The sequence below is a fragment of the Rhinolophus sinicus genome, linkage group LG03 (assembly GCF_036562045.2).
Source record: "Rhinolophus sinicus isolate RSC01 linkage group LG03, ASM3656204v1, whole genome shotgun sequence".
NCBI lineage: Eukaryota > Metazoa > Chordata > Mammalia > Chiroptera > Rhinolophidae > Rhinolophus > Rhinolophus sinicus.
This window is the reverse complement of record NC_133753.1, coordinates 56,999,797-57,118,649: the sequence shown is the minus strand read 5'-3', so window position 1 is coordinate 57,118,649 and position 118,853 is coordinate 56,999,797. Positions and strand designations below refer to the sequence as shown.

Genomic DNA, 118,853 nt, shown 5'->3' with positions numbered 1-118,853 from the left:
AATATTGCTTTGCTGCCCCTAGATACTATGACAGATGAGAATTCTTGTCAGTGTGGTTTTTTTTCTTTGTAAACTTATTTTTTGCTTTATTTGCAGTCACCAAAATGTTTCATTAAGTAGGTCCTTTTATTTATTTCCTCCCTTCCAGGTCGTTCACTCTGGAACTCCTATTAAATAGTTATTCTATCTCATTCATTTATCCAGAAAATATTGTGCATCTACTATATTCCAGTTGCTGTGCTAGGTGTTTAACAGTGAATAAAATACAAGACTTTACCTTCATATAGCTTACAATCTATTGATCACTTGGATTTATTGTCTTACCTCCCAACACTTTGCACATATTTTCCATTATTTTGACTTTCTAACACATGCATTTGTATATGATTGAGCACTTGTATGGTCACTTTACCTGAATTCTCTTGATGTTTTAGTTTTACATTTGTGCTCATGGCTCCTTTCTCTTTTTTCAGTTTTCTAGTTTCACTCTTAAAGAGTAATCTAAAAGTGCCTTCAAATGTGAATGTGAAGCAGACTTATGCATTTTCATGCACATTATATATATCTACGTATCTCTTAGCATGTGCTCCTATTTTAATTACACTAATGGAAGATCACAAATTCCCTTGTAGAGAAAAATCACTCAGAACGTTCTCTATTCTCTATCATGTCCTTCTCTCTTCATTGGAACTTCAATGAAAGAAGGTAGCATAAAGAGACCTATGATTTGATACCTTTATTTGCAGAATAGTTAACTCACTGCACCTTCACAACAATATAAGTATTGTCAGAGAGGCTTGCTCAATTATCTCATCTCTCATGAAATTAAGTGGCAGACAAGAATGAGAGTCCAAATCTATCCAGCTTTATTTTGCATTACAGCATATATGCAATAGATAATAGAATTGAAAGGCACATAGGATCTTGTATAGAATATATGTGTACTTCCTTTTTATTGCCAGATAATATGCTATTGTATGGATATACCACATTTTATCCATTCATCTGTTGGACATTTGGGTTGTTTCCATTTTTGGGCTATTATCAATAATGCTGCTATGAACATTTGTGTAAAAGGTTTTGTGTAGACATCATTTCAATTCTCTAAGGTATCTACCAAGAAGTAAAATTGCTGTGTAATATATGGTAACTCTATGTTTAACCTTTTGAGGAACTGCCAGGTTGTTTTGCAAAATGGCCACACCACTTAAATTCCTGCCGGCCATGTATGACGGTTCCAATTTCTCCACATCTTTGTCAACACTTATATTTGGATTCTAGCTATTTGAGTGGGTGTGAAGTGTTATTTCATTGTAGTAGTTTTGATTTGAATTTCCCTAATGGTTAATGAAGCAGAACATCTTTTCATGTGTTTCTGGACCATCTTTTATGTCTTCTTTGGAGAAATATCTGTTCAGATCCTTTGCCCAGTTTTAAATTGACTTGTCTTTCTACTGATGATTTGTAGTTCTTTATAAAATTTCTTTATCAGCTACATTACTTGAAATTTTTTTTTCTCTCACTCTGAGTTGTCTTTTCACTGTTGATGATATACTTTGAAAAACAAAATTTTAAAATTTTGATGAATTTCAATTTGTCTATTTTTTCGTTTGGTTGCTTTTGTTGTTGGTGTCATATCTAAGAAACTATTGCCTAATCCAAGGTCACAGATTTACCCCTATATATTCTTCATTTGGCTCTTAAAGTTTTCGATCCATTTTGAGTTAATTTATGTATACAGCGTGAAGTAGCGGTTCAACTTCATTCTTTGCATGTGGCTATCTAGTTGTCTCAGCACAATTTATTGAAGACTATTTGTCCCCATTGAGTTGTTTTGGCATCCCTGTCAAAAATCAATTAACCATAAATTTCTGGACTCAATGTTATTTTATTGATCTATATGCTGTAAAATACTGTCTTGATTACTGCAGCTTTGTATGGGGAGGAGTATCTTAATAGCCTTTTTAGGTAATTGTGGATATTCTTATTTGAGACAACACCAAAACTAGACAAGTAGTAGTTTTCCAAAGGTCACCTAACTGCTGTGTAGAATCTGAAAGCCTTCTCTATTCTGCTAGATCTTTCACTCATGCATCATTTTAAATACCATGCATAGGTCATTTGGAAAATATTGGTTGTTACATGGATCTTCCAAACATTGACACATTTCTTTATACACTATAAAAAACAACCATTATTAAATCAACACTAATTTCATTAGAAAAGTATTGAGAATCTGTCATGCTACTGGTGTTAAGAGGCAAGTTTTCCAAAATTCTAATTTTCTCTACGAAGTTCAAACTTTAGCATTAACAAGTAGTTATTCTTTAGCCAAATACTGAGGTCTAAATAAACCTGGTTTGTCTGCCAGTCATGAAATCTTTCAAGCAGAAATGATGTTAAATGAAAAAAGTGACTAGTTCAGTTTGCAACTCACACAATTGCTTAAGTGCTTTTCTTTGAGACAATCATCTCATTTCATCATGCAGCAGAAGTGTTTTATACCTATTTCTCATTTTATTCCACATAATATTAAAGACATGTATACAAGAGTCAAGGTTAAAAATTAACTTATTTCATCAAATACTTTTTTTAAAAATTAAAACTTATTGGGGTGACAATGGTTAGTAAAATTACATAGGTTTCAAGTGTACAATTCTGTAATGCATCTACATATCACCTTGTGTGTAAACCACCATCAGTTCTCCTTCCATGACCATTTTTTGACCCCCTTTACCCTTTTCTACTATCCCCTCTCCTCCTACCCTCTGGTAAACATTGTCTGTGTCTCTGAGTTTTTGTTTCTTCATTTGTCTGTCTTGTTCCTTTGTTGTTTTCAGTTTTATATCCCACCGATCAGTAAAGTCATACGGTTCTCAACTTTTGCTGTCTGATTGATTTCACTTAGCATAATAATCTCAAGATCCATCCATGTTGTCCCAAATGGCACTATTTCATCTTTTCTTATGGCTGAGTAGTATTCTACTGTGTATATATACATCCTTTTTATCCAATCATCTATCAAAGGACACTTTGGTTGTTTCCACGTCTTGGCCATCGTAAAAAAAAAGCTGCAATGAACATTGGATCATATGTCTCTACAGATAAATGTTTTCAGGTTTTGGGGGTATATACCCAAGAGAGGGATTGCTGGATCATATGGTAATTCTTAGTTTTTTGAGGAACCTCCACACTGCCTTCCATAACGGCTGCCCCAATCTGCATTCCCACCAACAGTGTATGAGGGTTCCTTTTTCTCTACAGCCTCTCCAACACTTGTTACTATTTGTCTTGATGATGATAGCCATTCTAACTGGGGTGAGGTGATATCTCATTGTGGTTTTTATCTGCATTTCTCTGATGATTACTGATGTTGAGTATCTGTTCATATGTCTGTTGGCCATCTGTATGTCCTCTTTGGAGAAATGTCTGTTAAGGTCCTCTGCCCATTTTTTAATTGGGATGTTTGTTTTCTTGTTGTTGAGTTGTACGAATTCCTTATATATTTTGGACATTAGCCCCTTATCGGAGGCATTTGCAAAACTCTTCCATTCTGTTGGTTGCCTCTTTGTTTTGTTGATGGTTTCTTTTGCTGTGCAGAAGCTTTTCAGAGACGTTTTAAATGAAATGAACTGGTTTTTTTTTAAAACTGTGGTGTGAAGCTGAAGAATATAACGACCACTTGTACAGTTTGGCGCTCCTGCCTCGATTCACACTAAGGTACCAGCAATTTTACCCATCAGTGATTTTTCCCTATAGTAAACTAGTGAAAAAGGCAAATACTATCTTAGAATTTTGGAGTTTTGACCCTGTGGACCCATGAAAAGTGTCTCGGGGACCTTCAAGGTCTGTGGTCCACTTTGAAAACCAGTGACCTAATTAATAAATCTAGGCAATGATGATCAAAAAGACAAACAAACCTGTATTTCTTAATGGAAGTATATACACCACCACCTATGAAGCATTCTTGTCAGAAATATAATCTTGAATTCTGACCAAGCCTCCACACCTAACAATTAATTTATGGCATATACAGGAAACAGAAAGATGTAACAATGTAACATGACACCTAATGGAAATAATCAGCAAAATCCTGAATGTGGGAAACTTTTTAGAATAAGCTGGTTCTTCAAAAAATAAATTCGAAAAAAAAGATGGGAGAAGAAACTTATATATTAAGAGACTTTAAAGACAAATCAAGTAGCAATGTATCTTATCTGGGTCCTGACTCAAGCAAACTGCAAAAATATATTTTTGTTTGAGAATAATTACATTATCTGATGATATTAAGGAACTTAATTTTTTAGGTATAAGGATATCATAGTTCTTGTATTTTAGAAACATATACTGAGACACTTACAGGTAAAATGAAAGTTTCATAATGCAGGATTGCACAGAAATTCCAAGGAAAAACCAAGTCGTGAATCCCGTAACAATGGGAATATGGATCACAACTATTTCAACATTGTGCAAACATCACCGAGTGCACTTACACAAACCTACGTGGTACAGACGACTACACACCTTGGCTATTTGGTATAGTCTGTTGCTCCTAGGCTACAAGCCTGTACAGTATCTTACTGTACAAAACAACATGAGACTAAACACAAGAGAAAATGAAAAATCAAGAGCCATAGTAAACAGGAAAGGTATGAGGTTGCTGTTAGTGTAACAAGACATACTGTTTTATAGCAAACTTTTTTCTTATAAGTAGAAAAGGACACTCTAAAATGATTAAAAATATAGTAAATACATAAAGCAGCAAGTTTTTATAAAGTATTATGTACTATAATTGTGTGCTATACTTTTAATGAGTGGCAGTACAAGTTTGCTATACGTACATCACCACGTGAGTAATGCATTTCGACAGGAATTCTTTGGCTCCATTATTATCCATGGGATAATAGATATTCTGCACTCATGAGCTGTACCTTCCCTAGGCCTAAAAACAGATGCTATCCCAGTTGTCATCGACCAAATATTGTTATGCGGTCCATGACTGTAAAGGATAGAGCTAAATGTGGGGTGGAGCAGCGCATGAGAAAAAGTCCGTGTGTCTGGTGCTGTTTACTGCAAGCTGGACTATGTAGCTTCTCTGAAGAAAACCCTCCTGGCCCATGATCACCAAGGTGAAATCATAGACCCCCAGGAACAAACTCTGCTTGAGGGATTTCTGAAGAGCCTGGAAGAAGGAAAACATATTCCAGAGAGGATCAGAACCTTGGCTTGGGGTTTTTCCTAAGAAAAAGCTCACAGATCATCTAATATTGGAAATATTCTGTGGTACTTCTTCAACATGGATTTATTGAGCACCTGTATTCTATGTTACAAACTCCAGCAAGGCACTAAGGAAAATACAAAAATAAATAAGACAGCTCTTAGTTGGTAACAATCTAGTTTTGAGAGACATGGTGGTGGTGGAGAGGTTTCACCCCAATACATTTAAGTGCTAGTTGTGACAGGTCTGAGGTTCTCGGTTCCTCAAATACAGATGCCTTGTGTGCAACCTAGGTAGGAAACAATCAGAACAGATACGGTCAATAAGGAAGATCACAACATCCTTGCCCATTGGTGCATCCTTTTCTGCAAATAATTACTTGATCTTTCTTCTACATGATGAACACCTATTTATAGGGTACTCTTGCCTTGATTGTCTAAACACACAGGACTATATCACTGTGATGTTTTACTCAAGAGAGTTTGGTATTGTGGAAAAACATTTATGAAAAATTAATTTTTTAAATTTACGCTACCCATCACAAACCATGGATTATGCAAGGTGTTTGGTGTTACAGTAGTGAAAAATACTAATTCCTCTGTGAAGTGTCCAGTCGAGTGGGCTAAAGACAGACAGCACCTATGAAAGCAACACACTTGCTGGGCCATGGAAGGGAATGGGTTCTCGCCATCCGCAGCAGCACAGATGGACTTGGAGTATTGTGCTGAGTGAAGTAGGTCAGACAGAGAAAAACAGATGCAATGTGATTTCACTTATATGTGGACTCTAAAGAACAAAATGAACACACAAAACAGAAACAAACTCATAGATAGAAAACATTTTGATGGCTGCCAGATGGGAGGGGGGTTGAGAGGGTGGGTGAAAAAGTATGATGTATTAAGAAATACAAATTGGTTGTTACACAGTAGTCCCGGGGATGTATCGTAAAGAACATAGTCAATAATATTGTAGTAACTATATATGATGTCAGATGGGTCCTAGATTTGTTGGGGTTATAGATGGGAGGGGTTGGTGGACAGGGTGACAAAGGTGAAGTGATTAAGAAGTACAAATTGGTAGTTACAAAACAGTCATGGGGATATAAAGCAAGGCATTGGGAATGTAGTCAATGATATGGTAATTATATATCGTGCCATGTAAGTACTAGACTACTCGAGGGATCACTTCTTAAATTATATAAATATCTAACCACTATGCTGTACACCTGAAATAAATATAAAATACTGAATGCCAACTTTAATTGGAAATTTTAAAAAGAGGAGGAAAGGTGAAGAGCAGTAAGAGGTCCCAATTTTCAGGTATAAAACTAAGTCATGGGGATATAATATACAACATGGGGAATATAGTCAAATGTTATGATAACATAGTATGGTGTCAGATGGTTGCTGGACTTATCGTGGTGATGACTTCTTTAGGTATACGAGTAAATGTGATGCCCATGGTGTATACCTGAAACACACATTTTGTATGTTAGCTATATTTTTTAATAAAAATCTTTTTTTAAAAAAAGTAACCCAGTAAAGAGGTGGGAGTTTTGTTCTCAGTAAGATGAGACTGAGAAGAAAATGTTAAAGGGATTAAGCAAATAACACTTTCAGACCATAGAGTAATAATGATGAACTTCAGCAATCTAAAGAAAGACAATACATCTTTGGGATTAAAAAAATGTGGTTTTCAGGTAAACTGTTAATTTCTAGAATTAACCAAAAAAGGCAATGAAGATTTGTTTCAGAAAGTGACCAGGAAGTGGTACAGAAACCATCAGTGGTCATGCCTGTAAGTCAGTACAGCATGGGGCTTAAGAACATAAATGAGAGCCAGTCAGCCTGGGTTTGAATCCTAGTGCTATTTACTAATAAGAATCTTAGGAAAGTTCCTTTACCTAATGCCTTGATTTCCTAACTGGCAAAATAGGATAATAGTAACACCTATTTCATGGGATTGTTATGAGGATTAAATGGGTTAATACATGTAAAGTACTTAAGAATAATGCCTGCATATATTAAGTACTAAATAAATGGTCGCTATTATTATCCTGTAAAAAATAACCGACATAAAATTAAACATCAATAACCGATATCCCCATTTTCTGCCACAACAAGAAGCAGATTGAAAAAAAAGACACAGTAGGAAACCAAGACCACTTTAAACATTGTAGAAGGTGGGATCAAGCATAGGTGTACAAATGATTCATTAAAAAAAAAAAAAAAACTCTGAAAACAAATTAACACTCTGAAAATACCAGATAATTTTCCAGAATGATTAAAACTCACTAAACATCTGTAAACAAGAATAAATTTATTTAATTTCTTTTAAAGATTTAATGATATACAAAATGTATATAGTATAATATCTTTAATACATTTTTCTTTCTCCCCCCCATCATTATTAAACACTATTTAAACAGCTTATCTCTTCTTGCCTCGTCTGTATCTATGAGATACACTACTGAATACAAATAAGATTTACACTGCTCCCCCCAAATAAAAATTAAAATTAGTACCTAGGAAACAAACGAAAAGGGGGAAAAAAAAAAGAAAAAAAATCAAAGCATAAAACTTTAGTCAGATGAAAAGCGTTTCTTGTTGTTGAGTGAGCAACAATATCTGGGGCAATTAAATTACATTTTATTGACATAAAAGTTGCATTGCAATCTCCCAACATGATAATCCAACTCAATTTCTTAAATAAGTACCACAAACAAAATTCATGTTCAGATGTTCCTACACAATTTTAAATAGATGCGAGAGTTCATGTTTACATCCTGATTTGATATACTGGCCAATAAAATCTTTGGAGAAGTATGTAACTTCCAGGTTGTCATGACAGATACAGATAGGAAAAAAGTACTTTAACTTTTCTCACAAGGTAACTTCTCTTAAACAATGAGTTAAGTTGCTCCTTTGATATATTTAGGTTATACCAGTCTACCATGGCTTTTTTCTACTTAACAATGACTTGATAAAAGAATGTTTTCGTTTTAAAAAAAAAAACTGCGAACACTTTTGCACAATTTGGGCTCTATTTAACAAAAAACTGGCTCTATCTTTAAATATGGAGCCTAACCCTGATTCATAAAGTCCCTCTTAGAAAATGATTTTTAGCTCAGGCTTCTTATATCCCTGTGGATCTAGAAATAACAAGTCACCACCTTTCCTGTGGCCAACAAGCATCTAGCCAGGAACTAAATGACATCATCACTGAACACACTAAAACTTACTGAGGAAGATGTCTGACTGCAAAAAGGCTGGGTGATTTCTTCATTTCGCTAGCTGAATGGCAGTAAACCAGCTGCCAATAAGACCTGCACGGACACACAACTTTGGTTAATGGTATTGCACCCCATGAGAGAGGGTATCACCCTCATCAGAACAAAGTCAAATGAAATCCTCTGCTGAAAAGAGCCCTTTAAAACGTTATAAATACTAATTTTCCTTTACCTTTAAATTTTAACAGCTGCTAGCTGTATCCTATAGGGAGTTCCTGACTGACTAGTTTCATCAGGTCAAAAAAATATTGACCTTTTAACTGTGCCAGAGTCAGTATATTCAATTTGCACATACTTTTCTATATTACCAAACAATTTCCTCATAAAGGAAGTGACACAGTAACATTGTTGTGAGGTGTAGGCAAAACCAATGATTCAGTTATAACATCAGACGAATAGAATTAGTTGATTCTGATTCTTTGGTGGAACTTCCAGGCTGAAGAGTCAAATCAGAAGGCTCATCCTGAGGAAATATAATCTTATCAGGTGTATAGTCATTCCTCTTCAGGTCTATATTCACCATTGCAACAAAAAACGGAAAAAAAAAGTGAGTATTTCTTAGAAATGGAAAATTAAGAACATTTCTACATCAATTTTCCTCTAAACATGCCAGATCCATTTTCTACCAGGTTGTTGTAAATTCAAGTCACAAAATTTATACACATAAAAATGAAATCAGTTATTCTTCCATGAAATTATTATGCTCTATGAGTCATTACCTCAAATAAGTGTGGAAACATAACAATGAACAAGGCAGGAAAGGTCCCTGCTCTCATGGAGCTTACATTCTAGGGGGTGAAGAAAAACAAATAGAAAAATGACAGAATTATTAAGTAGTAACAGTGCTTTGAAGAAAATAATGTGATGAGGGCCAAATGAGAGATGACATAAGGTGATTCTTTTAGACAGAGCTGTACAGAAATGCCATAGGAGTAAACATTTGAGTAAAGATTTAAATATTGAGAAGTGACCTATTAAAGCTCTAGGAGGGGTGTTCTAGACAGAGGGAAAGTTAACTGCAGACTATAAGAATAAAACGGACTTGATGTGTTCTAAGAATGGCATGAAGTGGGGCGGCCAGATGGTTCAGTTGCTTAGAGAGCAAGCTCTGAACAACAGGGTTGCTGGTTTAATTCCCACATGGGCCAGTGAGCTGAGCCCTCCACAACTAGATTGAAGGACAATGACTTGGAGCTGGTGGGCCCTGGAAAAACACACTGTTCCCCAATATTCCTCCCCCCCAAAAAGAATGGCATGAAGATAGTGTGGTATTCTATACAGTGAATGAGGGGAAGACTAGTAGAAAATGAGGTCAAGCAGTACTTAATGGCCAAGGGTTATCAAACTACAGTCTGTGCACCAATTCTGCTCAGCTGTTTTTATTAATAGTTGTATTGGAATGAAGCCACAATCATTTTTTTTATAGAATCTCTATGCCTATTTCTGCACTACAATCGTAGAGGTAGGCAGCTGTGACAAGGCCATATAGCACACAAAGCCTAAAATATTTGCTACCTTGTCTTTTACAGAAAAGGTTGCTGACCCCGATTTATGGCAAGGAGTACAGATGACAATCAAAATGCACTGGAAGGTTTTAAGCAGTCTTAAGAGAGAAAAGTCAGATTTGTTTTAAATAACTATTCTGATTATCATGTGAAGTCTTATTAGGGGGCAATTGGTAAGAATCCAGGAAACAAAATGGTGGCAGTGTAGGTAAAGAGAAATCAATGAATTCTAGGATTTCAGAATTATGAGTAGACAGAATCTGATAGATTGGTTCCGGAAGGTTAGAGGGAAAAAAAAGGAATTGGCTAGCTTTTAGGTTTTGAGCCTGGGCAATTGTGTAACCATTAATAAGATGGGAAGCAAAGTTTTTTCAGTAAGGGTGGAAAATAAAAGTCAAAAGTCCTGGAATGAACATATTATTAATAAAGATGCTTTAGGTTATCCAAGTAGAAATGTAGGAAACTGAATATAAAAACAGGAGCTCAGGAAACAAGTTAAGGCTCCAGTTAGTTTGGTACTATCAGTATGTAGGCTGCATTTACAGATATGGGATAGGATGAAGTCACTAAAGGAGCTATGGATATAGGGAGAATAGTTGCAGAATTAGAAAACAATGCAGTAATATCAAATTTATAAATTAACCATATTCATGCATTTACCCTTATACTTTTATGTCCATATAAAATAGAACTGACAGGCAGAATACAAACTTTCATTTTACTTTAACAGTCTATATTCAATAACCCAAATATATACGAGTATTTGCTACTGCATGAAAAATTTTTGATAAATTTTGAATTCAAGACTATGACAGTATGGCCTTAGGGAATGCAAACTAATGCCTTTGTAGAGGCATTGTACACAAAGAACAATGGAGAAAGACAATTATAAATCACGCCCTGATAATGTTGCTAACTAATAGTGTAACCATGGGTTAATAAGAGTCTCAAGATCCTGGGGGACAGTAACAAAGATCTAATTTTCTCATTATGGGAGCCCAGAAAAAGATGAAAAGAGACTGATGCAGAACAAATATTTGAAGAAATAGAAGATCCCCAAATTTAATATGTCACAAATATGCAAATTCAAGAAGCTAAATAAACCTGAAACTAAATAAACTCATAGAAAGCCACAACTAGAAATATTAGAATCAAACTGTTGAATACCAAAGATAAAGAATAAATCTTGAAAGGGGCTAGATTATAATGACACATCACATATACGGAAACAACAATTTAAATGACTGTGGAGTTTTCATCATAAATAGTAAGAGGGCAGAAGACAACAGAATATTTTTTAAGTGCTTAAAAAGAAGGGTCAATCTAAAATTCTAGATTAGTGAAAACATCCTACAGGAATGAAGGCAAAATACACACATCCTTACATAACTAAAGAAGAGCTATTAAAAACACTAAGCAAACATAAAATAGAATACTAAAACAGAGAGGGGAATCCCCCACTTAAAAACAATCCAGAGACATCAATCAGAAAATGATAAAACAACAGATCTAAATCTAACTGTACTGATAATTACATTAAATGTAAAGGGTCTAATCTGAAAAAAAAATGTAAAGGGTCTAAAACACCAATTAAAGATGGAAACTGTCAGATTTAAAAAAACAAATTAAACCAAGGACCCAATTATATGCGGTTTACAAGAAACACTTTAAATATAATTAATATATATAGGTAAAAAAGAATTGGGAAAAGATATCTGATGAAAGCACTAATTAAAAGATAGCTAGAGTAGCTATGTTAGTATCAGACAAGAGACTTAAGAACAAGGAAAATTACCACGGCATTACATAATGCTAAAAAGAATCAGTTCACCAAGAAGATACAACAACTGTAAATGTGTATGAACCTAACAACAAAGCTTCAAAATAAATGAAAACTAATAAAACTGAAAGGTAAACCAGATGAATCCACACTTATACTTAGAGACCTCCTTTCTAAGTAATCAACAGAACAAGTGGACAGAAAATCAGCAAGGATATAAAAAAATCCTGAACACTATCAAAGCTTTCCTTAATTAACATTTATAGACACACCACTCAACAATGGAATATTCTCTTGAAGTGCATATGCAATGTTCACCAGAGAGACTATAAACAATTAAAAAAATTTTTGATTGAAATCATACAAAGTATATTCTCTTATTTTAATAAAGTTAAATCAGAAATCAATAACAGAAAGATAACTGGAAAATTTACAAATATTTGAGAACTGAAAAAGACACTTTTAAGTAGTCCATAGGTCAAAGAAGAAATCTCAAGAGAAATAAGAAATATTTCTAAGTAAATAAAAACAAAAAATAAAACATACCAAAATGTATGGGATGTAGCTAACACAATGTTTAGAGGAAAATTTATAGCACTAAATGTTTTTCTTAGAAAAGGTCTCAAATCAATAATCCAAGCTTTTACCTTAACAAACTAGAGAAAAACTAAACCCAGAGCCAGCAGGAAGACAAAAATAATTAGAGTAAAACAATGAAAACAAAAGCTGGTGCTTTGAAAGTATCAATAAAATCAGTATGCCTTTAGTCAGACTGACCAAGAAACAAAAAGCATAATTACCATAATAAAAGAGATAACTCACCACAGACCCCACAGACATTAAGAAAATAAGATACTAATATAAATACCTATGCCCATAAACCTGACAATTTAAATAAAAGGGACCAATTTGTTGAAAGACACAAACTACTAAAACTCACTCAAAAAGAAACTGATAACCTCAACAGTTCTATATCTATTTAAAAAAATAAACAGTTAAAAATCATCTGACAAAGAAAGCTTCAGACTGAAATGGTTTCACTAGACAATTATACCAAACATTTAAAGAGGGGATATCAATTCTATATAATCTATTCCCCAAACCAGAAGAGGTGTGAACGCTTCTAACTTATTTTTTTTCTTTTTAAAGATTTTATTGGAGAAGGGGAACAGCACTTTATTGGGGAACAGTGTGTACTTCCAGGACTTTTTTTCCAAATCAAGTTGTTGTCCTTTCAGTCTTAGTTGTGGAGGGCGCAGCTCAGCTCCAGGTCCAGTTGCCGTTGCTAGTTGCCGTTGCTAGCCCACTATCCCTTGCAGGACTTGAGGAATCGAACTGGCAACCTTGTGCTTGAGAGCCCACTGGCCCATGTGGGAATCAAACCAGCAGCCTTCGGAGTTAGGAGCACGGAGCTCTAACCACCTGAGCCACCGGGCCAGCCCCCTAACTTATTTTTAAGGTTAATATTATCCTGATATCTAAACAAGACAATGACAGTACAAAGGGAAAAAACGCTATAGATCAATATTTTTCATGAACATAGATGCAAAAATCCTCAAGAAAATATTAGCAGATTGAGTCCAGCAATACATAAAAAAAGATCGTATGTCCTGAGAAAGTGGAGTTTATCCTGGAAATTCAAGACTGGTTCAACATTTCAAAAAACAAATGTAATAAAAATGTAATGTTAACCAATTAAAGAAGAAAAATGATTGTATAAAAATAGACGCAAAAAAAAAATCTGACAAAATTCAGTATCTATTCAGGATAAGAATTTTCAAGAAATAAGAAGTAGAAGCAAACTTCCTAAACTTAAAAAGGGATCTATAAAATCCTTTACAGCTAAAATCATCGTAATGGTGAGAGACTGAATGTTTTTCCCTTTGGGACCAAAGCAAGAACGTCTACTCAAATTATTCCTACTTAACTTTGTACTGGAATTCCTTGCAAAAAGTAAAGAAAAAATGAATAAAAGGCATACAGGATGGAAAAGAAGTGACAAAACTGTCTCTATTGTCTACTCAGAATATTCCACAGAGTTTACAAAAAAAGGCTCCTAGAAAGAATTAAGTTAAGCAAGGCTGCAGGATATAAGGTCAGTAAACAAAACAACAAAAACACAATGGTATTTCTGTATACTAATAATGAACAATTAAAATTAAAAAACAGTACCATCTGCATGCTTACTATGTGCGTGGCACTGTTCTAAGTACCACAAATACTAACTTAATACCAATTTAATCCTCAAAAAAAAAGTCTCTATGGTGTAGGTGTTCTCTAAAGCCATGCAGCCTGGCTCCCAATCCAAGCCCTTAACTACTACATTGTTGGTCATAATGAGAGGGACTTTTAAAAATACAGCTCAAGGGCGAGTCCCAGCCATCTATAATTTTTAAAAGTCCCACAGGAAATTCAGATGCACACCAAAGGGTGAGACCACTGGTTTATACTATAACATATAATTCAGTAATAACCTATAATTCTTCCAATACAAAGATGAAGGTACGATCGTGAGAGAATGTATCTGCAGTTTCTGGTCCTGGCTTTCATGGAATACTCTTTTCCTAACTCTCTGCCAGGCTAACTTGAAAGTCTCTTCATCCTTCAGTTTTAGGCAAAGCTGTCAGTTCCCTAAGTAGCATTCTGCTTGGCATTTATGACAGTCCTATAACTCCGTTAATCTTGTCAGTATTCAAGATTTGACTAAACTGCACTGAGGGCAGGGACCACGTTTGTTTGAGTCACTTTTGTATCGTCAGCATCTAGCACAATTCCTGGCATCCAGCAGACACATAATAAATATGTATTAAATGAATGAGCTTTGTGCTTTTATAAGTAATGAAAGAAAGCATAGATCCATTTATAACCAACAATGTGTATTTGTGTCTCTGGACTTACAAAGGAAGCATTATAGTAACCAATTTTGCTAACAATTTATACATTACACTGATTAAGAAAATGTTTACCTGGAAGTTTAAGCTTTCTACAGCAAGAATTACAGTGATGTTTTGCTCTAAAGTTTTTTATTGCATCTTCTCCAAGATTTGCTGGGCCAAAAACCATATCACAGGATCTATGGAATTGGTAGTTAAAAAACAAGTTTATGTAGAATTCAAAGTTGTGAAATTAAGTCTTAATGAAATTATTAAAACTTATTACCTCTTTTCTTCTGCTTTTATCACCGATGGGTCAGTCAAATTTTCACCCACTCCTTTATATGTATATATAAAAAAATAATTTATATTACATAATTGATGTAAACATTGACAGCTACATAATAAAAAGTCATGAGAGATTTTAATATCATCGACCGTTACACAATGTTAAATTATTCAAAAGTATAGTTTTTCTCTCTTGATATTTCATAACTTGACTTATGACTTCAACACCGCACCAGGAACAAACACAACTCCTGCTATGTGAACCAGTTAAATGTGAGAGTTGGTAGGTATGCGTGTGAGCTCCTGATGGCACCAGCCTCTGATGCAACAGGGCCAAGGTTGCAAACAAATATCTCCTTATGTAAAAGGTCTACACAATATACCCTTGTTTCACCTCAGTTAGCAAAGAACAATTAGAATCATAAAGGCATAAAGAATGGCGGACATCTTCCTTTACCTCCAGCCCTACCCTGAGGTGTCAAAAGTGTGGTTAAATCTTTCCAGTCTCTCTCATCTATTCATTCATATAAATAAATAACACCAACTGACATATGAATAATTATAAATATTTGACCCATTAGGATGAAATCTAATAGAATGGTTACAATTTCACAATAAGAAAAGCCAAAATGAAAAACATGATACTACTTTTTACTCATCAGATTGGCAAAAATTAAGAATGTTCAGTCCTGGAGAGATTGGGGGAAAATGGACACTCACACAGTGTTGAGTATGAATTCCTACAACCTTCTGGAAAAGTGACCTGGCAGTAGGCATCTCTTCTTACTAAGCCAATTTAGGAATCTACTTGATGGAAGTAAAAACAGGAATACATGTGTATGTTTGTTGCAGCACTGTTTGTAAGAGCCAAAAAACAAAACACCCAATCAAAAACAAAACAAAAAACTACAAATAGGGTGAATGTCTCTCAGTACAGGATATAAATCATGCTACTACCTCCATACTACAGACTATCCTGCAGATATTAAAAAGAGTAACTCAAATTTATCAGTACTGACCCAGAAGATGCCTGTAATATATTGTTACGTGGAAAAAAACAAGTAAACACACACCTACATGCGCAATCCTGACTGGAAAAAAATAACACAAAACAAAATGACTAAAAATAAGAAAAAAACACCTCCGTATTTGTCGCATTTGTCTTCAGAGGTAAAAAAAAAACACAATAAAGATGAGAACACTTTATTCCTTTATATTTTTCTAAATTAACTGATTGTAGTAACTATCTATAATACTTCTATGAAAAATGGCTCCATGAACATATTAACTATGTAGAAAACATCATAACTACTTTGCTTACTGAAAAGAACTGATATCTTTTAAATTAACAGTGTAGACAAAATGTGGTTAGCCTCACTGCCTACACGTTTGGAGATAATTAAATGATATTTAAGAATATACTTTAAGATCCTTTTTACTTAATTGGACTGGACTGTGTAATAATACACATCAGATTTTCACTATATATCACTTAGTCCTTTGTGTAAAATGATGAACTACTGAAAATATAGGTATTTTTACACAGATTATCTTTCTTGAGCTGCATCAATACCACCTATTTGCTTTTCAACAAATACTTTATATTTGCATCTATATAATGAAAGAAGTCATCAAGTGATAAACATTATAAACAATTGTTCTCATGTGAGTTTGAAATCTGGTCTGTGCTGACATTTGAAACTAAGGCTTCTCTTTAGAGAAAAGATTATGAAAGCTACAATGTGAGAGCATCATCTAGGCAGAGCTGGCAACTTGGTCAACTTTACTTTCCTCTAACCCTGCTGTGAAGCTGCACAGGGTCAGAGGAAAGTAATTTGCTTAGACATTACTGTAAGCAAATCTGCCCAATCCCAGCCCACAATTTCTTTTCTTTTTTTTACATGTAGGACACTCTCTCAACAAAGATGGCTATGATCAGTTTTTCCTCCTTGTAACATGTATCTCCACCAACCAAGTGCTGGAATGTATTCCTTACCTTTAGAATCTGGTCTGTCTTTATTACTTGCCATGACCACTAAAATGTGGAAGAAGGGATCTGGGCCAGTTCTGGGCCTGGTCCTAAGAGTTTCTGCTTTCTCTCTGGAGGAAGCCAGCTACCACGTAAGAAATCTAGCTACTTTAAACTACCCTGCTATCAGAAAGCCCAAGCTAGTTAGCCATGTGGAGATTTCAGTTTGTGGACAACTGAATAATTCAGCTATCAGTGTACAGAGACCCAGGCATTTGGCTCTAGTCAAGCTGTGCAAACTAGTACTGAGCTGTTTTGAACCTTCTGAGGGGACAACAGAGATGAGCCATCCCCAGTAGGCCGAGTCCAAATTCCTGAGCCAAAGAACTATAAGCAAATAAAATGACTGTTTTAATCCACTAAATATTTAGGTAGTTTAGCTCACAGTAAGAGATAACATAAACACCAGGAACAATAGCGATACTTATTACTGTTTTAAAGAAATGGTCTTCATATTTTCAAAAGACTAAGGCTACACCTTATACACGTAAGAGTAGAATAAGGGATTTTACATTTTTGCTTATCAAAACATCTGTATTAACTAAATAACAATTAAGATAGCCAGATCCCAATATTTAGTGCCCTGATGGCTATATGTTATAGTAGTTAGTGACTTGCTTTGACAGAGACTCTACTGACCTAAGATTTTACCTATTTATAAATTAGCAGATTTCTGTAAATCATTCACAACACATGAATAGGTGAGAAACTACTGCACAATTTCACTTTAGCAGTATTTTAATCAATTTACCTTGCAAATCAAGTACCAGTAATTCCCCTCTTGTATATTCGTAAGTCCAGTGGCTAAAGGCTAACATGATCTCTTCCAGTGTATTAGTTGGAATAATCTCATCACCATTATTATTGTTGTATTTTCTAAATTCTCCAGTCATACATTCTTCCACAGCAAACCACTGTCCTGCTGAATGGCAATACAGCAGGAAAACTTCAAGGAACCTTATGAAAAACAGTTATAGATATTACTAGCAGTTTTGTCAATAAAAGTCTAACTGATCTTTAAAATGAGTGAATAATTACATATTCAGCATCAATAATGAAGGTCAAAATAGAATGCTATCCACATAACCCTAAAAGGTCCCAGAAAAATTTAAATTTACCTTGGAGAATATGGTATGGATTTTGGCTTCATTTGGTTGAAGGCAAATGTGAGTTTCTGTGCTGCTCTCTGTTGCTGAATTTCCTACAGAGCAGAAAAACAAACACTTTTCAACACTAATACTAAGATTTTACTTGGTTTATCATACTTTAGAAGTGAAAACACAAAGGTCAAATAATGTTCTACTGTTATGCATTCATTAGCACTTACTCTGAGACAGAGATGTAGAACCGTATCTTCTTTGTAAATACTTGACCATGTGTTAACCACCTCAGGAAGAAAAGATTTGATAATATAAAGATGCCCTGATTTGAGGATATCATGTTCTGACCAGGTACACTGTACTTTCACAGCTCTCCGTAAACCTCCTCCCATCTCCTCTTTACTTAAAAACTCTATTTTGGCACAGAGGCCTAGCTGTGACCAAGAAGACATGCTGTTATTCAATATGTTGGGTGAACTCTCTTCCAAGCGATACACTGTGACAGGCTCACCTGCAACATAAATGAATATATTTTAAGGTCAAATTATAACTCTTTAAAAATGACAAGGCAGAATAAAAACTGAAAGGTATCTTTGGTTAATATTAAGTAAGCAATAGAACAGATGAGCCAAATTGCAGTTTTATACAAGAAGTTAAAGGACAACAAATGTTCAGAAATCAATTTAATATTTCTAAATTTCATGTATGTTTAGTAATGATAAGCATTTTTGAAATTGTGAACATTTTCAAGAAGAACTTTTAGAAAGCACTGGGAGTTCTAATCACTCTTAAACTTTTAGACAGGACGTTAGAACTTTCCATTCTACAAACCCTGTGATGTCCATTTATCTATGCTTTCGAACCAGACAAGGGATTAAGAGCTTTTTTTAATTAGAATACATCACTGCTTCTGGATATACAAGAAAAAGAGAAACTCAATACTTCTGATGCTTCCTTTTTCTATTTAAACATACCTAACTCTTACAGTAGTCAGGATAATTAAAATTTGTATGAAATTGACATTTACTAATGTGATCCTTCTTTCTGTCACCACCCATGTTCTATATCCCAGCTAAAAATCACGTATTAATAAATTATGTTCCCTTTTCTTTCTTTACTTTTTGGATTTACCTCTTGGAGGCACAGGTGTAAATGGAATGCTCTGGGATAATCTCATCAAGTTATTTCTTTCCACAGCTGCATAAAAATGAGAGAGAAATTATGAAAACCTGAAAAGCTAAAAATATTATTAGACTTTTTTTAAAATATTACTGACCTGAGTAATAGTAATTCGTATCCATTACTGGTTTAAATGGAGAAGCAAGACCTAAAATGGCAAATAAACAAATGAGACCCTTTTAAAAGTACTGATGCCGCGTAAATATTTGCCCAGACCTTCTCATATAATTGTCCTAAGTTTCCTTCATATAAACTTTCTTCACAAAAACAGAAAAAACAAGTAATAAAACATGTTGATCATGTGCCATATTACCCTATTTCACTATGCCAGATTAGTGGTAACTGTGCACTCAGAAACCTGGAAGGGAAAAAAGCACATCATATTTCACACTCTCCTATCATAAACAGCATTCTTCCTATACCTCCTACTCAAAAAGAAAAATATTTTTTAGTTTCAGAACTTTGGGGGCTTGGATCTGTAGCCATGTAAACATTTTAGTGTGTTGATCATGAGAAGATGAACTTCTGGAATATGAAACATACCAAAAAAGCCCCTCCTCCATCTCTCAATATAATTGAGGACTTTACTTTTTCACTGTAGTGAGAAAAATGAAAAATAAATTGAATCTGCTTTGTGTTAAGTTTCTAGAATATAAATGAAAAAGAACTTACTGTCCTGCAGAAGGAAGTTAATCAACAGTTTCAATACTGTGTGATAAATACAAAATACATGTGTACACACACACACACACACACACACACAATAGCCCTATAGAGGAGGGGTACCAAATGCCTCCTGGTCGAAGAGCAGTTAAACGGTGGTATAAAAATCACCTGTGGGGCTCCTTCAACATACACCTACCCAGATCTCACTCCAAATTATTCTAATTCTGTTGGTATGTGTCATCATACAAGTGATTCTTTACAAGTATTTGGATATGCAACCAAGATTGCACATTAATGAGCAAGAGTGTAGGCATACCTGTAGAAGGTAAAGCTACAGAAGCAGGGAATACCAAATTATTAAGAGTCAAATATGCCATGCTAAGAAAGGATACTGGATTTTCTGCAATGACAGTGGGAAAAATGTAAAGCAGAGGAGTGACAAGAGCAGATCTTTCAGAAAAACCATTTTGTTGCCAGAACAGTTGAGTAGAAGGGAAGCCAAACAGGCACAACCACTTCAGAAACCTATTTGGCAGTAACTACTAAATGTGAACATATGCATACCCTACTACTTAGCAATTCCACTTCTAGGTATATACCCAACAGAAAATAAATACATGTATTTCCCAAACAACATGAACAAGAATGCTTATAACAGCATTATTCATAATAGTCACACATTGAAAACCACCGAAATGCCCATCAAATAGGAGAATGGATAAGTGAATTCAATATATTCACATAAGGAAATACTGTACAGTAGTGAGAATGCACAAACAACCACTATACACAGCAATATTGATGAATCTCATAAAAATGTGTTAGCAGGAAGAAGTCAGACATGGAATAGTACATATTGCATGATTCCATTTATATACTATACCATACACACACGCATACACACACACACACAAATGCAAAACTAATCTGTGTTATTTTGGCACAGTAGTTATAATAAGAAGAGGACACAAGGAACTGAGATATTGGCAATACTGTATTTTGGGATCTGGGTGTTGATTATATGGGTATGCTCGCTTACTGAGAATTCATTGAGGTGGAGGCTTTTATCTGCACTATTATATACATATATTGTATAGTTTAATAAAAGGTTAAAAAAAATGATGAGGGTCTGAACTCAAAGCAGCAGCAGGATGTACAGTGGAGGATGGATTCTAGAGAAAAATACAACAGGACTTTGTGACTGCAGGGTCAAGGGGGCCAAGAATAACTCCCACTCAGGCTTCACCTAGCTGACTGAAGGAGCATCATTCACTAAAAAGGAATATAAGGGAAGGAACAGGCTGGGTAGCAGGAATGAAGGGGAGTGGAGTGACAGTAAAGAGATCATCATTCACATGGTGAGTTTGTGTGTTGAAGAGAAAATAGTTGAGGGAAGAACTTTGTACTACACTGACTTTTTAAAACATGAAGTCTAAAATTTCTTACCTAGGATAATATAATATTTGCTATAATAGATGATCATATATGATCCTCATTTTTTTCACATTAAATCTACCACTCACCATTTAACGTTCCTTCTTCTGATGGCCTAAAGAAACACCAAAAAAATAAAAGTTATGTCACAATTTTAGTTTTGGTTACCATAATTTTTTATTTTATTAAGTTATTATGATTACTTAATATAACATTAATAGGAAGTTCTGAGATTCAGATTCACTTTTGCTTGAATATTTGCCATTTCCCTTGAGCCAATGTCAAATTCACACATAGATATGTATATATATTATACATATGCACACACTTTATCAGTAACTTGTACCTCCAATTATGCCTACATAATTATTAGGAGTCTGATGCCAAAGTGATAGTTAATACTAATAGAGTAAAATATTCCATTACTTCTCTACTTGTGAAGACTCATTCCAATACTATAATAATTCCATGAAATGACTCTGTAGGTTTCTAAAAATACTGCAATAGAATTGATGGGCAAAAAACTGAGAGAACAATAAATAGATGTCATTTTGCAAAATTCAGTTTCTAATGTTGAAAAAAATTCCAAAATTGAATATATTTATTTATATAACAATGTATATTGGGACCAAGTGGAGGTTCTATTAATTCCACCAATTCCAGTGCAAATAAGAGACACAAGTGTAGTGGAAAAGAGTTTGGAATGGGAATCAAGAAAAAAGGGTTAGAGGCTTAGCTCTCCCATTATACAGCTAAGTGGCCTTGCTGAGGACTGAAAGGACTAGATCCAGAAAGGACCTCTGGAGTAGAAGATCTTTGCAGTCTTGAATTTTCCAGTTCTTACATTCTATCTGATCCTGGTATTTCCTGTTGATTTTCACCTTAATAACATAAACCTTTTCTTACAGGAAGTATGTTGACCCTAGCATCATTTGTCTGCTGCTGATCAACCACTCTTTTCTCAGCACCCAAAGAATGCTGACCAACTCCACCTTTCTGTAAGACAATGTTCTCGTTAGGTGAATTAAAATCAACTTTAAGTACCTATCCTGTATTTACATTCCATGGTTTTGGTGATTAAAAGACTTTCTTTTCTGAAGAAGTGTGATTATAGATAGGTGTTCCAAATGCCATTCAGGGCCAGGGTACCCAAAGTTTGAACAACTGCATATCCATGTGGCACTTGGTTTATTTTCTTCTGTATATATTCACATCTATTTTTGAGGCACAGAAAGAAATGGGGAAAACGCTGTGGAATATTTAAGAATTTCCCTCAAATTGGCTTCTCTTCTCAAATAGTTGATAATAACTCACATAATAACTTTATCGTGCTTCCAGTATCAAGTGAATATCAAAACAGGATGACTTTTTAAAAAATGTCCTTTGAAATCTGAAAATGCTAATTCCCAGGCTGGAAACACAGAAATTATCTTTGATTTTTGTTTATGATTATGTTTAATCTATACCTACAATTTTTTACTTTCTGGGGATGATTACCTGTCAGATTGCCTTTTGTTTCCACTTTTGGTTCTGGATTACTACATCAGCTTTCCAGTGGATCTCCCTAGATGCGGGCTTTTAACGTGCGGTGTATTACTGCTCTAATTATCAAAGTGCTTTCCAAAAGCAGGTGTAAGGTTTGTTGATTAGAATGCTGGGCAGAGAAGTTATGCAAGTGCAAAACTAAAGTGTCAAACTAGGTTTTCAAACAAATTTATTGAAGAGTAAGTTTAAAACAGAACTAAATAATAAGAATTGTATCATTATAAGGAAGATTTTAGTAGAGTTGTAATTATAGTCTGACTATAATTATAGTGGAACTATATAAAATTATAAATTTAACTCATAATTAAGTTCCCCCAATCTCTTTTATATAAAGACAGGAGATGCTTAAAGTAATCATTACCCATAGATAAAGAACTGTTACAGGAATGAAGCAAAGAGCAAAAAACAAAAAAGACAACATACAATAACTACGATACTTTACAGGCTAATGATAACAAAAGGCTGACTTACATTTCTCTGCTTGATGGTCTATCTTGTAACCAATCCTTCAGTCAAAAACAAACACGAACAAAAAGTTAAAAGAAGCATAAATGTTTATTTAACACTTTTTTTTCCTATGGTACGTTTTAAGAATGATGGCCTGAAAAATATGAAGTCTTTATTTTATACAACTGAACTAATAAAATAATAAATGAGTGTAACTACTGTAAGACCATCCCACAAAATAGAATAAAGAATTTCCTGGCTGCTATTTCCTACAACATAGTCTAGCTAGTTCTTTGTTTCTGATGACTATTTTCTTTTCTTTAAATACACATTTGATTCTAAAAATAATGTGACCTTGACAAAAGAAAAGCACATCAAAGTATAAAGAGAAAAATTAAAATCATGCAACCTGTGAACAGAGAAATCACTAATCACACTTAAGTGTATTTCATTAAAGCCTTTTTCTGTATATATATGTGCATATGATTTTTATTCTGCAGTTTTATAATACTTCTGGTTGTGGATTTATTTTTAATTCCCAAATTTAGGACTGATGCTTCTTGAATTTGAATCCTCATATATTTCAATTTGCAAAATTCTAATCTATTTATATAATCTCTTCAAATTCTGTCTGTTCTTTCAAGGCCAATTTAGACATATTTTCCATGTCTCTTTATGCTTAATACATTTTCCATCTAACTACAATTCTACGTTACACTCTGGTCCAATTCAGTTATTCTCTGCTCTGCTGTTATTTTCGCCTCCACTGAAATTATTTCTAGATTTTTTTCAAATTTGCCAGTCTTTTTGAGTAGTATCTTTTCTTTTTTTCAAATCTTAACACTTTCTTTATGACTTTAATCACCTGAATCATACTTACTTTATAATCTATAACCAATAATTCTACTATCTTCAATGATTAGAGGTCTAATGCTAATTGTATAAACTGATTCCCATGAGTTTTGTAATTTAGCATTGTGGGGTCATTTTCAATGGAAATGTTTTTGTGGCAAAACTGTCCCGCTTAGGTTAAGATGGGGCCTTCCGAAAAGTTACTGTGTAACTCTATGTTCACTAACCCCTTTTCCCCATTGAAGCAATTTTTTAATAACATGATTTTTAACAATACAATCTATCTCCTTAGAGCAGAATATAAGTTAATACGTTCTTGACAATCCGGGATCGTAACTAAGGGCACTGATTTCTATACTTGACTATAAAGGAACAATTTCTCTGCTGTATACCCAAGTCTGCTTTTAAAGAGCATCTGTAAACACAAGTATTACCTCAACTGGCTGGGAATGACTTCACAAAATCAGTTTCAATTCAAGTGAAGATACCTGCCTTTCTTTCTTTAGCATAAATTTTTCTTTAAAAATTCCTGACTATTCACTACAGAAACTCTTTTTCTGTAACTTCCACAATGAACTGACGTCAGTTTTCTAAGGGAAAATTCTTGAAAGCTGGTATAATTTCAAAATATCACCATCTTTTAGCTCTTCTTTAATAAATATTTAAAAATATGCATGTTTTTATGTACAAACCGGTAGTAAAGCTGCTTTGGAATTTACTTCATGTATTTCTTCTGTAGATGGCCTTCTACTGGTACTTTTCACTTGAAGAAAAAAAAAAAAAGGTTGTACAACTAATTTTTTAATATCAACTAAACAAACAAAAAGTGTTTCTAAGCATAGAATAACTTTCATAAGATAACTTAACCTCTCCCTAACATAAAACATAAAAGTTACATGAGGCCCATGGGTCTCTTGACAGGACATTCAAATTTTTCAGGTTATTTTTGTGAAAAAGTAGTAACAAACAATATGAAAAAGGCTTCCTCTTAACCTGTTCCCAAATGTCTTGTGTATCCTTCCAAGGACATTTTGTTTGTGTCTGTGTATACATACCCCTTCTTTACTTCTTTTTTGATATATAAATGGTAGCATAATACATACTATATACTTTGGGGTGTTTTAGTGTGGATTTTTTAACTAGTATGAGCTTGGAGATCTTTATTAGTATAAAGAGGTCTTCTCTATTCTATTTTGATGCTACAGTGAATTTCATACTATGAATATATAATAATTTATTTAACCAAACTCCTACATTTTGATATTTGGTCTGATTTCAATCTCTTGCTATAAAAATGTTGCAATTAGTAATCTTATACATGTATCATTTTACAGTAATGTAAAAATAGAATAGTTCATTTTTTCCCCCTGGTTTAAGATGCTACCTTTTGGAAATAAGCCTATTTAAAAAAAAAAAAAAAAAAAAAAAAAAGGGCTGACGCATTGGATCAGGTGGTTGGAGCACCAAGCTCCTAAGGCCGAGGTTGCTGGTTCAATTCCCACAAGAGCCTGTGAGCTGCGCCCTCTATAGCTAAGTTTGTGAACAACAGCTCTCCCTGGAGCTGGGCTGCCATGAGCAGCCGGAGGTTGGTGTGAGCTGCCGCGGGCTGCTGCAGGCTAACGTGTGCCGCCCTGAGCGGCTGGTGGCCAGTGTGAGTGGCTGGCAGCCAATGCAAGCAGCTGGCAGCTGGAGAGAGCTGCCATGAACTGCTGACCAACGATTAGCAACTGACTGCTTCAGCGGGGGGAAGGGCAAGGCTCATAATACCAGCATGGGCCAGGGAGCTGTGTCCTACACAACTAGACTGAGAAACAACGGCTTGAACCGAAGTGGGGGGTGGGGAGGTGGGAGAAAGAGGGGGGGAAATGTTAATTTAGAAAGAATTATAAATTAATTTAGAAAGAATTAACAACTTTATGATACAATAAAGGAATACCTCAAAATGAAAGGTGAAGGGAAATCTTAGAACAAAAGTTATAATCTAAGTGTAGAGGGCAAAAAGACCAGATTGAAACATATTAGAAAACTCTGGGCAAAACTTTCAAGATGATGAAACTGACAGGATACACGCACACACGCACACGCACACGCACACACACGTATAGTATATAACATTTGAACATCTTTAAGAAATTTAGTCAAGTAGCAGAGAATCCAGTGTTCATCTAACCAAAATTATGCATAATTATATTGATGGGAAAGGGCAAAGGCGTGTGTGCATACATGTGTATGGTTTGGGGAACCAAGAGCTAGGGAAGTAAAGAGGTCAATCCTTGTTTTCTTTAGTGGGAGGTCAACAGATATTATCTAAAACTGAAATATGAGGATGCAAAATTATAAGCATGCTAACTTCACAAATAACATCCATGTTATCTGAAATTGATGAATTTAATTTCTTCTCTCCTAATTCTTCTACCATTTGTTTTTCTTCCTTGATTTCTCTGGCTAGAATGTTAACTAGAAATAGTAACAGCCAGAATCCTTGTCTTGTTCCCATTTAAGGCTTTCAATATTTCACTATGAAGTATAATATTTGTGACAACTTTTTATAGATACCCTTTATTCAGAGTAAGTAATCTCCATTCTATTCTTACTCTGCTAAGAGTTTTAATCACGAATGGATGTTGAATTTCATCAAATACCTTTTATGCAGGTATTGAGATGATCATATGATTTTTCTTCTTTAATTTGTAATCAGGCATTAATTTGAATATCAAACCAACTTGTACTTCTGCAATAAACCCAACTTGATACTGCTGTATACCAAAAAAGATTGAAAGGGGAAATGATGGTGACAGAGACAGGGTAGTGCTGCTTTTCTTAAGGAAAGGTTATATGCACATAACTGAAAAGTTGTGCAATAATAAATTTACGTGCATATATAGCTTTGACTCATTAAATAACATGATATGGAAACATTCCCAGGCCATTTAATTTTTAAGTGAAAACTTACAGGTGCAGAACAACATGTATGATATGCCATCTTTTGTATAAAAGAGGCAGAAAAGACTGTATTGTAATATATGACTGAATAAGCATGAAACTCTAAAGGATAAACAAAAATAACAGTGATTACATGTGGGGTTGGCGAGGGAGAGTGATTTTCAAAGTGCTTGTGTATGTGTATATTTTATTTTAACCAAATAAATGTATTCGCTGTTTTTAAAAGTTAAATTAGAAAAATATGTTGACTATACAGATTAAAACACAACAGATTCATTTATAAAAGTTAAAATGAGCAGATTTGTAAAAAGCAAGTCTTTATATATCACCTTTAGGGACTAAACAATTTGTGAAAAAATGTTATAATTATGTGTTTTATTCAAGGTTACAGCAACAATGATGGACCAGAATCTTCATTTTTTGACTCCCAAAACACTCATTGCTCAGGTGTGATATACATAAAATACATTTAGAGCTTATCTGTGTATGTTTGCTAACATAACACATAGTCAAAATACTCACCTTGTTCTGAATGAATAGAAATAGAAGTTTCGTGACACTTGGTAAATCCAGCATGAGAACTCAGCTTTTTCAAAGTGGTTTCAGATGGAATATCATCCTGCATATTGTACATATACACAATTTAAAAACAACTGAACTGAATTTCAAATCATTATTCTAAGTAGATTTATTTAGCTTACATATTTTATTCTATCTGGACACTAAAGGGTATATTACAAATTAGTTATCTGTTTCAATATCAATCTCAAAAAGCTGCATCAAAATACCCTACTTGCTATTGCTCATAAATCCACCTGAATGAATCCTTTTTCATAGTAATACAAGTTCATAAAAAAAATTGGGGGAGAAAACAGGACACTTGGGAAATAAAACATTTATCAATTCACCTATGTTAGTAAGTTTTACGACTAACTGCTAAAAGGTATCAATAAATATCTCTTAAATTCTAGGACTCCAAGTACCCAACTACAAAATTAAAACATTAAAAAAATTACCTTCACTAATAATAAGAACAAATATATTACCCAAATTATAATGTACGTTCAACTTGAGCAGCTAACTATACTGTAAGGAAGAACTAAGATAAGAGACATTGGATTTTCTTACACTGGAACAAATAAACTGAAAAAATGAGCAAAATAATATACTGGGTACATATTTTTAATTAAAGCATATTTACTTATAGGAAAAGAATGTGATAAGAAATTTTATTGAGCTTAAATAATTCCAATTATAAAACAGCTCTATTAAAATTTATGAAGGTCCACAAAATACTTCGTTTACTTATAAAATCCACTTCAGTTAAAACCTACATGGAATACATGTCTACATTTTAGGAATTATAAAACCAACTTTGGTAGAGATCTGTTTGTTCTTTCTACTTCTTTATTACTTTTTCTTTCTTCTTCCCTTCTTTTTCTTTTTACCACCATGTGTCAGCTAAGGCTACCTAAATGCACTCAACCCATTTATGTGGTTCTTTCCTTCTCTTTAAGACATTATATATAATGAAAAATTCAGACCTTTAGCAGGATGCTAGAAAATTAAAATGGTTAGAAAACATCAAGCAAATTATAGTCTTAAAGTCCACTGAACCTATACCTACTTCCACTATCCACAGGTATATATATATTTTAAACTGACTCTGACTCCCACATATTGTAGAGAGCATTTACCTGATATTCAGGCATCTCTGACTACTCCATAACTGTATTTCTTACCTCATTTTGCTGGTGCTCTTTGAGACAAGAAATACAAACTTAAAGGCAAATATGGAAAATGAACCCCACGTAATCATTACATCTCAATTTGCATATAATCACCAATTAAATCCCAAGTTAATAAAATCTAGCTAATAGATATTAAACTAGGTTATTCATTTTAGTATGATACTTTAATCAGAATACATAGTATTAAAAATACATATAGTATTAAAAATACAAATGTTCAGTATTTGTATCATCAAAATGCACTCAAGTCTACCTTTTATATGTAGGGTAATAATATGTTCTGATAGAAATTACACAATTAACTATGGATATAGGAAGAACAATTACTCAAAGAAACTCTTATGTTATTATCATTTCCTTGGCTTTAGGAAAGCTCTTGCTTTCATTGTATCTGTCAGTTGATCATTTCCACAACTCAAGTTCTTTAAGGGAAGGAGAAACTTAACACTGTTCTAGTCCTCTTAATTATGCTGATGTGGCTACATTATTACCCTTAAGGCTCTAAATAGTTATAGGTTATTTATAAAAGCAATAGAAGAAATAAAACTAATTTTCAGCCAGCAAATGTCTTTTTCATCAGTTATTTTTATACATTTTAAAACTTATTTAACAAACATTTATTGAACATCCACTTGCACATTATATTGTAGTTACTGGCATATTCAGCATTTTACTGCTAGACTAGTTTCTTAGAGAGCCAGGGTTATGTTATCATAAACTTTTGGACCTGGGAAAAAGCTGAACTCAATTGAGTCTTTACTCAGTGGAAAATGTATGGGAAGAATCATTTTTGAAAAGAGAAATGGTAAATAATAGGTGCTACTATAAACAACATAATATTGTATATAAACTAGACTTAAATAAATTTTTTTAAACACAAGCTATTTGTACAATTTTGCATATTCCTTAATTGTTTCTTTTTTTCCAAATTGTGTTTAACTTCAAATAGTTGGGATCATTATGTTGCTGATGGCCTCAGCTAAAATTGTATTTTCTACTGAAAAAAATGTTTAATTCTATTTTCAACTATATCTCAAAACATCAAAATAAAATTGAACTGTGCTGTTGTAAGGATTTACTTACGGATAATACTTCTTCCTTATTTGATGTTTCTTTAAACCTCTGTAAATTCATGCTATCTCTGTGCCCTTAAAGAGAGAAAAAAAACTTTACGACAAAATATATTTGTTTTTTTCTTATCTATCAAAATAATGTCATCACCTAAAGTCTACATAAACAAGTGATTTATGTTCGTTTTCAAGTAGTTTTGATGGCTTTGCAGTTTTCTATAGCTCTTTTGATAAACACTGAAAATTATCTGTCAAGAAGCTGAAGATGAGTAGTTTAGTTTATAGTAAAAGCAAAAGTGAAAGGCCTCCTACAAGAATCCAAAATGTGATAACGAAGTGAACTGCTTGAAATTTAAAAGGAAAAAGAGGAGCAATAATTTTTACTATTAATAATGAAATGTAAAAGCATTATATATATTACGTACATAATACATACATACTATATATAAACATACACGTATTATTATATATAAATTTTAAAAGAAATTTATATACATATCTCCATGCCAGCAGCAATATATCAACAGACTAAAGTGTGCTTTTAAAAAATAAATTGGGATAGATTTTATATAGGAACGGTCGTTTCTAAAAATCCAGTCAACACCATATTGCCTAGCAGTAGAGATCAGCATGCTCAGTACCTAGATAATTTAAAGGGTAGGCTTTAATTTGCAGATTGTACACGCATGTAATATATTCTCTGAACAAATCTATGCATGTTCCATGACTAGGTAAATCTGTAGTCCTGGAAGACTCACACAAGACAAGGTTAGGAAACACTTGATGGAAAAATTCAAACAGTAAAGACACAGGGTCTTGTTCATACCTTGAAACATTCTGGTAATGTCCACTAACAACCCAAGCTGTTTTCTAGTAATTCTTTATTAAGTACGTTCATCTTTAATAATCTAACAGAAATACTGTTACAACACAATAATCTCCCAAATATTATGGACCTAACCAGCTCTATGAAACCCTCCCTCCCTCTTCGCCTTTTCCCTCCATATGGCATACTGTCAACATTTAAATATGCTTAAGTCTCCATTATCACTAAAAACAAAGCAAACAAAAAATCTTAAACATACAAACCACAATATTGGTTATTTCTTCTTTCCTTCACTGACAGCTTTTAAATTGACCCCAGTCACCCTCTTTATATTCCTGCCTCCCGTTCGCACTTTATTTCACTATAATCTGGCTTCTCCCTCTGCTACTTCCTCTACTGAGTCAGTTTTAACCAAGGTCATTAATACGTGGTGTGATCAACAAATACGGTGAATGTTTAAATTTAAATAAGTTATTACAGGGGGCAGCCAGTTAGCTCAGTTGGTTAAGAGTATGGTGCTCTTAACAACAAGGTTGCCAGTTTGATCCCTGCATGGGCCACTGTGAGCAGCGCCCTCCACAACTAGACTGAAACAACTACTTGACTTGGAACTGATGGGTCCTGGAAAAACACACTTAATTAAAAAAAAAAAAGTTAAAATAAATTTTTAAAAATGTTAAAAAAGTTATTACAGTGTAAGATACATTGCCATTAAGCCCCCTCAAAATACTGCCCATCGCTTTGAACACACTTATCCCATCGTTCTTGCCACTTTCCGAAGTAGTTCTGTCAATCCTCTTTTGTGAGTGTCTTTAGTTGCGCTGTCGTGGCTGCCTCGATGTCCTGAATCAATTCAAAACATTTACCTTTCATGATCATTTTGGGGAAGAGCCAAGAGTCACATAGTGCCAGTTCCAGTGAATAAGGTGGATGAGGACATACCATAATGTTTTTATTTGACAGAATTGCTGTACCAAAAGTGACGTGCGACATTGAACCTTTCCATGGTGATCACAAAATACTGTGAATGCTGCTGCCAAGTGCCATCCAACAGAATGGCAAGGATTTTCAATATGGGAAATGGTGCAACGAACCTTAGTAACAGTGTGTTAACAAGTTTCAATACGCTTGGTGCAGTCAGTCAGGTGTGAGCTACGATTGAGAGAAAGTGTATTCTAAAGTGTGTGTCATAAATCATCCTCCACCATGACAATACTCCGTTTTACACATCGCTTCTGGTATATGGCAATTTCTGTCAAATAAAAACATTACAGGGAGGCCAGCTGACTTACTGGTCAGAGCAAAGTGCTCATAACACCAAGGTCACCGGTTAGATTCCCACATGGGCCAGTCAGCTGCGCCCTCCACAACTAGATTGAAAACAATGACTTGACTTGGAGCTGAGCTGCGCCCCCGACAACTACCTGACATGGAGCTGATGGGTCCTGGAAAAACACATTGTTCCCCAATATTCCCCAATAAAAACAAAAACAAAAAAAACCCCACATTACAATGTGTCCTCATCCACCTCATTCATTGGGTCTGGAATCGTGTGACTTCTGGCTCTTTCCAAAATCAAAATGATTCAGGACATCGAGGCAGCCACGACAGTGCAACTAAAGACACGAAGAGGACTTCCAGAACTGCTTCGGAAAATGGCAAGAACGATGGGATAAGCATGTTCGAATCGAAGGGGAATATTTTGAGGGGGCTTAATGGCAATGAGTCTTTTACTACAATAACTTTCTTCTTTTAAAATTTATATTCACTGTATTGTTTGATCATACCTTGTATGTTATCATTGCCAAAATAAATATATTTTCAGTCCCTATTTTACTTGAGCTATTAGAGGTATAGTAATGAATCATTCCTTTCTTAAATGTTCTCCTCTTGGGATATATAAATGGGTCAACCCTAAATACACATTTTCCAAGGAGAGTCCTGGCTTTCACTATTGTCGTAATGTAATTATTAGGAGTGCACCCTTGTACTTTAAAAAATGTACTGGCTTGGATGAAAATTTATATGGTCACCTTATTTATAAGACAATGCTCTTTTCCAGTTATTTCTAGCCTCCCCTGTACCTTTCTGTTGTTCCCCAAGTAACTAACATTTACAAATCACTCAGGTTGTTTCAATAAAAGCTGACCAAGGGGAGCCAGATGGCTCAGTTGGTTAGAGTGTGAGTTCTGAACAACAGGCTTGCCAGTTCCATTCTCACATGGGATGGTGGGCTGCGTCCCCTGGAACTAAAGATTGAAAACGGCAACTGGACTTGGAGTTGAGCTGAGCCCTCCACAACTAGATTGAAGGACAACTTGGAGCTGATGGGTCCTAGAGAAACACACTGTTCCCCAATATTCCCCAATAAAAAATTTCAAAAAAAGTAAATTAAAAAAATAAATAAAAGTTGATCAAATTCAACAGAATATCCTCAAATTCAAAAGACAGAGTCCAAATAAGTTTTCCAAACTGTTGTTATAGTAAACTGCACCTTAGAGGTATAAGTCAACATAACCATCACAGCCCAAATTAAACAACTGCCACTTGAATCCTTTTGGAAATTTTGGAACCATACTCTATTATTAGAACTATATTCCACTTGTCACAGAAGTACATGGTTTTTGTTAATTAGTTTTTTATTTCTAAGGTAATAAATATAATTAAAAATTATATAATGTTGATATATAAATATCAGTTTGCCAAACTTACCCACAAATGCTCCAAATTCTGTATTATCACCTTCTGCAGCTTTATAGCAAACAGTTTCCTGATCTTTGGTTCCAGTTTCCAACTGGCTTTTGCAACTTGGCTGGGATGGAGTACTAACAAAAAATTTGTTTGGTGGGGATGACAGATGTGGTATGCTATTAGATGAACTGCCTAATTTTTTATTTTTACTAAACATTTTTAAGGTTTCTACCCCATGTAGTCTCTGTCGCAGTTCTGGAGGAGAAATAGCACTTGGGAATAAGGCACTACAAGAGGAATCAGCCTCAGGAAAACTGAATTCTTTTTTCTGGGATACTGTAGAAAAATCCTGACCAAATATATTACATTGGGGATCTTTTTCATCTTTCATAAAAATATTACAAAGAAAAGGATTATTACTTTCAAGACCACCTTGAGGAAGAGAGGAGCTAAGTGTATTTACAACACTGTGCTTTTTCCATACAGAAGGTCTTACAGGAACATCATCAATAAGGTTTTGAGCCAAATGTTTGGAAATGCTCAATTCTCGTGTGATTTCATTGTGAACTTTACTAGCTTCTGAAGCTTTCTGGGCAGTAAGTGTTTTTAATGTATCTACAGTCAGAGCTGAAAGATCTTGCAAATGGCCAATTTGAGAATCTAATGACTGTAAAGATCTTTTTATATAGTTGACGCGATCTCCAACTTCTTTAATCTGAATGCACATCTGCTCCACTCTGTAGGAGAAAAACAGGCTTTTCACAAGTGTTGAAAATAATTGTTTTAGACATTCTTTTTGGTAATTTCAATAAATGATAATGGCAAAAAGGAAAACATTTTTACATGTACTCAAACAAGGTAAGATATAAAATAAGGTATGGTTATTTATTTATAGAAGGCACACTTTATATTTAAGAAGGATCCAGTGCTAATCCTATTATAATAAAATGTAAGATTTCAAAAACTGTTTTCCTTCCAAGAATATTTATTCCAGTTTTCCCATATCAGAGTAACACAAGAAATGTGTATACAGCCACATCCACAGAACCACCATTACCATTATTGTAACTACACAAACACCATATGCTTCAAGAATGTAGCAAAGCCGATAGAAATGCTTTAAAATAATGAGGACAGTTTTACTTTTCTCCAACTAGTAAAAAACATTAACTCTTCTCTGCCCTTTGCTAATGAAGATCAAAAAATAAAAGACTGACTTACTGATTGATGCGAAATATTAAAAGAACTGAACTGTCTCCCAACATGTAACGTAAAACTATTACTAAACTTACTTGTTTGACAGACAGGAATTGAATAATGACCATGCATAAGAGATATAACTATTAGTAGTAGGACCCACTCTTGACATATAACCAATTATAATTAAAGAGCTTCTGAACCTTTCAAAAGTGATACGAATTCTCTCTTCACTCCCAGAATGGAATTTGTCATCTTTCTCATTAAAATACATCTCAACACACAGCTCTTCAAAATCATGAAGTTTCTTTTGATCTTCTTCTGTTAAAAAAAGTTCTAAGGAGAGAAAAGGAAATAAAAATCAATGAAGACTACAAGATATCAAATTTTTGCTCTTTAGTCTTACGAATTACTCAGGGTTCATAAGACTATATACATCATCTGCAATGTTTTTCTCTTTTTATTGCTGTATTTCTAAAGCACCAGACAAGTATTTCTATTTTTTCCTGCACTCACAATGTGATGTCAGCAGAAGAGTTTCAGGGACTTACTTCAGTTCTAACTTTCTTTTCCTATAAAACACTTTCCCATCTATCTCTCTCAGACCTCTCTCCTTCACACATCCAGGTAGAGGAATTTAAGAACTGAATTTGGTAGAATGGAAAGGCATTGTAAAATTTTAAGCACAGTTTGATATGGTGATTAGTCTCATGCAGTGCACAGAACATCTTAAAAGTATTACTATTTCCACAGCAGCAAAAATAGTTTGTAAAACAGCAGTGTTGTGATGTACATTACCATTTTAACAAGCACAAATTGAGATGCCATACTCAAAAAAGTTTAATACTAAACTCACTTTTATGGATGTCATCTTGCACTTAAGATTCTTTTATGTTTAGGCAAATGCAACAAGAGTCTTTACAATAACATTAACCAATTAAGTCTTCTGAATAAAATTACTACTTAGCTTTTAGTGTAACACTGATAAGTGATAAAATGAAAATATTGGCTTTAATATATTTTACTTACTTGGTCCATCTGACGTCTTATCTTTTTTTCTTCTTTTACATATGTAGCAAAACAAAGAAGCCATATGGCTGAGAATGATAAGTGGTGGAGGCAGAACTGGTTTCTCATGATAAGCCATAATAAAATGATAACGCTGGTACTTCCACACAATATTGGAAATTGCCTTCACTTGTAAATATACATTACTTGTATAACACAGAATAAAAATAAAACAAAGTTAGCTAATCATGTTTAAAGTTTTAAATGATAAAGATTTATCATTCTTAATAGATTCAAGAGTACCCTACCATAAACAAGACTAAAAGGCAAATGAGAAACTGGCAAAAATATATGCAACAAGTATAAACCACAAGTTTGATATTGCTGAGGGTCTTAATTACAAACCTCCAGAAAAATAGGCAGAAAATATGATTTTAAGATTTGAAAATTATATAAGTAACAAAAACAAAATATTCAATCTTAGCAACCATGAAATAAGTGCAAAAAAAAACACAAGATCCTTTACGTACTATCAAATTAGCAACCATTAAAAAGGTAATGTCTAGTGTTGGCAGAGATTTGGGGATACAGGCCTATATTGACTTGCAAAATATCCTAAAAATACATATACCGAGTAGTTCTACTTTTAGAAAATCATTCTATGGAAATGTTTTCCATTCTATGGAAAACTTAACACGTTGCGGACAGATCACGAGAATCTTCACGAGGGATTTAAACCCTGCCGTACGCAACGTGTTAAGGACTGATAAAAAAAATTTAACCACAATGTGGTTTCTCAAACAAAATAATTATAAACAATCGAATTGAGTAATATAATTATGTCTATATCATGGAATACCATGTAGCCATTAAGAATAAACTAGAGGATATTTATTAATGTGGGGTAATGTTAAAAAATAGTGTACAAATTATAAGGACATTATTTTTGAAAAAATAATATGGTTCACATGTATTTATTAAAAAATGATAGAAAGATGTACACCAAAATATTAAGAATAGGATTACTGACAAATTATTTGCCTTTGTTTGTATTTTGGATGTGTGTTCCTAGGCAAGTTAGTAAAAATCCCAAATAAAGGTTAAATTTATAAAAGAACTGCATGTGGAAAGACAATAAAGACTAAAATTTAGAACTTATTTGATTGAAAAAAGCATGCCTCCTTCTTTGTAATTTTCAAAGATAACTTTACTAAAAACAATTTTTTTTAACTTTATTTGAGCCAAATGGAAGACATGCCAAGGAGCAAGATCTCAAACGTTTCCCAATGATAATTTTAGTAGCTTAAGCCTCAATAAAATTTTTGTAATTTTGTATATTTCTTTCACAAAGAATAGAAATGTACATTAAATGATCTCATTACAACAAGCACTGAATAAAATTCTTACTTGAAAAATGCAATAAGAAGATTGACCATAATGATATACTGTACAAAGAGGTAGACTGCTTGAAGAAATGGAGTCAACCACGTCCCAGGACCACAGATTTTCTGAACAGTAGAATCATTTGCACACACTTTAGAAAAAGAAAAAAAAATTAAATATAGTAATTCACCAGTAACTGCTTAATCAGTATTTATTTATGTGAAGGAAATTTTGATTATGTACAAATCTGTTTCACAGATTCTAGCAAAAGTTTCTGGGCCGGCAGCCATAGGAACACCAACTTATGAGTATTTCAGCACAGAAGAATTTTGTGAAGGATGTAGGTACCTGTTCTACCACTCTATCCCAGACAAAGAAGTATATTTTTGTGTTGCGTCTACCCTACAAAGTAGTGTTTAGCCTGAGGAGCACTGAGAATACAATTCCCAGATTCGGCCACACTATAACATTTCTGTAAGAAAAATAACTGAACCATAAAAGAGTTGGCAAACTCACAGTAAATTTACAAGCACAAAGATTACTGAGTTTCTTATTGTGTTACAAAACAGCATTGAAGGAATGGTTAAAGTGCCTCTCAAATACGTATACAATAATTGATTAGAATGAAATAATCATGAATTAGTGACAAATTTTTATCACTCTTTAAAAATTTTATGAATCTACTTACTTCCACTCTATTTAGATTGGTCTTATGAAGCAAATACCCAAGAAAGAGAATGTAAGAAACTGAAAAACAATATACAATGCTTTATAGTACCTAAACTTGAGCCACATCAGAAAAAGAACAATCAGTGAAAACCTGCAAACAACACTGAACCGGAAGCCTTTAAAACAAAATATGACCAGGCTGGTTAAACCCCACTGTTTTAACCAACATCTGATAACAACTGATGACCACTACATGGCCATTCCCTAAGCTAATCCCTTATAAATAGGTGGGCAGGAGCAACCTGCTATGGAGTTGAGTAAGACGGGAGAGAAAGAGCATGAGAGATCAAAAGAACTAAAAAATAAAGATTCTACAACTCAGATGTGGATGTCAGTAGAACAGCCTTGAAAGTTGGCTCCACCACCTATGTTCACAAGTTATATAGCCTAATTAACTAAAACAATAAAAAAAATCGATTACCTTATGCAGAGACTATATTCACAGCTGAATTTTATAATTCAAGAGTTGTATCCAGTCCAAGCTTGATCTAAACTAATTAATGCAATCCCGTTACCCCTGCCCTGTTTCAGATATAGGCAGGCTGAAGCGATGTGAGTTAATGAAATGAAAGAACATGTTCAACAGGGACTCTGGGAAAGGGATCTTCTTTCCCCCTTAAGAGAATCATGGAAAACTGTTGCTAGAGTCTCACAATAAAGGAAACCTGTATGAATGAGACACTATTATTACAGAGCAATGGGATGATAAAGAAGAGATGTCCTTAGCTATGAATTAACCAACCCTTAAGACAATTGTACCTTTGATCTTTCTTTTATGTGAGCTAACAAATATCCTTACTGTGTAAGCCAGTTAGGCCATATTTCCTTGATTTGTAACTGAAAAGATTCTAAAATACTTTTTTTTTTAAATTAATTTTTGTTATGTTTCTTCTGGGATTAACTAATGTGTTGTGGAAAGGGTTACGCTGATACGAGACTAGAGAAAATATGTAATATTACTATAATGTTGATTTTAAAACATGAAATAACCAAAAGATTATTGTGTAAACATAAATCCTTACCATCAATTTCATATGCATAAACTTCACCAAAAATCATCCAGTATGGATGAAAAACTATATCTTTAGCAAGAGTCCAAGATGGTTCTTCCCGGGGATAAAGTATTGCCTTTCTGGGAACACCAAAACTAAGTAATACAAGAGCCATAATCACTACAATGTAGAACATATTGGCCACCTGTTAAAAGATGAACACTGTTAAAATACATGGGAATGTAAACACAATGACAATTTTCATCTTAAAAAAGTTTCTAATGTGCTAAATTGATAACTAGAATCTTTGAGTTTTTTATTCCTAATTAACATTCAGAAAACTCTCATCACTACATAAACCTTAAGATCAAGGAGATTATGTAAAAATTGATCTGTGGAGCTAGGCAAGTCATGGGCATCTTCTATATAAGTAACTGTCATCTCTTGTTCAAACCGGAGTCTGCCTATCTGGAGTCCATGAAGATTTAAATAGAGCTATAGACACATGGGCAGATTCAGAGAATCAATTTCCACAAGTGCTCTTTCCTAAAAGTGCTGTCCCTACACTGAAGGTGCACAATCTCTTTTTTACCTCCCTTTGATAACTGTCCTTTGCCCACTTCAAAAAAAAAAAAAGCACTCTTCTCTTCTCACCCATACTGAACCCTCCCCTTTGTCATGGGCTATGAAAACCTCCTAGGAGCTGAACAGAAACAACAAACTGAATTATCAGTATGAGTGTTGAAAAAATAAGTGATACCAATATTTGGTTAACAAATCTGTTGGCAAGTCAGGTAGTTTGCAATTCTTAAATTTCACAAAATTGAAAAGTGACTAAACTATATCACCTAACCTCTGAAAAATAGTTTTTATTGTTAAATCAATGTGAATTTTAACATCACTACTCAGGAATTCAAAGAATTAAGTGAAATGCTATAATAAAATATTAATTTCTATCTACTTATTTAGGTGCACAGTGTTCAGTATTTACATCTAAAAAAGTGAATGTTGTCTCATTCATAATAGCTATCCACAATATAATATGTAATATATAAAACCTATCCACAAATAATAATCTGCTGAGGTAAGTCCCATACAGACCAAGAGACTACATTTACAATAAATTTGTAATCTACTGTGTTGATTTACTGCAATAGTAAATCAACCTAAAAAATTACTATGACATTTTCATATATTTTTAAAATGAATATTTAGCAAGTAGAAATGGAAGGTAGGAATGTGAAAGGTAAAGAGATCTAGACTGGATGGAGTAATTATAGTCGAATAATGCCTTCTTTGAGCACTTATGATAACTGAGAGAATTTATGTTCTCAATAAACAAAGTCTTGGGATAGAAGATTTTAAAAGGCAAATAAATAATTCATCAAAACATCATTCATGGCATTTGATATACTCTGGAATCCAAACATTTATCTGTAATTCTTTTTTTTTAAAGCCCAAGTCAAAAGTCAAAACAAAATCTAAATCTGTACTGCAGTATCCTAAAATTACTCAAGGTCTATGAATCAGAGGTCTCTGGATTTCATAACTTTCCACATAAAGCCTATCTAACAACCTTCCTTATATACTTGACCTAAATTTAAAATATTTGAATATTCCATTTCTTCATCTCTTATATTGAGGGTTTCTAGCTTGAATGTATAGATATATGGAGTGAGTGGGAAAGATTTAGCATTTACCATGTAATTGTCATTAATCTGATCTCTATGACAGATGTCAACTGTGAGGAAGATTTCTTTCATTTTAATCTCTTACATCTTCAAACTTTTCAAAGCTGTTTTCTTTAAGAAATTCCCTGCTCAGGAAAAATTCCTGTTTTCTAAACTCTTTCCAAATACATTATTTGTGAAAGCCTTCATGACAGAATTAGTTACTAGCTCTTTGGTCTTCATACAAGAGTTTACAATATCCTTCTGTAGCTATCTATCTGTTCACATGTTTGGCTTTATACCACATTGTGAATTCCATGAGGATCTGGACCATGTCTTATTTACCTCTGCAGTTTCAGCTTAGCATAATCCATAGCATATAATAGATATACAACGATAGTAGAAAGAGTGTTAGGTTACTCTGGGACTCTACTATGAAATTCATCTCCTTTATTCATTATTTAAAGGTATCCTTTAATGAAGGACTTCTTATACCCTGCAGTACCTACTTTAAGCAGATAATCAGAACATTAACCATTCTGAAAGTTTTGAAGGGGGTGGAAACAGAAGATAGCACTAGGAGAAAAGAGATAATGATATACGATTGGTTGAAAAGGAGAAAGACATAATCCTGGTGGAAGGTGGATCAAAAGACCATAGATAAAGAAGAAAATGAAACATACTCAAACTCCTTGTGGCTAGGATGTAAGAATGGTGGGAGTGTTGGGAGTACGTTAGAGGCAAGATTCAGACAGAAACCAGATAGCTCCACTTTCTCTTAGCTTCGTCTACTTTTCCCATCTCCATCTATTATTATGGCTATCCACTTCTGTACTTCCTACACCCCCATTTACTGTACATTACTATTTAAATTAACCTGATACCACTAAGTCACTAAATAATATGGTATGCAGTGAGAGCTGGAGCACCTTTTTGCACACTAGAAAGTTAAGATAAAACCAATTCTTTCCCAAAAACCTTAACTCCTTTGTTTCCTGGAAATACCATCACTTTATGAAAGAATGGAAAAAGGATGAACAATGAGTACTATTTTGATGTGTGTATAGAAAAGCTGTAATTCTTAACTGGGGGGAAGTAGGACACATTCTCCTGGAGGGGAAACATGTAGTGTGAAAAAGCAAATATAATAATAAAACTTTATACTCATATTCAGAAAACTTTAAAATCTTGTTTTCATGATGCCAAGTAATGTTGATAATCCTGTGAGCTAGTGGGGTGACTCGGAAGATAAATCTAATTTAGAAGACAGTGATTTTTCCAAGATTAAGGAAAAGAGTTTCAGAAACTCAAAGAATAGATTTTTATATTTAACAAGAGGGGGCTGATATTTAAAAAGGATTGAGGAACAGCATACATATTATAGGTCTATTTTGATAAAACTATTATATACATTTACGTATGTGAAATCTAACACAAACACACGTATTCACAGATATGTCTTGAAGAATGAAAAGCTATACATCAAACTGTTAATAGTGAACGTTTCTGGATGGATGGTAGTTTGCCTGTATTTGCTAAAATTTTCTACAATGAGTAGTAATTTTAGAGTAAGGAAGGAAAAGCTACTTTTACTAAAGCAATAGCATAATAGTTTGTCTTTTCCCCACTGAAAACTGAAAATGTGTATGTCAGAAGTAGGCCCAATATGTTTTAGATTTTTTAGTTCAGTGCATTAAAAAATTGCACATTAAATCTGACATTTATTTTTTAAAAACAAAAGCTGCCAGATGGTTAAGCCTATGGGAGAGAGCCAAATATTGGCCACATTGTATCAGGAAAATATTAGATGATCTGGATGCAACTTTAGAACATAGTCTGGATCTATGAAGATAGTTGAGGAAAGAACTGCCCAAAGACATAAACCACAGATAGTATTTGTTTAGCTGGCATTATCTTGCCAAGTACATTAATACTGGGACAAGATTATGTGGTGTGTTGGAGCTGAGAATGAGAAACACTTGTGAGATGTTCTTGGACTGCCCCCACTGGTTGAAAATCATCATAAAGAACAATCTGACCATTGCTTTCAACAATCATACAGAAAAGTCATTCCAAATGACAAGGAAAGACAAAGAAATGTCAACTTATTTTTCTTATGGAAAAGAAAAATCAAATTGTGGGGGGGCCCACTTCAATGGGTTCCCCTGTATTTTTCTTCTCTAAAGTCCCAGTTTTCAGTATTCCATATAATCCATGCCCTGCCTATTCAATTTGACTGCTAACTACTCCTTATTATCAAAGAAGTTCCAGTTAGGCTGTGCCTTTTTACTTATTTCTGAAGCTTTCAAAGAACAGCTCACATCCCATCGCTTTAATAACAGCCTCCACAGACTTATATCTCTTTTCATGAATACCTATTTCCCCTACTCATTAATTTAATAAACCACATTGACAGTTTGCTAATATCTCATAGGATTTCCTAAAATACTAGGTGTAAGACAGTCTCCTCAAGATAGATTATAAAATTATACTACAGGACTGGAAAAGTAAAAAAAGGAAAAAGAGATATGGTTTCATAAAGTTCAGAGGTAATGTCCTAATACTTGTTGCACATCTTGCATAGGAGAGAATAACTACTTCATGAACAATCAGTTTTTAAAGTTTATAATCTGATATAAAAATAAGAAAAAAATCTTAAGAATCAACTTATTAAAACGCAATGAATGAATGTTCAGTATTTTAATGTTTCTTTTTTTCCTACTTGTAATAGCTTTCTCCCTCCAAACAACAAATATTTACTATGGAGAACCTACTATTTGGGCATGGTGGTAAGTACTGAAGATATAATGGTGACTGAAATTAGACAGTTTGATTCTCCAAGGAATATTCTCCTCTATAGTCTAGAGGAGAATATAAGTAATCTAGTAAGAATACAGTTTAAAATATAGTTAGACACAGAGATAAATAATACTCTGAGGGGAAGAAACAAGGGTCCCATAAAATTGTACAGCAAATGAACTTGATCTAGCTGGAGGACATCAAAAAAAGCTTTCCTCAAAAAAAAATTATGTTGGAGCTGAGATTTGCAGTATAAACTTAATTAGTCAAAAAGGCTGAGGGTATGAGTGTAGAGGAGGGTGATCACTCCAGGCAGAAAGAAGAATATAAGCTATGGTACTCTGATAGGGTTGTGCTAAGGAAAATATAGGAAGCCCCATGTGACTAGAGCAAGATAAAAAGTTTAAAATGGAAGGAGACTAGACTTAAAAAAAAGCACGAAAGATGTTACTCGTTTAGGAAACTAGGTAAAGGGCCCATAGGCTCTCTGTCATTTCTCACAACTGCATGTAAATCTATAATTACCTCAAATTTAAAAATTAAAAAAAAAAGAAAAGAAAAGCAACAGCCAAACTGGGTAGGGCCTATGGGTTTCATTAAGTACACTGATCTCTAGAAGTAATGCAAAACCATTAAAAAACTTTTAAGAGGGGGGAGTGACATATGCAGATTTGCATTTTGAAGGAATTACTCTGTTCTAATGTAGACTGAAGATAAACCAGAGTGGCTGTGAGTAAACAGATTACTAGAGTACTGCAGGTACCAGGTGGTGATGGATTGGCTTAGGGTCGTAGCAGTAAAGATGAAAAGAAACTCAGATTGGAGACAACAAGTTCATCTCTTTCATTCTAATCTCAAATATTCATAGCAAGCAGTATTTAAAAATTAAAGCATTTCAACATACAGCAAATAAAATATTGTTTTCCTAACCATACCCATCAAATATTTCCTTTAAAAGTTAATATACTTAGGTATGGTCGATTTGAAGTATAAAGCAAATAAACATGCAATAACATTCTCTGGTTCAAGTAAAACTATGTTAACGTTTTTATGATTTTAAGAAACAATATCAATAAACCCATGATGATTATGGTTCTCAACTTACCATTTTTCCAATCATCATTACATAAGGTCCTGCCTGTTGATTTACAGCTAGAAAATCTAGCAAACGCACATACCAAAATATTATGTTAAGACAGTAAATTAATCTTCCAGCCACAAAAACATGATTATCATATGCATCCTCAAAGGTCCATTTTGCTCCAAATCTTAGTCCAAATCCAATGAAGAAAGAAATTATGGCAATTGAGTCACTGATATTGAAGTAGTCACTAAACCATACTTTAATCTTCTGGCTTATTTTCCCAGCTTCAGACATAAAGATCTAAAAGTTTTTAAAAAAAGAGTTTAATCAATTTCTTCCTATGAAAAAATACACCAGTAATTATAATATCACAATAGAATTTTATGCATCTTTTAAAATTTCAAAGTATTTTTTATTATCTTGGCATTTGATGATGCATTTGATCACCAAAACAATTCATTAAGATATCAGAGACTGGTGATTCTTATCTTCATTCTATGTTAGAAAAAAAACAAAACAAAACCCACAAATGACCTGCTCAACCAAGCTAAGCTAAAAATCTTGGGTTAGAACACAGTTTTCTAGAATTGGAATGTGGGATATTTTTGAAGTTGTTTTTCATTGAAACAACACTAAGATATCCTGGTAGGATCTTCCAAAGGTGCCTTATTTGCAAAAAGTAAACAACTCAATGGTTTTAGTACCTTTTGTATCTTCTTTGGAATATAAATTTTTTTTTTTAATTTTTGTGGGGAATAGTAATACATTTACATCTTCAAAACCATAAGTCTCCCTTCCACTTTTCTTCCTTACCCCCACTAGAGGCAACTACTGTTATTATAGGTATCTAATTTCATTGCTTTATTGAGCTTTACAGGTGTTGCGTTTTCTACAAATTGAAGACAAAACCCTCCACTAGCAGAAAGATTACAACTCGCTTTATTGAGAGACTAGCTTTAGTATTACAGTGGTCTGGAATGGAACCTGCAATATTTCTGAGGTATGCCTGTACTAGCTAATGAATCCTTGCAGAACTGTTTTATGAATGTACATTAAAAAAAAAAAATCATTGCAACTTGCTTTTATCATTTAACAACCTAATTTCTAAACACGTTTGTAAAATAACAGATTTCATAAAACATATGAACCATGGCACTAAAAAAATTTTAAATGCATAACAAGCTATTTATTAAGATAAATTCCTATGATACCTAAGTGGAAAGGCAGTACAATGCCTTCTATTTATTTCTGCAATTTCACGTATTCTCTAAATGTAAAGCAGAGTCCTGAAATAATTTAGAATTAAGTAAATGTGTTATAAAACAACACTTACGTAGCTACTAGTTTGAACAGAAAGTATAAAAATTTATTTAAGGAAAAAATTTTTTTCAAAATCAGGATGTTGGAAAATTTACAATTTAAGTTAAAAATTCTGATAGACAAAGGGATTTAAATCTATATGACAATTCAATGGGCAGTAGAGTACACTTAAGGGGCAATAAAATACAAGAACAAAATAAGAAACCTATGTATAATTTACTTGCCTGATTGGCTATATGTATATTTAATACTTTTTGATGAGTGGTAGAGAACATATACATGGATGTTGAGGAAATAATGCAAAAACAGATCTAGGCTGTGTTTCTGAGATAAATCATTTTTGTTGTAATTGTGACAAAGTTAACAGCACACTGATTCCTAATCTTTTGCCATAATTTTTAGAACAGCAAAAATAAAAATGTTCTACACTCCTATAAAGTCATCACCTACTGAAATTATGATAAACATAAAATAACACATAAACATACCCAAATACATACTCAAAACAAAACAAAACGCCCTCCATATATGCAATAAGTTACGAGTAGGAAAAACTAAAGACATACCTCACGGACTTTCTCAATAGCATAGGTAAAAATATAAGCAATAACAATCCATTCTTGAACTGACGGTAGTTGTTCCATTTGTACAAGAACCACAAATGTATAAAGCATCAGAAATCCTAAGTAAGCCAACTAATAAAAAATACAAGACATGAATAAAATTGATTACAAAATAGTGTTTTATTACGTAAAATTTTAAGCATACACAAAAAAAGACTAAATGAGCTCCTGTGAACAATCTCCCAGTTTTATTCATTATATAGTCTTAGAAATAACTCTTCTTCAGTGCAGATATTGCACTCATCAATCAAAATATAATGGTCTCCAGGTATTAATGTATTATTCTAGAACCCTGTTGAGTTTTTCATACTTCCCATAGTAAGAATTTTATAATACCAAGGTTTATGTTCTCAGCTTAGTCCAAATAATTGAATTCCATTTAACTTACAATATACCTAAAATATCGTAATATACCATGTTTCCCTGAAAATAAGACCTAGCTAACAATCAGCTCTAATGCGTCTTTTGGAGCAAAAATTAATATAAGACCCGGTTGTATGTTATGATGTTATATGTTATGTTATGTTATGTTATGTTATGTTATGTTATGTTATGTTATGTTATGTTATGTTATGTTATGTTATGTTATGTTATGTTATGTTATGTTATGTTATGTTATGTTATGTTATGTTATGTTATGTTATGTTATGTTATGTTATGTTATGTTATGTTATGTTATACCCGGTCTTATATTATAGTAGCAAAATAAAACCAGGTCTTATATTAATTTTTGCTCCAGAAGAGGCATTAGAGCTGACTGTCCGGCTAGGTCTTATTTTCGGGGAAACACGGTATTAATTTTACTAAAGAACTTCACCACCATCATCATCAAGAAACACATTCTACCGGCCTGCCTCTTCCCTCCCCCAACCAAATAGTATTCCTAGGAAGACAATTGGTATTTTCCTAGCTAAAAAGCATTAAACCTAAGTAAGGGAACATCCCACTTCTGATACTGTTAACAAAAAAGATTATAAGGTCTATATAAAATATCTGACTAGTCATTTCATTTCAGAGGAAAACCCAGACTCTTTGAGACCCTTGAACAGTTGTGGCTAAGAATCTGCTCATCATTCTCCTTGCTTCTCCCAGTCTTGAAACAAGCCAGATCCCTGATTTAAGCTATGGCAGGGTAGGAAAGTAAACTGCAATAAACAAAAGAGAAATTCCTGTAGCCACCTGGGTTATCCATTTTTTAAAAGTTATTCAGATGAATACAAATGTCAGCAACGTACATTATTTCCTTTAGTGGGGACAGAATTGGGGGATTATGTTAGGTAATTCAGACGTGCAATTTCAATATCTTAACAAGACAGAGCAAGAAAATTTTCATATTCAGAATGAAATGTTATTAATTAGTCTCAGGATAATGGGCACGTATGTGGGTGAGAAAGCAATGGTTGAAGGATAAATTCTCAAATGTTCATTTTGTACAGAGCCATTTGTAGTATAGGTAGTAGGCAATTCTTTAAAAAGTCTGATGAACTATTAAAACCTAGAAACATATGTCTTGCAAATGAAAATTACGGTATTTGTCCATTGTGTCAAAAATGAGAAAATCTATGACTTTCTTCAATAATAAATGAATATTTTAGTTTAAAAAAAAAAAAGTCTGATGAAGATGAAAAACAACAGAAATAACAACAAAATCAAAACAAAGTAAGAGTTTTCCTGGGAAGCAGAATAAAAACTCATCTGCTCAGACACTGGTTAAAAGTAAGGGCTAATCTCGTGTTTTTCTTCAGGCAAGTACATCCCCTCTATGGATATATATGTTCATTTATCTGGTAGTAAAATCTCTTCTTCCATAAAGAAAGAGAAAAGCCAATTATGAGGCAGATAATCAAACATGTACTAAAATATGATTAAGAAACAAGCTATTACATCACTGATAAATAAAACTATATGAATGCTCTAGATTACTCTTCACCATCAATTAACACTGCAAGAAAGGTTTTTGCAAAATTTTAACATTATCTGCAAAATCCTAATGCACAAAGAAATTATAGTTGTATAAGTTTATTTTGTTTGATCTTTACCAATATTTTTAGTAGATAATTAGTATTTGTTACCCACTTACAAAAGGGATAGATATGGTTACCACATACTTTTTTAGTAAATTTCAGGTTCTAATTAGAGCTAAGATTTATTAGGGTTTATCATTCCATATGATGGCAATTTGGATGGAACTAAGTCAAACTTATTTCTCTTGTAAATGAAAAATGGCTTTTCAGTGATCTAAGTAAGGCACATCAAGACCAGTGTGGGATCTGCACACCAAAGGTGCCCTAAAGCCTATCTTTAAAAATCATTATTCTCATATAATTTAAAAACATACCGTATTAAACCAGAATTTAACAATTGGTGCATGATAAAAGGCATAAAACTTTCGTGTGATTGGAAGCTTTTTGGATTTTATTTGTATTTCCATTTCATTCTTTCCTTCATTACTGTCCAATATTCTGATTTCTTTAAATACTTCCTAAAATAAAAATAACACTTATAGTAAGTTTACTCACAACAAATTTACATTTACTGAAAAATTTTTTTCCTCCTTACCATAGGAATCTCTTCTGTTATGTTCTGAAAGTTGTTTTCACTATCTTCCATTGTCATTTGATGGGCATCTTGAGATTGTGGAATATGGGACATTTCAGCCTTAGTTTTATATTCTAGCATTAATATGGCAGGTGGAACTAAAATGCTTAATATAACCTAAAAATTTTAGAAACACATTAAGTTTACATTTTAAAATTAATGAGCTTCAAGAATACAACAAAAGCAATAAAAAGGTATTAAACAGCCTAATTATTAGTCATTTTGTCCCTGGTCGTATAGGGAAAAAAAACAAAAACTTCATTTGTACTTATATTATTTAAAAAGGCCTAGGGTGAATTGTTTTAAGGAATAACAAAACATTTGAGTATTAGGAGGGTATAGAAAAGATTTAATAAAGACTTGTCCTTTAAAAATAAACATTACAATTTGTTCAGAAAATACATTTTTGGTTGAACAGAATTCAGGACTTATAAAGTTGCTATGTGCCTAATTTTATCCTAAATCTCTTTGCCAGCATTCTATATCATAACTCAACTTGTGCCTACATAAACAAAAACGTTTACTTCTAAAATTTTATGAATTACCTACAAATCCTAAGCACAAAGAAATTACAATTGTTTATCAGGGTTTCTATTGGTTAATCTTTCAAAAAAATTTTTAGTAGATGATTAGTATTTATTATCTATTTACAATGGTCAATGGTTAAATTACTTGCCAGATTTCTGCATTTTACTTAAAATACAAGAAAATGAAAAGGAGAGTTTCAAGTGATATCTCTCACTATGATGAAACCTGAAGCCAACCTTTTACCCAAATTCTTGACCATTAAAACCAGGCATATCCAATATACTTCAAATAAATTAAAAGAAACCAATTATTAAGTTAGTAGTTGGTCCTAAATTACAGAATTTGGGAATCTTCTCAAAAAGCAGCAACATTGTTAAGGCTGCTCAGGGCTGTAAACGCCAGTACTTCCACTTTTTGGCCTCACACTTCTGGCTCAGATAGGAGCAACAATCGCTACACACAACTGAAAAGGATTCAGAGTAAAGAACAGGAGGAAAAAAGGATACCTCATGCCACTTGCGATAAAATGCCACCACCACCACTCCCACCACTCTCATAAATTAAGGTATTTTACTATACATATGGGCTAATTCCTCTGTTCTTTTTATCTAATCACGTACTTTATATCAAATTATTTCTAAGGTATACCTTGTACCAGGAATTTTTCCTCATATTCAGCCTTCCCATCCACATATCAGATAACAACATTTGTGTACAGGTATGAGCTACAAAAGGTCTAAGTCTTGAGGAAACTGCTAACTTAAGGCAGGTAGAATTACTCCAGTTTTTCAGTTCATAAGTAAGCAATTTCATAGCCATGGTTTCATCTTGTCTGAAGGATTGTTCTAGTAATTCAACTGCCAATTGTCCAAAATCACTATCAAAAGATTAAAGACAAAATATGTTCAGATTACCAAACTGAAGGTTTAAACCACTATTCTTAAATTCATTCATAACCATTTCAGTTTTTAATATATTCACACACACACTTAGGGAATTGTGAGGCATTAGAATCATAGTAGCTATATGTATTCAGGTATCTACTACTATGTGGAAATCACAAAGTATTAAAATATGTCACATTAAGAACAAGAAAAAAAAGGTGACTCCAGAGCACTTTCCCCTGGTCATGGAAATAAATCTACAGTGTCACAGGAAACAAACTGACAATGTTCAGTTATAAAATTACTATATAGTCATTTCAAATATAAAAAAGAGTTGGTACCAAGTTAGAAAGGAATAATGTAAGGACTAACTTAATCATGAAAAACACCTGAATTTTAAATCCTACGTAATCATAGGAGCCCTGCTAGAGTTATTTTCAGTAACAGCTTACCTTCTTCCAAAGTTGGCCTATTTTGGGGGAAGGGAGGTCCTATTTTCCATCATAAAGCTATCTAGAAACTACCTTTGCAGCTTAATATTCCATTAGTCCCGTGAGTAAACTGTAAGCTTCTGTGAACTGTTTCGTTCTTCTATATTTGTAGTTCCACCATCTGAAATGCCCTTCCAGTTGAATTCATTTCCTTAGAACACAATTCAAATCTCACTTTCTTCCTTTCCTTACCATGTCAAGTGGAGCACTTCCTAATCTAATTGCTACTATGTGCAATCATTAAATTGACTTTTGGTATTTCTTTTTTCTTGCTGAATTATTTAACTTTTGCATTGTTAACATATGATAATCTCTTTTGTACAGGCACAGATAGCAAAGTTTCTTTCTGAATTTTAAAAAATACCTAACATATTTTTTAAATGTGTTTCTCTTAATTATACCAGTAAAATTAATTACACCAATAAAGTTAGATGTATATATATCCCCACTTAGTGCATGACACCATAACCTTCACTTAAACACAATCTATTTTGTATTTTTAAAATGTTTCGAATGATAAAATATAACTTACTTGGAATACTGTTTCAATTCTTCTGAAGTATCATCTATGAGGTCACTCTGCTTTGCTTCATAGGCCATTGAACGATAGATTTTACAGGCAACTAACGCTTTAGCCATTGATTCTTCACCATGCTGCCATAAAAAACGGGCCATGATCTGCCTCTTCATAAGACAAGCCCAAATTAACAGCTCATTAAGTGGGTAAGGAAAGCGCTTTGTTTCTGGGTCATCAATATCTACAATTTCATCTTTGGTTCTTTTCTTCTTTCCTTCTTCCCCAGCCGTATCAATCTTCAAGGGAAAATAAATGTAATAAGGCTCATTATAATAAGGTCATGATTCATGTGAAAATTTTTATAAAATCTCCTTTATGTTATTCTTCAATTTCATATAACTGCACAAATCGAATAGTATACATTTTATATACTTGACTTTTATTATAGCTCAAAATTCATTTTATGGAAATGGCATTTCCAAAAAAATGTCTCTATAACAAAGTTTTCCAAGATTAAAGAAAGGGCCTAAATATTTCAACTAGTATCTGATAAAACACAATATTAATGAAAGCAAAGTTTAGATAATACCTTTGTCTTGCATGTTGTTAACCAAGTGAAAATTGAATAAAAGGCAGTTAGGCATTTATCAAACATCTTAAAAATTTGATTATCATATCTAAATATGGAAAACTTAATAGAAACATTAACTCACAATGAATACCATTTTGTATATGGCAAAATAAAGAATCAAGGATATAATACCTCTAAAAACAAAAGGCAACTCTTACTAAAATAAGTTTTTGTTTCATAATACTAAGTAATTTAGAAAGAACAAAAGCCAAAATACAGAAAATGTAATATTTAAACAAAAATACCTTTGGTCTGTAGGGCTGTGCTGTTTTAATGAAATGATTATGTCTCATTTTTTCCTTTTTATCTGCCCTATTGCCAAAAGATTCATGACTTTTTCGCAACTGAGGAGTGCTGCTGGAGGTATTTCGGCCAGATCTCTACAAATGAAAGCTTGTTAGTTTTTAAGATTTAAATAAGCTGATATCTATAAAAATTCAATAATCAATTTATATATGTAGAAATGTGTATACACACAAAAAAATATGATTTGTTTAGGATTTCAATTACAAAATATTTCTAAGTACTTAGTTAAAAATCTCGTATTTTTAAGAAAATGCTACTTTTACCATTCTAATGTAAGTACTTTTTAACTTTTAAAGTATATAAGTTAATTTTAAAACATATTAATATACACTTCCTCTCCAAATATTACATACCCGATTATTTCCACCAAGACTATTATATATTAATCGAAAACGTTTCCGAGTGTAGGTGCATCTATAGGTTCCTCCCATAAGATATTCAATAACAAGTCCTATGTCAATTAGAGTGATCTTGTATCCTGGAGGAAGATTTCCCTGGAAACAAAGCATTCTTTTTAAAAAAAACAAAATAATATTTCTCAGTAATTCCATGCCTAGAAATGTGCCTAATCTCCAAAATGACAAATGTTTACTTGTTTCAGGAAGCCGGAATTTGCAGCAGCTATCTTTATAGGAGAAAGGAGTAATTTGTTTCTCTGTTTTCTTTTGCAAGAAAAGGAGATTCTGCAGTCTGAAGTCTCAAAGATGTGGTTCAAGACAGGAGTAAGGTTTACAGCAGAAAGATCATTTGATCTCTCCAACGCCCTAATACTTCACACATAGAGGCAAAGAAGCTGCTGCTAGGAGGCAAGTATTCCATTTCACTGTGGCAGATATCATAAATTGCATTTTCCTACAAAAATAATGCTATAAATGTTAATTATGCTTCTTGATGGGCTCTTAAATACTTATAACTATTTTTTAAACCAAAATTATATGTCACACAAGTTTTTATAGCCTCATCTAGGATTTAAGTACCACTTACAATACTATTTAGAGCTAAGATTTCATTTTCTCAGGTCATCAATTTACAAATGAACTTCTGGAACATAATTCACTTGTGAGTTTGAAAAGACTGCCTGTTTCAGAATAGATTACTTGGTTAATCTCATCAAATAATCTCAAAAAGGGTTTAATCATCAGATGATTGATCTATATTAACCAATTCTGCCCTCTTACCATCACCATTCTAATTATAATTTCATGAACTTAGTATTTTTTAAATGCTGGGGGGTGGGAGATGAGGGTGAGGGGGATCGAATATATGGTGATGGAAGAGAACTGACTCTGGGTGATGAACACACAATGGGATTTATAAATGATATAATACAGAATTGTACACCTGAAATCTATGTAATTTTGCTAACAATTGTCACCCCAATAAATTTGATAAAATTAAATTTAAAAAAAAATAAGAAAAAAAATGCTTATACTTCTTATATTTTGAGTCCATCTGTGAAGTTTCTAATTTCTAGATATCTATATTCTTTAAATCTATATAACATTAATCAAAAAATGTTCATTTTAAATGAAATATTTTTGTTTATATTTTATCTTAAGCAACCTCAAAATATGCTCTATGATTGACAATGTCATGTATGATACTTTTAATTTTTAAAAAATCTGACAAAGGGCCGGCCGGGTGGCTCAGGAGGTTAGAGTTCCATCTTCCTAACTCCGAAGGCTGCTGGTTCGATCCCCACATGGGCTAGTGGGCTCTCAACCACAAGGCTGCCAGTTCAATTCCTCAAGTCCCGCAAGGGATGGTGGGCTCCACCCCCTGCAACTAAGATTGTACACAGCACCTTGAGCTGAGCTGCTGCTGAGCTCCCGAATGGCTCAGTTGGTTGGAGCACATCCTCTCAACCACAAGGTTGCCAGTTCGATTCCTCGACTCCCGCAAGGGATGGTGGGCAGTGCCCCCTGCAACTAAAATTGGACACAGCACCTTGAGCTGAGCTGCCGCTGAGCTCCCGGATGGCTCGGTTGGAGTGCATCCTCTCAACCATAAGGATGCCAGTTCAACTCCCGCAAGGGATGGTGGGCTGTGCCCCCTGCAACTAGCAATGGCAACTGGACCTGGAGCTGAGCTGTGCCCTCCACAACTAAGACTGAAAGGACAACAACTTGACTTGGAAAAAAGTCCTGGAAGTACACACTGTTCCCCAATAAAAACCCTGTTCCCCTTCCTCAATTAAAAAAAATAAATAAATCTGACAAATACCATTATGTGAGCCCACTTGAATGGGAAATATCTAAATTAAGGAAAATAATGTGAGTTAGCTAAAATAAAATCATTAAGTAATTTCTCAAACTATACAAATAACTTACAAAACTTATTAATTTGAATACAAAATACTTAATTACTACCTTTACTTCAGGATTTTTCACTTACAAAAGTAAAAAAATTGGAATTATTATAGTCACCAATGTAAAGATAGTCAAAACATACCGAATCTTTTACTTGTTTCCAGAATTAACAACTACACTTCTTTCTGCTAACCCACATTAAGTAAATCATAATGCAAATGTGTGTTAGAAACCCCCTGGACTGAAGGTCTCCCCCATTACTCAAGCACTCTGGGAAAAGCAAAAAAAAATCTGCCATTAATATCACCATCCAGTTGAAGAATGTCCTTATTCAATGTCTTTACATGCCTGGGAAGAAATTTCTTCTGAAAACACAGGAAGAAGATACATTCATTCTATCAATGATCTTCCTCTGTGGACCAATGAGCACTATGAAATTCATCACTCTATCTCAGATGACTAGAAGCTCAGGAAACTCAGTCAGAATTTCATGATAAACTTTCCTCTTTCTTGATTTCTGATCCATTATGCTCTTTACTGCTGTTACCACAAATTTAGCCCTTAAATTTATCCCATAAAAAATGTCATTTTAGTGCTATTTTTAAGATGTATGTAAATGTTTTTTGAAACAGATGGAAGTATGAATGATTTTTCAAAATAATATTTTGGAAAAGAAAATAATCTCTTACCTGTTTGACATCTCGAACAAGATGAAATAGCATTGGATTAGTTGGACCTTGTTTCTTTAAAGAGAAAAAATTAGAGCAAACTATTATTTTTCTTTTAAAATAATGCGAACTTCCCTTTTCATTATGTATAGAACTTTTATGAACCTACTTGCACAAATTACATTGTTTTGAGTCAAATAAGTTCTGTTTATAAAATGGAACAAAGAAAAGGATATAACCATTTCATATTGTCATATTACCTAAAAATGTATAATTTCTTATGTTCTTACATTTTTTACTTATGTAACAACACTCAGTTTTTGTTTTCTAAAGTCATGCAAACACTGCAAACTTCACAATTACATCTTAAATTTAATCTACCTTTCTTTCATTAATAATGGAAGTATACATTCTCTTTCTTGTTAAAATATCTGTACCTCTGCTTCTGCCACTAATCATCAGGTTGTATCAATGCTTTAAATGTTCTGGGCAACAAACTTTTAACATTTTCATATGTCATCTTTTTCCTATTATCTTAATTCCATTTATGTATACTGTAGACTAAACACGAGTTTCATTTTTACACTAATCTTATTTTGATGGTATCCTCTATTTTGAAAAAATACCCAGGAGTGTATCTCCCTCATCAAGACTGAGGTAAATGCGCCAAACAATGTATTTGTCTAAACTTTTTAGCTGGTGCTTTCACCCATCTGAAATTTATTGCAATGAATTTTATACAGCACAAATCAAAAGACTTATTTCAACACTTTAAATTTATTGTTTAAAACAAGTATCAAATGGGATTTTTCTCCCACTATTGTGTTATTTTTTTATGAGGCTATCATAGTAATCAATGCAATCTACTTTTCCATTTTGATCACATATACTTGGTAATAAATTTTCAAATCTAACTGGGTAAACATATTGTTTATTTGAAAACAGTATTTTCTTTGCTATTCTTGGCTTTTAAATTTTGTATAATATCTAAAGATGACTATAAAAGATATTGCATATAAACTACATTTTACTTTTCTGTCTTCTTTTTACAATATTTAGTTTAGACCAGAGGTGTCCAAACTTTTTTCAACGTTTTTTACCAAGGGCCATATGCAGTAAAATACACAAACAGCTAGGCCACTCACTCGAGGTAAAACACATATTGCCTCACCTGGTTTATTTCAGTATAAACTAAATATATTTTTGGAATCTGGCCTGCGGGCTGCAGTTTGGACACCCCTGGTTTAGACACTCAGGAGCTAAGTTTTCCCCACCCATTTTCTCCCATATGTTAACTTTTATAATGTGTCAAATAAATAAATAAAGACAAATAAATGTGTCTTCCAAGTTAATATGAAGTATTTCATACTTTAGGTATTAGAAAGTTTAACTGCATTTTTTCTAACAGTATTTAATCACGTAGAAATGTAGTTTTTGGAATTCTACTTTATCTTAATCCATCAATGTTTATTCATTAAACATAACTTTTTAGTATAAAATAAATATACTTTAACACAGTAGTTCTCAAAGTGTGGCCCTAGAACCCCTAAATACCCTCAAGACTCTTTCAGGAGGTCCATGAGATCAAAAGTATTTTCAGAATCACGTAAAGATGTCATTTGCACTTTTTCATTCTCATTCTCTCAAGTGTTCAGTAAAATTTTCCACAGGCTTCTTGATGTGTGATATTGTGAAATTAAATTCAAAAGCAAATATGAGAATCCAGCTGTCTTCTATAAATCCAGGCATTAAAGGGATTTGTAAAACTGTAAAATTATTCTACTCTCCTCATGAATTTTTTGTTTTCTTGAAAAATACGTTTTTCTGTTAACATATAGTGGATTAACTTAAACACAAATTAACAAATATTTTTAAGATTTCTTGGTTTTATATTCTAATATGGTAAATACCAACACACATAAACAAAAACCTCATTAGAACACTTCTTTAAAGTCCTCAATAATTGTTGTTATAGGAGGACACTGATACCAAAAAGTTTGAGAACCTGTTTTGTCATGTTTACAATCCCTTAAACATTTAAAAAAATATTAATAATTGGTGCTGAAAGTAACTACTGAGTTATACAATTAAAAAAATTACTTGTCTTGCTAATGGGATCAATTTTTATTTTTATTGTTTTATATTTGCTTTGTTTCAGAGATAAACCATACTTCAGCACAATGAATAATCCTTTTAATTTTTATGTCTGTTCGCTAGAGATAGTAGAATGCCAACAAAGTTCAATGTAACTGTGCTAGACACTGTTTTCCCCCCCTTCTTCAGTCTCCCTGCCCCCCCCTCCAGTTCATGCCATTGTTTCTCAGCCTAGTTGTGTAGGACACAGCTCCCTGGCCCATGCTGGTATTATGAGCCTTGTGCTCCCCTTGCTGAGGCAGTTGGTCGCTGGTTGTTGGTTGGCCACTCAGAGCAGCTCACCGCAGCTCTCACTGGCCACCGGTCGCTCCCTGCAGCACGCAGTAGCCTGCGGCAGCGCAAAGCAGCCCACCGCAGCCTACGCCAACCTCTGGCTGCTCATGGCAGCCCAGCTCCAGGGAGAGCTGTTGTTCACAATCTCAGCTGTAGAGGGCGCAGCTCACTGGCCCATGTGGGAATCGAACCAGCGCTCGGTGTTAGGAGAATGGTGCTCCAACCACCCGAGCCTCTGGGCGGGCCCGCTAGACACTATTAAAGGAAAAATATGGGGGAAAATAAAGATATAACCCCTACTCAAAAGTAATTTAAAATCCGCAGTGGAAGATATAATTGTACTTAACTATGCCACTGGGCTTCATGAAGACAGTGGCATGGCATTTAAACTAAGTTCTAAACAATGAATAAAATTCCAGCAAGTATGGAATAATTGGAAGAAAAACAGACCAGCACCATGTAAAGACCAAACAATTTTTTGTTAATTGTACTTTGGGAAAAATGGTAGGTGGATAATGCAGTTGAAATACCCAGGATAAGTGGGTATGAGACTAAAAAGGCCAAGTGAGAGAGATAGCTGGGGCAAAATTTCAAAGTTTTAAAAGCTGGAGAGCTTTCAAAATCAACCTAAGGATTTCAATACTATTCTGTATATTTTGGAGAGCCATCAAGAGTTTTTAAACTGGGAAAATATATGGTAAAATATGTGATTACAAGAATAATTAAAGAGTGATGTGAAGAAAGACTAGGAGATTAGATTACAAAAGTAGTAGAGACTGGAAACGACTGGGTAGTGAAAAGACATTAGGAATGAAAAGGAGATAAATAGGTAGAAAATAAATAGGTAGAACACAGCTTTGCAGAGAAGTCAAAATTAGGAAGCTAGGATTTGGTCACGACGCTCCTCAAAGTATAGCTCAATTACATTCGTATTAGTAACATGGAAACCAATAAGAAGGGTAGTATTTATTTACCCTCTCCAATGCTAGAGACATGAAATCTGAAATGAGAAAGGCTTTGTGAAGGGAATAATTTGTTTTCAGGAGCTCTTTTGAAGAATAAAAAACAGTATGTAAGCTAAAAGGGGGACACCACAAGGTCAAATGATGAATATAAAAAATGAAAAGAGTAATGTGTAACTTCTCCATTAGGCAAAGGAGTCAAAAGATATTTAGTGTAACAAATGATCACCAAGAAAAAAGAAATATAGTGACTCCATAATTAGAAGTTGACCCTATAGTTTTAAAAAAGGGTGAGGGGAGGAAAGGGAGACAGGGTCGATAACACTACATCTCTTTCCTATGTGGCTACAGTGACAGGGGAGGTCGCCAGAAACAGGGAAAAGGGCTTCCAACTATTATATAACCAATCTGTACTAAGACTAATTTTTCGATGTAATCTAGCAAGACATTCAAGGTTTTACCAATAGGATTGAATTAAAGTTCAGATAAAATGACACTTCCCAAAGATGATGATAAAATTTAGTTAACAAAGAATATTAACATATACTTACAGTGTTGTAAAGTTCTTCCAGTCGAGGAATGGTAAGAAATTTATGCATGCTTACTCCATTTTCAATAAGAAGTTTTACAAATGCAACTCTGTCCATTACAAGAGCATCAAGCATAGCTTGTTCCAAGGATCCAACCTAAAAGAGTATCAATATTAATAAATGTGTTTCACACATTCTAATTACACAAACAGTTCTAAATGCAAGTCCTCGGCATTTATACCTCCTTGATCCCAAACAGTTTTAGAAGATTAAAAAGATGCAAAATAGAAAACGTTAGAACTTAAGATATAAACAGATGAAAAGACATCTCTAGAATAGCATTCCCCAAACAACATTCCATAAACACTACTTTGCAGGAGACCAAGTGTGACGTGTGTGTGTGTGTGTGTGTGTGGGGGGGGGACAAAAGAGAGAATCCATTATCAACTAAATTTAGGGGAAAAATACCTTAAAGCAATGGTTTTCAATATTTAGGAATATTGAAAGGTATTTTGGAGGGATCATTTCAGTAAGTGGGAGCCATTACTAACATTTAATGGGTAGGATCAAAAGATACCAGAAATCATGCAATATGCCACACAATCTCACAAACAAATTGTCCCACATCTCACACAACTTTCTATCATCCTGTTAGATGCTCATGAATGAAAATCTAGTAATACTGCTTTACATATAGTGGAGACACAAATAAAGAGATTTCCTTGAATATCATTAATAAAGGTTACTTTATTAACAGAATATTAATATATTTAATATTAATATATTAGTATGTGATATTACTGAGTATCTCATATTATTGTTTCTGTATTATTTTTAACATTTTGGTACTATATGATTAAAAAAACTCTGTGGTGAAAATCAATACCAATATTATTGCAATTTTTTTTTGCCTGTTGTTTTTCAAATTTATTCGTATTTTGTCTTCAGACGTTAACAATACAACTATACAGCTTCTCTACGCTGCTTCTATTACCACTTCTTTCTCCGATGTATCCTCTATTTCTATCACTTAGCAAAGGATATGGACTCCAAGATATTTTTATATACAGACTAAATGCATGCCTTATACATGATAGGATTCCAAAATGGAAGATGTTTTCTGTGATATTGTTCACTCAAATCTAGGTCATAACAAGGAAAATATTTTGACATTGCACTTAAAAATAAAACCCAACTAATTTAAAAGAATGTAATACATTCATTTTCTCCTATCAACAGCCTGTAATTTATCATGTCATGTTATTCTTATTTTAGTTAATATTATATATATCCTTCTCTCTCTTATCACATACAAATAATTCTATTTATTACTTATTCTAACATTAACAAATTTTACTCTATTGCTGACTTGATCCTCTCACTGCCCTTTACTTAATTCAGTCCTTGTAAGGGGGGTTTTTCTGCTCCCCATAGAATTTAAGTTACCAACAACATTCCTGTATTAGTCAGTACTCAACTGCAGCATTTAAACTGATTCTATGAATAATACGTGAAAACATTCTACTTATTATATCTTTTGTATGTTGCCAATCTTGAATATCTGCATATTTAAATATCTATTTTTCTTATAAATCACTTTTATTTCTCTGGCTTTTTAAAAAATTAGGGCATTATACTGTTTTTTAAAAAAAAATCTGTGTAGTATTTATAAAATGTCGTTTTTGTATAATAAAAAGATGCTTAACAAATTTTTTGTTTTAAAAAAGAACTGTTTGGGTTGCCAGATGGAAGAGGTATTTAGGAGGATGGGTGAAAAGGGCAAAGGGATTAAAATGTGTGAATTACCAGTTATAAAAACAGTCTGGAGGGGCGGCCGGATGGCTCAGTTGGTTAGAGTGCGAGTTCTGAACAACAAGGTTGCCTGTTTAATTTCTGCATGGGATGGTGGGCTGTGCCCCCTGCAACTAAAAGAGTGAAAAACAGCGACTAAACTTGGAGCTGAGCTGCGCCCTCCACAACTAGACTGAAGGACAACGACTTGGAGCTGATGGGCCCTGGAGAAACACACTGTTCCCCAATATTCCCCAATAAATTAAAACAACAACAACAAAAAAGTCAGGAGGATGTAAAGTATAGCATAAGGATAGTCAAAAACACTGTAACAACTACGTATGGTGTCAGATGGGTACTAATCTTATTAGGGTGATCACTTTGTAAGTTATGTGTCTAATCACTATGTTGTACACGTGAAACTAATATTAATATAGTACATCAACTGTAATTGAAAAATAAAAAATTATTAAAAAAGAAAAAGAAAAAAGAACTGTTTGAACTGATTGGGTCTATAACAACTGCCCTAGAAAAATAAAGTCTAACTAAATTGGCATATCTGGGAAAAAAAGATTTAGTTTAAAAAAATTTTCTACTTCCTAAGCAACATTTCTTGGTACACTTAATGCAAACTGAACTAACAATCAAGAGGAAAAAAAGTAAAACAGTTGTCCTGCCAACTCTGCATTAACCATGAAGAGAGCACAAAATCAAATACACAACATTGTGCAGAATAAATCCACATATACATAGAAGATAAAGGTTTTGTCAAGGCCTTTACATCTCAGGAAACCAAATATCCAATGAAATTATTCAGTGGAACAAAAGGTTGGCTTTCTGTAGGAGTTTTCCCACAGCTGATTAACATCAAGCTCTTCCTCTGTAGTAATGGAAGGGGAAATGACGGATGCTTTTTCATTATCACATAGGAAATATATGCCCATGGTTTAAAAAAAAAATCAAATATCACAAATGGTATAAAACTTTCTTTCCTCTGGCCATCATCATGTCTGCAGACATATCCCATATTTAGTTTCCATAAAGGTTCTAAGACCACATTGTGGATATGCATGAATGTGTATACCTTCATAAACAGAATTTGCCACAATTAAGATCACGCTAGGCATATTTTTCTGCAATTTGCTGTTTACACTGTGTAGATAGAAAAGACCTAGCTCATTCTCGGTAAAGGCAGGATGATATTCTAAAGTACGGATGAACATTTAAGTTACCCAGCGTCCTACTGAGTCAGACATGTAACAAAAATTTGGCAAGTACTTACTATGTGCCAAGCTGTGAATAAAGCAATGCATAAAACTTAAGAATATTCTTGCTTTCATAAAATTTACTTTCTAGGAGTAGACAAATAGCTAAAATATATGGTTTATCAGAGGATGATAAATGCTTAAGAGAAAAAATGACCAAGAAGAACACACAAAATCCTGTCACAGAGGGCTGCTATTAAAATAGAGTGGAGAGTAAAAGCCAAACTAAGGAGGAGACGTGGTTACATGCCAGAAAGAGAGCGGAAGCAAGCCCAGGAAGGTATCTAGGGGAAGAATGTTCCAAAGAGAGAAAACAGTACAAAGCCTAGAAAGAGGAGCAATCTTGGTATGTTCTAAAAACAGCAAGGCCAATGGGTACATAAAAGCAAACTGGATAGTGGGAACATGTAAAGTAAGAGAGATAGTAATGGGGCAGATGATGTAAAGCCTACTGGGTTACCGTAAGGGCTCTGGGCTATGCTTTGGGTAAATGTGATGTGATTCATCTCCTTTCTGTAAAAGGAGATGAAGAATGAGAGGAAGGAAACCACACAAGATGCTAGTAGAACAATACAGAAGGGTGATAGTAGATTGGACCAGAATGATAAAACTAGGTATTTCGAAAGGAAATCTGAAAAGATTTACAAATGGGATTTGACCGTAATATATGAGAAAGAAAAGTAAAAAACGACAATAATGATTCTTATCTAAGAAACTGGGAAGAGGTTGGTGCCATTCGGTGAGATCGGGAAAACTGCAGAAGGAACTGGTGGAAACATCCAAGAGAACGCTCTATGAGTTCTCTTCTATATAGAGCATGATCTCATTTTTTTTAAACTCTTAACCCCTTTCATTCATTCTTCCATCCCCAATCCCTGCCTATGGCAACCACAAAATCATTCTATTTATGAGCTTGATATATTTTAAAATTCCACATATAATAGAGATCATGCAGTATTTATCTTTCGATGTCTAATAAATTATTTCACTTAACATAATGCCATCAAGCTAGGTGTGTGTGTGTGTGTGTGTGTGTCACAATTTCTTTATCCATTCATCCATCAATGGATACTTAGGTTATTTCCGTATCTTGGATACTGTAAATAACGCTGCCATAAACATGCAGGTGCATGTAACCTTTCAAGTTACCATTTTCATTTTCTTCTGATAAATACCCAGAAGTGGAACTGCTGAAGAGTGCAGTAGATTTATTTTTAATTTCTTAAGAAATCTCCATATTGTTTAACATAGTGGCTGTATCGATTTACATTCCCACCAACAGTGCACAAGGGTTCCCTCTTCTCCATATGCTCGTCAATTTTTATTTCTTGTCTTTTTGATAACAGACATTCTAACAGATGTGAGGTGATATCGCATTTTGTTTGTTTATATTTCCCTGATAACTGATATTGAGCACCTTTTCATGTGCCTGTTGGCCATTAGTATGAGGTCTGATAATTAAGTTCACAAACTTGTTGCAACAATGTTGCTAACCTTTTCTGATATCAGAGGGATTATTCATTATGAATTTGTACCAACCGGACAATCAGTTAACAAAGTTTACTATTTGGAAGTGCTGAGAAGGCTGCGTGAAAAAGATGAAAACGACCTGAACTTTTCGCCAACAATTCATGGCTTTTGCATCACGACAATGCACTGGCTCACACGGCACTGTCTGTGAGGGAATTTTCAGTCAGTAAACAAGTAACTGTATTGGAACACCCTCCCTACTACTGGGTTACCTAATCTGGCCCCCAATGACTTTTTTACCCAAAGAAAAAGGAAATATTGAAAGGAAAACATTTCGATGACATTCAGGACATCAAGGGTAAGATGATGATAGAGCTGATGGCCATTCCAGAAAGAATTCCAAAATTGCTCTAAAAGGTGGACTAGGTGATGGTGTCAACGCATAGCTTCCCAAGGGGAGTACTTCGAAGGTGACTGTAGTGATATTCAGCAATGAGGTATGTAGCACTTTTTCTAGGATGAGTTCGCAAGCTGAACTGTCAGACCTTGTATGTCTTCTTTGGAAGAAAAACATCTATTCAGATCTTCTGTCCATTTTTTAATTGGATTATTATTATTTTTTTGACTATTGAATTGTATGAGGTTTCTGGGGGGGTGGATACTAAACTCTTGAAACATATATGATTTGCAAATGTTTTCTCCTATTCAATAGGTTGTCTTTTCATTTTTTGATTGTTTTGTTTGCTGTGCAGAAGCTTTTTAGTTTGATGGAGTCCCACTGGTTTATTTTGCTTTTGCTGCTTTTGCTTATTGTCAGATTAAAAACAGTATCACCAAGAATTGTAGCAAGGAGCTTACTGCCTGTGTTTTATTCTAGTTTTATGGTTTCAGGTCTTACATTTAAGTCTTTCATCCATCTTAATTTTTGTGTGTGATATAAAATGGTGGTCAAGTTTCATTCTTTTACATGTGGCTGTCCAGTTTTCCCAACACCATTTACTGACAAGACTGCTCTTTCCCCATCACATATTCTTGGCTCACTGTCACAAATTAATTGACCCTATATGCAGGGGTTTATTTCTGAGCTCTGTAATTTTTTTGTTTGAAAATTTATTTATTTATTTATTTTCCTTTCATCACCATATATTTAACCCTGTTTACCTTCTTCTACCACCTCCGATCCCCTTACCCTCAGGTAATCACTAAACTGTTGTCTGTATCCATGAGTTTTTGTTTCTTTGTTTTGTTCCTTTGCTTTCAGTTTTATATCCCATATATCAGTGAAGTCATATGGTTTGTGACTTTTTCTGACTTATTTCCCTTAGCATAATAATCTCAAAATTCATCCATGTTGTCACAAATGGCACTGTTTCATCTGAGTCCTGTGATTTATTTCACTCCTTATTTATATGTCCGTTTAATGCCAATAGCATGTTTTAATTACCAGAGATCTGTAATGTAGTCAGGATTCAGGGAGCATGACACCCCCCGTTTTGTTCTTCTTTGTCAAGATTGGTCTATTTGGGCTCTCTTGTTTTTCCATGTAAATTTAGGATTATTTGCTCTATTTCTGGAAAAAATGCCACTGGACTTTTGATATGGATTGCACTGAATCTTTAAACTGTTTTAGGTAGTATGGACATTTCAACAATACTGACTTTTTCTATCCATGAACACAGAATATGTTTCCATTTATTTGTGTCTTCTTCAATTTCACTCATAATATCTTTGTTTTCAATATACAGGTCTTAAAATTCCTTGATTAAATTTATTCCTAGGCATTTTATTCTTTTTAATGCAACTGTAAATGGACTTTTTCTTAATTTCGCTTTCTGAATGTTCATTAGTCTATAGAAACACAACAGAAATTTGTGTTTTCATTTTGTATCCTACAATTTTATTAAATGTGTTTATTAGTTCTAACATTTTCTGATGGAGTCTTTAAGGTTTTCCACATATAATATGTCATCTACAAATAGTGACAATTTTACCACTTCCTTTTTAATTTAGATACCTTTTATTTCTTTTTCTTGCCTAAATGCTCTGACTAGGACTGCCAGTACTATGTTGAATAAAAGTGGTGAGAGTGGGCATCCTTGTCTTGTTCTTGACCTTAGAGGAAAAGCTTTCTGCTTTTCATCATTGATCGTGACATTACCTGTGGGCTTGTCATATATTACCTTTATTATGTTGAGGTACATTCCCTCTATATCCGTTTTGTTGAGTTTCATAAATAAATATTGAATTTTGTCAACTGCTTTTCGTGTATGTATTAAGATGACCATATGATTTGTATCCTTCATCTTGTTAATGCAGTGTAGCACACTGATTGTGGATGTTGCACCATCCTTGCATCACCTGAACCAATCCTACTTGATCACAGCAATGAGCCTTTTAATGTACCGCTGAATTTGGTTTCCTAATATTTTGCTGAGGATTTTTAAAAGCTTTGTCAAGGGTCTGGCTTCCAACCAGCCTGAATATAGGTGCTGAGATTCTCCCCTTGAGGACAACAGGTCTTGGCACATCCTTAACTACTGGGAGTTATTAAAAATATAATAGTCTACTTAGACAAGCACAAAGATTTGAGAGACAATAAGGAGATGGGGCAGGGTTAAATGACAAGATTCACCCCTCCCACACACATAAGGCCACTCATTCAAAACTGTGAGAGGTGGTTGTTCTATCTGTACAGAAACCAATAAAGTGAGTCAAGTAAAATGAAGAAACAAGCAGAATACATTCCTAATGAAAGAACAAGACAAAATGTCACAAAAACAACATTTATGACATGGAGAGAAGTAATTTACTTGACAAAAAGTTTAAAGTAATGGTTACAAAGTTGCTCACAGAACTGGGGAAAAGAATGGATTAACATAGTGAGTGAGAATTTCAACAAATAGATGGAAATTATAAGAATGTACCAAATAGAAGTCACAGAACTGAAGACTACAATAATGAAACTGAAAAAAGTACACTAAAAGGCTTCAATAGCCGACTAGCTGAAGCAGAGGAAAGGATCAGTGAATTAAGGATAGGGCAGTGGACCTCACCCAATCAGAGCAGCAAAAAGTAACAAAAGAATGAAAACCAGTGTTTACAGCTTAATGAACAATATCAAATGGGCTAACATTCTATCACAGGGCTCCCAGAAAGAGAAGAAAAAGGGAAAAAATCTTATTTGTGGGAAGAGCTGAAAACTTCCATAACCTGAGGAAGGAAACAGGCATCCACATCCGGAAAGATTCAATAAGATGAACCCACAAAACCCATACCAAGAACATGATTAAAATATCAAAAGTTAAAGACAAGGAGAGAATATTATAAGCAGAAAGAGAAAAACAACTTCTTACATACAGGGGAACCCCGATAAAACAATCAGCAGATTTTCCAGCAGGCCAGAAGGGAGTGGCACGATATATTCAAAGTGCTGAAAGAAGAAAACTTCCAACCAAGAATACTCTACCTGGAAAAGTTATTCAGATATGAAGGAGAGATAAAGGTTTTCCAAACAACCAAAAGCTAAAGTAGTTAATTCCTACTAAACCACCTTCCAAGAAATGTTAAAGGGACTTCTTTAAGCTGAAAAGAAAGGGTGCTTAGTAATTAGTAATAAAAAAGATACATGAAAGAATAAATCTCACTGGAAAGGTAAATATACAGTAAAGATAGTGGATTAATCACTTATAAAGCTACTATGAAAGTTACAAGCCAAAATTAGTAAAAATAACTGATTATAATAATTAGTTAAGGTATATACAAGATAGAAGGATCTAAAATATGACATCAAAAGAAAATGTGGCAGGAGAAAAGTAAAAACGTTGAGCTTTAGAATGAGATTAAACTTGTTAGCAACTTAAAATAGACTGTTATAGATATAAGCTGTTATATGTAAGCTTCATGGTAAGCACAAAGCAAAAACCCACAGTAAACATACAAAAGATAAAGGAATGTAAATATATCACTAAAGAAAGTCATCAAATCACAAAAGAAGAGTGCAAGAGAAGAAAGGAACGGAAGAATTACAGTCAGAAAACAATTAAGAAAATGGCAATATGTGCACATCAATCAATAATTACTTTAAATGTAAAAAGACGACATACTCCAATCAGAAGTCATAGGGTGGTTGAATAGATTTAAAGAACAAGACCCATCTATATGCTGCCTCCAAGAGACTCACTTTAGAGGTAAAGACACACACAGACTGAAAGTGAAGAGATGCAAAAAGATATTCCATGGAAATTAAGACCAAAAGAAAGCAGAAGTAGCTACATTTGTATCAGACAAAATAGGTTTTAAAACAAAAACTGTATTAAGAGACAAAGATGGGCACTACATAATGATAAAGCACTCAATCCAACAGGAGGAAACATTTGTAAATATTTATGCACCCAACATAGGAGCTTCTAAATATACAAAGCAAATATTAATAGACCTAAAAGGAGAAATAGTAATACAATAATAGTAGGGGGGGTTTAATATCTCACATTGATGGATAAATAATCCAGACAAACGAAAAATCAGTAAGGAAACATTGGCCTTAAATGACACATTAGATCAGACAGACTTAACAAATATACACAAAACATTCCATCCAAACGAAAATGGGAATATAACATACCAAACGTTGTGGGTTCAGCAAAAGCAGTTACAAGAGGAAAGTTCACAGCAATAAAATGCCTACCTCAAAAACAAAACAAAACAAAACTTAACCTAACTTTACACCTCAAGAAACTAGAAAAGAAACAAAGCCCTAAGTGAGTAGAAGAAAGGAAATAAAGATTACAGAAAAAATAAATGAAGTTGAGACCAAAAAGATAATAAAGAAAAATCCATGAAACTAAGAGCTGGTTCTATGAAAAGAAAAACAAAGTTGGGAAAACAAGAAAAAAACAGACTCACCCAGAAAAACAGACAGGACTCAAATAAATAAAATCAGAAATGAAAGAGAAGGGACAACCGACACCAAAGAAATAGTCATATGAGCGATCATACGCCAACAAATCGGACAACCCAGAAAAAATGAATAAACTCCTAAAAACATACAAACAACGTACTAAAATCAAATAATGATGAAACAGAAAATCTGAACAGACTGATTACACTATTAATATGGAAGCAATTTTCAAAAGCCTCCCAACAAACAAAAGTCTAGGAGCAGACAGTTTCAATGATTCATTCTACCATTCAAAATAGAATTAATACCAATCCTCAAAACACGCAAGAGGAGTGGACTCTTCCAAACTCATTTTATGATGCCAGCATTACCCTGATACCAAAACCAGACAAGAACGTGAAAAGAAAATTACACTCAATATCCCTGATGAACACAGATTGCATAAGTACTATTTCTAAGACTTCTTTCAGTTCTGGGATTTTTAAAGATCTCTATCCTATAAAAAAATAACATTTTATCAAGAGACAAATAGAACTTACTAAATCCTAAATGAATTTGAATGTTGTGGAAATGTTTAGGTAAAATAAGTTTGCAGTTTGGTAAATTTTGTATTTGACAGGTAAAATGTCAAGTTAGGTTACAGTTCCAACACTTTTAGTTTAATTTAATTACATTATGTACAGATTGATTATTTTACATACCAGCCACTGTTGTCCATAAACAAATACATGATTTTTGGCAATGTCAACTCTATCCCATGCCAATGTAAGGATGAGCTGGTCAAATGCAGATGCATTAGTACCTAATTGAATAAATAAAATAGTTGATAAGTTCAATTAATTTACCTTCATTAAAATGTGAACACTTATGAATTCTCCCAACTCCCTTTTAAACTAACTTACACAGTTAGTGTCAGTCACTGTTCAGAGGTAGCCTGCCTCAAACAGAAAAGGTAACCCTCAGGGTTGAGGACTTTTATTTTTCCAACTATATAAAAGGCACAGTCTTATACTACAAAGAGTTCAGATCAAAGAGAAGAAAAGATGCCCTGTTTCTATTATACAGATAGTACTGACAAAATTATGAAAAATATCCTTTCAGGTGCTTCTCTGTGCATATATAAATTAACATGTATACTTTTAATTATTTATGCAAAAGTGGATCACACTATACAAAGTATTCAGCAGCCTGCTTTATTTACCATAATATCATACCTTAGTTTTCCATAACAGTACATATACGGAGGGTGCCAAAAATATATATACACATTTTAAGAAAGGAAAATTGTATTAAATTGTAATACTCAATATATACCGATAACAAAAGATGAATACAAGTCACGTTTGACTTCTGCAATTACAAGAGGTGCTCAAAGTGGTTACCATCAGTATCCAGACACTTCTGATTACAGCGAACTATTGCTCAAGCAACGTTGACCATAGTGTCCACTTATATACATATTTTTGGCATGCCTGGTAGATTTACCTTGTATACATATCAATACGTTTTAAAGGTGAACTAAAATTTATTCAATAAATATCCTACTGGGCATTCGGGTTATTTTCAATTTTCTGGTAAGTATACTTTGTGCACGTTTGATAATTTACATAGGATGATTTTATAGAAGCCAAATTGGTAAGTAGAAGGACATATACTTTGAAGTTTTTGATATACTGCCAAAATACATTCCAGAAAGGTTATAACATCCATCAGAGGTATAAGAATACCTATTAGAGGGACAAAGATTTTTTGCAAACTTTACTTTCTAAAAATTATAACACTGACCATCTTTCCACATTTCCTCCAAGGATTTGTATTATTCTGCTAATATCTTTTACATAAAGTATGACTCATTTTTCCATGAGGTAGTCATCTTTTTATTTTTAACAACAGCTCTCTGTGATCCCTCCACATTCTTTTTCCTTAGTTTCCTCATCTATAAAATAAGGAAAATAATAAGAAATCTTCCCCCTAAGACTATTGTAAAGGTAAAATAAAATAAATACTCTACACCACTACAACATAGAAAGTATATGGCAAATACTAGGTGCTCTCTTTTTAGATCGTATTTTTATGCAATCCCATTTACTGAGCTTTCCCTTAGTAGTTTCTTGCTATCCCATTACTTATGATCTCTTGTTCTCAAGATTATGTATATGTTATATTTTATTATATATTTTTAAAATGTGTGATCTACTGGCAATTTATTGTGGTCTAATATTTTGGAAATTCTTGTAAATGATAACAAGAATAATGCCCTCTTGCTCAGCTCCTGCCACCTCACTGCATAATGGGGTTTTCAGGTACTTAGATGGGACATCATTTTAGTTTTTAATTTTAAAAGATTTTTCACTGCAATATTGTTTGTTATATCAGTTGGATGTCTTTGGCAAGATAATGAGAGAAAAATAATTCAATGTGCTTAACCCCTTAATCCTAGAAGACATCCCTATTTTTCTTTCCAAATTTCCCTTCAGAATGAAAATTGCATGTTTAAGAATGTTATTTTTTGGGTGGCCGGATGGTTCAGTTGGTTAGAGTGTGAGCTCTGAACAACAGGATTGCCGGTTCGATTCCCACATGGGCCAGTGAGCTGCGCCCTCCACAACTAGACTGAAGACAACGAGCTGCCGCTGAGCTTCTGGCGGGGCAACTGGATGGCTCAGTTGATTAGAACACGAGCTCTTAACAAGGGTGCCAGTTCAATTCCCGCATGGGGTGGTGGCTGTGCCCCCTCGACTGAAAGCAGCGACTGGACTTCGTGCTGAGCTGCGCCCTCCACAACTAGACTGAAGATGACTTGGAACTGATGGGCCCTGGAGAAACACACTGTTCCCCAATATTTCCCAATAAAATTTAAAAAAAAATTCATTGAAAAGAAAATGCTATTTTGAATTTCTATCAACTAATATCTTTTTACCTTTATATACTTATTTTTTTAGCCAATCAAAAATGTGACACATTCTTAGGATAATTAAATAGGTCTGGTGGCATAAATCCTGCTATAAACTTTTAGAAAAATTCTACAAGATAAAAACAGAAGCAAACTTATTGTCAAAAAAATGTGTCTTTCACAAAGAAAAATTATTGAAAAAAAATCAGGTCCAAACACTTTGCTAAATTAAAAAGTCCTATCTTGTATAAACAGGACATAAATGAATGATCTTACAAAAAAAAAAGTTTAAATCTTACCTTTAAGCAGTGCAGTAAGTATTGCTACATCTATGTCATGATGTTCATCTGATCCAATGTGGAAAACAGTGATCTATTTAAAGATTAATTCATAATATTATGCCATTACATTTTAAAAGCCAAGGCATAAGACATAAAACAGAGAGTAATTGCAAACTACATGGAAGATACAGTTTTGGAAGGATTTTTTGGTCAGAAATAAGGAACCAAAAAACATAATATTATTGTAAAAGAGTTTGTATAATTTAGCAAATAAAATGGTAAGTATACTCAAAATGTTTGGTTTCATTTTTTGACCTATCTTATGTTCTTTACTACTGAGTAAGTGACTTATGGGCTGAGGCTATAGATTACTTATCTGAGAAAATCCTGCTGTTCCTTCTACAGAGTGAACACTTATTCTATTATGTGTCCTTGATGAGAATTTTTTTTACTGCAAATTTCTTTAAATTATTTGAAGTGTAATACCATTTGAGATTTTTATTTAATAACCTTTTTCATAAAGTAAAAGACTACTGTAATAACCTCAATACAAATTTTTCAACTAACTTTATTTCATAGTGTACAAAAATGAAATACATCATCCACCTACTATAGAGTTGATAAACTTTATCTCTGAAAACTTAAAGCCATGTTTAGATGACTGAAAATCAAGCAACACTGATCTTTAATTTAATTTGAGCACTCAAGTTTTTTTTGTCTATTAATCAATACATTTTAGAGGAGCCAATAACAAACTCTTTAGCATTCTTCCTTGATTCTGGCCCTTGTCTGTTGAGGCCTAGTTATGAAACTTTTCCTAAAACAGATGTACAAATATATATCTCAATACCGTATAAAAACTATAATTCTTCTTCTAAGCTACCTTTTAACTTGAACAAAACAATAAATGACATCTTTACATGGTTAAAAAAAAGATATGAAAATTTAAATTCCAAATTAAAAACCAGTTTTTCACCAATTTAGAATGTGCTTTGAATAAAATAAAAAGGCTTATTTACTGTGCTAAAATCTACTTACAAGCTCCTTTCTTTTCATGCACTCCATCAGTGTTTGAAATAAATGAATTGCTTCACTCTGGCCAAAGTTAAATGTTTTTTTGATGGTTGAAATAATATCAGGTTCTGCTGCATCAGGAAGATTCCTAGAGTAAGAGTTAACAAAACTTAATTCACTGATTTCTGTTTCCATTATTTGTAGAATATGAAATGAAGGACAGGTGAATCCATGTAAGACCTTTAAAGCTAGTGCATTAATTTTAAATACTTGACTCTCAGTGAAATTCTCTCCTTCATGAGACTCCCACTATAATTCATAAGGGGTAAAATGGAATGGAGTTATTGTTCTGAAAATTTTTTACAAGGCATGTGCTGCAATAGCAGCATTCACATTTTAAAAGATATTATATAAAGATAATTTTAAGACATTACGCTGTATAGAGCAGTATTTCACCAAAATGTCTTAAACATGACCATACTTGCATTTTTATTTTTCTTAATAGGTATTATATTTATATGGCTCAAAAATATAATGATGTAAAATAATTTAAAATATAAAAATGTGAAAATTCATGGAAGTCTCCTTCCCACTGTCTTCTATCTGACCTGTTCTATCTCAATTGCTTTCAAGTAACACTACTAGTCTGTATAACTTTCCAGGATCTCTGTCTATATATACAAAAAATTATCCTCTCTCTTTTTCTACATAAATGACACAATATCTTTTATGCTACTCTACATGCTACTCTACATCTTCCTTTTTCTGTGTATATGCAGAGTGCCAAAAAAATGTATACACATTTTAAGGAAAGGAAAAAACTGTATCAAAATTACATTGATAGTAACCATTTTGAGCATCTCTTATAATTGCAGAAGTCAAACATGACTTGTAGTCTTCTTTTGTTATCGGTATATATTAAGTATTACAATTTTAATACAGTTTTTTTCCTTTCTTAAAATGTGTATACATTTTTCTGGGACCCTCCGCATCTTGATAATCTTCCCAAATCTATGTACAGATACCAACCTTACTCAGCTATAAACTATTCCATTGTGCAGAGAGATCATAATTTATTTGGTTTATCTAGTCCCTTTGATATATGTTCAATTTTGTTCCAATCTTTTACTATTGCAAACAATGCTGTAACGAGTAACTTTAAACGTGTTATTTCATGTGTACAAGAACATCTAAAGAACAATTCCCAGAAATGGAACTACTACGTCAAAAGATATGTGCCTCTGTATGTTCGACAGATCTTGCAAAATTGTCCTCTATGAATACACTGCTATATTTTAATTCATTTCAATAATGTATCAGACAGGCTATTTCCTCAAACCTTAACAAGACATTGTATTAAACTTGAAATTTTCATGTTCATACACTAAAATGAATCTAATATCCAAAAACCACAAGCTTCATTATATAAAGTTATCAAAAATTTGTTGTAATTATACACTTACCCTCCTTCTTCTGTTTGTTTATGAATATATGCCAGCAGATCTGCAGCTCTGCCTGTTCCTTCACATACGACAACTGGAACAGGAGGACTTTCCTGAAGGTATTCTAAAACTGTGAGGATAACATTTGGCCCACCCTCAAATATAAGTGCCACCACAGGGACACCTTGACCAATTCCTAAAAAAGGTAAAAGATTAAGATATTAGGCAAAATTCAGTAATTTGATCTTGTTTTTTACCCAATCAAAAACAAAATAAAAATAAAGGCCACAATATAATTTCTCATTAAAACTGTTTTGACTTCATTTTAAGCACTCAACATGATGCTAGTCTGGCATAAATAAATTAAATACAGAGTAAATTACTTTTTCATTGACTTAAAGTCTGTTCTAAATGACAAAATTAGAAAATCCAATACATAATTAAGTATAAACTAGAATTTACACATTTATTGAAAAATAAAGTTACTTTACTTCATTAATTGGACTCTAGATAAGAAATTTTAAAAATAACTAGTTTTTAGTTTGCTTTTTAATACTTTATGAGTTGAACTTCTATATATCTGTTTTATTCATTTTTAAAATGTGTATTTCTAATTCCAAATACACTGAGACATTAATATAGAAATTAATGACAAAATCAGGATTTAAAAGTAACTGATCAATAGAATCCAAGAACTCTACAAGAATAACAGAAAAAAATTTAGTGAAGAATACCAATTTTTGTTTTTAATAATACCCTGCAATGCAGTTAGAGAACCCAAAATATAAGTAACTATAGTATTCTAAGACATTCCTAATTTTAAGAGATGCTATGACGCCACCATAATCTGAATGCACAGTTCTATAATTTTGAATTTCTATTTCACTTTGTCATTGAGCTCACTTCTTCGTGTCCTAGGATTATAAAATTTCTTCTTTTTGAAATAAAAATAGAAATGTTGAACCAGAAAGTTTTACCACCGTTGGAAAGGAAGACCAGTATCAAGAATACCAACTTTTAAGACACACCTCCCGAAGAGTGATACCTACTCATGTTATAAACTTTAAACAAGATGATCCTTACTTTGCAATAAAGCACTTTTCCCCCCTCGTTTACTCTTCATTCTTGACTATCAAAGTCATGTATTAGAATATATCACACATTAAGAATATTTCAGAATTCCTTGGGCTGTAATGGGGTTACAATAGCAACAGAGTTTCAAATGAATGTTTGGGGCTTTGGCCTCAATACCTGAATACCCTATTTGGCTTTAAGACTTCTTTTCCTAGGTCTTACTTGTCTAAGGTCAGTCATTCTTGGTTGTTTCATATGTTATCTTGCTATATAAGGAAATGAGCACTTCAAAGAACATTCTACCTTTTAAGAATGCTGCTAGCAATTAATACAGCCCAGAATAATTTCAACAGTAACAAATTTACAAATTCCCTTACTAGCATGAATTCTTTGCTGATTAATAGTTTTTTCAAGTTCTCTTCTCAGTCTGACTTCTGCCCCATACTTTCCAACAGTGCCATCATCCACCAATATGAAATGGGAATGCACATTATTCAGAACATTCAATTTGCTCAGAGGGTTCAATAATGTTTGATAAGGAGCAATCACCTAAACAATATCAAATATAAGAGTTAGTGGGAAGGATTAAATATAATGTAAAGTAAAAATAAACTGAAATAATCTGCAAAGGCAAGTATAGGTAAAATTCCATTTACCTATAGTAACAAAAAGAAAATATATCAAAAAGTACAAGCTTTGCTTAAGCAGATGAACATTAATCAATATGGGTTGAATGATATTTTGACTCTTACTGCAGAATATATAATATTTCATTATCACACATAAAGGCAGAAGCAGCAAATAAGTAAACAATATGAAGCAATAAGTAACAATTAGGCTATTAGTGAATAAAGAGCAATATGTAAAGGGCAATGAATAAAAGCAATCAAATGTCATATTGCTATTTATCTAGCCATAAGTAGAATCTTTAAAATTGATATTAGAAATTTAATTGCACTTAAAAGTTATTGTAATTCAGTAATTCCTTTTAAATAGTCTCTTGATAAATACCCACAATCAACTCACATGTCTTTAACCTATTCAAATAAAACACTAATATTTCATTCCTCTTAGTGACAATAAAATTAATTCTTAATGTCATTTGGTCATTAAAATTTTAATTACAAAGACTGGCATATGGAGAAGGTGTGAAATACCGTATTTCCCTGAAAATAATACCAGGCCTTATACCGTATTTCCCCCCAAATAAAACTGGGTCTTATATTAACTTTTGCTCCAAAAGACGCATTGGGGCTTATTTTCAGGAGATGTCTTATGTTTTTTCATGTACAACAATCTATATTTATTCAAATACAGTCATGTCATCTTCTTCTGGAACATCATCATAACGTACTAAATGCGGCCATCTGGCTGACAATCTTAACTGGGGCTTATTTTCGAGGTAGGTCTTATTTTCAGGAAAACACGGAAGTTACACAAAAAAGGCAGAAACCAAAATGCACCAACACTATATTTTATCTATGTATGCATTTTCAAAAAGATCAGAAGAAAGCCTCAGAAAAAAACTTTTTAAATGTAATTTGAAAAGTATGGTATGTTCATGAATATTTTAAGTTGAACGGCAATACATTTGCTCTAATTTTGTTTATGTATAAGTTCAAACATAAAAAATTTTAAAACCACTCTTACATCTCTCCCAACAAGATCATTTCTGTTCTCAATTACGCCCCAGGGAGCTATTCCAATAGTGCAAATCTTTCGAGATGATCTGGAAGCGTGTTCTTTGAGGGCATCACCAACATGTTTGGCCACACCTGTTCATACAAAATTTAATTCACTTTATTTGAAAGTCTCCACTGTGTTAAGAATCCCGTGCTCAATCTGTAACATTACAATTTGTGTTAATTTTCTTTACACATACACGATAAAAGGCAAAAAGGTCCAAAAGACAAACTTACAAAAGAAAACGACCAAAAAGGTAAAAAAAACCCCACCAAAACCATGATATCAAATCACTACAACTGCCTGAAACACATGTAAAACTCACTTTTATTATGTTGCTAGGCCTCATCCTCTTAGATTCCTCATGTAAGTAGCTTTTTGTTACTGAGCTACACATCATTTTTAAAAAATGAAGAGCATGGCTCAGAACTATAAGTAACATACACACACACACACAATTATACAAGTTGTCCAACTGAATCAAAAATTGGGAGAACAGTAGAAAAGACAATTCAAAAGAATATATAACTCCTCATTATCACTTGTTACGAACTGAACTGTATCCGCCCCCAAATTCCTACATAGAAATCTATATACTAGTACCTTGGCATGTGACTGATTTTGAAAACAGGTCCTTTAGAAGAGTTACCACATTAAAATGAGGCCATTAGGGTGAGCCCTAATCCAATCTGACAGGTGTTCTCATAGGAAGAAGAAAGTTGGACAAAAAGAGACACTAGGAATGCACATGCACAGAGGAAAGGCCACAAGAGGACATATTATAGTAAGAATGTTGCCATCTGCAAGTCAAGAAGAGAGGAACTAAACCTACTAACATCTTGATCTTGGACCTACAGAACTGTGAGAAAATAAATTTCTTTTTTTCAAGCTACCTCAATCTGTGGGATTTTGTTACAGCAGCCCTAGCAAACCAGTGCCATCACTCAGTTTAGTTCTTATAATGCATTAGATTTCATTTCTCACCTGAATATGGAAGTAGCATCTTCACTGGTCTTCCAACTGCTGTCTTGACTGTTTACAGTCTATTTTCAAAACATCATCCAAGTGATCTTCACTCGTCAACTCTGCTTAAAACTGTCCTTTCTCAGAGTAAAGGCTCAAGTACTTATAATGGAGTACAAGGCCTTATATAATGATCTGCCTACTGCCCAGCTATTCACCACGCCACCCCATTCTAGCCGCCATCAAACACCCGTAACTTTCTGATCTCATCACTTAGCGCTCCTTGTTCATTCCACCAAGGTGCGCTGGACTATTCTTACTGGTCTCCCAACAAACAGTAGCTGTTTCTTCTGCTTTAAATGCTCTGCCCCACATTATTCTTATCTTGTTCCCTCATTCCTTCCATCTCTACTCAAATGTCACCTTATCAGTGAAGCCCCCTCCACCATCCCTTATTATTCCTCCTTTATATTTCATGTGTCTTCATAGCACTTATCATGTAACATATTATACATTATTTAGCTATGTTTGTTTGTTGTCTGCATCTCCCCCATTAGAATATAAGCTCCATGAAGGTAAATATTTTACTTGTTGTGTAGAACGACACATTTTTAGCAGCCAGGAGAATGCCTGACACACAATGAGGTTCAAAACACAGTTGCTGGTAATGAATTAGGTATTTACAAGCTAATTTAAGTAGTAATTGTTTTACTTTGGATATTAAAATTAATTTGCCTTCCTTATATCTAACCTGTATAGGGAAGACTTGGAAGGAAAGATTATAGTATACCAGGAGTGCCAAACAAATGTATACAAGTGGACACTTTGGTCAACGCTGCCCAGGCAGTAGTTCGCCGTAATCAGAAGTGTCTGGACGTTGATGGTAACCACTCTGAGCACCTCTTGTAATTGCAGAAGTCAAAGGTGACTTGTATTCATTTTTTGTTATTGGTATATATTGAGTATTACAATTTTAATAGTTTTCTTCTCTTAAAATGTGTATACATTTTTTTGGCACCCACTGTATTAAAAATTATTTTTCAAAGCTACTTCTTACCACTGCCTAGGTAATAGACTGCCACTCTTCTACAATTTACCAGCAGCCAGAAAGTGACAGAAATAATACTTTGCTATAGTAGGGATCATCAACCTTTTCTTGTAAAGCACCAAATAGTAAATATTTTAGGCTTTGCAAGACGTACAGTCCAACATTCATTGCTGCTGTTGTAGCACAAAAGTAGCCATAGATAATACAAAAACAAATGAGTGTGGCTGTGTTCCAATAAACCTTTATTTACAAAAACAAGGAGTGGGCTGGATTTGGTACATGGACCACAGTTTGCCAACCTCTGCTCTAAAATGCATTATTTTTAAAAAAGAAAAACCAAATACTTTTATAGTTACCATGTATACCTAGGAACTGTAGATTATTTAACAGAAGAACTGAATATATTTATATTCAATGCTAACTATTATTTCAAATATCTAATTGATATTATGAAAAATTTACAAACACACTAAATAAAATTGGTGTACTCATCACATTACCTGTGTTTACTCCTCCAGTTAAAATCCAGGCTCCGGTTGTAACTGCAGCTTTAATGAGACCCTTTCCAAGCAACTGCTTGATTCGTGGGTGAAGCTCAAATTTCTGCATGCCCCCATGTACAGAGATAACAAGTTTGGGCAATTCCATTTGCCATTCTTTAAGCAGAAGTTGCAGAATGACTTCAGTTTTGGTGTCATATGACAGTCTGACATACTAAAAAAGATTTTTAAAAGAACAAAATAATTGAATATGGTCGCAAGTTTCATAATGCAACATTATACAAATTTAGAAAACTTCTACTTAAATCAGATTGTTACAAATAGATTTCATAGGCTACTTTTACTAGATTTATACTCCTACAAAAAAGCAACAGATGATTTTCAAGTTGGAAAATCATTCTGTAAGAGCTATAGTAGTGGCACTCAAATTTTTAAACCTTAAGATTAAGACATATAAATGTTACTTTTTCTGTTTACATAAACTCAATTACCATTCATCAAATTTACAAATTTATCCAAAGTATTTATTAGCTTATTTAACTATGACTATGCCGTGAATGAGAAGTAGTGAATTAAGGCTAGCTATGATGATGGGAAAAGGGAAAAAGAGAATGGTGAAAAAGAGGAGGCTTCTACAACTCTTGCTATTAAGAGAAGCAAATATTGAATTACCTGTTTGAAAGTTTTGTCAAGGATATTATTCATTTATAATAGAATTGTGACTGTGTAGTGAAATGACAAAGATATTTTTAATACGGATAACTGTTTTCCTCACTGGAAGTAATTGTGGATTTGACCCACAAATTACTGAAAATAAATTTTACTCCAGAGTACCTTAAGAATGCTGTAATGAGATTTGTTCTATACTAAAGTCTTTCTGGATTAGTTTTAACTCATTGTTATGCTTAAGTATATAAAGTTGTGTTTGGAAAACAGTTCAAAATTAAAAAAAAAAAAATTGTTGGGGTGGCCGGTTAACTCAGTTGGTTAGAGCACGATGCACATATCATCAGAGTTGCCAGTTTGATCCCCGTATGGGCCACTGTGAGCTGTGCCCTCCAAAACTAGTTTGAATCAACTACTTGACTTGGAGCTGATGGGTGCTGGAAAAACACACGTAAAATAAATAAAAGTTTAAAAAGAAAAAAAAGATTGTTAGAAATAAATGAGGAATTCCACTTCTGGCAATGATGACTAGGTTGTTTTGGATTAATTCTGCCCCTGCAAACTACAGAAACTAGAAAACAGATCAATAACATCTATCTTAAAGCATCAGAAAGCTACAAAAGCAGGGAAACTTAAGGAATCAGGATCCAAGAGAATAGGAAAACTTGGAGAGGTATGCCCACCATTTGGCACTGTTTTCCCATCAAGGCAGAGAGGCAGGATAAATTGTTGGTAATAATTATGTTTTGGGTTTTAAAGTACAGAAAGAAATATAATTAATACCAACAAAAGCACGTAAGTGATGAGGGAAATAAATGCAGTTACAAGTATTTCAAAGGTTCTTGCATTGTCCAGGAAGTAGTAAAAGTACTTAATTTATAATATAACAAGTAAAAAATGTATTTTATAGTGTTTATTATGAGATTAACCTAAAAGATAGAAAAAGAATGTGTAATATGCTAATAAGGAAAGAGAGAATAAAAAATACTTAATTCAAAAGACACGAAAGAGAATAAAGAAAAAGTGAGACAGTAGACAATATTTAAAAAAATTACATTCCGCTTGAAAAGAGACCTCTTAAACATAAGAAAAGGTTAAAAGTAAAATAAAATTTAGATATACTGATCACTGAAAAAGCAAACTTTGTCAGGAAAAATGACAAGAGATAAATAAAAGATATTTTATACTGATAAAAGGTTCCAGTCACCAAACTATAACAATTCTATATTTGTATGCAACTATACAAAGAATTTCAAAATACATAAAGAAATGATTAAAACTAACTTGATGACATAGTGTTATATAAATTGTCAGATAATAAATGCATATTATTTATATAACAAGATAAATGAAGTAAAAAAATAAAATATGTGACATACCTTAGCTCTGTAGGAATGAGAACCCCCTTGAAAATTTATGACTCCATAAGCATCCGTTGGGCTCTGTTCTGTATGCTTTTCCACAGACCATTCTTCTAATGCCTGATTAAAATGGTCACCCAATTTCACATCTGAGTATTTCATGGCAAGACTTGCAGTAAAACAAGCATGTTGCTTGACCAAGCGACCACAAAAACACCTAAAGAAAAAAATGAGAGTTTAAAGACCTTTCAAAAAATTAGTCAATGAAAGAAACTGAATTAAAATGAATAAATGAAGGGTATAATCTGACCTTTTTGATTTTAGGATATCAATAAATTAACACCTTCACTACAGCACTGAAAAGGTATAAATACATTAGTATTTGATGATGTAGTCATCTAAACTTAATATGGGCTTCTACAAAATGTAGTATAGCCACATAACAGGATAGCATTCACCAACAGAAAGGAATGACCCACTAATAAACACAACAATATGAATGAATCTCAAAAATCATCATGCTGAATGAAAGAAGCCAGATGCCACGAAAAAGTACATATTTATGATTCCATGTATACAGAATTCAAGAAAATGCAAACTAATCTATATAGTGACTACAATGGTGGCCTGGGGTCAAGGGCAGAAAGAGGGTTTGCATTCTATCTAGAAGCACTTACTGGACCACTGTGTAGAAAGTAGGAATCCAATGTAGCTGCACAGTCTCACTGATTTGATAAAAAATCTTATCAGAGTTTGTAGAAGCCAAAGGAGCTAAAGTTTATAGGACAGAAAACAAAAAGAGGTGGGAGCACCAGAGAGAGAAAGAGTTCCAGACATATGCAGAAGGGTCTCCTTAAGCATGAGAACGAACAAATTAACCAAGGATATAGTAGGAACTACTAGACAGCAGTAGGCCAAATAATTCCTGATGTTTATATAGGGCAGGAAACAGTTTGTGTTTCCACCAGCTAGCCAGAATGGAAACATCTCATAATATGCAAGTCTATAATAGAGTCCTCGGAAGAGTAATACCTAATTAGAAAGGCTAAATTAGACCTAGACTGCATGTGCCTTGACAAAGTCTAAGTGCAAGACTTGAAAGCCTCCAACTGATCCAAAGTAACTTAACTGCATGCTAAAATAAGTCCAAAACTCCCTAATGGAATACAACAAAATCCAGCACCCAAAACACAAAATTCAGTGTACAGCACCGATCAGAAATCACTAGGCATGCAAAGAAGTAGTAAAATATAAGTGGAAAAAAAATCATTAATGAAGACCCAGAAACTGTAGTGAGATGATGAAATCAACAGAAGACACTAAAACAACTATTATAAATAAGCTCCAACTATTAAGAATATCTTGGGAAAGTGGGAAAAAATGAACTCAATGAGGGAGGAACTGGAAAGTACTTTTTTTAAAAAAGCCTAACTAGAACATCTAAAGATAATATAATATCTGAAATGAAAATGTCATACACTGGAATTCAGAACATATTAGTCTACAAAAAGAACCCAGCAAACCTGAAGACATAGCAATAGAATCTATCAAAAAGGAAACACTGAGAGAAAATACTGGGGGGAACAAAAGTAATAAGATCATTAGCAACCTGTGGAAAAATCAAGTAGCTCAACACACACCTAATTCAAGTCCTGGAGGTATAGGTACAAAAATTTGAAAATTATCTGATGGACAGATCTAGCAGTTCAGTAAGAACTAAACAAGCTTGAAGAAATTATGCTAGGGCATTGGTGAAAGCCAGTGATAAATCTTAAAAGCAGCCAGAAAAACAGAGCACAAATGTCACACGATGTACAGAAAAACAAAGATAAGAATGACAGCAGACATCTTGTCAAAAACTATGCAAGCCAAAAGTAACTGGTACAGCATCTTTAAAGTACTAAAAGGAAAAAATACTTATTAACTTAGAATCCTATAAGACTTGAACAAAACTATGAGCCAACCAAAGTGATTTTAATAGATGTTTATAGCACACTCTACCCAACTACAAAATAAAAATTCTACTCAAGTGCACAGGAAGTATTCACCAAGATTAACCATATTCTGTACGATAAAATAAGTCTCAATAGACTACAAAGGATGGAAACCACACAAAGTATGTTCTCAGACCACAAAGAAATTAAACTAGAAACCAATAAAATAAACATGCGGAAAATCCTCAAGTATTTGGAAATTAAACGATACACTTTTAATTACCTCATGAATCAATGAAAGGCACAAAAGAAACTAGAAAATATTTAGGACAAAATAAAAATAATACCAAAACATATGGAATGCAATTGTGCAGCATTTAGAATAAAAGTTACAGTGTGTGTGTGTGTATACACACACTTTATAGTTTAAAAATGTACTAAACACAGTAAAAATCTGTAATAGTTTAAATTAGAAAAGACCTTTCATGTAATATTCATCTAAACTTCTGTATAAAAACTAAAAAGAGCAAATTAAACCCAAAGTGAGCAGATGGAAAGAAATAAAAACACAATAAAACAAAAAAGAGAAAAACAATAAAGAAAAATCAATGAAACATAAAAAGCTTGCTCACTGAAAAGGCCAATAAAATTCAACATCCATGCACCATAAATTTTCAGCAAACCAGAAAAGGAAGGAACCTCCTCAACACAGATATCATACTTATTAAATCTTAGCCATGAGTACCACAACATTCTGAGTCTTGTAAGTCCTTCTAGCTAATCACCAAACCTAGGGGTTGTTTTAGGGACTCTTGATGAAAGTCAACAAAATGAAATAACTGTTTTCCAGCAATGACCAAGAGGAAGCATGGGGCATTGGTCCTTGAAATGAAGGAAATATATGAGGTGATTCTCCATGATTGTACCGGCCTTGGGCAATTTCTCAAACACTGTGCACAGGTGATGCCCAGGCAGAAAATAGCAGTGTCACTGAACTGAGCAAGGAGGCAGAAAACAGAATTCTAGGCTAGCGAAACAGTTATAATTTGTAGCAGTGTACCAAAGAGAGTTATACAGCGAGGGAGGCAAAGAAACTTGCATGAGAATTCACCATGGGTTCTTGGCCATGGACTGAGCTATATCTGTGTCAACACAGATGTTGAAATTAGTAAACAAAGATTTTAATGCAGGTATTATAAATGTATTCAAGTACTTATACAAATAGATGGTAATAATAAGGATCAGATAGGGCATCACAGGAGTGACATGGAAACTGCAGTAAAGAATCAAATGGAAATTCTAGAACTGAAAAAGATAATGCGTGAAATGAAAAGTTCACTGGATGGGCAAAGCAGAATAATGGAGATTGCAAAACTAAGGGTCAGTGAGTCTGAGGCAGATCAATACAAATTTGATAAATGGAAAAACTTTTAATTAAAAAAATAAAAATAGGGCCTCAGTAACCTGTAAAAAACAGTGAGCAATCTAACATATGTAACTGGAGTCCCAGAGGGAAGAGGAAGAGAGAACAGGGCAAAAACATATTTTACGAAACAATGGCTAAAGACCACATTACATACAGAAAAACAACTACATTAATGACAGCTCACTCCTGACTAGAAACAAGAGCCAGAAGACAATATGATATCTTTAAAATGTTGGAATGAGAACACTCTCGACTCAGAATTCTATATTCAGTGAAACACCCTTCAAAAAAAAAGAAAACTAACATATTTTCAGATAAACCAAGCTGAGAAAAATTAATCTGCATTATATCAAAAGCTCTTTTAAAAGAAGCTCTTCATCTTGAATGGAAAGACACCAGATGAAATTTCCCATTTCTAGAAGAAATGAACAAGAACGGAGATAGTAAAACAACTCAGTATATCCTAAATGAACTCATTCTATGCACTTTTGTTCCTAGTCTACTAAGCAGAGACCTTCTCATCTTCCTCTTACATTCCTTCATCAGATCTTAATAAACAACATTACTATTTACTTAGATGCCTAAGTAAGAAATTTAGGCATCATCCTCAAATCTTCCCTCTCTCCACACATTCACCAAATCCTACTGTTTCTCTCATTAGCCCCTTCAAATATGTCTACATTTCATAGCCAATATCTTAATTCAGGCTCTCATTTTTTTTTGCCAGAATTACTCCAAAATTTTCCAAACTATTTTTTTTTCCTAATTCAATCTCTGTAAAACAACAACTGCAGAGAGAGAGAGAGAGAGAGAGAGAGAGAGAGAGAGAGAGAGAGAGAAAGGGAAGGGAGGGAGGGGGCAAAGAGGAAGGGAGGGAAGGAAAGAGAGAGAGGAAGGAAGGGAGGGTAGGAGGGAGGGGAGAGAAAACCTTCCCCACACAATATCCATTAACATGAAATCAAAACTACGGGGCATATATACACAGAGAGCTTAAATGCTCTGGCCCCTACTTATTTTTTTCCAGACTCTGATCTCTCCAATATCCATCTTACATACTACATTCTGCTGTTTCCAGACAGAACCATAATCTTTTTCAGTCAGTTGTTTCTACATCCTGTTCTCTCTAAAATCACTTTCCCTCAATCTTTACCCAACTAATCCACAATCAACTTTAGAACTCTGCTCAGATACCTTCTCTTGAGTTTCAAGCAGCTTTACCTGATCCTTTACCTCCCAAGTGTGAGTAAAGTAACCCTCAAATATAACAGTCTGTGAATTTTATCCCACTGTATTCTGACATTTCTAACTTTTCTTTTTCAAAATTTATGCAATAGAATTATGTTATTAAACTTACCTGACAAGTTGCTGACAAATCTGACATCCTGGAAGGCATCTATAAACAAGGTAAATTTATTACTTTAAGGGGAAAAAAAAGTACTCTGAACTTTTTAAAAAATCTACACACAACTACAAAGAAAAATCATACATTCAGTTTAATTATTCAGTACACATCATAGGTCATTTTATACTTTGATTTGGACATTCAAAACTTTTTAAAACACAGCTTCCATGTTTAAACACAATTAGGTGTAACATAAAACCCAGAAACCATAAAAAACTGATTTAACTATGTAAAAATATATTTCTACATGACAGAAATATACCAATAAAGTCAAAAAACAAACTGAGAAAAAATATTTGTAGACAAAAAAATTAGTTTCCGTAATATATAGCTTCATCAAATCAATATAAAAAAGGTAAATATATGAACATACATATGAAAGGGCATTTGATTAGAAGATATATTTTTAAAATCCTTTAAGACAGTATTTTGGCAAGAATACAGAGAAAGGTAGTCTCATATCTGCTGGTGGGCATGTAAATCGATACATCTCTATGAAGGGCAATTTGACAATATTCATCAAAATAAAAGATACAGACTCATTCTCAAAATCCTATACTAGGGTCCGGCCTGGTGGCTCAGGCAGTTAGAGCTCCATGCTCCTAACTCTGAAGGCTGCTGGTTCGATTCCCACACGGGCCAGTGGGCTCTCAACCACCAGGTTGTCAGTTCAATTCCTCAAGCCCCGTAAGGGATGGTGGGCAGAACCCCCTGCAACTAAGATTGAACACAGCACCTTGAGCTGAGCTGCCGTTGAGCTCCAGATGGCTCAGTTGGTTGGAGCGCATCCTCTCAACCACAAGGTTGCCAGTTCGATTCCTCGACTCCCACAAGGGATGGTGGGCAGCGCCCCCTGCAACTAAGATTGAACATGGCACCTTGTGCTGAGCTGCCGCTGAGCTCCCGGATGGCTCAGTTGGTTGGAGCGCATCCTCTCAACCACAAGGTTGCCAGTTCGATTCCTCAACTCCCACAAGGGATGGTGGGCTGTGCCCCCTGCAACTAGTAACGGGAACTGGACCTGGAGCTGAGCTGCGCCTTCCATAACTAAGATTGAAAGGACAACAACTTGACTTGGAAAAAAGTTCTGGAAGTACATACTGTTCCCCAATAAAGTCCTGTTCCCCTTCCCCAATAAAATATTTCAAAAAAAAAAAACAATCCTATACTAAAAGTATAGGCTAAAAAATATATGTAGCATATGTGTAAAATGATTGAAGTATTACAGCATTTTATCCTAATAGCAAAAAGAAAACCAGAATAGCTAAAATCAGTAAGGGACTACCAAAACAAATTACAATACAGACATACAAGGTATGATCAAACAATATGCTGTTTAAATAAAAAAAATATATATTATTACAGTAAAAGATACGTTGCCATTAATTCCCATCAAAATACTACCCTCGCTTTGAACACACTTATCCCAACATTCTTGCCACTTTCTGAAGCAGTTCTGAAAGTCCTCTTTGATGAGCGTCCTTAGTTGCGCTGTCGTGGCTGCCTCGATGTCTTGAATCAATTTGACTTTGGGGAACAACCAGAAGTCACATGAGGCCAGATCCCGAAAATAACGTGGATGAGGACACACCGTGTTTTTACTTGACAAAAATTACCATATACCAGAAGCGATGTGTGACACAAGGCATCATGATGGAAAATGATTTATAACACCTTTTTTTAATCTTTATTTTTTTAATTAAATTTATTGAGGTGACAATGGTTATTAAAATTACATAGGCTTCATGTGTACAATTCTGAATACATCATCTATATATCACATTGTGTGCCTACCACCCAGAGTCAGTTCTCCTTCCATCCCCATATATTTGACCCTCTTCTACCATCTCCCTCCTCCCTTACCCTCTGGCAACCACTAAACTGTCGTCTGAGTCTGAGTTTTTGTTTATTTGTCTTGTTCTTTGTTGCTTTCAGTTTTATATCCCACATATGAGTGAACTCATGGTTCTCTGTTTTTCTGTGTGACTTATTTCATTTAGCATAACCTCAAAATCCATCACTGTTGTGGCAAATGACAGTATTTCATCTTTTCCTACAGCAGAGTAGTATTCCATTGTGTGTATGTACCACTTGTTTACTCAGTCATCTATGGAAGGACACTGGTTGTTTCCATGTCTTGACCCCCGTAAATAATGCTACAATGAATATTGGAGTACATATATCTTTATGGATAAATGTTTTCAGATTTTTTGGGTAGATACCCAGGAGAGGGATTGCTGGGTAATACAGTAATTCTATTCTTAATTTTTTTAGGAACCTCCACACTGCCTTCCATTGCAGCTACACCAATGTACATTCCAACCAACAGTATACGAGTGTTCCTTTTTCTCCACAGCCTCCCCAACACTTATTATGTCTTGTTGATGGTAGCCATTCTAACTGGTGTGAGGTGATATCTCATTGTGGTTTTAATTTGCATTTCCCTAATAGCTAGTGAAGTTGAGCATTTTTTCATGTATCTGTTAGCTGTTTGTATGTCTTCTTGGGAAAAGATTTTGTTCATGTCCTCTGCCCATTTTTAACTTGGATTTTTTATCGTTTTGTTGTTGAGCTGTATGAGTTCCTTATATATGTTGGATATTAGCCCCTTATTGGAGGCGTTGTCTGCAAATATCTTCTCCCATTCGGTTGGCTGCCTCTTTGTTTTGCTGATGGTTTCTTTTGCTGTGCAGAAGCTTTTTAGTTTGATACAGTCCCATTCATTTATTTTTGCTGTTACTTCCCTTGCCCTCGATGTCAAATTTATAAATTTCTCTTTGAACCCAATGTACGTAAGTTTAGCACCTATGCTTTTTTCAGGCCTTACATTTAGGTCTTTCATCCATTTTGAGTTAATTTTGGTATATGGTGACAGACAGTAGTCTAGTTTCATTCTTTTGCATGTGGCTTTCAAATTTTTCCAGCACCATTTATTGAAGAGGCTTTCTTTAGTTCACTGTGTGTTTTAGCTCCTTTGCCGGAAATTATCTGTCCAAATTTATGTAGGTTTATTTCTGGGTTTTCAATGCTATTTATTGGTCTGTGTGTCTTTTTTCTGTCAATACCATGCTGTTTTGATTATCGTTGCTCTGTAGGACAAGTTGAAGTCAGGGGGAGTTCAGCCTTATTTTTTTTCTTAGTATCACTTTGACTATTCAGGGTCTTTTGTGATTCCTTACAAATCTCATGGTGTTTTGTTCTATTTCTTTAAAACATGCCATTGGGATTTTAATGGGGACTGAATTAAATCTGTATATTGATTCGGGTAATATGGCCATTTTAACTATGTTGATCTTCCAATCTATGAACACAGACTGTCTTTTCATTTCTGTGTGTCTTCTTCAATTTTTTTTTTTAAATGTCTTACAGTTTTCAGTGTATAGGTCCTTCACATCCTTTGTTATTCTTAGGTATTTTATTCTTTCTGTTGCAACTGCAAAAAAGAATTTTATTTCTAATTTCTTTGTCTGAAATTTCATTGTTAGTATATAGGAATACAACGGATTTTTATACATTGATTTAGTAGCCGGCAACTTTACTGTATTCATTTATTGCTTCTAATTGCTTTTTGATGGAGTCATTATATAAAGAATCATGCCATCTACAAAAAGTGACAATTTTAAACTTCTACATTCCCAATTTGTATGCCTTTTATCTCTTTCTCTTGCTTAATTGCTCTGGCCAGGACTTCCAATACCATGTTGAGCAACAGAGGTGATAAGAGGACAACCCTGTCTTGTTCCTGAACATAGAGCAAAAGGCTTCAGTTTTTTAGCATTATATGACCTTTATTATGTTAAGGTATTTTCCTTCATACCCATTTTATTAAGTGTTTTAATCATAAATGGATGTTGTATCTTGTCAAATGTTTTTCCTGTATCTAATGACATAATATCATTTTTATCTTTTGGTTATCACACTGATCGATTTGCATGTGTTGAACCATCCTTGTGCCCCTGGGAGGCACCCCACTTGATCGTGAAGAATAATTTTAATGCATTGTTGCATTCCATTTGCTAGAATTTTGTTTAAAATTTTTCCATCAGTATTCATCAGATATACTGGTCTGTAATTTTCTTTCTTTGTGTTATCCTGACCATGTTTTGATATCAGGATAATGTTGGCCTCATAAAATGAATTAGGAAGTACTGCCTCCTCTTCAATTTTTTGGAAGAGTTTGGTTCGAAACCCACGTCTCTGCACTTAGCCCTTCTCTCCTCCCCTGCTTGCCAGATTTGCCCACTTTTAGGTGATTTGATGCACAGATCTCTCAGACATGCTTCTCTGTTTAAGTTATACTGCGTTGAATTACAGCTGTTCAATTTGTTGTTACTTCCAAGGGAGATTTCAAGAAGCACTCCTCATGCCACCATTTCTGTGCCGCAGATTTCTGGCACACTTTAAAACACACCTTCTCTCAACCACAACTCACATCCGACTGACTGCACCAAACATATTGAAACTTGTCACACACTGTTGTTACTAAGGTTCAACATGCTGCTTCTCGTATTGAAGATCCCTGCCGTTCTGTTAGATGGCACCTGGCAGCAGAATTCACCATATTTTTTTTTATCACAACAGAAAGGCTCTGTGTCACACACTGCTTCTGGTATAGCAATTTCTGTGAAATAAAAACATTATGGTGTGTCCCCATCCACCTTATTTACTGGATCTGGCATTGTGCGACTTCTGGCTCTTCCCCAAAGTCAAAATAACCATGAAAGGTAAATGTTTTAAATTGATTCAGGACATCAAGGCAGCCACCACAGCACAATTAAAGACACTCATGAAAGAGGACTTCCAGAAATGCTTCAGAAAGCGGAAAGAACAATGGGGTAAGTGTGTTTGAAACAAGGGAGAGTATTTTGATGGAGATTAATGGCAACGTGTCTTTTACTGTAATAAATTTTTTTATTTAAACATTCACCATATTTTTTTACCACACCTCATAGAATTAAAAAGGATGCAACAATTAAGAACAAAGTGGTTATTGCCAAGACAATAAACACAATGGACTAAACAATATGTATTTAAAAGTGGAGAGGGAGTAATACATATACATTTGCTTGGACATGCAAAGACTGTATCTAACTATTTCTGGAAGTTATTCCAAGGAATAGGTAATACCAGTGTACTTAAGAAATAAGAATTTATAGTTAATGTGCAAAGACTTTCTTTGTAACTTTTGGTAACTTCTAAATCTATGTGTTAACCTATTAATAGAAAATTAATTTTAAAATTCAACTAGTGTAGAAGAAAATGATCAGCTTAACTGTGTTTATAAATTATGTCTCATATGGCCAACACCTAATAAGTACTTTCATTATTTCTATTACAAAATGAAATTAACAAATTTAGTAAATGAACTCCTCAATGATAATACAACCTATATATATTTTTTAATAAAGCAAAACCACAATTTTCTCTCAATGAGAAACCAACAGTGTCTATTTTAGAACTGGTACATCGAACTAAGGAGATTTAAATTCCATTACCATCTTTATGAATTATTAGCCATGTGACCCAGGAAATGTCATTTACGCTCTCTGGTTACGACATGTGATGTTACATTATAAGAACAACAATTAACAGTACACACAAAAATGAACAGCAACTACAAATAATTTAATTAATAACTTTGGTTTTTAATAAATAAGCAATAATACAATTTACATCTAAATTTCTTGGAAAGCCCAGAAGAAACAAAGGTGGACTTACCTGTGAGGGTCTTTGGAACTTGGTATAATATATACACATTCCCTCTTGGTCAAAGTGCTTTCTATCCAGGATTTCTGGGACTGAAAAAAATTTAAAGGACAGTTTATAAATTAACCCACTAATATTATAATAAATAATTTAATAACACAGAAAAATAGTTCTATATAGTATTGTTTTTCATTTCACTAAATATTTACTGTATACTACCATGCTTACTGATGACAGCACACCTAAAATATTAGAATCATTCCATTTAGGTCCATTGTGGTTTAGATTACTACATGAACAGTGCTGTGTAGGTACTGCTGCTTCAAATAACCAGAAAGGAGGAAAATTAAGCTTGAGATTACCACTGTGAGCCAAAAACCTCAAAAAGGACTGCTGTGATCCTGGGAAGCGGATTTTGTTTTTTAAAGGAGGGTGCAGCTCACAGTGGCCCATGTGGGGATCGATCTGGCAACCCTGGTGTTATTAGCACCACGTTCTAACCAAATGCACTAACTGGCCACCCTGGAAACAGATCATTTAAAAGTCAATTAAAAACAATTGTCAGATTTAACTAAGATATATTTAACTAGCTATATTCTATTTCGAAAAGAAACACCTAAAGAATAAGGACATGGAATGATTAATTTGGGATAAAAGAAGATATCAAGTAAATGCTAAACAAAAGAAAGGTAATAGAAAAAATAAACGCTAAAACATCAATACGGTTAGTGCAGGTTATTACATAATTACAAATGTTTGATTCACTAGATTGTTGTAATAATCTTAAATATAAATAACCAAATAAAAATCTCAAAATACATAAAGCAAAAAATTAATAGGGAGAATAAGACAAATCTAGGATCACTGCGGAAGATTAACACATTTTCCTCAATTACTGTAAATCTGAAATTATTTAAAAGACTTTTAAAACTTGATTTTTTAAAAATGTAACTTAGGCTTCTGAATGGACACCTAGACTCTGTATCCTGCTATTGGTAACTGATTAAAAAGGGATGCGATATTATGTACTAAGACAAGTGAACTCCATAAATTAGGATACTGTAAAGATCTTGGGCTCCACCAATATAGATACAGGTACACAGATCTCAGCAGGACAGTATAAAAAGGAAGAGCCTATATTCCAAAAGGAAACCTCTAGGAGAAAAGGTACTCTAGACAAAATTATGATGGGTGAAGTTCTGTAGCTTCCTCTAAAATCCTTCAGGTACCACAATGATAAACCTTAGTTTATCCCCAAAATTCTCGAATTCGGGTTCTAAAATTCCATCTCTCATTTAAAATATCCAAGGTTCTTTCAATAGACTCACTTAGGTAGGAGCAAATTAAACCATGATCCTCTAGTAACAAAAATCACAGGGTGCCCTCTGGAACTTAGGGCCCTTCATCAGCAAAATGCCCTAACTTCTAAAAGTGCATAGTGCCTCCACCACCACCTTATTTTCAAATCTGGTATTCCCTTGGAAGAATTTGCTTCCTCTACATCCTTCTCAGGGGAAATAAAAAGTAGCAATCTCCCTAGCTTCACTGTACTAGAACTCATGTTTGCTTCTAGAATACAACTGGCAAACCCAACCCTGATTTAATCCCATTACCCACCTACTTCATAACTGCCTATGTACTGTTAATGTGACTAGGGGAAAAAAAAGCCCTCTGGTTTCACTTTAAAACCATGACCACAAACCTCAAATGCCCCTTAATGATGCCCAACAATCACACTATATTTCCCTCGTCCATGTTCTCACTCTTCTGTATGATTTCACATCATCTCCTTCTCTCCTCAAACCTCCAGCCTCACTCTAAACTGGTAACACCTCACTTCTCATTTCACTGAAAAAACTGAAGCAACAAGAAGAGAATTTCCACAAACTTCTATCACATCATACCTTTGAGTATATACACCCACATATTATGCCTTCCTTTCTGTTACTATCGGTGTTCCTATTTAAGTCCAACCATTCCTCTTGTGCCCTAGATTCCAAATCCCTCAGTAACTAAAAGACTCGCTCCACAATTCTCCTTTAATTTTTTCCTCCTTTATAAGCTCATAACTCATTCACATCAGCATGCAACATGCTATTATTCTCCACATTTTAAAAACAAAACACACAAACCTTTGCTTAACTTCACTTCCCCCTCAAGCTAGCACTCCATGTTTCTGCCTCCATCTACAGCAAAAATCATTGGAAAAAGATTTTCCCTCTCTTCTTCTTCTCCCATGCTTTCTGAAAACCACTCCAGACATGCTTCCAAGTCAACTACTCTCCTGAAATAAGTTTCAACAAGATCACCAATGATTTTCTCCAAATCCAAAGGTCAATCTTCAGACTCATCTTCACTGAGAAGTCAGCAGCGTTTAACAAAGTTGATCATTCTCATCTTGCTGAAACATTTTCATCAGTTAGTTTGGTTTTCTTCCCTTCTCTGACCACTCCTTTTATCTCCTTGCTGATTTCTCCTCTTCTCCCCAATCTTTGGATTTCTTTTTCCAATTATAGTCACTCAGACTTTGGGCTTATTTTTTCCCATTATATTCCCTCCTGTAGTGCTCACACTGAATTTACCATCAATACACTGGATGACTCTCAATTCCTATTTCTATGCCACATTCTTTCCTGAACTTCATGCTCATATATCCACCTGCTACTCAACAGCTTCATTTTCACGTCTAACAGGCATCTCAAACCTAACATGGCCAAAATTGAAATCAGCTTTCACCCAAATACACATTTCTCATGCAGTCTTTCCCCATCTTAGTAAATAGCAATTCAATTCTTTTGGTTCTATCTTTTCTAGACAATAACTTAGGAACATCCTAGATTTCCTCTCCTTATATACCTCATACATAATTCCATGAGTAAAACCTGTCAGCTTGCTTTCAAAACATATTCAGAATTAAACCCTTCTCAACCTCCACTGCTACTATTCTGATCCAAGCCATAATCACCTCCTGCCTGGCTTACTGCAGAAACCACTCATGCCACCTTACAGTCTATTCCTCAAGAGATAAAGTTATCCTCTTAAAATATGACATGTCACTTCTCTGCTCAAAACTCTCCAATACTTTCACATTTTAATCAAGAGATTTACAAAAGACAAAGTCCTTACAAGAATCTTTAAGATTCTAGTGTCTGCATTTCTGCATCCTACCTCATTATTTTCCATTCTACCAACTCCTTCAAGTCTTTGAACAAATTTCATCTTTTCAATGAAGCTTACACTATTTAAAAATGCTAGCTCCCTTCATGCCACCCATTCCCTTATGCAACTATAGAGCATGGAACCATCCCCAGGATTGTATTTAGAGCATTATCCAGAAAACCAAAAGTTCTGGCCATGTTGAGTTAAACTGTTGGTATATTATTCCTATCCTGGCCCCTTCTCCCACTCCACAACCATACACTGAAGCTAGGCAGAGCATCAGTAACTGAAAGGACAAAACATTTATTCATAGGACTTTTGCTTGTAACTTGAAAACAAAAACCACATTTGGTAGTGCTGCTGACACATGATGATGTGAGGCTGAATTTCTACCAAAACCAACCTAATCTATTACTGCTTTAAATTCATGAAATTTTCATTATGTTCCTATTATTAAAAAATGCAGGATTTAGGGGCAGCTCTGAAATTATACTGTGATCTGTCATTTAAAATGGTACTTCTCTCTTTTAGAAAAACTAGAACTGGTTTGCAAAAAAAAAAAAGGCAGATTAATAATTGTACTTATTGCTATTTGCTTACTAGTTGTTCATTTATTAATTAATGAAATTCAGATATAGACAGTATACAGAGAGAGAAAATTTGTTTGGAATTTCTCCCTGTGAGCTATTTGGAAACAACTGGCAAAGACTCATGCTATGTCTCATACTATGGTAATGAAGTCCACCAAAATCAGATACTAGAACTAGTCACTTAACGTATGGGTTCAAATAACCTACTGAAATAATGGAAATATAGATGCATTAAGAAGTACTCAGATTGCTTTAGTACCAACTATATAAAGTTTTTATTTAACTAAATTATTTCCAGTTTATCAGCATACACCTGAAACCTACAATATAAATGAAAGATGGGTAAAAGGTGAACACAGCATGAACAAATTTGTTAATTAAGGATACAGAAGAACTCTTTAAGAAGCCCTGTTAAATGACAAGTACTTGACAAAAAAGGAAGGAGTCTAGGCGATGTAGGGGTTCAGAACAGGCCTCTCCAAAATATGCCACTTGGGCATGTGAATTATTTTGAGCTAAAGGTAATCAAGACCCTGCAGGCTAACAAGAAACTTTTACCTCTCCCTTAAAGAATTTAAATTAGGGCCCTTGCCCATAGTAAGAGTTATCACCAGAAATAACTTTCTATGACCTATATATAGGGCAGGGCAAACTTCTAATTACTGAACATCTGCTCTTCTCATCATCCTGCGAATGACCTGCCTCCCCTCTGACACCCCAAAGCATCCGACCTCATCGCTAACTCAGAATGTCATATATACCTCACTTTCCCTTTCTGTCTTTGAACCTCTCATGTATGTTGGGTCTCTGACTCTTTCATTTATGTGGGATTCCATGCACACGTATGTATTAAATGTGGTTATTTTTCTCTTATTAATCTGTTTCATGTATAATTAGACCTGAAAGAACCTTGAGGGTAGAAGAAAGTTTCTTCCTCACCTACAGGCAGGACTTGGGAATATATGGGAGTAGATAAGTACTATGAAATGCAACCTTGTACAACCATGTTTCCCCGAAAGTAAGACCTAGCCAGGCAATCGGCTCTAACGCGTCTTTTGGAGCAAAAATCAATATAAGAGCGGGTATTACATTACATTACACTATGTAAGACCCGCTATTATATTATATTATATTATATTATATTATATTATATTATATTATATTAGACCCGGTCTTACATTATAGTAAAATAAGACCGGGTCTTATATTAATTTTTGCTCCAAAAGACGCATTAGAGATAATTGCCCAGCTAGGTTTTATTTTTGGGGAAACACGGAATTTACATCCTCCTTTTTTCCTCCACCTTCTCTTGATAGGACAATTAGGCAGAAAACCAGCAAGGACAGAATAGACTTAAACCATTCTACTGGCCAGTTTTACCTGATGGAATTTATAGATTACTCCACCCTGCAACATATATTGATATAGGACTTAATATTCACTAATATAAAGAACTCTGAAAACCCAACAGTAAAAACAGCCAATCAATCCAATCAGCAAATGGAGAAAAGACATTTCACCAAAGAGGATATCAAATAAGTTTATTTGGTAAAATAAGCGTATTAAAAGATGCTTATTGACCAACTTCATTGGTTATTAGGGAAAAACAAATTTAAACCCACAATGAGATCCTACTTCACAACCACTAGAAGGGCTATAAATCAAAGGCTGACAATACCAAGTACTGGCAAGAATGTACAAACTGGAACTCTCATACTTTCCTAGCAGGACTGCAAAATGAAATAAACACTTAAGGAGAAGTCTTATTGTTTATTAATAAACGTAAACTTATGTATGAAACAGCAAAACTCCTAAGTATCTTCGAAAAATGAAAATATATCCACACAAAGACTTGTACTTGAATGTTCACAGAAACATTATTTATAATAGCCAATGAAGTGAAATATCCATACAATGGTATAATACTTAGCAATAAAGAGGGACAAGCTAAAAATAACACGCAACATTGCTGAACGTCAAAAACATTATGCTGAACAGAAAAAGCCCAGCACATAAGATTATATAATTCCATTCACATGAAATTTCTAGAAAAGGCAAAACCACAGAAAGAGTAAGTTTAGTAATAGCCTGGGGCTGAGAGTGAGAGCAAGGATAAACTGCAAACAAGTATAAGGGAACTTTGTGAGGTGATGGAAGGTTTCTAAAACTGGATTGTGGTGATTATAAAACTAAACCAACAACTGAGGAAGTCAAATGTATGTTTAATCAGAGTCCCAGAAGGAGAAAGGGGAAAGCATGGGTAGACGCCATGTTTACAGAGATGATGAGAATTTCCCAGAACTGATGAAAAACTCCAATCCGCAGATTTTGAAAACCCAATTCCCAAGCAGGATTAAAAAAAAAAAAAATCCACATGTGGGTATGCATTAGCAAAATATGAAGAAAAAAACTTAAAATATTGTCAATTTATGATAGGTCAGATGTAGAACATTCCAGAAATTACCTTCTATTATAGTTGTAAGTTTATACTTATAAAACACCTTAAAGCATGTTTTCAAATGGCAACTTCCTAAAGATAGTGGTTGTTTATAAACTGCTTTATACAACACATGGAGGTCAAAGGAGTACTAAGCCTACCAGAGGGTTCTTCTTAGGCTCAACTAGAGATAAAGACTCCCACAACACTATAGGTCACTCTTGGAACCAGCCTAAGAAAAACAAATCAGAGGTCACAGACCGCCAACAAGGCAGCATCAACTGTCCCTCATTGGTGAGAGTCCTTAAATCAACCATTCAGCAGACAGCTCAAGTGCAAGATGACAAGATACACACTGAGCAGGTACAGGATCTGCCAAAAGCCAATATTCCTGATAACATCATCATATACATAGTTTCCAAGGTCCCCACAAGGGATATGCCCAATAACAGGAGTCACCGTACACAGGGAAACCCAAAGCTATGACTTCTTTCTTATTAGATACTCATAGTTTCCCAATTCACATATAATTTACCCACTGTCGCAGAGAAAAATGTTGCCTAAAAACATAGTTTACATTGTATCTTTTGGAAACCCTTTGCCAAAGTGCAGATAATAACAGACAACTTTATTAGTAGATACAGTGTTTACCAGGCACTATTCTAAATAGTTTGTATACGTTAACTTAGTCTATGCTCACAGTAATCCTATGAGTTAGGTACTATTAGTATTCCCACATTACAGATGCACAGACTTAGTAGGACTAAGAAGCTAGGGAATTGCCCAAAGTCATACAGCTAACAGTTTGCCCTGACTCCAAAGCCTCTACTGACATTTTAAGAGAAATTTAGGCAAACATTTCAAAAGTCACTTGATTTGCTTTAAATAAGCCACTTTAAAAAAAAAAAATTATTGGGGGACAGTGTGTTTCTCCAGGGCCCATCAGCTCCAAGTCGTTGTCCTTCAATCTAGTTGTGGAGGGCGCAGCTCAGCTCCAAGTCCAGTCGCTGTTTTCAATCTTAGTTGCAGGGGACACAGTCCACCATCCCATGCAGGAATTGAACCGGCAACCCTACTGTTAAGAGCTCGCACACGCTCTAACCAACTGAGCCACCCAGCCACCCCGAAGCCACCTTTCTTACATATTTCTTGAAACCAATAAGTGGAAATATATCAATTACTTTCAAAAGGTAAATTCCTATGTGATCACTCTTGTATAAAATTTTTTGAACGTGGAGAAAAATAAAAAGAACAGAAGGGCTAACATACCTCTCCTAAAAGGTATTGTTAATTACTACCTATTGCTAATCAGTATTAGCTTTCCCCCTTTTCTTTCTCCTATCCTGCTCTTTAGCAATAGCCTGCCTAAAGCAACTCTATAGTTAATGAAACCAGGGTGGGGATGGTATAGTGATGGAGGAATTAGATAAATACATTTCAAAATGACTGCTCTATAGCAATTAAGCCTAAATACTGGCTTGCCAAACTTTGGATATTTGTTAACTGAAATACTCATAAAAATGAATCATAAGTATATACTTTTCATAGCTTATGCCTTCCTACTAATTGCAAATAAAAGTATTTTCACAACATTTTTATTTAAGAGATAATTATACATGGAAGAAAACTGAATCCTAAGTACCATTTAACATAAGAAATGATCAGCGCTCTCTTTAGAGAGATTAATCTAGCAGGGAGACAAATATAAGTAAACCAGAGCCACCCCAGTCTTTTGGGAAGGGGCAATAGGGTCATGGAACAGGGTAAAGGAATGAATACAACAGATAATTTCCAAATTCTTTAGTGTACCATAATGCCTTATAAAAAAAATAAACAGAGACTGATTATTAATATAGTCCCGGTTCTTCATCTTTTCTTCAAATTCACCTCTAAAATTATTTCAAACAACATGTGCAACTTATTGGGTCCTAAATGAACACCTTTCCCCTAAATTGATAACTTCCTTTAATACCCCCACTTTTTAGGGAAGTATGGCTATAATCTAAATGGGGGATCAGCACATTTTCTTCTATGAAAGGCCAGATGGCAAACATTTTAGGTTTTCTGGACACCTACTATCTCTGTCACATAGTCTGTGTTCTGTTTTTTAACCCTTAAAAAAAAGTAAGAACCATTCTTAGCTCAAGGCCATTCAAAACAGGCCTTGGCCAGATCTGGTCCATGTGGCATAGTTTGCTAACCCACAAAAGCTAAATCTCACAAAAACATGGATCTTTCTCATTCCCACTGAGTCAATTCAATCCAACAAGCATGTGCCAAGTCCGTCAGATTCTTCCTTTACACTGTTTATTGGACACTAATGTCCCTTCTACCCAGTTCTACAATTCCAGTAAACCCTTGTATTAAGAGTTTTTTTTTTCACAGTGAAAAATTTTTATACTTAGAATTAGCCAGCTGGACTATTTAGATAATCCCAATTTTGTTGGCAACATCCAAAGCATCCTAGTCAGGAACCCGTCAAACACATGCCTTCTTCTCTCCATCAGGCCTGATCAGGGTGTTGACCTTGGCCTTGTCAATGTCACAGAGCTTCTTCCCAGCCTGTCGGATCTGGTGCGTGTTGGCCTTGACATCCACAATGAACACAAGTGTATGTTGTCTTCTATCTTCTTCATGGCTGAGTAAGTCGTCAGGGGGAACTTGATGATGGCAGAGTGGTCGAGCTTGTTTCTCCTGGGGTGCTCTTCCGAGGATATTTGGGCTGCCTTCCGAGCCGCAGTGTCTTGGGCCTTCGGAAGGTGGGTGATATGCTGATTTTCCTTTTTTGTGGCTGTGGATGCCTTTCAGCTCTGCTTTCTTTGCCTTCAAAGCATTTGCTTTGGATTTGGCTTTGGGAGGGACAGGGGTTTCCTTCTTCACTTTCTGCACTATCTTCGTGTAAAGTCAAGAGCTGCTTTTCAATGGGGGGGAGGGGAAGTGGGGCTAAAGTTTTTTTGATGTACATTAATAGTTATTTTTCCTGCAGGCATTTCAATAGAAAAAGCATTTAAATAAGCCACGTGTAACCATAAAAGCTAAACACCACAAAGCAAAAAAATCTAGTGTTTAAGTACTTACACCCAGCTTTGTTCCAGCAATAAGTCTTTTCCAATCACTACCAAGCTAAGACATTTCAGTCACTTTCAGTACACATTTTTGTTGAGTATATTATAAAGCATAAAACTGCTCAAAACATGGATGTTGGATTTCAGAACCTAGAACAAATCCTGCTCATTAGTTTCATTTTATTATTCTTGTTATAAATAGCCAGTACTGTCTCTTTATAACCTCGAATCTTCCATAGTAGTTTTCTAACTGGCACATCCATCCAAAACTTTAGCAAAACTGTTTGATAAGTCACTTAAATCACGTCACTCCGAGGTTCACAAACTTCTACTAGATTTTGTGCCTACAGGGACATACAATGATATTAGCATGTTTTAAGATTATCTCCTACAGCTCCCTCTATCTTATTCACAATGTTGTTTATTTCAAGGGCCTACTGCCTCTCATTCTGCTTGTGCAACCATCACATGTAAACATACTCTCCCCATACACAGCATTCTTGCTGTTTGTGGCATTCATTTATTACATTAAGAATTGGCTTTACATACCTGATAGTCACATACCCCAGCTGAGAGTTGTAAATACTTCACAATGGTAGGTTTCTATAATTTTTGGGTTTTTGAGTTTCTGCTCTGCCATCAATTACCCAATTCAACATGCCCTGGATTATAAATACACATATACATTCCTAATTTTATATTTCTCCTGCTTTTACTAGGCTGCATTACTGAATTTTACCAAGAGATGGCACTCTACAAACACAAATCTGAAAATTCCTAAACTTAAATGTTCTAGGTAAAATAAAAACTATAATCACAGAATGGTAGCCCAAGAGGAAAAGAGCACAGATTCCGGAGTCAGATGAACCTGAGTTAGAATTCTAGCTTTGTTGTTTATTATCTATGCAACCTTAAGTACATTTCTGAACTTGTTTCCTGACCTGTAAAATAGAATAACAGTATCTCACAATGTTGCTCTGAAGATTAAACAAAATGATGCATGCAAGGTGTTTTAGCACGATGCCTGGCGCACAGTCAAATCTCAATAATGCTTCAAAATTCCATAAACTATAAATTCTTCCTATCTGTCTACCAGCAGTAGGGGAACATACATTATCAATAAACCTTCTAACTACATCCTACTCTCCAAACAAATTAGTAACTGAACATCCTTCCTGCCTAGATGCTAATGGCAAAACTTGGGAAAAAAGTTAAGATTGCTTAAAAATTCTGCTTCAAAGTAACATGTGGAAATCAATCTATTTTTACAACTAAATATACTCTATGGTTCTATATGTTAATATTAGTAAGGAGCTTCCATCCATGGTGGTTCTATTGAACTAACCCTCCCTCAGATAATAACCATAAACTCTGGACAAAATAAAAACCAAAAAAATGACAAGTTAACAGTACTGAAGAGCAAAGAAAAGCAGGCAGAAATTAGTCTCCACTTAAAAAAGAAACAGCATGGCGTCTTGAGTTTCCCATTTTTAAGGCTTTTTGACTGAGGACAGGCCCCACTCAACACCTACCAAGCAGCTAAAACTCCAATCGAAATCCCAGTCTTTTGGCTTGAAGAACCAGAATACCAAGTTCAAGGTGACAACAGCAGCTGGAAAGTGGTGAGAAAAAAATCCTGCAAAGGAGAGTGTCACAGAAAGGGAGCCCTAAAGGCTGCATATTAATTCTGCTCAAATCCCTGGCTGCCCGACGAAGTATGTATACGTGGGGCAGACTCCAAGCAGCCCAGTTAAGAATGAAACAACTGAGCATATATTTTTGCTGCCCACGGAGGGAGACGGAGTTTGGAATTTGAGTACAGCCAAGTTAATCAACTACTATCTTAGTCTGCTCGGGCTGCCATTGCAATACCGTAAGACTGGTTGACTTAAAGAACCAAACTTTATTTTCTTACAGTTCCAGAGACTGGAATACAAGATCAAGGTGCCAGCAGGGTTGGTGTCTGGTGAGAGTGCTATCCGTGGGTTGCATATAGCTATCTTCTCACTGTGTCCTCACATGGTGGAGAGAGAGAGCAAGCTCTCTGGTGTCTCTGCTTATAAGGGCCTTACCCCTCACAACCTCATCTAACCCTGATTATCTCCCAAAGGCCGCATCTCCAAATACCATCACATTTGGTTTAATTTAGAGGTACAACACTTAATTACGGGGGGACACAAACATTCAGTTCATAACAACTTAAAAAAAAACTAACAGTCTTCAGAAGATTATAACAGAACCCAGAATCTCTATTACATAATACATCATCTGTGGTACAACCCAAAATTATTACTAGATATAAGAAAAAGCAGGAAAATGTAACCCATACTCAAAAGAAAGGGCAATCAAATTAAAAAGGGGGCTGTCAACCAATAAAATGCATATGCTTAAAAAATTAAATAACACTACAGACCTAGAAATTTCAAGTTATGTGATAAATCTGTACACAGGTCAACATGCCTGCCAATAATGGCAGACAATGACAAAAAAATTAAGGCTAGCCCAAAGCAAAATGTTGAAATACACTGGCACTCTCTAATGCCCGCTATCAGAGTCCAATTCATCTGATCTTCTGGCACTCTTATAAGCCCTAGAGTTTTGTTCTTACTTTCAGTGGCTGCCAGCTACTTACCTAATTAACTAATAATTAGATATTATTGATAATTCAGATGTAAACCCTGTGAGAGGATTTTAAAGACACTATTGAAAAGCCTCTGTGGAATAACAAATAGTTTGATAAAGTTTTATATTAATATATTAAAAAATTGAACTGAATCAAATTCAGACCATGACTATGTTTGTAAAGAGAGTCCTACTACATCCAATCTTATTTTCTGTTGGTTTTGCTTTCCCGCTGACCTCATAGAGAATGCTATCCTGATTGTTGAACAGTCATCAAATATTGCCTCAGATTTGTGGGATAGAAAATGTTTGATAAAGAGAAGTGTAAGCAATTGCCATCATGCCATACTATGGAGCCCGAGATATTAAATAATTGAAGACTAGGCATACTCAGCCTAAAAAGTGGCCAACTTCAATTTAGTTCAAACAGTAGTAATTTTTTCCTCAGGTAATCTAGAGGAAATTCTTACTTAGAATAATTCACTTTAACATAAAGAATTATTAGTAAAATGAAAAGGGAGCAAAACTCATCTTTTTAGGATGAAAAAGATAAGCAGTTGGCGGGAAAAAAATCAAACATTTTAAATTTCTTATGCTAAGTAAAGAAATTTTATCTAGACACCTAAGATTGTTAAAAAATCAAAATAAATATATTGACAAAGGAGAAGACAGAACAAAGGAATAAAATGCTTAGAAACAGAAACTTGCATTTCAGGAAACTTGTTATGTGATGGAGAAATACAAACCAGGACAAAATACGAACTATTATACTATATGTATAGGAACTATAACACTAAATCAAAAAATGAATACTAGATGGATTACTAAATTCAAAGTGTGAAAAGCAAAACTTTAAACTTCTACCAGTAAATAAATAACTTTATGACCTCAGGATAAGAAAAAGTATATGCTTTAAAAAAAATACTGATAAATTATTACACTAAAATTAATAACCAATATAACATCAACAACCTAAAAATAAGTAAATGGCCTACCATTACCAAAGTAAAAAATTAAAAAGCTATAGACTGGAAAAGATATTTGCAGCTCATAAGAGCAACAAAAGATTAGTATCCAGGATATATAAAGAAGTTCTAGAATAAACACGAAAAGATAAGCCAATACAAAACTGAGCAAAGGTTATAAATAGGCAATTCACCAGAAAAGAGGCAACCATAGCCAAAAACCTGTAACCTGAAATAACAGTCAACATTGTTAGTGTCCAGGGACATGCAAATTAAAACAATGAGGAACTATTCCATACTCATGAGTCTGACAAAATAAAATAACCTAATCAACTAAGTGTTGGCAAGGAAGCTGGAAAAAAAATGGGAAGGCTCATATACATCTACAGGGAGCACTACTACTTTGATCAACTCTTTGGCAATATCTATGAAGTTGAAGATATACTTACCTTATGACCCAGAAATTCTACTTCTAGATATATACATCCTAGGAAAAGTCTCACATTTGTACATAAGATAATACATACAAGTATTTGTATCATTATTTGTAAAGAACTGGAAACCACCTAAATGCCCAACAATAGTAAAATGGACAACGTATAACATATTTATATAACGGAATAATATATAGCAGTTAAAAGGGACAAACTAGGCCTTACATGTATCAACATGAATAAATCTCCAAAACCTAATGTTAAGTAAAAAGAAAAAAAAAGTCCATAAAAAGATGTACATAATTCCACATATGTTAAATTTAGAAATAACAAAAAACTACCATATATTGTATATACTCTATGTGACAACACTATATATAAAAGCATGTAAAAGAACAGTAAAGACTGAAGATAGTTACGTGTGCAGAAGTGGAAAGTGAAATAGGATTTTGATGGGGTACATTTCTTAAGCTGGGTGGCAGGCACATGGATATCTGCTATATTATGATCTATCCACTTTTATATATTTGAATTCCATAACAAAGAAAACAATTGCCAAAGAACTCCAATTATATACATTTTTAAACAGTCAAACAGTACGATTTAAATTCTTCACTTTTATTCCTGTTTCCTAAGATATTTTTTCCAAAACAACAGAATCTGTTGAATTAAATGGAACCATCATATATATCTAATTCAACCATCATATATATCTGTTGTATTGAATCAATTAATATCTAGTACAACCACTGAAGTTTCAGATGATGCAACAAAAATTAATCTGAAAAAGAGAAATCTGAAGAAAATATTAGGACATACTCTATCACAAAATTTGAGCCTTCATATTGTAAGTAATCCATATTAACTTATTCTCTGAGTAATGTGATGATATACCTTGTTGATATATTCATGACAGGTTTCTATGGTTTTTATTAAAGAATTCTACCCATCACAGAAATCTATTTAAATTAATGACTTTTTCAAGGATCCCAGCAGACTAGTGAGTCTCCGCATTTTGTCAAAATACAATAACCTATCTAAGGTTATTGTGAATAACCTGTCCTAAGGTTACTACATAGAAATTTGGTAATAAAGGAAACGCTAGGTTTTATACCATTTGAAAAAGATATGGTAAATTTTTTAAAAAAGGTAACATTTTTCAATGACCTTAACTCTTTTGCTTAGCATAACACCTGTCATCTGCTATCTCACAAATATACATGCCCCTGCATATCAAAATCATTCTCCCAGTTTCTATAATTTGGCAAGTCAACATCTATTCTACCACTAATTAGCCTTATGACCTTCGGTAAGTGATTCTGCTTTTCTGTTACTTATATAAACAATGGAGGAAAAAAACTGTCTACTTCAGTTTTCTTGAGCGTAATATATGCAATTGATATATGTAAAAAATTTAGATCAATAGCCACAACTAAAGCTAATACATGTTTGTTAATATTATGAATATTTGCCTAAAGCCTATTATTGACTCTTTTCTTAGTCAAAGTACCTTCTGGGTATTGGGTATGGTAAATTATACAAGACAAGGCACACAACTGGTTCACATACTAAAGGGTAATTTACAGCCCTGTTTCTAGTCTAGTTAATACTTCCCCAGTCTCCTTCTTATAGTAACAGTCTGCTTCTGAGATAACGTTCCTTCTGCCATTCCCAATATACTACCAAGATGTCATAGGAAAGTAGGTAACTAAGCCTACTAAATTTCACTTTGTACATGTATTTCAATCAGTGAACTCTCGTCTCAAGGTTGTTACTGTCCTGATAACAGCTTAGCTCAAAAGCTTTTTTCTTTCCATGAAGAGCTGGATTTCCAAAGGTTGAAGTTTCCAGAAGTCTGGCAGCTGGATAGATGAAGTGTTATTAACATGTTTTCATAATGCAAGGAGGGGCAAATAGGGTGCCACAGACTTTAATCCTAGTATTGCTCCTGAGCTCAAGTAGAGGAAAGATTATTATCTGCCTTCTACAGACAGACAGGGTAATAGTGATCCTCATAAAGGAGTATGACTTGGAAAAGATGCTTAGGTGAAGAGCCAAGTCTATCAAACTAGAATCTGATCAAGTCTTTATATTAACCCCTAGTTCACAAGAAATAGAGAGAACATGTTACAGGACACTACATGGATGCATTCAACAAAATCCAACTGTAAGAAATTCTACAGCGCAAATAATCTGGATTTTTTTCACTAAATAAATCGTAAATGACAAGACAAGAAAAAAAGGAGGGGGCTACTAAAGACTAAAAGATTTATTTATCAAATGCTGTGTGGAATTCTTTGGATCCTAACTCAAAGAAACCAACTGGAAAAAAAACATGAATATTTAATGACATTAAATAATTTTTAATATTTTAGGTGTGCTAATAGTACTGCAGATGTGTTAAGAGTCCTTGTCTTTTTAGAGATACATGCAATGAAGTATTTATAGATGAAATAGGTCTGGTATTTGCTTTTAAATTACAGCTGTCCCCCTTATCTACAGTTTCACTCTCAACAGTTTCAGATATCCACAGTCAACTGTGGTCTGAAAACATGAAATAGAAAATTCCAGAAATAAACAATTCTTAAGTTTTAAATTGCATGCCATTCTGAGTAGCATGATGAAATCTCTCACTGTCCTGCTCCATCCCAACCAGCACGGGAATCATTCTTTTGTCCAGCATACCCACACTGTATATGCTACCTGCCCATGAGTAACTCAGTAGCTCTCTCGGTTATCAGGCTAGTTGACAGAGAGAGAAAGGGAGAGAGAGACGTACCATATTCACATAACTTTAATTATAGTATATTGTTGTAATTGTTCTATTTTATTATTAGTTATTGTTCATCTCTTACAATAACTAATTTATAAATTAAACTTTATCATAGGATGTATGTATAAAAAAACAGTATATATAGGGTTTGGTACACTTTCAGGCATCCAGTGGCGGTCATGGAACATATTCCATGAGGATAAGGGGGAACTACTGTTATTCAGTTATTCAGAGGAATTGAGAAGGGTAACAAGAAAAAAAATTTAGATGTTTCAAACTGTTGAAATTGGTCATGGGTATATGGTGATTCATTTATTATATCTTTGTTATGTTTGAATCTCCCATATTAGAATGGTAAAGAGAGAATATCAGAGCACTTGATCAAAAATATCTATAATTAGAACTCTCCAACAAATTTTTGCAAGTGCTGGCTTCAATAGACCTTCATTTAAAAATCAAAAACAAAAATCACATTTTAAGTAATGCCTTCAAGTATTACATTTGCACATTTTAAGTAATGACTTCAATTATTACATTTTGATTTTATGTCTAGTTCTTACTGATATTTGCCAACACACATTTGTGCACAGTACTCCATAAAAGTAACCAAGTTCTGAATAGTCTAACTCCTAAACATCTTAATCTGTTGTCTTTTTTCTACTACTACTTTATTTCAAGCCTTAAAATTTTTGATCATTTTGCTATAGACTCCCATTTAGTTTATTTCAGTTTCAGCACATAAATTCACTCTCTATAGTTTCCTTAAGTGAATCCCCAATATTTCCAGAATAAAACCCAAACCCCCTTGCATGACATATACATTGCGCTCAGAAATCTGGTCCTTGTCTATATTTATAACACTCTCACCAGGGCTCCATATCATCCCATACTCTACTCATTCCAGACTATGTACAGGCATACCTCGTTTTACTGCATTTTGCTTTACTATGCTTTGCAAATATGGCTTTTTTTTACAAACTGAAGATAAAAGTCTCCACCAGCAGAAGACTAAGATGATGATTAGCAATTTTTAGCAATATTTAATTAAGGTATGTACATTTTTTAGACATAATGCTATTATTGCACACTTAATAGACTATAGTATATTGTAAATTATAACTTTTATATGCACTGGAAAACCAAAATAATTTGTGACTTGCTTTATTGTGATACGTTATTACAGCGGTCCACAAACAAACCCAAAATATCTCTAAGATAGGCCTGTATGATACTTGTACAGTAGTTCCCAGAATAAAATAAGTATGCTCTTCTCTTCCAAAGCTCAGTTCCCTTAGACTAAAAACCAGTTTAATGCCCCTTCTAATTCGTGGTTAATTCCAACTCCTATTGACTCTACAAGACTCTCCTCTACTACTATCAGCTCCTTTGCAAGCATACCCAGACTTCCCTTTCTGTCTCTGATTATCCTATACCTTCACAGTAACCTATGTAATAGTAAGTATCACACTATTATTGTTTTTTTTGCATATTGATATTGCCCTTTACAACTATTAAGTATCACAGTGCCTGCAACATAGACACTAAATGTTTTATGAAATAATGCATGCATCCTCCATTTAGGATCGGTAGATCTTTCATAAATAACTAGAATGTGGGTTGTTAGAAGGTGGGAAACTTGCCTTACAGATCTTTGCCACTCCAGGGCCTATTACAGTGCCTGGAATATATTAAACATTAACTGTAAATAATACAAGTCGCCTCAGTAGATAATTTTGTACAAAATTTGATTCCACTCCAGTTTTAAACTTGTGTTTCTTGGTATTTTATTTGTTTTGTTTTGTTTTTTTGGTCAGTTGACTCCTTAGTCTTAAACCTTTTTAAAATGTATGCTTTCTTTTAATGTCAAAGAAGAAACTGATTACGGGAAGCAAATGCCTTAAATAAGAGTTTACAATACAACGATGTAATACAGAATTGTACACCTGAAACCTATGTAACTTTACTAACACTTGTCACCCCAATAAACTTTAACTAAAAAAAGAGTTTAAAATACAAGTCACACAGTGTAGATACAACATATTTAGATGAACTTTAGGTCAGTGTTGACCTAAAAGTTGAAGAGGTATCATTATCAGAGAACCTCAGTTTTAGGTTATCCTAAAGCTTTACTATAATTTAATCGAAACAAAGAAAATCACACAGCTCAATAGCAGTCAGGACTCAAGCAATGTAAAGAACAAACTCAGACTCAATTTCAAATTTTAAAGTGAGAATTTCTCCCTGTAAAAATCAACAGGAATGCTTTTTACAACTCAATACTGAGTTCTTACTATGTGCTAAGTACCGTGGGGGCGCACATCTGCTATAAAAAAAGCTGGACATAAATGGAAAGGCAGTAGTAGAATGAGGAGAAACTCAGACCACACCTTAATTTTTGAAGGCTAGTTGTCAAAGTACGTAAATAGCAAGATGTTAAGAGGCTGGATTTAAGAAGAGCACCTGAGTGAAGACTAAGAAATTAAAGACTTTCCGTATAAAGTCACTAGAAAGAAAGTCAGCTGTTTTAATAAAACATTAGGAAGCAATGGCTTTAAAGATGATGAATCATCTTCATTTCCATTTTCTAACGTATCTAAAAAAATGTTTTCAAATTTTCAAAATACTAAATTGGTTATGTTCAAATTTATGCTATTTACCTTCAAAAAAAGGAAAACTAGACACATCACTTAAGAGTCAGCATTAAAGGTTTGCTTTTCTTAAAAACGAAAGGCACTGTGATTCAACTTTCACCCCTCAAAATAGATTCCCTTAAAATCCACTTAAGTAAAAAATTTAGCAACGGTAAACGAACTTAACATACCCGTATTTTAAAAATTAGGAAAAAGGTAAAACGGCGTTTTTATTGACTTTACGTTACCAAAGAAAGTCGAAAACAGTGGAAGGTGCACTATTTAATCAAAGCATAACTACTCGTGGTTTCAGATTGGTATGGCGCTTGAATTAGATTCTAGAGAAAAGTAAACCTGCCAGAATCCAGCAGAGGGAGAGCTGTTTGCATGAAGCCTATCAAGTTCAAGTACTGACCAGAAATACCTATCCCGCTCTTAAGTCCCTGATCAAAATGACTTTCTTTGTAAGAAATCTTCAAATGTGATTCTTGGCTTTAACAAAAAAGCTCTATCGAAAGCTGCAATGTACTGCATCCCTCTCTCAACTCTTGCACCTTCGATTTAAAACATCAACCCTCCTCGGATGTTTAACGGATGAGGTAGCTCGACATAAATCCAGACAATACATCGCCTCGGTATCTACGGAAGCGCCCCAGTAAAATCCTTAAATCTTGCTAGAAAATTCCAAGCAAGATCGACCAACAAGATCGTCAAATCCCTCCCCTTTGGCTCCAAAAGGGAAATGTACCTGTGGACTACTCGCTGCGCAGCAAACACGGCACAGCTCCAACCCCGTGTCCTCTATCCCTTTTTTGTTTCCTCGCAGCCTTCCCTCCCCATGCAGAACTTGAGCAGAGCATTTGGCTCCCTTATCTGCCAGCAACTGGCGCCAGGAGGATCGCGCTCCTGGGAGATGCGGAGCTTGGAGACTGAGCGCCGCGTCTGGCGCGCTGCGGCCGCTCCGCTCAGCCAGGTACTCCCCAGCTCGCGCCTCTGCCTCCTCTCGGGGCCCTCGCTGGCACCGGGTCTCCACTGGGGATTCCCGCGACAAACTGTCGCGCCGGATTTGCTACCCGCTTCCTGACCCTCACCCCCGAACGAACTGCACTCCTGTCCCGCCAGGGCAAACCCGGAAATCTCAAGGCAATTCGGGGGTCCTTCGCCCCAGCAAGCGTGGCTCTGCGTACACACTTGCCGGCCAGGTCGTCCCCCTTTCCTACCCGCAACCCCCAGGACCATTTCCCCGCCGGGGCCTGCGCGGGTCCAGTACCATTCTCCTCACGGGGCGGACTCCGGAAGGGCAGCAACTCCACCTCCTCCTCCTCCGCGGCCTGTAGCCATCTATCGGGAAGCGTCTCCGGAGGCGGCAGCAGAGGCCACCGAACAAGGACAGCCCAGGGAAACCTTCTCAGAACTAACTCAGCTCCGGCACTAGCAGCAGAAGCCGAGTCTTTCATAATTGTGCGACCAACTCCTCCGGGTGACCCGCCACAGGGACGCGCCCGCGCCCGCCTCCGCCGGCGACGGGGCTGGAGACAGAGCACGTGAGAGGCGCGTCTTGTGCGTAGCCGCCGCGGGGCCGGGTCACGTGAAGGGCGCGCGCTCTGTCTTTTTCAGGCCGCCTCCCTGCGTGTCGCGCGCACGCGCTTGGCACGAGCGCCTCCACCCCCACCACCCCGGGTTTCCCGAGATGGGTGGGGTGTTCTACCCGAGCTCCATTGGATACTGAGGAGAGACTTGCACAAAACCTCTGTCTCAGCTCCGGGAGTGGAACTTGAGGAATCTTGAGTAGTTGAGGGTTAGGGGTTCATGGCCTCCGGGATCCAGGCTGGAGGTGCGGCGCGCCCTCATCTCCGCTAACTGGGCCTGGCCTCTGGCTGCGCTCTTAAGGAGCACTTCGCAGCCCTTTCTCTGGTCTCAGATAGGCCTTAAATATTACTCTCCTCGTCCAAAATGCAAAATCATCTTACCCCAAATCGTGTTCTTTAGCTTCCCCTGTTTCTGCTTCAAAAATTCTCCCGGCTCTAACTTTGGGCACCATCCTTTCTCTTCAGAGATATCGCCCAGACACTCATACACCACACACCACACACCTAACCAGAGTCGTTCCTGGGTCAAACACATGCCTCTGTCTTTTCCTTTGCTGTCACACCCACCCAGGTTTGGCTATTAGTGATAGCTTACTAAATGTTACTTTTCACACATCATATTCCTACTCCCTGAAAACGTTGAGTTCCTCCACTTCAGGAGTTCCTCTGACCCTCTGTGATCCAACTCCTATCTTTATTGGGGGATATATGGAAAGCTTGGAAGCAATAGAATGTAAACTGGGTCTTGCGGGAAGAATTGGAAGGGTATATATAGAGAGAGAAAGAAGTGTGTTCCAGATAAAGAGAACACTCAAACACAGGAGGAGAGGCATAGCCTTGTCATATCAACCCTTTTAAGTGATAACAGGCTGGGTTTCCAGTAACAAACCCAAAGAGCCTCTTCCCTAGGATTAATTCAGTAAGAATGAGCCTTAAGTTTCTTCTGTACTTAAAAACTGTCAGTGGCTCTTGATCTTATAACAAGTCCAAACAACCTAGTATCTGACCTTATTTTATTTTTCCAGGCTTATCTCTAGTCCCTTCTAGCCTCCTTTCTAGCGTCATCAAACGTCTATCATGACTCAACTTGAAAGTCTCCTCATTTAAGAATTTTTTTATTGCAGCATTATTTATAATAGCCAAGATAAGGAAGCAACCTAGGTGTCCATTAACAAATGAATACATAAAGAATATGTGGTATGTAGATTACTCAGCAATAAAAAGAATGAAATCCTGCCATTTGTGACAACATTGATGGATCTGGAGGGTATTATGCTCAGTAAAATAAGCAGAGAAAGACAAATTCTGTATGGTTCCACTTGTGTGTGGAATCAGGAAGAAAAAAGAAAAAAAAGAAAGAAAGCAAAACCAAACACAAACAGAGATCAAACTGATGGTTCCCAGAGGGGAGGGGTTGGGGATGGGTAAAAACAGGTGAAGGAGAATACAGTCAATAATACTGTGAAAAGGGTGCATGGTGACAGATGAGTACTCGTCTTAGTGAGGTGGTCACATTGTAAGGTATGTAACTGTGACTCATTATATTGTACACCTGAAACTAGTATAATATTGTATACCAACTATACTTGAATAAAGATTTTTAAAAACTAAATAAATTTTTATAAAACATTAAAAATAAAATTTCTTCTTTCTCAAAGAAAATTTTTTTGTTTTACTTCCTCCCCCCAGCACACTGAATCTGGGTTAGGTGCTCCTCCTGTATGTTCCTGTTGTACACTGTATATTCCGTTATAGCATTTATCTCACTGTGCGCTAATTATCAACTTACTTGGCATTCCCCTCACATCTTGCCACTAAATGTTCAAGGATCATAACCTTATCCGTCTTACTCACCAGTGTCTCCTGCCTTGATGACACATATGTAGGAGTCATTCAATATTTGTTGAAGTTAAAAAATAAACCCTCTGATAGGCCAGAATCTGAAGATGTAACTCTGTCCCGATTCTGGGATGCAGAGTTTCCTGTCTGATTAAGACGTGGTGCTTTTCCTACATATTAGAGGGTTGCAGAAGGTGGAACAGAACATGGAATTCTGTGTTCCCATAGTATAATCAATCAGCCATCCATTTACTCATCATATTTGTTGAACATCTATTGCGAATTACACAGTCTGTTCTAGGTGAGTCCCTTGCATGACTCAGGCTTTGTGCTACTGTTTGTGCCCCTTTCCTGAAACGCTTTGTCCTAACCTGATCAACTACATTGGCCTTAGCTTTTAAGTCTCCAATTCTCTACTGAGTATGGTATGTAAGATGTCCTATAATAAAGTAGAAGTGAGAGAAATATGAAAGAAAATTGCCCTTATAAAATCAATTCTTAAACATCAATTTCCTTAATACTATCCTTATCCCTTGGAAAGTCTTTGTATATCACCATAGGCATATATACCCCCGTTTTGAGGCCCACTGCCTTAGAACACTAACTCTGATTACTCTTGTGATCGTTAATTTTATGTGTCAACTTGACTGGGACATGGAGTGCTCACATTAAACATTATTTCTGGGGATGTCTATGAGGGTATTTCTGGATGATATTAGCATTTGAAGCGGTGAACTAAGCAAAGCCAATCGCCCTTTCCAGTGTGGATGGAGCATCATCCAATCTGTTGAGGGTCTGAATAGAACAAAAAGATGGAGGAAGGGGGAATCTATTTTCTGCCTGACTGCTGAGCTGGACCATCAGTCTTCTCTGGCCCTTGACAAGGAATTATACCATCAGCCCTCTGGTTATCAGAACTACTCCACCAGCATTCCTGGGTCTCCAGCTTGCAAACAGCACATACCGTGTTTCCCTGAAAATAAGGCCTAGCTGGACCATCAGCTCTAATGCATCTTTTGGAGCAAAAACTAATATAAGACTCGATCTTATTTTAATATAAGACCCGGTCTTATTTTAATATAATGTAAGACAGGGTCTTATATTAATTTTTGCTTCATGAATTCATGAAGCAATCCATGAAGAAAAAATTAATAAGTTGCACTTAATTAAAATGAAAAACTTCTGCTCTATGAAATATACTATTAAGAGAATAAAAAGACGAGCCACACAGCCTGGGAGAAAATACGAGCAAAACACATATCTGATAAAGGCCCGATATCCACAATATACAAAGAATCTTAAAACTCAACAATAAGAAAATGAACAACTCAATTTAAAAATCTTAAGATTAAAAAATCTGAAGAGAAGACAAAAGATCTGAACAGACATCTCACAGAAGTTATACAGATGTCAAGTAAGCATATGAAAAGAAGTCTATATTATATGTCACTAGGAAATTGAAAATTAAAACAATGAGTTATCCCTACGCTTATCAGACTGGCAAAAATTCAAAACACTTATAAAGGCAAATGCTGGTGGAATTTGCAAAATGGTACCGACCCTTTGGAATATAATACGACAGTTTCTTACAAAACTAAACATGCTCTTCCAATATAATCCAGCAATTGTGCTCCTTGGTATTTACTCAAATGAGCTGGAAACTTAAATCTGCATAAAAACCTGCACACCAATGTTAATAGCAGCCTTTTGCATGATTGCCAAATATTCGAAGTAACCAAGATGTCCTTCAATAAGTGGATAAACAAACTGTGGTACATCCATGCAATAAAATATTATTCTGTGATAAAAAGAAATGAATTATCATACTGTGAAAAGACATAGAAGAACCTTAAATGAATATTGCTAAGTGAAAGAAGCCAATCTGAAAGCCTACATACTGTGTGATTCCAACTGTATGACATTTCTGACAAGGCAAAACTATGGCGACATTAAAATGATCAGTGGTTGCCAAAGGCTTGGGAGCGGGGGGAATGATGAATAGGTGGAGCACAGGGTATTTTTAAGGCAGTGAAATTATTATATATGATACTATAATGTAGACACATACAGGGTCTGACAATTTAGTTTGTAAACTTGTTTCAACGATGTTCCTAACCTTTTTTTGGTATCAGAGGGGTTATTCATTATGAATCTGTACCAACTGGACAAACAGTTAACCAAGTTTACCATTTGGAAGTGCTGAAAAGGCTGCGTGAAAAAGTTTCACGAAAATGAACTGAACTTTTCATCAACAACTCATGGCTCCTGCATCACGAAAATATACCAGCTCACATGGCACTGTCTGTGAGGGAGTTTCTGGCCAGTAAAGAAATAACTGTATTGGAACATCCTCCCTACTCACCTGATCTGGCCCCCAATGACTTCTTTCTTTACCTGAAGATAGAGGAAATATTGAAAGGAAGAGATTTTGATGACATTCAAGACATCAAGGGTAATACGATGACAGCTCTCATGGCCATTCCAGAAAAAGAGTTCCAAAATTGCTTTGAAGGGTGGACTAGACGCTGGTGTTTATGCATGGTTTCCCAAGGGGAGTACTTTGAAGGTGACCGTAGTGATTTTAGCAATGAGGTATTTAGCACTTTTTCTAGGATGAGTTTGCGTGCTTAATTGTTTGACCTCATATGAGTATACATTTATCAAAACCCATAGAGTGTGCAACACGAACAGTGAATCCTGATAAATTGTAGACTTTAGTTAACAATGTTATCAGTATTGGCTCATCATTGTGACCAATGCACCACACTAACGTAAGATGTTACTAATAGGGGACACTGGGTGGGAGGGATGTGAGGGGCCAAATGCAATTTTCACTCAACTTTTCTGTAAATGTGAAACTGCTATAAAAATAAAGTCCATTAGTAAAGGACAAAAAAAGAATGACATAAAATTTCCTATTTTTGAACAAGAGTTTGTTAACTTTCTTAAATGAATGACGAGTATGAAATCATTGTTTAAATTTCAAGCAATAAAATTCATTATTTTAAAATTCCTGAATATGCAATGTTCTGGTAATTACATTTATGGAAAATATTTAAAAATATGATGAAAAATATACGAGAGTTACATATTAGTTCTTTTACACTGATTTTTTTTAATTGAGAAATAATTGACATATAGTATTATATTAGTTTTAGGTGTACAACACAATGATTTGAGTAATGTATGTATTGCAAAATGATTACCACAATAAATGTAGTTAACATCCATTTATCCAAAGCAGTTTTTCAAAATTATTTAGGTGATATTATTTTAGCTGATATGCAAACAAGAATGTTTGAGGACCATCATTCCAAGCAAGGCCTTTTCATTGTTTTAAAAGAAGGTAAAAATAGTCATACTGTTCTATTATTCTTTCTCTTTTTTTCTTTTTTCTCTTATAGTCATGGTGTTTTAGACTTAAAGTTACATAACATTAAAAATTAAGATTAAGAACCAGAAGAATAGAAATAAATGATATAATTCCCAAACAGTAGAGGAAAAATTGATTTTAAAAAAACTCAGTCAATCCAAAAAATGTCAGTGATTAGCCCCCCAATTTCTTGTTTTTGTAATTTAAATCTGTTAACAAATATAAAGAATATTTGGTGTTACATTTACATTTAGGCGCTCTCATAAGCACATTTTGTTGATTTAAACTCATGAACAGCTGTAGTAGGAATATGGCAATTCTAAAGCAAACACTTTAAACATTAATAGACTCTGAGGTTTTAAGGTGTTTAATAATAAAGAAGCTTAATTTTAACCTAGAGAATATATTTTTAGAATGCTGTAAGTTTACTGTAAATTATATTGTATCTGAAGTGTCTAATAAGCAGTACAACTTATGATTACCGTCTCTGACACTAGCCAGATTTTATGACTTCCCACAATTTAAAACATTTTACACACCTTGACATCCACACAGAGAGGTTATCTTATGTAAAAGCAGGCTCCATAAAGAAAGTTTGAAAGCAACAGATTTATTACTTCGTTACATCGAATAGCTAGCATTTATTTAATAGATTCTATTTGCCAGATATTCTACTCACTTAACATGCATTGACTTATTAAGTCCTCTTAACTCTATGAGCTAGAAACAATTATCATCCCTTTTGTACAGAGGAGGAAATTGAGGCACAGGGTACAGCCAAGGTTTTAACCAAGACAGTCTAATTCAGATTGTATACCCTTAACCCTAATGCTACATTATCTCTTGTGACAGTAAAACAAAACTGAGAAATCTGTCATTAATAGAGAACAGATTATATAGATTCACTCTTTCACAGAATCTTTTCCTCAAACTATTTAAGCAGCTAATCAAGAATCTTTGTGTACTTCACTAGGTCTAAATAGTTGGCTTATTTGACTGTTCCCACATTAATCGTGCTCTGACTTCTCCTTGAACGGATTTGCCACCACTGTGAGTGCCTGGGCAACTGAGAAAGGACACTGTATTTCAAAACTGAAGAGGAACAACTCAGAATGCATTAAAACTATTAAACTCAAAGCATCAAAATAATTTAAAAGAGCCAATATATGTCTATTTTATATAATTTCCCATCACTTAAAATTACATACTCATAAATGCTTGGCAATCCTTTGCTTACATAAACAGAGTGATTAAACCAGTTCCAACAAATTTTGCTGTACTTTGGATAGAGGATTAATGGATTTTTTTTTCCTTAGACATTCTTTCAAAATAATTAACCTGGTTAGGAAGAAGAAAGCTTATAACATGGCAACCCAAAATACCTGGAATGTTTCAAATATTAATATATAACCCCAGTAG

The 118,853-nt window shown here is 34.4% G+C and overlaps 1 protein-coding gene across 1 annotated transcript; it reads right to left on the bottom strand.

Annotated features, from left to right (window-relative positions):
* Positions 1-7,844: 7,844 nt before the first annotated feature.
* Positions 7,845-112,219, bottom strand: TRPM7 (transient receptor potential cation channel subfamily M member 7). The gene is made up of 39 exons (XM_019730656.2): positions 111,904-112,219; positions 91,971-92,050; positions 86,205-86,243; positions 81,509-81,707; positions 79,464-79,677; positions 76,920-77,044; positions 75,647-75,818; positions 74,217-74,391; positions 72,778-72,901; positions 71,758-71,830; positions 69,267-69,367; positions 59,164-59,298; positions 55,245-55,298; positions 52,600-52,740; positions 52,186-52,320; positions 51,325-51,605; positions 50,066-50,294; positions 48,851-49,006; positions 48,630-48,773; positions 46,235-46,363; positions 44,370-44,648; positions 38,826-39,000; positions 37,099-37,225; positions 35,713-35,897; positions 34,887-35,019; positions 33,508-34,223; positions 29,983-30,047; positions 27,671-27,767; positions 24,898-24,968; positions 23,378-23,412; positions 21,451-21,476; positions 19,359-19,409; positions 19,214-19,279; positions 18,310-18,593; positions 18,101-18,183; positions 17,734-17,939; positions 14,952-15,003; positions 14,759-14,865; positions 7,845-9,017 (listed from the first exon to the last, which is right to left on the bottom strand). Exons 1-39 carry the CDS (start codon positions 111,904-111,906, stop codon positions 8,887-8,889), a joined length of 5,598 nt encoding a protein of 1,865 aa, XP_019586215.2. The 5' UTR covers positions 111,907-112,219; the 3' UTR covers positions 7,845-8,886.
* Positions 112,220-118,853: the final 6,634 nt, after the last annotated feature.

What these genes read in the sequence shown, in the direction of transcription:
- TRPM7 (XM_019730656.2), bottom strand. An exon ending in TAACAGAAGAGATTCCTATG is followed by an intron (nt 48,774 to 48,850) that starts GTAAGGAGGAAA and finishes TTTTTATTTTAG; the next exon opens with GAAGTATTTAAAGAAATCAG. An exon ending in AGAATTTGGAGCATTTGTGG is followed by an intron (nt 30,048 to 33,507) that starts GTAAGTTTGGCA and finishes TCTCTCTTTAAG; the next exon opens with GGCACAGAGATAGCATGAAT.